Raw genomic sequence first — 110,751 nt, forward strand, 5'->3', positions numbered from 1 at the left:
GGTGGGAGGCTTACCAAAAGAAAAGGGGACTTCCCTGGTGGTCCAGTGGTTAAGAATGCCTTGCAATGCAAAAGACATTGTTTCGATTTCTGGTCTAGGAAGAAACCAATGCTGAGGAACAATTAAGTCCAGGCACCTCAACTACTGAGCCCACACGCTGCAACTGGGGAACCTGGTGCACCCAGAGTCTGTACTCCACAAGAGAAGCCACCGCAACAAGAAACCCACACAGCAACGAAGAGCAGCCCCCACTCGCTGCAACTAGAGAAAACCCACGTGCAGCAACAAGACCCAGAACAGCCAGAAAAAAAATGAGTCGAAAGGGACATGAATGGAACACACGGGGCTGGGTCAGAAGACACCTGAGGCTTCCATCTAGGAGACAATTATGAACCAGCCCTCTCCATCTGGGAAGCCACGTGCTCCTCACATGAAGACAAGCTGCACACTTACCTTTCCAAGTACAGTATTTCCAGCTTCCTTGATATTCTGTATGGAGGGAACACCACTGGGATATGGAACCTTTGGACGTGCCCTGATAATACTTTTTGCCTCTATAGGTGAATGGGAAAGCACATGGAGGACCTGGAAGAAGAAAGTAATAGTATATAAATAGTAATATTCACACATTGTTAATATTATTAATATTAACAACATATATTATATCTATAATATATATAGCAAATATATTACATATAAAAAATATAATTATATATAAGTATATCATATATATTATATATATAAATTATAACTATAACTATATATTACATGTAATTTATTTGTATTTATATTTATAGTTATATAATTTATATAAATACAAATATTTATAGAAATATAAATTATATGATCTATATAATGTATAATTATATATAATATATAATAATATATACTATACATACTATATATTATATATAATATATATAGTACAGAATATATATTATTTTGTATTATATATATTATATATACATATTATATATATTATATATAATACAGAATTCTGTATTATAATAAGTATATATTATATTATATATTATATATAATACAGAATTCTGTATTATAATAAGTATATATTATATTATAGATTATAATATTATAATCTATAATATAATATAATAATATATACTATGTTATATGATAATATAATATATACTATATTGTATATTTATATATGTTATATATAATATATGAAATATATTATATATAATATATATTATATAAAAATATATATAATATGTATATAATATAACATAATAATAATCTATACTATAATCAATAATCAATATAATATAATATAATATAATATATAATATATTATATATTATATACTATATTATACTATGATATAATATATACTATTTTATAATATAATATAATATATACTATATATTCTATAAAGTCATATAAACTATAACATATACTATAGTATATATTGATATAAATTATATGTAATATATATAATACAATATATATTATATATAATATATAACATATACAACATATAATATATATTATTATATGCTTAATATTATATTATACATTATATTATTAAATTATATTCTATATATTTATTATATTATTATATATTATATTATATCATTGTATTTATAATAATATAATATATATTATATTTAATCATTATATTTATAATAATATATTATATTATATCATTATATTTATAATAATATAATATTATATATTATATTATATCATTATATTTATAATAATATAATATTATATATTATATTATATCATTATATTTATAATAATATAATATTATATATTATATTATATCATTATATTTATAATAATATAATATTATATATTATATTATATCATTATATTTATAATATTATATTATATATTATATGTGCTATATATTATGTAACATATAATGTTATATTATTTATTTAATATATGATATACATATATATTTGCTACCCCACATCTATGGGTAGCAAATATATATATATATTATATATATTCCCACTACAGGGACCACAATATACTATATATATATCAGTATATAATCATATAGTATGTATATACTATATATATAATAAGATATACTATACTATATACTGTACTATATATATATATATACTATATACTACAATATATATATAGTTGCTACCCCATAGACTGCATAGATATATATATTTATTTATGGGTAATTTGCGTTGTCATATGGCAGAAGTCAGCACAACATTGTAAAGCAGTTATCCTCCAATTAAAAATAAAAAACAACTAAAAACAACAAAAAAATACCAACAACAACCAAAAAAGCCCAAAGCAGAGCCACAACTAGACTATTGTCGGTAGTAGGACATGCCCTGCATCTCTTATTTTCTTTCATATTCTGAAGCCCTTGTTTACCCTGAACAGATATACTCAATGACTAGAGGGTAAACAGAACAGGGGAGGGAGACCCTGACACACTCGCGTTGCTCCCCTACCGAGACACATGGATTCAACCACAAAGTCAGACACTCACTGTTCTTTGGATCGGCCCTGAGACCACACGGTCCCTGTTACTGGGTTGGCCCAAAAGTTGGTTCTGGTTTTTCCATACAACAGTACGGCAAAACAGGAAGGAACTTTTCTTAGCCAACCCAATATTTCAAACTGTCAGCTCTACAAACATCGAAAACTCTTCATTTGAACAATGTAACCAACCCCGGCGTAGGTTGCCCATGTCTGGGACAGTGCAAGGGAGATTTAGGAATGAGACAGCTCCCAGAACGGCCTTGGCTCTGTTGCCAAACTCACCTGGGTTTCAATTTCATAGAGTTGCTGGAAAATTAAATAAAATGTGAATTTCATAGCAGCTGGCCCTTCTGACACATTCAAGAGATGGCAGCGGTATTGGTCACAGTATTATTATTATCATGACTTTTACTCATCAGTCCACGTCTGGGGTGGGCTTCCCTGGTGGTTCAGCATTAAAGAACCCACCTGCCAATGCAGGAGGCGTGGGTTTTCTCCCTGGGTCAGGAAGACCCCCTGGGAAAGAAATGGCAACCCACTGCAGTATTCTTGCCTGGGAAATTCCATGGACAGAGAACCTGACGGGCTACAGTCAAGTGGGTTGCATAAGGGTCAGACACGAGTGAGCGACTGAGCACTGCACAATCACCGTGTCTGGGGCAGGGTCGTTCTCACCAGTTCTAGCCTATCTCCCCTCCCTCACCTCCATTCACAGGGTCCAGTTGTAGAAACACAGACGCACCAGCCCAAATCAGAAAGAGCCCCAAACACGGTGCCATGGTAGCTTGCTCTCCTGTGGCTGGCCAACGTTGATCTGCTTCTTATTTAACCGGTGACCCCAACATCCCTTCAATCAACCTCACCTGGTAAATGCTTGATTATTCCTCAGCCTGAGAGCATGCTGTTCAAGTTTATCTCTCAGATGAAAAGTACAGGACATTGGCTGGCAGTCTAATGTCTCCAAGCCTCAGGGGTTTGAAATGCATTTAAAACGAGACCTAGGGCTCCGTCTTCCGCTGCTGAGGCACAGATTTAATCCTTGGTTGGGAACAAAGATCCTGCAAGTCGCACTGTGTGACCAATAAGTAGGAAAAGACACTAATGAACTCCCAGTCTTAAAGCGACTGATCTCGGAGGGAGAGCAGTGAGTGGTCCTCTAGAGAGACCTTAGTTCCCTGCCCTGGAATTAAACCTGGGTCACCTGGATGAAAACTAGGAGTCCTCACCACTAACCAGGTTAGGCTAGAGTCTAGAAGCTAAGGAGCCCTGGCTCTTGCCCCTGTTTGAAAGCAAGAAAGTTTCAAGGAATCAAAAACTGTAAAAACAAGTGCCAAGCTTATTATTAGAGACACTTCACAACAGATGCGAGACCACACAGAAAAACAGTTTGTTTATCCAACTCAGAAGTTAGGCAGCGATGCACAGCCTGAGAGGAGTGCAGGCGGCCTGAAGCAGGAGGTGTGAGGTAAAGAGGTGAAGTACACCACTTTTACAGGACAGTCCTTCCGGGTCTCTGTTCACATTTGGTCAATTATCTTGTTTCTTTCCTCACAGCTGTCTGGTCCATGGACCCTCCACAAGATGCGTGCTTAACTTTTTACTAAGATGGATCCCAACACAGGCCTCCGGCTGCTTGTCTACACTTATTCTGGAGTGGGGCCGCCTCCCTCTTTGACTCCAGGAAGCCTTCCTGGACAAGTGCGGACGGGGCAGTCAGCCCTGACCTCTTGACCTTAGGAGTGGGCACCTTATCTCTTTGCTTTAGCAGACCTCAGCTCCTGCCTCTAGCTTTGTCCTTGGAGTGTTTGGGTGAGAACCAAGCTTGAATTTTACTCCACTTGCTGAATACCACGTGTCCAGCCCAGGGATCCACTATCTCCTACCTTAAGACCACTTACAGTCCGTGGTGTGAACTGTTTTAGAATCAGGCAAAATATCTGTTAGATATGCGTAATCAACCACTTACAACAGTCAGGGTGCTATGTGACTCTGTAGGTGATACTTTTGAACATTTGAGGGGAACCTAAGGAAGATAATGGTCTTGGTTGCTTGCTCCTAATGTTGCTGCTGAAAGAAAGAGGAGAGCTCAGGAATTCCAACTTTCAGTCCAACTGCTGCCTAAATGACTCAAGAGGTTCTTGATCCCTTTCTGCTATCGCTGCTGGGCTGAAACTGCTAGAATTCAAACATAGAACCTCATCCTGCCATTGGCTGATTTGCCAACCTGATTCTAAGGCAAGCTGAACTGTCAGCTTCTCAGGGTATCTACTGTTTTTTTTTGTTTGTTTGTTTTTGCTGGGCCTTGCTGCCTGGTGACTCACTAGTAAGGAATCTGTCTGCCGTGCTGGAGACATTGGTTCCATCCCTGGTCTGGGAAGATTCCACTTTTCCCAGAGCAACTAAGCAACTAAGAATGGAGTTTCTTAGTGCAACGACCAGTGGAAGCTCAGAGTGTTAACCACTGGACCACCAGGGAAATTCCTGTCTACTGCTTTTGTTGTTGTTAGCATACAGTATTTACGATATAGAGCTTATTTATTTTATTAAATAACTTCTATTGCAGTATAGTTGCTTTAGGCTTCCCTGGTGGCTCAGTGGTAAAGAATACCCCTGCCAATGTGGAGGACACAAGTTCGATTCGTGGGTTGAGAAGATCCCCTGGAGAAGGAAATGGCAACCCACTCCAGTATTCTTCCCTAGGAAATCCCATGGGCAGAGGAGCTTTGAGGGCTACAGTCCATGGAGGTTACAAAAGAGTCTGACATGACCTAGTGACTAAACAATAGCAACAACAACATACTTGCTTTACAATCTTGTGTTAGCTTCCATTGCCTAGCAAAAAAAATCAGCCATATCTGTCTCCACTCCTTTTTGGATTTCTCTCCCGTTAGTTTTATTTATACTTTTTATTTATTTATTTGATTTTTTTCTGTGTTGGGTCTTCATTGTGGTTCAGGCTTTCCTCTAGTTGTGGCAACTGGGGGCTGGTCTCTAGTTGTGGTGCAGGGGCGTCTCATTGTGGTGGCTTCTCTTGTCGCAGGTCACAGGCTCTAGGGCACTCAGGCTTCAGTAGATGCAGCTCCTGGGCTCTAGAGTAGGCTTGGTAGTTGGGATACGTGAGCTTAGTTGCTCTGGGAAAAGTGGAATCTTCCCAGACCAGGATGGAATCAATGTCTCCAGCATGGCAGACAGATTCCTTACTACTGAGCCACCAGGGAAGCCCCTGGTTTCCTTTTGTTTATGTTTATTAAAATATTTTCAGTTAAAACCTCTGATTATTTAACTTAAAAATTATGCTTTAGTTTTATGTCCTGGTTTCAAGTGAAGCTCTGAGTTACTGGCCTTAAATCACAGGGGACAAACATTCTATCAGTACCCCCAGCTGCACAGTGATTAAAAGTCTGGGTATCTCTTCCCTGGATGGTGACCTCTATCACCAGGTCCCAAGGATTCCTTAGACAGGCACTGAATGGTTTTTTTTTTTTAATTCAAATTTATTTATTTTTAATGGAAGGACAATTGCTTTATAATATTGTGTTGGTTTCTGCCATACCTCAGTATGAATCAGCCATAAGTATATACATATGTCTCCTCCCTCTTGAACCTCCCTCCCACCTCCCACTCCATCCCACCCCTCTAGTTTGTCACAGAGCCCTGATTTGGGCAAATTCCCACTGGCTATCTATCTTACATCCGGTAATGTATTTGTTTCCATGCTACTTTCGTTTGTTTCACTCTCTCCTTCCCCTACTGTGTCCACAAGTCTGTTCTCTCTAAGTCTCCACTGCTGCCCTGTAAACAGGTTTCATCAGTATCATCTTCTAGATTCTATATCTATGCATTAGTATACGATATTTGTTTTCCTTTTTCTGACTTATTTCACTCTGGCTACCTATTCCAGTATCCTGGCCTGGAGAATTCCATGGACTGTATAGTCCATGGGGTCACAAAGAGTCGGACACGACTGAGTGACTCTCACTTTGTTCCCAGGAACCACCTTATTAGAACTGACTCAAATGTGTTCCTTTTTATGGCTGAGTAATATTCCACTGTATGTATGTACCACAGCTTCTTTATCCGTTTATCTGTCAGTGGACATTAAGGTTGCTTCCATGTCCTAGCTCTTGTAAATAGTGCTGCAATGAATATTGGGTTATAGGTGTTTTTTTTCAATTACGGTTTTCTTTGGGTATATGCCCAGTACTGAGATTGAAATGGAGCAGGACTCTGTGATCCTTGCCACTCCCCCAACCATGCCTTCTGCCTGCCTTTTGCCTGTGGAAAACTTTAGTCAAAGAACAAGTTTAATCAGAGAAATGAGAAATGCTGAAACAAAGGAAAACCGTCTAAGGAGACTAAATAATAGTAACGTAGTCATTAAGCATAGTCAAGGACCTTTAGTTCTTTCTCAAGGGCTATAGATAATATTCTGAGCCATATCCTGTGGGCTGTCTTATGGATATGAAAACACCAAGTGGAGAAGTTAACTGCATGATGACCAGACTGTACCCAGGAGTTGAGTTGGCACAATTCCGAGAACTGATCACAAAGAAATGGGAACAAACGGACCCTGGAACTGAAGATTAACTGTACCTAAAACATTCAAGATGATGCTGGTCAGACCACTGATGACCAATCTGAAGATGATTCTTAGAGATGACTGTACTGTTTCTGCATGTAACCCACACATATACTTTGTCTATAAAACCCTCCCCCCCTGCTTGTCAGGTGGGGAGTCGGCCTTTTGACAGATGTCCTCCACGCTACCACCCCCAGTTGCCAGCATCTGAAATAAAGCAAACTTTCCTTTCCACCAACCTGGCCTGTTTACTGGCTTTTGAGCGGCAAGCAGCCAGACTCCCCATGTGTACCTTTTGGTAACAAGATACGGAAAGATCTTATGGTAGGTTTATTCCTACTTTTTAAGGAATCACCATACCGTCTTCGCACTCCAGTACTCTTGCCTGGAAAATCCCATGGACGGAGGAGCCGGGTAGGCTACAGCCCATGGGGTCACTAAGAGTCGGACACGACTGAGCGACTTCACTTTCACTTTTCCCTTTCATGCCCTGGAGAAGGAAATGGCAACCCACTCCAGTATTCTTGCCTGGAGAATCCCAGGGACGGCGGAGCCTGGTGGGCTGCCATCTATGGGCTCGCACAGAATCGGACACGACTGAAGCGACTTAGCAGCAGCAGCAGCAGCATACCGTCTTCGATAGTGGTTGCATCAATCTACATTCCCACCAACAGTGTAAGAGGGTTCCCTTTTCCCCACACCCTCTCCAGCATTTATTGTGTGTAGAGTTTTTGATGATGGCCTTTCTGACCAGTGTGAGGTGATACCTCATTGTAGTTTTTATTGGCATGTCTCTAATAATGAAAGAAGTTGAACATCTTTTCATGTGTTTATTAGCCACCTTTATGCCTTCTTTGGAGAAATATCTGTTTAAGTCATATGCTCACTTTTTGATTGGGTTGTTTGTTTTGCTGGTATTGAGTTGCATGAGCTGCTTGTATATTTTGGAAATTAATCCTTGTCAGTTTTTCATTTGCTGTTATTTCCTCCCCATATGAGGGCTGTCTTTTCACCTTCTTTATGGTTTTCTTTGCTGTGCAGAAGCTTTTAAGTTTAATTAGGTCCTACTTGTTTATTTTTGTTTTTATTTCCATGACTCTAGGAGGCAGATCATAGAGGATCTTGCTGTGATTTATGTCTGAGAGTGTTCTGCCTGTGTTTTCCTCTAAGAGCTTTCAAGTTTCCAGTCTTACATTTAGGTCTTTAATCCATTTTGAGTTTACCTTTGTGTATGGTGTTAGGAAGTGTTCTAATTTCATTCTTTTACATGTAGCTGTAAAAGTTTCCCAGCACCACTCATTGAAGAGACTATCTTTCCCTCACTGTCTATTCTTGCCTCCTTTGTCAAATATAAAGTACCCACGGGTGCATGGGTTAATGTCTGGGCTTTCTATCATATTCCGTCGGTCTATATTTCTGTTTTTGTGATAGGCACTGAGTGATTTTCCAGGATAAAATTTAGTGATGAGGCCTTTTCAGGCCCTTCATTATTTCTGACATCTGTGAATTGAACCTTCTTTCAATCAGGCCCTGTTAGTGATGGAAAAAAATATTTGTCTAAAATTCCTATGGATGTGTTAGATTCTGCATTTAGGACTGAAACCAGGGCAAACACAGTCCATCTTGTCTTCCCCTAAACCAATTACAGTCCCCCTGGAGAGATGGGCAGTTTAATTGTAAGGAGAGAAAGGATGAGCTGAGAAGACATGACGGGACTCCTTATACTGAGGAATCAGAGAATAACTCCAAGAAGAAATAACATTTCAGCTAAGTTGGGAAAAGAAAAATCTCTTATGGCGAGGACGGGCGCTTGATACCCTCTGGGACTCCTCCCACTCCACTTCAGGTCTTACCACCAGGTCTTCACCTGTCAATCAGACCCCCAGGAGGGACAATTGTGATGCGCTTTGATGTTCCATCGGGACCCCGAGGAAGGGAAAGGAAAACAAGAAGATCCCACCTGGTTAACCGGAGCCCACCGAGACCCTTCCATTTGATACACAGGTTTCTTTGTGGAGGGAAAAAAAATAAGACCACACCTGCAGAGGAAGTGTTTATTGATCGGACCCATGCGCAGCAGGCACACGGTGGAGATGTAGGGAAAGGATTTCACTCTGTCACTCAGAGCATCACCTTCGCTTGAGAGTTCTTGGTTTTCTCCACTGAAGTTTCAAAGATTTGATTGCATCCGTGGCCATGGGTGGGTGCACTGGGCAGTAACTGAACATAATTTGGGGATCCGTGTTAATGAAGTCTGTTTCATTTCTCGGTCAGTCCCACAGAGGGCAAAGATCTGTTTCTCCTTTGCTTTCTGTTCATCCCATCTTGACTCCTACCGTCTCACGCCTGCTCCTAAGACTGTGTTGTCCTCTCTCTACCCCTTTCTCACCTTCCTTCCATCTTCTCTTGCTACTGATCCTCCCCGGATACTCGTCCTTCCATCCGTCATCCTGCAATCTCTCTTTCTTCTGGACTCACCGCTCCACTTCTCTTGCGTTTTGCCTTTGTCTCTTCCTCTGTTTCCATCTTTCCTCCCCCTTTTCCTCATCCTCATATCTGTGTCGTTCTCCTCGTGAACCTCCGCTCCTCACTCTTCGCCCGGCATCTTTCTCCCTCCTCCCTCCTTCTCACTCTGGCATCTGACTCCACCTCTTTACCCAGCCCTCTCTCTTCCCTGCTCACCCCTGTCCATCTTCCCTGGACACTCTTACCTCTTTTTACTGTTAGCAATACTTCCAAACTCTATCCCGGTCATAGTTTGGAGAGAGTGAGCACCAATAGCTCAATGTAATACTCCCAGTTATTATGCAAGTGTCATATGACTTGCCTTCATAGATAAAGGGAAAAACACATTTGGCATAGTCTGAAAAAATAGAAGGGATAGGTGAAAACACTAGTTGCAGGAGGATTATTTGTAGTGTTTTCAAGAGAAAGTGGGGCTTCCCTGGTGGTGCAATGGTTAAGAATGCCTTGCAATGCAAGAGACACTGGTTCCATCTCTGGTCCGGGAAGATTCCACACACCGAGGAGAAAATAGGCATGGGCACCTCAACTACTGAACCCACGGGCTGCAACGACTAAAGCCCTTGTGCCTAGAGCCTGTGCTACCCAACGAGAGAAGCCACCACAATGAGAAACCCACACTCCAACAAAGAGAAGAACCCACTTGCTGCAGCTGGAGAAAACCTGGGCCCAGCAACAAAGACTGAGCACAGCCCCCCTCCCCCCCAGAATAAAAGAGAGCAAGCGACAGGAATGGAACGCAGAGGGCTGGATCAGGAGATGCCTGCAGCTTCCCTCTAGGAGGCAATTTGGACAGTCCCCCTTTCATCTGGGAAGCCAGGTGCTTCTCACATGAGGACAGACTGCACACTTACCTCTCTTAGTACAGTATTTCCATCTTCCTATATACTCTGCATCGAGGGAACACCACGGGAATATGGAACTACGGAATGTGCAGTCAAAATGCTTTTTGTTTCCATAGGTGAGTGGAAAAACACATTCATCATCTGAAAGAAGAAAGACATTGTTTGCTTCTTTGGCACTTAGGGTTTCATGATGTCTCTGGTAACTCTGGCAAAATCTCCTTTCAAGCCTGCTCATCACCCCCAAGCCTGCTGTGCACAGAGCCCCTGCTAAGCATCGGGGATGTCAAGGTCAATGTGGTGTGGTCCCTCTCTCAGGGACTAGGAAGGGTTCTCTAACTTTGGACAGTTTCTACTCTACTATTTTTTTGATAGTGAAAAAAAATTCATTTGGAAATATACACCTGTCTGTAAATATAAAGAAATACAAATAAAAAGTGACTAGTTGACGTGTTAAAAATATATAAATTGTAAAGATTGGTGTACAAATGTGACTTTGGACAGTTTCTACTTCAGCATGTGGCACGAGCTCTGAAGCCTGGATTCTGGGTTCAGATTCCAGCCCTGCCATCTACACATGTTCATGTTTGATGCGCTCTGGGGTTGCCCTCTTGGGGAATGTGCATACCTACCTCTTTCCATGACTGAGACGGTACTATTAGCTCCAGCCTCCAGTTAAAAATTAAACAAACAAACAAAAAAATAATGTCAACAACCAAAAAAAAAAAACAATAAAGCAGGGCCATGACTAGAATATCATCTGTAGTAGGACTTGCCTTACATCTCTAGCTTTTATTTTCTTTTATATTTTGAAGTCCTTGTTTACCTGAACAAATGTACTCGAAGACTAGAGAGCTAACAGAACAGATGAGGGAGACCCTGGCACGTTCTCACTGCGCCCTGTGGACATACCTGAATTCAACCACAAAGTCAGGGTCTGCTGTAGTGTACTGTTCATTGGGCCCGCCCAGAGACCACACTGTCCCTGTTACTGGGTTGGCCCAAAAGTTGACTCTAGTTTTTCCATATGATGTTATGGCAAAAGCGAGTGAACTTTTTTCTTGGCCAACCCAATATTTCAAACAGTCAGCTCTACAAGCATCAAAAGCTCTTCATCTGAACAACATAACCAACCCTGGGAGTAAGTTGCCTGTGTCTGGGATGGTGCAATGGAGATTCAGGAATGAGGCAGCTCTCAAAAAGGCCTTTAGCTTTGCTGCCAAACTCATCTATGTTTCAATTTCATAGAGTTTCTTGAATATTAAGTAAAATGTGAAGCCCTTCATAACGTCTGTCCCTTGGGACGTACTCAAGAAATGGGAGAAGATTTGTCGCTGCTGTGATTATTATCACGACCGTAATTATCAGTCCATGTCTGGGGCAGGGTGTTTCTCATCATTTCTAGCCTGTCACCCCCCTCTCACCTCCATGCACAGGGTTCAGTTGTAGAAACACAGACACGCCAGCCCAAATCAGAAAGAGCGCCAAACACGATGCCATGGTAGCTTGCTCTCCTGTGGCTGACCAAGTCATTTTGCTTCTTAAATAACTGGTGAACATCCCTTCAACCTGATAGGAATCAACCTCACCTGGTCAATGCTTGATCATTCCTCAACTTGAGAGCATGCTGTTCAATTGTATCTCTCAGATGGAAAGTACAGGACATTGGCTGGCAGTTTAATGTCTCCAAGCCTCAGTGGTTTGAAATGCATTTAAAATGAGACCTAGGGCTGTGAATTCTGCTTCAGGGGCACGAGTTTGATCCCTGGTTGGGGAACTAAGATCCTGCAAGCTGCGTGGTGTAGCTGAAATAAAAGACACTAATGACCTCCCAGTTGTAAAGAGACCACTGATAGTCCATGGTTTAGAGTTAGGCAAAATATCTGTTAGATATGCCTAATCAACCACTTAAAATAACAAGCAGGGTTCTATGTGACTCTGTTGATAAGACGTTTGAACATTTTGGGAGAAACTAAGGAATATAATGACCTTGGTTGGTTGCTCCTAATGTCATCAGACAAAATGGTGAGAGGAAAAGGTGAGCTCAGGCACTCAACCTTTTAGCCCAAGTGCTGCCTAAATGACTTAAGAGTTTCTTAACCCCTTTCTCCTAGAGCTGTTGGGCTGAAATTCCTGGAAATCAAACATAGAACTTCATCCTGCCATTGGCTGATTTGCCAACTTGATTGCAAGACATGTCGAACCTGTAGTCACTCAAGTTGTCTTCTGGTTTTCTTTTTGTTTGCTTGTTTTGGCTGTGTCTTGTGATATAGGGGTTCTTAGTTCTACAACCAGGGTTGGAACCCAAGCCCCTTGCAATGGAAGCTCAGAGTCTTAACCACTGGCCCACCAGGGAAGTCCTTGTCTACTGTTTTTGTTAGCATATAGTATTTGTGATATAAGCTTATTTTTTTATTAAATAATTTTTATTTCAGTATAGTTACTTGGGGCTTCCCTGGTGGCTCAGTGGTAAAGAATCTGCCTGCCAGTGCAGGAGACATGAATAGATCCCAGGGTCAGGAAGATCCCCTGGAAAAGGAAATGGCAACCCACTCCAATATTCTTGCCTGGGAAATCCCAGGTGCAAAGGAGCCTGGTGGGCTACAATCCATGGAGTCACAAAAGCGTCAGTTACGACTTACTGACTAAACAACAGTATCATAGCTGCTTTACAATGTTGCATTAGCTTCTATTACATAGCAAAATGAATCAGTCATACATATACATATACCCCCTTTCTTTTCGATTTCCCTCTCTTTAGTCCCTGTGAACTATCAAGATTCCCAAGTGTCTCATTGATAAAGAATCCTCTTGCCAATACAGGAGACCCACGAGAGGCAGGAGATAAGGGTTCAGTCCCTGGATCTGGAATATCCCCTGGAGAAAGGAATGGTAACCCACTCCAGTGTTCTTGCCTGGAGAATTCCATGGACAGAGGAGCCTGTCAGGCTATAGATCATGGGGTCGCAAAGAGTCAGACACAACTGAGTGACTAACTTTCACTCATCCACTCAGACAAATATCATATGATATCACTCACATTGGGAATCTAATTTTTTTTAAAAGCTATAAATTAACTTATGTACAAAACAGAAGCAGGCTGTATACAGTTTGAAAACAAATGGTTACCAAAGGGGAAACACGGCGGCCGGGAGGGATAAATCAGAAGCTTGGGATGAGCATATGCACCCTACTCTATATAAGATAGACAACCAATGAGGACCTACTATATAGCACAGGGAACTCTACCCAAGACTCTGTGATAACCTATATGAGAAAAGAATCTAAAAAAGAATTAATATATGTATAAGCATAACTAAATAACTTTGCTATACACCTGAAGCTAACACAACGGTTTAAAGTGTGCTCAGTCACTTTAGTTGTGTCCGACTCTTTGCCACCCTATGGGCTGTAGCCCACCAGGCTCCTCTGTCCATGGGGATTCTCCAGGCAAGAATACTGGAGTGGGGTGCCATACCCTCCTCCAGGGGATCTTCCCGACCTGGGGATCGAAATCACGTCTGCCTGCATCTCCTGCATTGCAGGTGGATTCTTTACCCACTGAGCCACCTGGGAAGCCCATACAACATGGTAAAACAACAATAATCCATAAAATTAAAATATTAAATAAATAAAGCATTTGTTCTTTCCTCACCTATCTGAAATGTTCTTTCTTTCTGGAAATACACTGGGACTCCTCAGTATGAGGATCTCTGGTCAGGTCCTGCCAGTTTTCTCACTTCCTTCTTGCAGTTAACTTGTCCTCCTTCCCAGCGGTCTATAATCTTTGGAAGAACCAGATGGACTGGGCTCTCTGCCCTGGCATCATTCCTAAATGTAGAACCTGGCACAAACTTGGTCCCCCGATGTTTTTCAAAAGGCATGTTGCCCTTTAAAAAAAAAATCAGGTATTTTGGAAAGCAATATATGAGTTAGTAGCTGAACTTGAATGAGACAAAGTTAAATTCACAAGGTCAGAAATAATGAAGGACCTGGAAGCCAGAGCCTAATCTTTGGGTGTAATAGAGGCTGTGGGAGCTGGTGATGACCTTTAGGTCACCATTCAGGTGAGGTTGCCATTCTTGGCTTCTATGATGTGGAGCTTGATAACTGAGATTGAAACTGAAAACTGGAGAAGAGCACGGCAACCCACTCCAGTAGCCTTGCCTGGAGGATCCCACGGACAGAGGAGCCTGGCGGCTGCAGTCCATAGGACTGCACAGAGTCAGACACGAAGCGACCTAGTGTCCACAAAACTAAAAACCGGGTGATGTTAAGGGCTATCCAGCTAAGGAACCTAGAAAATCTTCACCTGTGGTTCCAGAAAAGCACGAAAGAATTTTCATTGTCACTCTAAATGGATTACAGAGAAACATTTGTTTAGGGACCTCCCCGGCAGTCCAGTTGTTAAGACTCTGAAGTTCCATCCTTGGTTGGGGGAACTAAGATCCCACATGCTAGCACTGTGTGGCCAAAAAAAAAAAAAAGAAGAAGAAATATTTCTTTAAGGAAATACACTGAATATCAGTAGAACAGCAAAAGTCTTCGAGATTTGGAATGATGCTCCAGATGCACCTCCAGCTCTGGGTGATGAAAGGAACATTAACTGAGTGTAGTAAAAAGACAGGTTCCTGGGCTTCCCCACTGGTCCAGTGGTTAAGAATCCAGCTTGCAATGCAAGGGACACCAGATCCATCCTTGGTTCAGGAAGATCCCACATGCCTCAGGGCAACTGAACCCATGTACTGCAAGTATTGAGCCTGTGGGCCACAATTACTGAAACCATCTCACCGTAGAGCCGGAGCTCCGTGACCAGAGGAGCCACAACAATGAGAAGACTTCAAACAGCCCTGGAGAGAAGTCCCTGCTTGCCACAACTAGAGAAAGCCCTCGCTCAGCAAGGAAGACCCTTAAAGATAAAAACTAACAATAAAAATTACAAAATAAAAGCCGGATTCCCTCATCCCCCTTCTCCAGCCAACGACTATATAGCATCATTGTCAGTGGGGCAGGCTTCCAGCTTTACCCACCCCGCTCAATTCCGTGTTGCAGACGGATAGAGGGAAATTTCAGGCAAGTGCAATCAAGAGGCTAGGGACTGTCTCCTCCAACCCAACTTCAATCATGGGGCCGAGGTTCCATTCAGCAATAGCAAGCTGAGAATACGGGGGTCTCCATCACCCTTACTCCAGCCTGCTTGTAGTGAAGATTTTCCACGCCAGGAGAAGCAAGCCAAGAAGCCCAGAGGCTACTACCCTTGCCAAGTGTCCTGTTAATAATAAAGCAGGAGTGGCATTCTGAGAAAATCTCTCCACTGTCCTTGCCTCCAGCTCCCAAACTGTGGCTCAGAGATACAGATAAGAACAGAGAGCTTTAAGGTTCTTCCCACAGAAAGTGACTTTATTTGGAACAGAAAGGGAGGTGGGGGGGCGGTGGTTAGTTCATGACTAAGGACATTCTGCAAACAATGGAGATCAAAAATAACTTTTTTTTGATGAGGGCCATTTTTAAAGTGTTTATTGAATTTGTTACAATATTGCTTCTGTTTTATGTTTTGGTGGGTTTTTGTTTTTTGGGGTTTTTTTTTTGGCCGTGAGGTATGTGGGATCTTAGTTCCCTGACCAGGGATCAAATCTGCACACCCTGCAGTGGAAGGTGAAGTCTTAACCACTGGACTGCCAGGGACGTCCCCAACAATGGAGATTTTGGTGGTAAGCAATGAAGACGAGACTAGTAGCCCCACCATGTCAACAAATTAAACCCTAGGCTCACTGTCTAACAAAAGAGAACTAGCGAAAGAGATAACTAACAGGAGTCCTCCGGGGGTCAGGACAAACTCAAAGCTTGGCCTCAGAAACGACCCTTAACTGAATTTAATAGAATCTGAGTGTAAAGCAGTTTATATCTCGGGCACAGTCGAAAACAATAGGACAGGTGCTTTCCTGATGGTCCAATGGTTAAGAATCCACCTGTCAATGCAGGGGACGTGGGTTCCATCCCTGGTCCAGGAAGATTTCACATGCTGTGGGGCAACTAAGCTCATGGGCCACAACTACTGAGCCCTAGAGCCTGTACCCTGCAAAAGGGGAGGCCACAGCAATGAGAAGCCTGTGCACTGCAACAAAGACCCATTGCAGCCAAAACTAAATTTAAATTAAAAAAAAAAAAAAAAAACAATAGAATAATCAGCCAGTAGCTAGTGGAACCTAACAGCTGGGTGTGATAACCAGAGAGATCGGGGGAAAGACAGACGGCTTTGCTAGAACCACTGTCTTTCCAGGGAGACTGTGTGTATGCCCAAAGGAGGTGCCCTGGGAGGACTAATATCAGAGGCTCTCTGCAGAGAAAATAGACATCACTGAAATAGTCTAGCCAAGTCACTGAACAAGCAAAGAACAACAAAAGAAAGCCTTGTTGTTTATTATTATTGCTGGTTATAATCAGTATCCTGAGTAGGGACAATATATTACATAAAATGTTCAGGTTTCAATAAAAATATTGGACACTTACAATGATACAAGAAAGTATGACTCTTGTACAAAGCTTCAGGTTACAAAATAAATTTAAAAATCAACTGTATTTCGATACACTGGCAATGAATACTCTAAAAACAAAATTAATAAAAATATAAAAAATAATAAAACACTTGTTCAGTTGCTAAAGAAGCACAAGAGTTATTTTTTAAAAATCAGAAAATATTGTTGAAAGAAATTAAGAAAGGCCTGAATAAATGGAAAGATCCCATGCACATGGATTGGAAGACCTAAAATATTGTTAAGATGGCCCTTGCCCTTGTACTTAGTCGCTCAGTTGTGTCGGACTCTTTGTGACCTCAGGGAGGGACTGTAGCCCACCAGGCACCTCTGTCCCATGGGATTTCCCAGGGAAGAATGCTGGATTGGGTTGCCATTTTCTTCTCCAGGGGATCTTCCTGATCCAGCGACTGAACCCGTGTCTCCGGCATTGCAGGTGGATTCTCTACTGTCTGAGCCACCAGGGAAGCCCATTAAGATGGTAATACCCACAAATTGATCCAGAGATTCAACTCAGTCCTTATCAAAACTCCAGCTTTCTTCTTATTCTAAAATTTATATGGAAACTCAAGGGACCCAGAATAATCTAAACAGTCTTTTTTTTTTTCTTCAAGATTTGTAGTTTAAAATCATTTAAATTTTTTTTTTTTTTTACTTTGGCCACACCACCCAGCTATTGGGATCTCTGTTCCCTGACCAAGGATTGAATCTGGGCCATGGCAGTGAAAGCCCAATAGTGCAAATTCAATGTGTTGTTGCACACCTAAAGATTATGTCTGCCACATTTTGTTTATCTGTTCCCCTAGTCATGGATATTTGCATTGCCTCCAACTCCCTATAAAAATGCACAGAGGGATTATACAAATTGTGGTTCTAAAGTTTTTAGAGCAAGAAACAGATAAATTGCCCAATAAATGATTATTGTCTTCATTAGCACTAAACAATAATAAAAGAACCTGAACAACTAATTTTGCAAACCCTGATCAAAATTCACCTCCCACTCTGACATCACTGCCCTAAACGAGGATGTGCCCACCTGGCTACTAAAACATCATCACAAAATAGAGGAATTTTCAAATTCTTACCTTTCTGCAATGCTCATCCTTCTTAGACTTCTGCCTCTCTTCTTGTCTCCTCTCTAGAACTTACTGCCTTTTTTTTTTTCTCATTAACATCAAGTTTCAGGTAATCAGCGGCAGTTGGTGGTGGTTAGTTTTGTTGTTTCTTTCTTTTTTTGAAAGATTTCTTTTGTTATAGCCACGCGTTTTGGGAAACAAACTCACTCAGAAGGACAATGCAGGTAGTGGAGTGCAGTTTATTACATCGGTGGGCCCAAGGCAGAGTCTTCTCTTAGCCAAGGACCCCGACCAGCATTTGTGAAAATCTTTTATACCCCATATGTACATGTCTGAACTCACCACCCCAAACTCCTTGAGACTTACATAAACAAAGGAAGGGTAAATACAATCACAATAATCTCATCATTTATGTGTTATGTGTTTAAACAGTTAAACAATTGGCCAATAATCAATAAGCCCGAGGTTACACTCCGATAGGTACAGAAAAATTTATGGCCTGTCCAGAGACAGGGGTGATTAGTGTATGTTTTCTCTTAGGCAATGAGTAACCTGGATATGATCTTCAAGGTTCCCCTGTCAGCGGGGGTCTTATCCTTCTATTGTCGTTTCCATAGGCACTAAGCACAGAGTTTAGAGTCCATTAGAGAGGTGGCCAAGCATGATCAGCATAAACAGGCCTAAGATGGAGTCCAGGTCCTATGAATTCCCTCTTCACTTTGGAGAGGGTTATTGGAGGAATAAGGAGTTTAGGGCTTTATTATTTAGCTTTTACATTTTATTTATTTATTCATTTATGGCTGCACTGTGTCTTCATTGCTTTGAGTGGGCTTTCTCTACTTGTGGCGAGCTGGGGCTACTCTTCATTGCAGTGTGTGGGCTCTATACTCCAGCTCAGTCCTTGTATTGTACAGGATTTAGTTGCCCCACAGCAGGTTTAGTTGCCCCACAACATGTGGGATCTTTCTAGACCAGGAACTGAACCCATGTCCCCTGCATTGGCAGACAGATTCTTAACCACTGGACCACCAGGGAAGTCCCTAGTTTTGTTGCTCGAGAGGACTGTGTGTACATGTATTGCAGAAGTTTGAAAGTGCAAAGTGAAAGTGTTAGTCAGTCATGTCTAACTCTTTGCAACTCCATGGACTGTAGTCCACCAGGCTCCTCTGTCTGTGGAATTCTCCAAGCAAGAATACTGGAGTGGGAAGCCATTCCCTTCTCCAGGGGAATCTTCCTGATCCAGGAATCAAATCCACATCTCTTGTATTGCAGGCAGATTCTTTACCATCTGAGTCACCAAGGAAGCCCCAACAGCAGAAGTTTGGTTCACTTCAATAAGCAGTTCCGGAAGACCCATAACATCAAGTTGCCAGTCACATTTTATGGATGCTGTTAAGTCGTAAAGCTGTCAGACGCTGAAGTGTTGTTACCTTGTCTGGGGAGGTTATACATTGTGTGGGAACAGTATGATATTGAAGGGAAGCTAACAGGTACGCCAGGGCTCTGCGGAGGGAGATCAGTGCCGGTGAAGTCAAGAAAGATCTGCTGGAGTTGCAGTGAGGCATCTAGTGGGACCCTCCAGGGTGGGTAAGTGGAAACAGGAGATGGAATTTCAGAGAGGAAAGGACATGAACACAGCCCTGGAGGGGGCAATGAGTATCATGGGTGATGATGGAGGCTGAATATGGGTGGATGAAGTACCTATATAGCAGGGTTATATTTTGCTATCACTTTTATCTGCCCACATTCCCGTTCTTTTTTTTTTCATATTTTTGGCTGCACTAGGTCTTCATTGTTGTGCACAGGCTTTCTCTAGTTGCAGTGCCCGAGCTTCTCATTGTGGCAGCTCTCCTGTTACAGAGCACAGGCTCTAGGGCGTGTGGGGTCAGTAGTTTTTGCGTGCCCGGGCTTAGCTGCCCCGCAGCATGTGGGATCTTCCTAGAACAAGGATGGGACTAGTGTCCCCTGCACTGCATGGTGAACGCTTAACCACTGGACCAAGGGGGAAGCCCCTCCTTCTTTATACGACTTCTCTTGCCCCTTTTCCTACAGTCAGTCAGTAGGCCTATTACCCTAGAAATGCAAAGAGCCAAAAATACCTTTATGTTGAGCCTTGACGTTTCAAAATAGATTATGTAAATTGAAATGGAAGTAGATGTAATTCCAAAGGCCTAACTTTTGCTTATTAGACATGGAATTTTTAAGTTTCAGTGTAAGAATGAAGGCTTTACGGCACGATTGGTTTTTTTGTTTGTTTGTTTTTAAACTATCTTAAGGAATTTCACTTTCTTGGTCAGGGATTGAACCTGGGCCCTAGTGTTTGTTGGCAGTCAAAATCTTGGCTTTCTCTGCCCACCAAAGAGAAATACAAATACAGAGATAAAGAGTTGAAAAAAATAGGTGGCTTTAATTCTCAGCTGGCAGAGGGGGAACAGTAGGCTTATGCCTCAAGAACTGTGCCCACCCCACCATGAGGAGTCTAGGGGCTTATATAAGATGAGTGCTTGAAATCAGGGATCAGTGATGAGGATCAAAGGTGTTAGGATCTTGTCTTCTTCCTCTTATATTGTTTCAAAATAGTCATAGGGTGGTGTCAGCTAGCCTCTGGCAGTCTGGGGGCCCAGTAGCTGGGTCCATTGTCTTCTGTGTATTGTTACAGAGGCCTTCTTTCTGATATGCAAGAAGAGAAAAACTACAAGAGTTGGTTTGCAGAGAGTGGTAAGCCCAGATACAGGATGTAATTAGCATAGAGTCAAAGGATAATAGGTGTGAAATGTAGCTCATGCAGAATTAGGGGTCAGAAAAGAAAATTTAGTTGCAGACTACCAATAAGAAATAAAGTAAAAAACGTCCCTGGTGGCTCAGATGGTAAAAACTTTACCTGCAATGTAGGAGATCCAGGTTCAATCCCTGGGCCAGGAAGATCCCCTGGAGAAGGCAATGGTTACCCACTCCAGTATTCTTGCTTGGAGAATTCTATGGACAGAGAAGCCTGGCAGGCTATACTCCTTGGGGGTTGCAACGAGTCAGACATGACTGAACTATTAACGTTTTCACTTTCAAAGTAAAAACTAGGAAGGTTCAGACTTGTTCACTGTTCTGTTTATCTTCTTTGTTCTCAGAAAAGGGAAAGAAAAACTCATTCCTCTTTTTTCCTTTTCACTGCAAACTAGACTCTCAGCAGTGAGAGGGCTAAGTCCCCAACCACTGGACTGGCGGGGAATTCTTATGGCATGATTGCTGAAAAAACAAAAAAATAAATATGAGAAGAATGTATGCTAGTGGCCTGTGTGTGGTGGGTAATAAATTCCAGGGTCTAAGTCCCATCTCTTTCCCAAGGACCTTAGGAAAAAGTAAGTCTCTATGAAATTATCTTTTCTCCAGAACTTGGAGGAGTTTCATCAATTATATGGGATTCCTAGGCTGCTTCAGATTCCTAGAGGACCTCAGTGGGATTTGAGAGCAGTTGGAAGAGGCTCCAAAGTGGTTAAGAGGGATGGCAGAGCTCACAGGGCCTGCATGGAGCCCCTGAACACCAGACCGGATCGAAGGTTTCCCAGTGGAAGCCAGCAGGAATGGAAGCTGAGAACCAGACGTCAGTAAGAACTTGAACTTAAGCAGCATGAGAGGTGAAAACTAGACAGTCACCTCCTTCCCACCAGCACTCCTGCAAAGCTGTGGGTAAAGAGAGTGGAAAGGAAAAGAAGCCCTGAATTGATTGATTAGATCTGAAATGAGGCTTCCCCAGTGACTCAGGTGGTAAAAAATCTGCCTGCAGTGCAAGAGACCTGGGTTCAATCCCTGGTTTGGGAAGATGCCCTGGAGAAGGGAATGGCAACCCACTCCAATATTCTTGCCTGGGAAACCACGTGGACAGGGAAGCCTGGCAGACTATAGTTCATGAGGTTGCAGAGTCAGACACAACTGAGTGACTAAGCACAAGCAGGGGATCTGAAATGACTGAGAAAACCCTGGCTGAATTTATAACAATTTATTCAAACAGGTTAAGTTTCCTCTTCTTCTTCTTTTTTTTAAATAATTACTTGGCCCTGCTGCGTCTTAGTTGCAGCATGAGAACTCTTGATTGTGGCATGTGAGATCTAGTTCCCTGACCAGAGATTCAACTGGGCTCCCTGCACTGGAAGCAGAGTCTTAGCCACTGGATCACCAGGGAAGTCCCAAACTCATTAGGTTTTACCTACCACTAGGTAGAATGGGGAATTGTTATAAGCAAAAGTATCATAAAAATAAATCATTTGAATAGCTTATATATTTATATTAAAATATTAGAAAGTTTGCACACTTCAGATTTTAGCCTGAGAAATTTGTTCATGCCATGTCAAGCTTATTAGCATATGATAATTTTTAAAATACTAAAACAATTCACAGACCAAATTTTTTAAAATGGTGGCTCTCCTTCATTCACTCAAGAATGTCTTCTGCAACTGTATTCAGTGCCATTAAGAAACCAGTGTCAGATTTCAATCATGGCGGCTTCCATTTCGGGCTACCCCTTCAGGGCTGTGTGTTGCCACAGCGCCAACAGCAACGCTGACCACTGCAACTCTCTTCTTCCATCGCTCTCAGGAAGCATTTTTGCTGGGAGAGGTAAGGCAAGAGGAAACCTTCAGCATCACATGACTCCCAAATCAGCAATTTGCAGAATTTCTGCCAGTAATTGAAATCCATAACCATCAGCCTTATTCAAAACTTTTTAGTTTTTATGACTATGCAAGCAAAGTTAATGAATAGAGCTTGGACAGGATTCTTAAAGACAGGAGAAAAAAAGTTATTGGGTGGTACCGATTCCACTGAAACACGCAGCAGCAGATGTCATACAGAGGGCAAGTGATCCACAAGCAGCTCACCCGCATCCTCGGGGCAGCCGACCTTGTCTTCCTGCCCTTCAGCTTCATCTCCACGCCAGCAATTCCACTCATGCTTTAGAATATGTTCTCTTTAGATAGAAGGTATAATCAAAGGCTATCCCTCACTATTCCCAATCTAGGCAAGACCAGCCAGCAAGAGTATAAGGTGTCTTCAGTGCCAAATACTTCTCAGAATTATTCGAAAGTTATTGAAGAACATGGTACTGACTTTTTTGACAAGGATGGGGTAATGAAAGACATCAGGGCGATTTATCAGGTTTATAATGCGCTTCAGGAAAAAGTGCAGGCAGTGTGTGCAGCCGTAGAAAAGAGTGAGCGAGTTGTTGAATCTTGTCAGGCAGAAGTGAATCAATTGAGAAGACAGATCACTCAGAGGAAGAATGAAAAGGAACAAGACTATTGCAGCAGGCAATGGTAAGCAGACAGATGCCATCTGAAAGCGTGGACCCCACCTTCAGCCCTCAGATGCCCAATGGTTCACAGCAGAAGGTCAAAGTACACCTGGAGATGCAGAGCCCTCAGACCCGCCTCCGCCTAATTCTGATCTTCACCCAAATAATCAAGAAAGTACCCTGAGCCATTCTCACATGGAAACTAGCATCTGTATGCCTCGACCTCAAGCCATGGACTCCTCCAGTTATGCCTTCACCAGTGCTGGACTGAAATATCCTGAAAGTGGAGCAGACCCCCTCCTTCCCACAGAGCAGCTGGAGACAGTGCTGAGTAATCAGACGACAGTGATTGTGAAAATTTGATTGACCCTACAGAGTCCTCTAATAGCGAATACTCACATTCAAGGGGTTCTTGACCCATGACACATCCTGATGAGGGCTCCAGGAACACTCAGACCTCCCAGATTTAACTGAATGCAAGAAACTCTCCAGTTAGCACTGTTTTTCTTAATCGCTAATTGAGAGAGTTTTTGAGGACTTCCTCTGGGGGGAGAACTGCTTTCTCAGACCCCTGGACTCCCCAAGACAAGAGTTTTTGGGCACAGACCTTGGAGGAGCCTCCAAGGGGTCCACGCGGGGTCCTTGCCTGCAGACGCAGTGTGCAAGGCTCACAACAGAGTCATTAGGATAATCAATTGTGCGAATTCTGGTGCAATTCATGGTGTACTGGTAAATTTAGGCAAAGATAAATTTATCAATGCAGTTTCTGTTCTTTAAAATAATTTGGAAATTAGAGACTAAGCACAATTATTCTATAAATGTTCTATAAACCAAAACCTTACCTCTTGCACTATCATGCCTTGAAATTTACTTTTTCAAAGGAAAACTAGTTTAGCAGCAATGTTCAAAGATTGGAACAAACCAGATGTACCTTCTTTTGTCTGCATGACTTTGTGAGATCAAAAGAGAGGGCTTTGTTTCCACTTTTTTCTACTAGCCTGACATGTATTGTCACTTAAAATGGTTGCCTTAAAAAAAATGTAGGAATACTAATTACCAGTAAGCAATCATCCAAATAAGTATGTCATAAAATGAATTACTTATTTTTCTTTCGGGGGATTCCAGTGACTGCTATGTTGCGTTAGCCACGTTTACGGTCTCTATTCTGAAGTCTTAAATGAAGGACACACAACAGTATAACAGAACGGAGTTATGTTCTAGACCTGAGTTTTATGAGGAACAGACTCCAGACACAGCGGATTTAGCCAAGTTCATACATAGAGATAACTTGTGTAGATCTTCTGACAAATCCTAGTGTTAGTCTTATCTGTGGAAGAAAGATATTTAATAAGCTGTTTGGGAAGCTTGGTTATTGAATAGGGATTCATTTTCAATTGGAATAACCATACTTTTTTAAGTTACCATTCAGCATATAGCTGTGGAATGTGTAGAGACTTTCCTTGGGGATGCACTTAACATTTTTATTTACTGCTTCTTTTCTAGTTTTGCCCAGAACGTGTGAAACCACTACAGACGTTCATGAGTATGACAGGCTCCTGGTTTGGAAATGACAAGACCCCCTCCCCCACTTATGTCAGGGTCAGCCCACAAAGCTAATGCCATGTATTATAACTGCCTTTTCTTTTGACTAGTTACAACCTGTAAGAATAAGGAAGTTGTTAAAAAGGCTTAAAATCCAGGTTCTTAAAAAGTAGTTTCATTTTGTAAGAAAGAAGTTTTAGTCTGACTGGAAATTGAATGCTCAAAGTACCATTCTTCAGGTAGCTACTTGACGGGTTCTGTATCTTCCTACTCTCCAGTTTTATTGGCCTTATACCACTGCCATTTGATTTGAAATGTTGCAGGGCTTCCCTTGTGGCTCAGCTGGTAAAGAATCTGCCTGCAATGCGGGAGACCTGGGTTTCATCCCTGGGTTGGGAAGATGCCCTGGAGAAGGGAAAGGCTACCCACTCCAGTATTCTGGCCTGGAGAATTCCATGGACTGTATAGTCCATGGGGTCACAAAGAGTCGGATATGACTGAGCGACTTTCACATCACTTCACTTCAGACCGCTTTATCTGCGAATGTGTTCCAGTGTTTACCAGCTACCTTCTAGTGGCTTCAGCACCAGTGTGAATTTTTTTTTAAGTGCCATCGCCATCTCCTCTGTTCAGATTTTGACATTCAGGAAAATATTTTTATTTTTATGCCATACTGAAACCTACAATGTATATCTGACAAAGCAGTTAAATGTGACAATAAAAACTTATTTAATCATGAAAAAAAAAAAGAAACCAGTGTCCTATGGGACACACCTACTTGGCTTTTTTGGTTTATTTGGTTTGTTTCTGATTTTGTTTTACCCCAGATAGTATTTACTAGTCATGGCTCTGAATGCTGGTAATTTCCCACATTTATATGTCCCCTCATCAAGTCAAAATTTTGTTGGTGTTTCTTCTCACTCTTTAGAGAGATTTACCAAACTGACACAATGGAGAGCTGGATGCCTAAGAACAAAGATAAAATATTAACTTGTGTGGGGAGGCTTTAACTCCAAAAGTTAGAACTAGAGAACTTTCTAGAAAGAATTTGGCTGGACTATGCTATGATTAGGCTCCCCGTCCTTTGTGGGAGGGGTCAACAGTTTGCAATAAAAGTTTCTCCTCCCACCTCCAGTGCAGTTTATTGTATGTCAGTTAAGCCTCAATAAAGCTGCTTTAAAAAAAAATGAAAAAAGTCTGTTTCTCTTTCCTCTACCTTTTACTTTGCTCTATACAGCTCCTGTATCACTGGAGTCTTTTACAATAACATAGACTTTATGTATTCTTGAGTAATAAGTTAAATAAAAAAGCATACGAATTTGAAAAAAAAAAAATCTCCCCAACCAAATTTTTGTTTGGCTCACTCTCACCAGAACCTACGGAGCCCTAGCTTGGTCCTAAATTCTCTCTGTCCACTGAGGAGGCCTTAAGGAGGCAGCAGAGTTGAAAAGGAGTGATGTAAAGTGGGCAAGGAACAAACAGGATAGGGGAGACAGGGCCCATTGTAACTGAAGAATTGGAGTCTGATTTTTCTGACACACCTCCCTGGGAATTATTAGAACCCCAAAGCACATGATTTTGGCCTTATGACTGGTTTGGGAATGTTCTAGAGGAGGATAATGTTAGTCTCCTGTCTAGCCAGCAAGAGAAGGAAGCCTACTATAGTGAAAGAAATACCAGACTTTATGGCTTTGTCCATAGCTATGTAAGTGTAAGGAATTCACTCAGTTTTTGAGATCTTTGATTCCCTTTCTGCAAACGTGTGGGTTGGACAGCATGAATTTTAAGGACCCTCTTAGCACAATAACACCACTTGTAGTCTTTAGGCATAGACAAATCACAGCAGAAACTTTATTAGAAATGTCAAATACATTCACAGGAACTGCTCTTCAAATCTCCACCTGCTCCTCAAGCTGCCGATGACCAGTCTGAAGAGGTGATTAGGGACCAGAAGCACTCCCTCCAAGGACAAGCAGTAACAGCATCAGCAGTAGCTTTAACTTCCAAACTGAAGTGTGAAGCCATGTGGCCCCACTGTCAATCTTTCGGGTTGAGATGGACCTGAAGGGGCAAGTTTCCTTCACCCACAGGGGTCCTATTTTAAAGACCCCAGACATCAGCTTGCAACCAATGGTGGATGTACAGCCTTTGATCTCCAAAAGTGAGTTGATGTCTCCTGTGGAACAAGGATGGGGAGACACATAGATGTTTGAGGAAATCAGAGAGGAATCCAGTCCTTACCTCATTCCTGGAACTCAATGTCAGAACCTCTTGTGCTACACTCAGATGCCTGAGGTTTTCTGGCCTCTGAAACCATCAGATGTTCAGCTTACCTTCAGAGACCTGAAGTTTCCCCTGATAGCATCGATCTGTATTGTTGGGGCAGGCAAGAGAAGGAGCATTCAAACAGGACCCCAGAGCCAGACAGGTTGGGCAGCGGAGGCCTGTTGTCCCTTTGGTTTCTGAAAAGTGAAGAGAGAGAAAGGATGTGTCCTGCTTCTGGAGTCATCTCTCCTTGCTGCCTTCTCTTCCTCGAGTCTTTCCTGCTGATGCCTCTCTACTCAAGGCCTGTTACTACCACCTCCCCATCCCTCTCCAACTGATTTCTGTGCTGTCAGAACACAATCCAACATGACTTCCAAACTGTGCATAGGTGTGGAGGTACAGATACGCAAAGGACACAGTTCCTGCCATCTAGGATCATTGTCTTGAAAGAGACAGACATGTAAGTAATTAACTACCATACAACTCTGTGGGCACTTTGGCCAAGGTACAGTAGTGAAAAAATGGAAGAATGCTTAATAACCTAAAATAATTTGGCTGAATTTTTTTCCCAGAATAGACACCTCAGTTGAGATGGAGGAAGAACAGAGATTAGCTGTGTGAAATGGGGGTTGCGGGAGGGTAAAAAAGGCAACAGCAAGGACAGAGACCTGGAAGTGTGAGCTGGCTTGGTGGATTTGGGAATTGTGAGAAATCACCAGGTGTTGATATTCAGCTGGTAGGCACAAACAGGCAGGGCTGGACTGTTTTTTTTATAGCCAGCATCCATTCTGATTGGTCAGTACCATCTCCATTGTTAAATATTTTGAATCCTCCCCTAGCTAAAACACAATAAATGACAGAGGGAAGAGAAGAAAATGACCTGAAAAGAATAGACGTGACCAGGTTACTGTAGACTTTGAGGACAAATGCAGGAACTGGGCTGTGGCCACATGGCAAAGGGGAAGCTGGAGCAGTTAGACTGATGCCACCAGCCTGCTCAGAAACCTCCGCTGACATCTTATTGCTTAATAAACCCCAAATCCACTTTATACTGCAGCCTTCACTGATGTCCCTCTGCTCAGAGTACTGTTTACAGATCTTGAGGTGACAATTTAGAAAAAGAGAGACAAGCAAAAGGTCTGAGGTCCTTTTGTGTATGGCCCACTTGGACCTAAACCAAGTAAGAACACAAAGAAGGAAGCCTCCCATTTTCTTTTCAGGAGTGTATAGAGTTTCCCTTAGCAACCATCTCTTCCCTCGCAGGGTACCTTCTTCAGTCTCTTCTATCCTCCATATATCATACAATCCCTCTTTGTTATTGCAAAAGGGATCCTCGCAGTAGTTACTGTAGGAGATTGCAACTAGGCCGGGGGCTGCAGAGTGCTGGATAAACGTTATTGCCGGTGCCCCCTCCGAGGCGCAGCTCTTTGTGGCCAAAATCGCTGTCTTGGTCCCTGCTGTGAGACAAGAAGGAAAGAAAGTGGGTAGGGGCGCTACTGTTTGGCCTGGGGAAGGTGGAACAGTCTTAACATGAACATAATCATCTCCCCCCTCCCCCGTCCCCATCAGCCCAATCGCCCCTTTCTCATTTTACCAGTTCTGATCAGCAGGATGGTTTCCTGGCACAATGCCCCATTGTCACAAGCCTCAACTTTCTCTGAGGTCCAGTTGAACGTGTTTGCTGGATTCTCTTGGATACCCACGAACGTACCCTTTTGACAAAACAATTTCTGTGCCACTGGGGAGAAAAGGAGATAAAGATGAGCACTTGTCCTCCTCTGCCCGGGCCCCAAATCACTCTTTTTTCACCAGAAATCCATCCTCCTTGACCCAACCACTCCCCTCCCCACCCTCCCCCACCCCCATATCTCCAATACATACTGATCAAGGTCGGGGCTCCTACAAGAAAGAGGAGCAGCAGACCCTGAAAGTGACAGGCTCCCATGGCTTCTTTTAGAGACGTTTGGAAGAACTGATTAGGATCTGTAATCTGATGGACAGGAACAGGAAACTTTTTAGCCACATGGAATAAGATAAAATCTAAGCAAGCACCGACTTAAGGGCAGAGCTTATGGGTATATATAAAACGATGGCTTCTAAAGTCAGTCTGTCCCGATCTAGCTTGTGAGTTTGGGCAACTTAACTAGTTAACAAGCCTCAGTTTCCATAGCTGTACTTCTCAGACTCGGCCACCCAGACCAACGAGCTCAACAACCCGTACCCTCCAACCTCTGGAGCCATAATCCTGCCTACAGGCCCCTTCTCCCTCAGACTCCGGAGTCCAGATTCAAACCTACGCCCTGGAAGCTAAGGTCTCTCGGCCCCCATCTTCATCCGAACCCGGGATTCTGAGATCTCAGCCTGGTCCTAACTAAGGATCCAGGAGTTTGGGTTCAGCCACCTTTTCTGGCAGGACGCGTCATTCTGGGCACCCAGCCTCTCCCCCTCTCAGATCAACGAGCTCAAGGCTCCAGCCTTCGCCCCGCTAGCTCCAGGAGTCCCACTCCCACCCCAGCCTTATCTTTACCCAGGACCCAGGAAACTGGGTCCCCAGCCCCTCTTTTTCTCTTTAAGGGACCAAAATTCCTCCTGACTTCCAGATAATCTCACAAGAATATTCTGGTGCTGAAGGACGCCTTGGAGCGCTACACTCTCCGAACCTGGCCTTCTCCTTCAAGCTCCCTGAGGCACGGAAGGCGGGACCTGTTTCACTCGGCAGCTCACTCGAAGCTCCATTGGTTGACACGAAAGCGTCTGATAGCTCATTGGATGAGCCTAGAGGAATGCCACACCCCATTGGCCTATCCCTGACCTGCTTGCAAGGTACACATGCGCAGAATGGCGAGTGGCGGGTAAGCTGGAGGACCGAGAAGTCGCTGGTCTTGGCAGTGCTTGGCCAGCTCAGTGTGGGGGCGGCGCATCCCCAAATGACCTTGCTTAAACTTTTCTGTTTGATCTCAGCCACACTAGGAAGTCAAACCTTTGGCTTTCATCCCCCGAACTCTTCTCCTAGCCCAAATTCCTCTCATGGTACCAGCTTGGCCCCTTCCCAACATCCATCCAGTGGCCGTATCTGTTGGGAGTCAAGTTGGTCCCCTCACTCTTCACTTGCAGTGGTTCCTGCTCAGCCCAAGCCTCATCCTTTGTACACACCAGGGCACAAGCCCTTCCGTGGTCTTCTGGAAGACTGAATAGAGGGATGCTGGCTTCAGTGTTATTTCTGGCATCCCTGAACGGCAGAATGCCATTGTAGCTAACGTGCATATTGGTGTCAGTATCATGAACAAGATGCATCATTCAGATTTCTTGTTCATGGCTGGAAATCATTATATAATATATATATATATATATATATATATATATATATATATATATTACATATATGTATACTTACATATAAGTTCTCTGGGTGTAACGAAGATGCCATGTGTTCTTTCTGACTTGATACTGTTTCTGTGAGTTTTGTGGTATAAATGAATATTTATTTTTCATAGAGAAAATGCCACAGTAAGTTTGGTGTTGGTAAAGCTCTTAACTTTATGTGAAAATAAATCAAGAGCTTCCAGTTGGGGACTGTTAACATTAAGAATATAATTATTAATACTGTTATTCATGTAAATATTAGAAAGAGTTAATATACATAGTAAGAGAGCATTCTGGTCCAAAGACCCTGTCCTTCAGGACCCAGGAATCTGAGCCAGACTCCCTTCTTTTTGGGACTCAGGCCTCCAGAACTCACTTCCTCTGATCTGTAACAGTATGTGGTTTTCCTGGGTTATTGTGTAACTGTAGGTCTGGAGCAAGGTCTCAGATCTTGGCCACCATTGCCAGTGTGGGACCAATGAGTTAGGGGGAACTGGAGGGCAGATAGGGTGGTTGGAAGCTGCATAGACACCTGCTTGGAGCTCCAGAATCTTGAGACCCTCATCCCTTCCCATACCTCTGAATAGCACTCACCCTCCCTCTTTAGTCCTAGCTCCATACCTGGCATCTAGCAACTGTAGTGAAGGTCATCTTAAATAACACATTGGCCTGTTAATTGGTTTGCTGAGGCTGCCACAGCTAAGTACCATGAGATTGAGAGGCTGGAAGACTCTTTTTCTGTGTGAGCTTTGGACGTCGTTCCATGTATTTCTCCCTGGAAGGTTGTTTGCACCCAAATGCACAAGCTTAAATAAAGGGCTTTCCCCACCCTCCCCACCCCTGCTCTATTCTAAAGTAAATTGCCTGTGTCTGCTCACTTAGCCCTGGTAGGGAGACATGGCATTTTACTTATGTGTTTTAAATTAACTTTTGGCATGGTTAAGATGGCCCCAAACCACCTCTGAATAAAGTAACTAAAAGCAGACATTTTAACAAGAGCTAGTGCTGCTTTAAAATGTTAATCACTGATATAAATATAGTAAATCTTTCTTTGGGTTCAGTTTTTAAAGCCATCAGTAACTCAGTAGAAATTCTTTTTTTTTTTTTTAATTTATTTCTTTATATTTGTCTGTGCCAGGTCTTAGTTACCACACAAGGGATCTGTTAGTTTCAGCATGCGGGATCTAGTTACCTGACCAAGGATTGAACCCAGGCTCCCTGCATCAGGATGTGGAGTCTTAGCCACTGGACCACCAGGGAAGTCCCCATCCTTCTCATATCTTGGGAATTGTAGGTTTTGGTCATCTCGGGTAACTTCTCAAGACCTAATAGGGAGACCCACAGTGTTGATGGCTTCAATGCTCACACACCACAAATCTTGGATATTGAGGTGCCCATGCTTCCGGCAGTGAGCCAACTTGGTCCCCTACCCACCCACCCTGGGTGAGGTTACTTTGACAGATTCAGAGATGGAAGGAAGAATAAGGATCTATTCTTTAAGAATTGAGAGCTCAGGGGATCCTTGAGGGCTCTCAGGGCAGGGTGTGCAAGAGCGTTGGTGCATACTCATTGGCTCTCTCTGGGTTGTGGGCTATGCTGTGCTGGGACTGACTCCATCTGGTTCATGAGAGTCAATTTTCAGGAGTTTTTCAAGCCAGTTGCTAAATATAGCCACTGTTAAAAATTAAATCTTGTCAACTTAAAGCTAAATTATACTGAAGCAAAGGTAGGACTTCCCTAGTAGTCCAGTGGTTAAGAATCTTCCTGCCAATGCAGGGGACCCAGGTTCGATCCCTGTTCTGGGAAGATTCCACATGCTTCAGGGCAACTAAGCCCATGTGCCACAGCTATTGAGCCTGTGCACTGCAGCTACTGAAGTTCGCACACTCTAGAGCCTGTGCTCCGCAACAAGAGAAGCCAGCACAGTGAGAACCACATACACTGCAACTAGAGAAAGCCTACTTACTGCAACTAGAGAAAGCCTACTTGCAGTAACGAAGACCCAACACAGCCATAAATAAAGAAATACCAAAATTTTTAAAGCAAAGGTAATAATTACTCAAAAATCATCACTTCCTGAATTATCTCTCTACTATTTTACTATTACCTATGCTCTTGAGGCTATTTATAACTATTGTATTTGTATGGTGTGCGTGTACAGTCTCTCAATCACGTCTGACTCTAGGCCCCTCTGTCCATGGGATTCTCCAGGCAAGAATACTAGAGTGGGTTTCCATTTCCTCTTCCAGGGGATCTTCCCGACCCAGGGATCAAACCTGTGTCTCCTGCATGGTCATTTTTTCCCAACTCCATAGGCAGGGACATCATGATAGCTTGAAATCAGCCACAGTGGGAGTATTTACACCAAGGACATTGGCAAATGCTACAGATCAGAGCTTTTATTTCTTCCTTCAGGGAGGCAGTTGTTCATTTACCAGCACACCATGAGTGTACGTGGCTTTGTATTCAAGTGTGGATTTATGTAGAAAGGAGCTCTCTCCTCCATTTCAGTACTGGGCCTTTTCATGCCAGTTATAAATCTATGAAGTGCATGGCACCCCCTAGATGTAGTGCATTTGTGGTCAGAGCAATCCTCTTTGTTATATATTGTTGCAATCATGTGTTTAAAATACATGAAGGAGTTCCCTGGTGGCTTAGTGGTTAGGATTCTGGGCTTTCACTGCCATGGCCTGGGTTCAATCCCTGGATGGGGAACTGAGATCCTGCAAGCTGTGCAGCATGGCCAAAATAAATAAAATTAAATTAAATGTATGATTACTTCCAACTCCTGCACCATCCTTTGTGGTTTCCCTGGATCCAGTAATAACAGTTGTAATCAGCACTCCCCTTAATAAATTCTACTCAAGTTACCCAATTTGGGTGAACAATTTATTTCCTGTTACCAGGTGGCTCAGTGGTAAAGAATCCACTGCCAATGCAGGAGATGCAGGAGATGAGGGTTCAATTCCTGGGTCAGGAAGATCCCTGGAGTAGGAAATGACAACCCACTCCAGGAATCTTCCTTGGAAAATCCCATGGACAGAGGAGCCTGGAGGACTTGGCAGGCTATATATAGTTCATAGGGTCACAAATAGCTGGACACGACTGAGCAACTGAACCTGAAGCCAGGACCCTGACCAATTCAATAATTAGGATCAGCACTGGCATCCAGCAACAGACAAACAAAAGTGTATTCTGGGATTAGGTTTCCACTACATGGGAGAAGCACAAGGATGACCACCTTGATGGAAAAAGATAGGGCACAGGTGAGAGAAGTCCTGTGACAATTTCATAGTTGGTCAAGTTATCACTGGGGTAGCACTGAAAGAAGTGCAAATGGAAAGCAAGGTTTTGGGAGCTGAAGTGGGTGTGGCATTTGTTACTACGGCAACAGTGGTGCACAGGTTGACTAGGGAGTCAGCTGGTTTCTTCGGATGACCCTAGTGAGCAAACATGGGGGAAGAGGAGCAATGGAAAGATGAGATTGTCCAAATGAAAATGTGATGGACAATCAGAAAACTCCCTTGGTAGAGCATCTCTTGTTTCCAGTAGTCACAGGGCAGATATGGCTGAGGACTAAGCCTAAGACTTGAGTGAACGGGTTGCAGAGATGCACTGCCAGGTAAATGTTCAATGTTGCCAGTCTGTGTTAAGGGAGTGTGACCCTCAGATGTGGGATAGAGACCACTCATAGGAAACTGCTTCTCCTCCAGACCCACAAGAACGAATTTCTAATGTAGTCCAAAGAAGCACAGGACTTGGTCTGGCATGAACATGCCACACATTGAGAGCGTTAGAGAACCTCACCAGCTTGCACAGGCAGGAATCCCAGAGCATGTGTATGAGCAGATTCTGTGCCAGTTATGGCCTCTCTGCTCCAGATCCATTCATTGCCCTGCTGGATCCTGCAAGCAATTTTCATCATCTCCCGGCACAATGTTAGGCTTTGCCAGCAGAGGGTGGTAGAGGGACACTGCAGGCTGAAGAGCTTGTCTTCCAGCCCCAAGTATGGCGGTTGCTCCCTAGATCCACTATTCTCTTTTCTTTGTCACGTACTAAGTCGCTCCAGTAGAGTCCGACTCGGTGCGACCCTATGGACTATAGCCTCCCAGGCTCCTCCGTCCATGGGATTCTCCAGGCGAGAATACTGGAGTGTGTTGCCATGCCCTTCTCCAGGGGATCTTCCCGACCCAGGGATCAAACCCTTGTCTCTTACATCTCCTGCATTGGCTGGCATGTTCTTTACCACTAGCGCCACCTGGAAAGCCCTGTGTTCTTTAGGCTTAGTAACCAATTCCCTCTTAGTCCTCACCTCGTGTTGCTAGATAATGATTCTTTCTTTCCTTTTTGGCCTCGTGTATCTTAGTTCCTGACTAGAGATGGAACCATGTCCCCTGCAGTGGAAGCTCAGAGCCCTAGCCATTGGACCACCAGGGAATTCCCTCATGATTCTTTTATTTTTAAATATTTCCTTTTTTTAATATTTATTTTTATTTTGTCATGCTAGGTCTTAGTTGCGGCACTTGGGATCTTCAATCTTCGTTGTGGTGTGTGGGATCTCACTCCCCAACCAGAGATTGAACCCAGGTCCCCTGCATTGGGAGGGCAGAGTCTTAGCCACTGGACTCTCAGGGAAGTCCGATGATGATTCTTTATACTAACTGGGGTTCGATCCCTGGTCAGGGCACTAAGATCCCGCGTGCTGCGTGGCCAAAACAAAAAACTTTACCTGTTAAAATTAGCATGTGGTTCCTGACACATGCCTGGACACCGACTGATACAAACTCTAAGGGTGTGAGACTAGACAGGACCAAGGGGAAGGCTTCATGGGGCCAAAATCTTTCACGTGGAACATAGGATTGAAGGTATTAGTTCAAGCATCTGGGGATATAGTTACTACTCTGTTGGGTTAGTGAGTTAACTAATGTCTCCATTCAGTGACAACAAAAGAGCTAACTCTCTCCAGGTGACCTGGCTGTTGACTCCACTCAGCCTGTTATGACGTCTTTCTACAACAGGACTCGTCAGGACAGATACACAACTCTCGAGACTGACCTTTCTCCCCACAGGGTAATACACACTGTGGATGCTGTTCTGCCTTCCTCTTACTCAGTGCTTCTGTCAACACTGCCATCTGGGGACTTAGAAAATGTCTGCTCCATTGCTACAAGATCCCGTGAAGTTTTTTAAAATTAATTAATTAGTTAATTAAATTTCTTTCTTTTTTTTTTGCTTCCCTAGGTCTTCATTGCTACATGGGCTTTCTCTAGTTGTGGTGCACAGGCTTCTCATTGCTGTGGCTTCTCTTGTTGCGGAGCATGGGTTCTAGGGCATGTGGGCTCAGTAGTTGTGGCATACAAGCTTAGTTGCCTCGTGGCCTGTGGGATCTTCCTGGACCAGGGATTGAACCTCTATCCCCTGCACTGGCAGGTGGAGTCTCAATCATGGGACCACCAGGGAAGTCCTCCCATGAAGTATGCTTCCAACTAGAGGATGTATTTTAAGGCAAAGGAACTGAGGCAATTAACTCCCACCCATGGAGCTCACTGACCTTCCAGGTGCCCCACTACACAGACACAGTTGCCTTATCAGGAGGGTCGAATGGCCATGAAGGCTTATGAAGGCACCAGGTAGAGAAGGTACCCTGCCAGCCAACAGGAGATGCTCTTGGTCTCAAACTGGCCATTCTCTCGTGTCACCTCCCCTAGAGCCAGAACGGTGGGTCCATGACACAGGGGAAGATAAGGGAGTGTCCCCTCCCATCAGTGCACATGACAACCCACTTAAAGGATTCTTGCTCCTGGTCTCTGTGACCTTGGGCGTGGTGTGGGTGAGAAACCCCACCAGAGCTCTAATCAACCAGAAGCCAGGACTGCCCCCATGATGTTTTGTGTTCCTTGTGCTGCTGAAACAAGAGGCGGAGAAGACGACCGGAGGGAACACACCAGAGGGAGGCTGGTTTGCTGGGTCAAGGAGGACTACGTCTGGAAGCCAGGGGATGCCTTGGGGGTAATATTTACTTGCCAGTGGCCCTATTCAGCAGAAAGTAGCCAAAAGCCAACAGAGACAAGACTATTGAACACTTACTTCCCTTAAGAATGAAGATTTGTGTCCCAATGATGTCCAGAGGAGGTGTTGGCAGGTGGTAAGAGAACATAGAAGGGGTGGTAGAAGAAGGCAGCTCTCATCACCACCAGCTACACAGTCAGGGCCTGTTATAGGTATTCCCCCATTTCCCTCTCATTGTGGTTCATAAAGAACTGATCATCTAAAGCTGTGGGTGTGTGACCTCTTGTCATTACCACAAGATGATTCTATGATTACGTAACTGATGGGAATTGTGTGTCTTTTGTATTTCTGACTCAAGGGGTGGATTGTGCTGTTTCCTTCTTCACATTCATTCTTTCCCCTTCTCCCCCTGCTCTGTGCTGTGGGGACTGTTAGCGGGATCTCCCACCTTCCAGCTGGGTTCAGTCAATGTGGAGCCCCAACAAGAGACCAGAGGGAGGACACTGAGTGAAGCTGGGGTATTAATTCCCCAGCTCCCTCCCTGTAGTGTCATTGTGGGTTGGGTGGATTTTTCAGCCTGAGATCATGGCTCCTGTCAGGCAGCCCTCTCTAAACACCACCCTCTTCCAGATTCTAACAACAGTAATGACTACTTAGTCTTTCAAGCCTAAGATGATAACAGACCCAACGATATCAGCCTCAGGAAATGGTGCAAACCCTCTCATTTCTCTGCTTCACACAAACCATTATGTCAATTTATTCAAGTGGGGTGAGCCCCCTGTTGGTGCTGGCTACTAAAATAGAAGCTTCATTGATCCTGACACACCTTCACTTCCCAAGTCATTGTATGTGTGTTCAGTGGCTCAGTCGTGTCTGACTCTTTGCAACGCCATGGACTGTAGCCCGCCGGGTTCCCCTGTCCATGGAATTCTCCAGGCAAGAACACTGGAGTGGGTTGCCATGCCCTCCTCTGGGGGATCTTCCCCACCCAGGGATGGAACCCAAGTCTCCTGCATTGCAGGCAGAGTCTTTACTGCTGAGCTGCCTGGAAAGCCCTCCCAAGAGGCCCTAATACTTCTGCCTGCAGGACCTGGAAGACTCTGCTACCACCCAAGCTGGTCCAGGGGGACTGTGGACCAGACAGGTGAAGGATGGCCTGAGATGGTGACTCTCTCACCAGCTTCCTCTCCTCGCTCATGCCAGATCTCTGGGAGTCCTGCCCTCCCCTCACACTGAGAAACCCCTGCATGTGGGGAAAGGACAATGTCTTTATTATCACACACAGGTGGCCACTGATGGAATGTCCACCCTCCCAGAGGATCAGTTCAGCTGTTCCCAGGCCCTTCCATATGCTGTCACCAGGTCAGATAGTATGTGTGTGTGTGTGTAGGGGGGGTTGGTGATAAGGACTGGAACATGATTCAGTGTCCAAGGCTGTTGAGTTATGAGGTCAGAGGAAGAGGTGGGGCATGGGGGGTCAGCAGGAGCTAAGGATCATGGGGGAACAGGGTCAGCAAGGAGGGTGCCCCACACCAAAGGGCTAGGGACAGCCCCAGCCCCACCGCCCAAGCCAAGGAAGGGCCAGGGGCAGCTCCACTTGGTATTACAGGCAAGTCCCCCTCAGTGCCCCTCTCACGGTTCTCAATCACGTTGAAGACCCCGATACTCCGTATATGGTTCAACAAGGTGCTGGAAGGGTGGGCCACGCAGCCCTGGATGCCCACTGGGGAGGTCACCCCACCTAGAGTGTGAAGATAAGAGTCAGAGAGGGTTCAGCGCTCCTCATGCTTAAGTTCCTAGACCCTATTAATCCTAGACCTTCCCCTACTCCACCTCAGACCAGGAGACCAAGCTCTTAGTCCCCTCCTCCCTCAGACCTAGAAAATCTGGGTCCCCAAGCCTCTCCACCCCCAAACTCGTGAGCCAGATGTGGAGCCCTGTACCAAGGTCACAGGGTAAACATCTCTGGAACTGACAAGCCCCATAGCAACTGTTGCCATGAGCCTCTGGATCTAAACCGACCAGTTCCCTGGCCCAATATTAGGTAAAATACCCACCCTATTACCCACCTTATAGCATCCTAACCAATCACCTAATGCCACCATTCCAGTAGGAATTTTCTCTGTCTTGAGGCTGTAAAAATTGGCTGCTAGCCTGCGAAAGGGTTTGCCTCTCCCTTGAGCCAGCCCCCTGTTTGGTTTTCCCACTCTATTAAACTTTATTCTCCTCTCGTTCTGCCTCATATCTGGAAATTCTTTTCCAACCCGCACACGGACCACAACACCAGGGTCTCAAGCACTCTCCCACCTGGGGACCTGTGAATCCAGGCACCCAGCCCCTTCCTCCTCAGGGCCTGACCTTCATCACTCACCTCCTGAGAGACGAATCTGACCCTTGTAACAGTGACTGGTGCCCTTAGGACACGTCACAACGGTAGAGCTTTCTGAGCAGGATCCAAGCACCAGACAGATGGGACATTGCAGGTGTCCTGGGTCTGGGGCGGCTGGCGAGCAGAAGAAGGTTGGGAACACACAGCCCTGCGCTTAGCCGCGGCCACCCTCCTTGAGCCCCAGGATGTGTCTCTGGGGCCCCATCTCTGCCTGCCCCGGGCCCCACCCAGCCCACTGGCATCACACACCTGGACGAGGGAGGGCATTGACCAGGACGCTGCTGCTGGCAGCCGAGTTGCAGTAGTCGGAGGAGCAGACCCGGGCATAGGAGGCAACCAGCACTCCGGGGGGCCTCGAGTGGATGGAGGTAGCCTCGGTCCCGACCTGGCTGCAGCCTTTGCTCCCCACCAGGATCGACCTGTGTCCTGAGGGGTGAGAGAGAGAAAGCTGGGCGGCAAGAGGGGAGGCTCCGAGGGCAGCAGAGTCAGGGGCTCGTCAGGCAGGGGACAGGTACAGGACGATGACCGGGGCACAGGGAAGCCTGGGGCCAGAGTCGGGGTCCTCCCCCAGCTCTGCCGCCTCTAATTTCGGGCTCAAATGTCACCTTTGGAGTAGAACATCCTCTGAATTTCCCGTGGGAAAGGAAATATTTTCTGCTCTATGCCGTACCAGTCAACACGCCTTTTTCTAATGCAAATTTCTGAGCCCGAATGAAACAAAGCCAGGTTTTTGGAAGCCAGCAGGAGCTCTGTGTGTGTGTGTGTGTGTGTGATGCAAATTTCTGAGCCCAGGTGAAACAAAGCCATGTATTTGGAAGCCAGCAGCTACTTCCTCCCCCCGAAAGCGCTGATAAGCTGTGTGTGTGTGTGTGTGTGTGTGTGTGTGTGTGTGTGTGAGAGAGAGAGAGAGAGAGAGAGAGAGACAGAGAAAGAGGCAGTCATCCACCACATTTGCCATCTTTTATGGTAAACAAGGAATTAGTTTGTGAATGATAAAGAAAGCAGGGCTGGCCCCAGATAGCTAGATGCATATGAAGCTCCAATACTCTGGCCAGCTGATACAAAGAGCCGACTCACTAGAAAAGATTCTGATGCTGGGAAAGATTGAGGGCAGGAGGAGAAGGAGGTGGCAGAGCATGAGATGGTTGGATGGCATCACCAACTCAATGGACATGAGTTTGAGCAAGCTCTGGGAGGTGGTGAAGGACAGGGAAGCGTGGTGTGCTGCAGTCCATGGGGTTACAAAGAGTCGGACACAACTGAGCGACTGAACAACAACAAATATGAAGGAAATGATTTCAGCAAGTCTGGACACTTGCATCTTCCCATAGAAGATAGAAGATTGCTAAATCTCTTCATGTGAGAGATTTAGTTTTCTCTTAATTAACAGTAATCTTTTCATATTCAGATTACCTGCCGCTTGCTGCAAATCTGTATAACATTCCCACTGATAACTCTCAACTTTTAGGTTCGGGGGATTTTTAATTGACAGGAAGCCTTCAGAGCACAAATTGCAACCTTCACATCATTCTCCCGATCTCCAGATCTCCCGTCCCCACTGGACTTCTGCCCACAGCACTTATCTTCATACACAATATCTTACTCTTCTGTTTTGTTTTGCCTGCAGCTTCACCACTGGCTTGTAAAGCTACAAGAAGGCAAATGTAACGGGATCTACGGCACCTAAAACAGTGCCTGACACATGACAGCAGTTCCTTAGACTTTGAATGAAATGAGTTAAGAGTCAGACATGACTGAAGTGACTGAGGAAAAGCTTTCTCTGTGCCAGCTCTGTTCTCAGCCCTTTGCCTGGACTACCGGCTATATCCTAGTGACCACCCCGTGAAGTAGGTTACTATTACTGCTATCATCTTGTCGCAGTTTTCAGAAGGGGAAACCAAGGCACAGATAGAGGAAGAATTGATTGGGTTTAGAACTGCAAGCCTGAAGGGACCATGGCAGGAAATTTAGTGCACAGAATCCAGGGCAGGGGGCTTCCCTGGTGCTCCAGTGGTTAAAATTCCTTAACCACTTAAGGAGGATTCCTTGCAATGCAGGAGACACTGGTTCGATCCCTGGTCCAGGAAGATCCCACAAGCCGCGGGGCAACTAAGCCTGTGAGCTGCAACTACTGAAGCCCGCACGCCCTAGAGCCTGTGCTCCCCAACAAGAGAGCAATGAGAAGCCGGCGCACGGCAACTAGAGAGCAGCCCCCGCTCTCTGCAACTAGAGAAAAGCCCATGCAGCAACGAAGACCCAGAGCAGCCAAAAATAAACAGATAAGTATTTTTTTTTAAATCCAAGGCAGGATAGGACCCAGCAATCCCACTGCTGGGCATACACACCGAGGAAACCAGAATTGAAAGAGACACGTGTACCCCAATGTTCATCGCAGCACTGTTGACAATAGTCAGGACATGGAAGCAGCCTAGATGTCCATCGGCAAATGGATAAGAAAGCTGTGGTACATATACACAATGGAATATTACTCAGCTATTAAAAAGAATGCATTTGAATCAGTTCTAATGAGGTGGATGAAACTGGAGCCTATTATACAGAGTGAAGTAAGTCAGAAAGAAAAACACCAATACAGTATATTAATGCATATATATGGAATTTAGAAAGATGGTAACGATGACCCTATATGCGAGACAGCAAAAGAGACACAGATGTAAAGAACAGACTTGGACTCTGTGAGAGAAGGCGAGGGTGGGATGATTTGAGAGAATAGCACTGAAACATGCATATTATCATATGTGAAACAGATTGCCAGTCCTGGTTCGATGCATGAGACAGGGTGCTCAGGGCTGGTGCACTGGGATAACCCTGAGGGATGGGATGGGGAAGGAGGTGGGAGGGGGGTTCAGGATGGGGAACACAGGTATACCCATGGCTGATTCATATCAATGTATGGCAAAAACCACTACAATATTGTAAAGTAATTAGCCTCCAATTAAAATAAATTAATTAATTAAAAAAAAATCCAAGGCAGGGAGACACAGGACCCCATGCAGGGGTCTTGCCCTCTTGTTCAGTCCACGCACCTACATCTATGAGTAGAAGGGTCTCCTGACACACCTCCCCAGGATTACACTCCTGTTCCCCAGTCACAGACCAATCGACAGGGTCCTGGCTCAGGTTTGGAGACATCCGCAGCATGATCCCCCGATGACAAGTCAGCACAGCTGCGGAGAAAGAATCCCTGGGGTCTGTGGAAGCCAAGGACCCGCTGTGAGTCTTCCTTCCTGGTCCTACGCTTGGGAGGATGCTCACATTCTTGAGCCACCCTGCAAGCCCGTCAGGCCACTGGGTTCCTCAACCTCAGGTTTAGAAGGGACCTTCAGGGCTTCCCTGGTGGCTCAGATGATAAACAATCTGCCTGCAATGTGGAAGAGCTGGATTCAATCCCTGGATCAGGAGGATCTCCTGGAGAAGAGAATGGCCACCCACTCCAGTATTCTTGCCTGGAGAATCCCATGGACAGAGGAGCCTGGCTACAGTCCATGGGGTTGCAAAAGAATCAGACATGACTGAGTGACTAACACTTTCACTTCTTTCATTTTGGAAGTCTGAACCCCATCCTCATTCTTTACCCTATTTCTGCTCAAACACACTACAGGGGCCTTTCTCAACACCTCCCTGAGGACAGCTGCTCTTTCCTTCAGCTGTGATGGAGACAGATGGCTCTTCCTTAGCCTTAGTCAATCTCTACTTCCCTCTCTGGACCTCGAGGTCCTCATCTGGATAAAGAGAAAAGTAGTCTGACACCATATATGTCTTCACTGAGCAACTCTATGTTCCAAACAGAAATACTCAAATGCCTTGTGTGCAGTGAATAGTTAAAAGGTGCCCAGCTGCCGTGATCTGTTTCCAAGGATGAACCGTCCCCAGAAGCTCACCTCACCTGGATTGCTTCATTTCCTCCTGGCACCCCCCTTACCCCAAGCAGATTGTCATCATCATCACCCCCATTTTCAAAGCGAGAAGCAGAGGAGTTTTGAAAGCAGCTTGCCCAGTGTCCCACCACGAGTGAGTTAGGAGCTAGGCTGGGAACTCAGGCATTATTCTGGCTCCTTGCAGGGAGTGATGGGGAAGAGGAGGACTGATGACCATCCTGGGCCACCTCAGCCCCTGTAGCCCTTGGCAGTCTAGTTTGAAAACCATTAGACCGTCTCTTGAGACCATCACACAATCAGCTGGGATGTGTCTCCTGATGCAGAAACCCCCGGGGCTGACCGTGCATGTAACCCACAAATGTGTTAACTTTCACAACAGCCCCCATGAAGGAGGATCACTCATTCCCCCACTTCACAGACACTTTGTGGCTCCTGCAGCCTTCCTCCCAGCCTGGTTCCCGCTCTGCCTACCCCCATCTTTCCCGTCTTGGCCAATGGCACCTCCTTTCTTGCAGTTGCTCAAGTTGAAGACATTGCTGTTATTCTCGACAATCCCTCCTCTCTTACACCCCATGTTGCGCCCATCAGGAAATCCTGTTGGCCGAAGCTGCAAAATCCCTCCCAAACCTGACCACTTCTCACCTCCTCCATGGCTTCCACCAGGGTCTAAGACCCCTTGGCTCTCACCTGCTTCCTCCTGAGTCTCCCTGGAGGATCCCCTCCTTCACGCCTTCCCCTTTACTCTATTCTCCACCAGGTATTCAGAACAATTCCCATAAAGGAAAGGTTGATTCACATCAATCCTTTGCTCAGAAAACTCCAGTAGATCCTCAGCCCATTCAGAATAAAATTTTAACTCCTTAAAATGGCCCCAAAGGCTCTACCTGAGGTGCCCTCCCTCCTCTGCACTGTCCTCCTGCCCTGTTCTGCTCCCGCTTGACCACTCTGCTGGAGTCCCACTGACTTCCGGAGTCTCCTTTGAGCCACACATGGAGGCACATGCCTGCCCCAGGGCCTTTGCATATGCTCTGCCACCTCTGATCATCAGTGAGAGTCTCCTCCTCCCTGATGTTCGTGAAAGAGGCTCTAAGCAGTGGTAATCCTCAAAAGCTGGTTCAGCGGCAGAGCCCAGACTGAAACCCATGTCTTTCCATTCAGACACTAAACTCTTAATGGCTGCGCTCTCCGGGCTGGGCCGACCCACTGCTCTAACTGGAACCACCATCTAGTTCCTTAGGGGGACAGTCAAGGCTGTTAAAATCCTGGACCTTTGGTCCTTCTTCAGTCTGGGCTCCTGCGGTGGCCCGTTTTGCACCCAGTCCTCACACCCAGTCCTCTCCCGCCCCCATGCCTTCCAGGAGCTGTTCTCAGTCCCTGGGATGTCCTTCTGTTCTCCACTTACTCCCTGAAATCTTGCTCCACCCTAGCTGGGGACTTCCCTTTTGGTCCAGTGGCTAAAACGCCACACTCCCATTGCAGGGGGCCCGGGTTCAATCCCTGGTAAGGACTAGACCTCACATGCCACAACTGAGAGTACACATGTCTCAACTAAGACCCAGTGCATGGCAAAAACTATTACAATATTGTAAAGTAATTAGCCCCCAACTAAAATAAATAAATTTATTAAAAAAAAAAAAAAAAGACCCAGTGCAGCCACATGTATCAATCAATAAATAAACAACTTTAAAAAGATCTGGCTCTGATGCTGAAAGCCAACAAAATAGGGACATATATGAGGAATATCCATTTGTGGCGTAATGGCTGTGTTTTATGCGACACGTGTGTGGTTTGGGCAGTGCACACATGTGGGATGTGTGTGGGGTGTGTGAATATGTAGTGGGCCTGTGGAGGGTGTGGGGTAGCATGGGAACGTGTGAAATGTGTACGGTGGGCGTCTGGTAAGTGATGTGTGGTGTGTCGTATAGGGATAGAGTGTGTTGGTGATGTATGTGATGTGTGTGTGTCGTATGAGTGTGTCGTGGTGTGTGTCCTGTGTATCTGTGCTCTGTGTGTGTGTGTTGTCTGTGGCGTGTGATGTGTGTTGGGTGTATGCTGGGTGTGACGTATGGTGCTGTCTGATGTGTGAAGCTTATGGTGTGTGGGGGATGTGTGAGGGGTGAGGAAACACGTGTGTGGTATGTAGTGTGTGGTGTGTACATGGCACAGCATGCGTGGTTGTGTCTCTCGTGTGTATTGTGTGTTGTGTGCATTGTGATGTGTGGTGCATGTGGCATGTGTCTGGTTTGTTTCTGAATGTCTGCTGGATTACGTTACCTAATATTCCTGCTAGTCCCAGAGATAAGGGCCAAATAAGTAAACTAGCATTAATTTAAAAAAAAAGATTCAGACTCTGTCCCTCCCTGATCAAGTCTCCCCTGCCTTTAGCAGCAAGGCCAGCCCCATCAGTCTGGCTAGGAAGATATCTGACCCACCACCAGGACCCCCACCTACCTCTCGGCTCCCCAACCAACATCCATTCCCAAGACACAGCAGGGCGTTCCTTCTGCGTGGAAGAGCTCTGCCTTCACCACCCACACCCACCTTGTCCACCTAGAAAACTTGTCATTGCTTACAGCTCCCAGCTGTACCTCATCCTCGCCATGAGCCCTCCTCAGGCAGAGCCCAGGGAGTCTTCTTGAAAACAGCGGGCTGCCCCCCACCTCCAAGCCTTTGCCCATACTGTTTCCTCTGCCTGTTTGTGCCCTTTTCCTCTTCTATGAATGAACTGCAGCTCATCATTAAGACATGGGTCATAGGTCACCTCCTCTGTGAAGTCCTCCCTGATTTCCCCCTCCCAGAACATCAGTATCTTCTTCCTCTGAGCTCCCCCAGGCCCCCTTCATGATAGCCTCATGGCTACGTGTGTCTGTGATGTCTCTGTTCCTGGTCCCAGAGGCCCTTTAGGGCAGGGCCAGGGTCTGAGTCCTCTGGGGTCTTCACGGGAGACCTTGGAATGCTGTATGAACTCCTGTCAGCAAACACATCCTGGGGACCCATCCTTACCCAGCCCTTGTGCTGCCTGAGGCTGAAAACCTTGGTGTCAGGGACATTTGGGTTCTGTCCTCAAAGCTCCCAATCCAGCCAGAGAGATCCAAACAGGAACGTACGCTGAACTCACTCAAATCTCTGCCTGAAGCTTGGTCACGGAGGACCCTCTTCCCACTTTCTCCAGACCCCACTTCCCTCCTCACCCCACCCCTTTCCTCATCCTGCTCCCTGACATCAAGACACTCCAGGCCACTCTCATCCACCAGTGTTCCACCTGGACTGGGTTTCCATGGGTGAGTGGGAACCCTCCCCGTGTCCTTGTTTGGCTCTTACTTTCCCTGTCACACCTGAAGCACCCTTGACATCCTTCTGATCACTTTTTCTCTGCAGCAGAGCTGCTGGGGCCTGCAGTACCAGGGGTGGGGGTTGGGCGAGGGTGGGATGCCAGAGTGGGGGTTGGGATCAAGGGGAAGCCAGAGATCCCAAGGTCAGGGAGGTGGAGAAATAGAATCAGAAGCAGCTAGTCACTCCCAGCAGGGAAACCAGCAGGCACTCCTTCAGCCAACTGATAGACTGGCATTCGATGTGGCCCACCCTCTTTGCCTCTCTGACCTTCCTTCTAGCTCCCTTTCTCCTCTCCAACCCAGACAGGCTGTCCTAACTGAGCCAGGCTCAGCATCATTTAAAACACCTGTCCTATAGATCTGTTTCCTGGTCCACATACCTTCTCTGTTTCCTGGCATCCTCACCCGAAGTGCCTACTGGGAGAGTCCCTCCCATCATACCTGCCTGAGTGAGTAGTAATATCTGAATGACCTGTGATGCTGGTTTTGGTGGGATATATTTGGATGTCTGCCTTTCGCAGGGTTATCATACCCCGGAATTTCTGCCCCTGGCACTTGGTCTTGTCACCGTGACATTCACCTTTAGGATCACAAGTCTCCCACAGTCTGATGGGCCCGATTTCCTGGGTCCCGTTCAGCAGGTTGCAGCCTGCTTGAGAAATGCATCCTTGGACGTTGAGTCTGGCGGAGCCGGCCTCTGGAAAGCGGGAGAAGGGGGAGACACTGTTACTGGGACCAGCCAACACTCAGGGGGAAGCCAAGCCCGCCCTCCTCAGGGTCCCCGTCCTCACCTCCCTTTCCTCCCCAAGAGACTCAGACTTTGATCCTCAGCACCCCCCGCCCCCCCCACCTCCCCCAACCTCAGCCCCGACCCCACCTCCCAGTGGCTCACCAGCAGCGAGGTGGAGGACCCCGTTGTAGCAGTATGAGCTCTCAGCTGGGCAGGTCATCTCTGGGGCCGACAGACAGTCTTCTGCAGACAAGCAGACTGGACACCGCACAGAACCCCGGACTGGAGAGGTGAGAGACAAAGGGAGAGGGGAATAAGGGGGCTCTGAATTCAGACCAGGTGCCTTCCCTCCACCCTCCTCGGCTTTTCAGCTTTTCGGGCTCCCAAGAATCATCTCCCTTAGTCTCCCTGGGCTCCTCTCAGGAAGATCTGGGGAGCAGGGCATTAGGACCCGTGACACTAGAGAGAGACCGAGGCGGGGAGGGAGCATGAGATCTGGGGAGGGCTGCCTAGTAAGGGGAGGAGAGGGGTGCCCTGGGAGGACCCAGCGGCTCCACTGAACCATGGAAGAAGACAAGACACCCGTGTCCACCAGTGATGCCCAAGAGTAGAGAAACAAAGGGCAAAGGGCAGACTGAAATCCGATTTACGATCAAAAAACAAAGCAAAGGGCAGACCGAAATCCGATATACCGTCTCAGACAAAAGAGGACAATGGGAAGCCACAGGTCAATTTCAGTTCGGAAGAGGAGATGCTGAAACCCTGACAGGCAAGTTCCCAAACCCCACGGGAAAAAAAGGAGTGGGTAGCAGGTTAGGGCCAGAGCCGCAGTCGGAGGTGGGTGGCCGAACATCAGGGAACATAAGTCCAGTGTGCTGCTAAGGGACTGTTAGAAGAAGCTGTGCTGGGGAGGGGCTGCTGGGGAGGCTGGACGGGGTTGAGGGGAGGCAGGGAGGGATTCTAAAAGAACATTGCCTGTGTGCTCACCCCAACCCCCTCAACCCCATTGCCCCCCCTCCTCTGGGCAGTCCCTTTCTCCCCCCACTTCTGGCACCTGTGGGTGGGAGCGGGGTCCAGAGAGGGAGGCTGGTGGAGAGATCGTTGCACAGATTCTCCCGGCATACCCGGGTGTAGGAGATGACGGACAGGCCAGGGCCTGCCCTGTGCTCGGTGACACGGGCCTCCTGATTAGCTGCCTGGGTGCAGCCCTTGATGATCATCAGGAACAGGAGGGGTTCTGGATGGAGGGAGAGAGAGAAGCAGGCCAGGGTGGGGTCAGGGCTCCAGGTCCTAGAGGGAGGGTGTGCATCCAGAAGGGTGCAGAGGAGGCCCCTGGAAGGCTAAGGTGGGCGCCGCTCCTGGTATTTCAGGGAGCGGATTTCTGAGTTTGTACACAGAATGCAGGTAGGACTGGAGGGTGGGGTGATAGGGGTGTCTCTCCAAGGGAGAGGCTGCAAGTCAGGAGCAGGGCCTGTCTCACCGTTCTGGGTGATCATCACCACTTCCTGGCAGCCCAAACCTTCCCCACAATTCTTCTGGGAAGTCTTCCACTGGAAGGGTTGTTCCGATACATTCCTCACGGTCCCCAGTGTTCCCCAATGGCAGGTCAGGGCCCTCGCTCCTGAAATGAGAGGAGCAAATCCATCTGAGCTCAGCCTCCAGGTGGATCCCCTCCCTGGCCGGGTCTCTCACTCACGGGGCAGGGCGAGGGTGATGCCCAGCAGGGCCAGCAGCAGGGCAGGGCTCATGGTCTGGGTGGCAGGAATGCTCGCTCCCCCTCTTTCTCCCAGGAAACAGCACTTTTATATCTAGTCACACCCAAGGTAGTCCAGGAAAGGGTGGGGAGGACAGGGTCTTGCTAAACAAGGCCTGGGCCTCCCTCTGAGTCTCCACAGCTTAAAGGTGGTGGGGTGGGGTGAGGTGAGTAGGATGAGGATCCAGGGGGAGGATGGGGGGGAGGAGCCTGTGTCCCCCTTCCTTCCCTAGACCCAGGAGTCCAGGCCCCCAGCCCCTCCTCCCTCAGACCCAGGAGTCCTGATCCCCAGCCCCTCCTCCCTCAGACCCAGGAGTCCAGGCCCCCAGCCCCTCCTCCCTCATACCCAGGGGTCCTGATCCCCAACCCCTCCTCCCTCAGACCCAGGAGTCCTGATCCCCAGCCCCTCCTCCCTCAGACCCAGGAGTCCTGATCCCCAGCCCCTCCTCCCTCAGACCCAGGAGTCCAGGCCCCCAGCCCCCAATCCCTCAGACTCAGGATTCAGGCCCCCTCCCAACACTCCCTCTGACCCAAGAGTCTGGGCCCACAGCCCCTCTCAACAGTTAGTGACTGAGGCATCCTAGCCCCCAGACCTCACTGGTCCAGGTCCCCAGCCCTCTTTCCTCCAGAGCCCAGCTCTGTGGGTCCCCACCCCCACCCTGTTTCAGGGTAGTCTGAGAAGGCAGTTTCCTCATCTCCTAGCAGCTTGTCCACCTTCTGGCCTGAGATGGGGAAATGACCCAACCGCCTGTGAGGACACTGTGCGGTGAGTCTTACCTGGTCCTTATGCTCTCCCTACCTGAACCCTTGCCCCCCATGGATCCCTCCTTCTCTTTTCCTTCTCTTTCCTTCCTGTGTGCATGTTAGTCGTTCAGTCATGTCTGACCCTTTGTGATCCCATGGACTGTAGCCCACCAGGCTCCTCTGTCCATAGGATTCTCCAGCCAAGAATACTGAAGTGGGTTGTCATGCCCTCCTCCAGGGGATCTTCCCGACCCAGGGATCAAACCCATGTCTCTTACATCTCCCACACTGGCAGACAGGTTCTTTACCACTAGTGCCACCTTCCTATACTGCTGTCCTTTTTATTCTCTTTTTCACGAACTTCCTTCATGCTTCCTCTTCTTCTTCTGTTCTCTCCACTCTCAGCACAACACAGGTCCTAGAACCTCCGCTTTCCCACCACCCAGGAGGGAGGTGAGGAATGACGGGGGTGGGAGGGAACAGGTAGTGGTGAAGACTGAATATCTATCAAAGAATTAGGATATTCCTTGGCAAAGCAAAGTGTCTTTGCCAGAAATAGATGGAAGAGTGGTGTGCTAGAAGATCAGCTTTTCAGAAAAACAGCATCATAGCATCAGCCTATTTCTGTGGTGTAAATTCTCTTACCCTGTCTGGTTTTAAGCTACCAATCATTTTAACAACCAGCTCGAAAAATTCCTAAGTATTTAAAAATCGGCTTTTGCAAACCTGCACAAACCAGCGCTAGCATGCTGGGTAGGAAGAGACAGGGAAGAAGAGGAGGTGTCTACCAGTGTTCTTGCCTGGAGAATCCCAGGGACAGCAGAGCCTGGTGGGCTGCCGTCTATGGGGTCGCACAGAGTCGGACACAACTGAAACGACTTAGCAGCAGCAGCAGCAGCATCCATGACTGCAGAGGCCAGATGTGAATGTGTGAGAAAGAGAGGGGAAACTGAGAAAAGAGCGAGAAAGAGGAGAAAGAAATGAATATGAAAGTTGCAATTACATGTTTATTTCAACAACCTTATACGTTCCATTTTTCTTTGCGTGTGCAAGTTTATTTTTTAAAGAATTTTAAAAATAATTTTGTTTATTTATATTTTTGGCTGCACTGGGTCTTCGTAGCTGTGCAGGCTTTTCTCTAGTTGCGGAAAGCAGGGGCTACTCTCTAGTTGCAGTGGGCTTCTCATTGCAGTGGCTTCTCTTGTTGCGGAGCACAGGCGCTAGGGTGCACAGATGTCAGCAGTTGGGGCCCGTGGGCTCAATAATTGCAGTTCCCAGTCTCTAGAGCATAGACTCAATAGTTGTGGCACATAGGCTTAGTGGCTTTGAGGCATGTGGAATCTTCCCGAATCAGGGATCGAACCCACATCCCCGGCATTGACAGAGCAGATTCTTTACCCCTGAGCTACCAGGAAAGCCCCTGTTTTGCAGGTTTAAAATTTGCTCTATGGACAGAGGCATGTTCTGGTCATCTGCCATTGTGTCTCCACCACTAACATGGCAGAGCCTAGATGCTCAATAAATATTTATTGAAGGAAGGGAGAGAGGGAGGAAGGAAGGAAAGGTACAATGGAGCCATTACTCTGTTTATATGGGCTGTGCGCTATGATTCACACTGCTACTGTGTGAATAGTGCCCTGTGGAGTTGTGTGCGTACTGAAGCAATGTCTCTGGAGGAAGAAGGAAGGGGGGGCAAAGAGGCCAACAAGGTTGTTGCTGTTGTTGTTTAGTTGCTCACTTGTGTTTGACTCTTTTGCGACCCCATGGGCTGTAGCCCACCAGGCTCTTCTGTCCATGAGATTCTCCAGGCAAGAATCCTGGAGTGGGTTGCCGTGCCTTCTCCAGGGGATTGTCCCGACCCAGGGATCCAACTTGCATTTCTTAGTTTTGTTTTGTTTTAACCACTAGCACCACCTGAGAAGCCCCAGGGTGCTGCAGCCAAAAGTATGTGCCCATGACCATGATCTGGGAGGTGAAGATGTACTTCAACCAATATAAATTCTCCCTAGCAGTCAGGGCCCCAGCTCAAATGGGGACCCATTCCACCTGCATAACTTGAAAAGAGATTTAAAATGAGACAGGTGGCAGGAGCAAGAGACTGTTGTGGAGACACAAGGGTTAGAGCAGTTTCCTGGTTCTGATACCACTGTTTCTGTTGCTGTTTTACTGCAACACGGAGGGGTTTTAAGACAGAGACTCGGAGAGAACCCTCTCTGGAGATGGCTATCTGACAGGAGCTCCAACTTCGGGCTGAAAAATTCACGCAGCCAACAGCGATAGTACAGGGAGGGAGCTGGGGAATTAATACCCCAGCTTCACTCAGTGTCCTCCCTCTGGTCTCCTGCTGGGGCTCCCCATTGACTGAACCCAGCTGGAAGGTGGGAGATCCCACTAACAGTCCCCACAGCACAGGGCAGGGGGAGGAGGGGAAAGAGTGAATGTGAAGAAGGAAACAGCACAATCTACCCCTTGCCTTTGTCCAGATGAAAATCAGAGTCCTCAATACAGAAGACACACAATTCCCATCTGTTACTTAATCATAGAATCATCTTGTGCTAATGACAAGGGGTCACACGCCCACAGCTTTAGGTGATCAGTTCTTTATGAAACACAGTGAGAGGAAGATGGGGGAAAACCTATAACAGGGCTGCAAAGGCCCTGACTGTGTAGCTGGTGGTGATGAGAGCTGCCTTCTTCTACCACCCCTTCTATGTTCTCTTACCACCTGCCAACACCTCCTCTGGACATCGTTGGGACACAAATCTTCATTCTTAAGGGAAGTAAGTGTTCAATAGTCTTGTCTCTATTGGCTTTTGGCTACTTTCTGCTGAATAGGGCCACTGGCAAGTAAATATTACCCCCAAGGCATCCCCTGGCTTCCAGACGTAGTCCTCCTTGACCCAGCAAACCAGCCTCCCTCTGGTGTGTTCCCTCCGGTCGTCTTCTCCGCCTCTTGTTTCAGCAGCACAAGGAACACAAAACAGCATGGGGGCAGTCCTGGCTTCTGGTTGATTAGAGCTCTGATGGGGTTTCTCACCCACACCACGCCCAAGGTCACAGAGACCAGGAGCAAGAATCCTTTAAGTGGGTTGTCATGTGCACTGATGGGAGGGGACACTCCCTTATCTTCCCCTGTATCATGGACGCTCCGTTCTGGCTCTAGGGGAGGTGACACGAGAGACTGGCCAGTTTGAGACCAAGAGCATCTCCTGTTGGCTGGCAGGGTACCTTCTCTACCTGGTGCCTTCATAAGCCTTCATGGCCATTCGACCCTCCTGATAAGCCAACTGTGTCTGTGTAGTGGGGCACCTGGAAGGTCAGAGAGCTCCATGGGTGGGAGTTAATTGCCTCAGTTCCTTTGCCTTAAAATACATCCTCTAGTTGGAAGCATACTTCATGGGAGGACTTCCCTGGTGGTCCCGTGATTGAGAATCCACCTGCCAGTGCAGGGGATAGACGTTCAATCCCTGGTCCAGGAAGATTCCACATGCTGCGAGGCAACTAAGCCCATGTGCCACAACTGCTGAAGCCTGTGCATCTAGAGCCTGTGCTGCACAAGAGAAGTCACTTCAGTGGGAAGCCTGCCCACTGTAACAACGAGTAGCCCTGGCTCACAGCAACTAGAGAAAGCCCACCCACAGCAATGAAGACTCAGGGAAGCGAAAAATAAATAAATCATTTTTTTTTAAAAGAATAGAACTATTTCTCACAGTTTGGGGGGCCGGAAGTGCTCAGGGTGCTCATGTGATTGGGTTCTGGCCAGGGCCCTTTTCCGGACTGCAGATGGTAGACTTCTCATTGCATCCTCACATGGCTGGAGGAGAGCCAACTAGCTCTGTCTTCCTCATAAAAGGGCACTGTGGTAATTAAGGTTCAACTTGTCACATCTAAGGAGTCCCCAGATAGCTGGTGAAACATGATTTTTGGGTGTTTCTGTAAGGGTGTTTCTGTAAGGGTGTTTCTGTAAGGGTGTTTCCAGGAGACAACAGAATTTGAATTGGTGTACTGAATAAAGATTTTTGTTGTTGTTCAGTCACGAAGTCATGTCCAACTTTTTGCAACCCCATGGACTGCAGCACATTAGGCTTCCCTGTCCTTCACCATCTCCTGGAGCTTGCTCAAACTCATGCCCATTGAGTCGGTGATTCCATCCAACCATCTCGTCCTCCATCGTCCCCTTCTCCTCCTGCCTTCAATCTTTCCCAGCATCAGGGTCTTTTCAAATGCGTCAGTTCTTTACATCAGGTGGCCAAAGTATTGGAGTTTCAGCTTCAGCATCAGTCCTTCCAATGAATATTCAGGATTGATTTCCCGTAGGATTGACTGGTTGGATCTCCTTGCAGTCCAAGGGACTCTCAGGAGTCTTCTCCAACACCACAGTTCGAAAGTATCAGGTTTTCAGCGCTTGATCTTCTTTATGGTCCAACTCTCCCATTCTCACATAACTGCTGGAAAAACCATAGTTTTGACTATACAGACATTTGTCGGCAAAGTGATGTCTCTGCTTTTTAATTTTTGCTGTCTAGGTTTGCCATAGTTTTTCTTCCAAGGAGCAGATATCTTTAAAGATGAATAAAGATGGCCCTTGTAGAAGCAAGTGGGCTTCTTCTAGTTCATTGAGGGCCTGAGTAGAACAAATAGGTAGCAGAAGGAAGAATTCGCTCTCTGCTTGAGCTGAGACATCACCGTATCCTGCCCTGGGACATCAGTTCAGTTCAGTTCAGTCGCTCAGTCATGTCCGACTCTTTGCGACCCCATGGACTGCAGCATGCCAGGCCTCCCTGTCCATCACCAACTCCCGAAGTTTACTCAAACTCATGTCCATCATGTCGGTCATGCCATCCAACCATCTCACCCTCTGTCATCCACTTCTCCTCCTGTCTTATTGGGCCTTCTTGTTTCAAGGCTTCTACTTTAGACTGGGACTTAGACCACTTGCTCCCCTAGTTATCAGGCTTGAAGTTTCAACTGTTACTGCCAAATTTTCTGGGCCTCCAGCTTACAGACAGTAGATCCTGGGACTTCCTAGCTTCCATAATTGCACGAACCAATTCTTCATAATAAATCTACATACGTTTCTATATCTCTGTTTGGGCTTCCCTGGTGGCTCAGATGGTAAAGAACCCGCCTGCAATGCAGGAGACCCAGGTTTGATCCCTGGGTCTGGAAGATCCCCTGGAGAAGGGAATTGCTACCCAATTCCAGTATTCTTGCCTGGGAAATTCCATGGACAGAGGAGTCTGGTGGGCTATAGTCCACAGAATCACAAAGAGTTGACACGACTGAGTGACTAATACCCACATACATATATCTGTTTATACCCTATTGATTCTGTTTCTCTGGAGAATTTTGACAAATATGGACGCTAATCCCATCATTAGAGTTCCACCCTCATGATCTAATGACCTCTCAAGGACCCCAGCTCCTAATATCTTCATACTGGGATTAGCATTTCCAGTGCACCAGGCATTCAGCCTCCACTGGGGCCCAGTAATAAGCCTAGATGGCTCACTGGTAAAGAATCTGCCTGCCAATGTAGGAGACACAGGCTTAATCCCTGGGTCAGGAAGATCCCCTGGAAAAGGAAATGGCAACCAGCTCTAGTATTCTTGCCTGGGAAATCCCATGGATAGAGGAGCCTGGCAGGCTACAGTCATGGGGTCGTAAAAGAATCAGAAATGACTTAGTGACCAAACAACAATAACAACAAGCCTAGAGCCCCTTTCCAAGTGTCTGATTGCAATCTTCAGAAGAAGGCATGAATTTTCTCTAAAACAAGGAGTTCTACACTGTGATTCTCCTATTAGACTTTGTAAGATGTTCCATGTTGTCATATACTGGGTTTGAAACATAAACATTCTTACAGTCATTATTTTCTGAATACAATCACCCAGGAGTTACTTAGAAGAACATTTTAATATTTCCAAGGGGGAGATTTCTAGTATAACTCTTTTGTGGTTTAAATGGTTTGTTCTTTTTTTCTAATTTATGGCTACTTCCTATATGGCTGACGGTTTACTATCCCTACTGTTTGATATTAAAATGTATCTGCATTTGTCAACTTGCAATTTTACTTTTTCAGAACCTGTTGAGGATTAGCCAAGTCTGATTTCCTCTTACAGAAAGTTAAGACTTTTGCCCAAGGATATTTGTGAAACAAGGTTACAAGATTTTAAAAATCAATTTCATAAAAGTTAATTTGTGAACCGGTTCCAGCTTCTCCATTCTTGGGCATTGAATAAAACGTGTTTTGTTCTAGTCTCAAAAAAAAAAAAAGAAAATCAATCGGAATTTCCTGATTCATTACAAAAAAATCAACAGTGGGTTAAAAAACAAGTATTGGAATTTAGATTTTACTTATTTATTTGTAGAGCCTTGAACCAACTAATGCTCCTTTGGTTTCTAAATTATTCCTGTTGGGACTAAAGTCAATTTCAGTTAGCAAAGAATCAACTTTTCAAGCTGTTTAAATTCTTTTAGTTTGAGTTGCAAAGGTGGAGAAAGAAGAGGGATTAAGAAAAAGAGAGAAAGAAGGGGAGGGAGAGAAATGAAAAATAAAACCAAAAGAAAATTCGTGACAGAATGGAGGAGGGAAAATACTAGAGACAGAATGAGGTTCAGGTTTGTGATATCTAAAGATCAGCCTCTCTCTTTTGGACATCAACCTCTAATCTGATCCCAGAACCAGACTCATTCTTAACTCTGATCCCAGGTCAAGCCCATATTCTGACTATCAACATCTTCTCACAATCAGTTCCTGATCCTGACCGGGCTAAGCCCTAACCCTGACCCCAGTTCTCTCTGCACTGTGAACTCGAACTTTAAAGAATCTAAAGTAGTCATTTGCCAAGTGGACATTCACATCCAGAGATGTGGTTTCATGGTTTCATGGGGTTACTGCCTGTGCCCTGCCAGCCTTCAACTTCCCCCTCTACATCTGCTTTGTCCCCCACCCCCCACATCCTTTAAAGCAATCTGCTGAAAAAAACTCACTTCCTTGATCTTCCATCTCGTTCAATGGCTTCTTCCCTTCTGGGCCAAGCATCTTCAACTATCTGGACACATTTTTTTTTTTTTGAATGTACTTATTTGTTTATTTTTTTTTGGCTGTGTCGGCTCTTAGCTATGGTGCGAGGGCTTCATTGCTTCACCATATGTGGGATCTTAGTTCCCTGACCAGGGATCAAACCTGCGTCTCCTGCATTGGAAGGCAGAGTCTTAACCACTGGACCATCAGGGAAGTCCCTGATTGAACGTTTAGACTGAAGAACAGAGTCTCATGCTCAGCCCCAGACAAAGGCTACCATCCCCGCTTCCTGCCCTGGCACAAGCCGTTCCTCCACCGTAAAGTCCTTCCTTCTCCGGCCCTTGCCCTCAGCACACTCTAGTGGCGAACTCTCTCAGGGGCCCACAGGCAGACGGTTCCCTCTCCATGCACCCACAGTTTGTTGAACATACCTCTGTTTGTAACTACACACCGTAATGATATTTAATTTTTTGTTTTTGAAAATTAAGATGAAGTATGAAACAGAAAACTATCACCAAGAATTCCATTTTCTACCCATAGAAAGTGAAAGTGTTAGCCACTCAGTCGTGTCTGACTCTATGCGACCCCTTGGACTGTAGCCCCCCCAGGCTCCTCTGTCCATGGGATTTCCCAGGCAAGAACACTGGAGTGAGTTGCCATTTCCTCCTCCAGGGGAATCTTCCCCACTCAGGGGTCACACCCACGTCTCTTGCATTGCAGGCAGATTCTTTACCATCTGAGCCATCAGACAACCCTTTCTACCCACAGTCTAGACTAAATCATTATTTAGCAACTTGGCATGTTTCTTCCAATTTCCTTTTCTGGGGTGGCAAACTATAACCTCCCGGAATGCGAGGACGATATACTTTTTTTTTTATCCATGTGACATGCAGTATCTTAGCTCCCAAACCAGGGATTGAACCCATGCCCCCTGCAGTGGGAGCACAGAGCCCTAACCACTGGACTGCCAGGGAATTCCTAATGACGATATACTTCCCCCCTACCACCACCCCGTTCGTACAGTTCTGGAGGTTACAGGTCCAACATGGTGTCACTGGGCTCACATCAAGGTGTTTGGCAGACAGTGTTTCTTCTGGAGATCCAAGGAGTAAATCCGCTCCCTCTCCTGATCCAGGCTCCAGAGACACCCACACTCTTTGCTGCCCCGCCCCCTGCATCCGCCAACCCATCTGGGATTCTGCTTCCATCTTTCTTCAGATGGAGTCTGATATCACTCAAGATAACTCACTGCATTTACATGGAGAGATCTGCTTTTTATAAGGGGCTTCCCAGGTGGCACTAATGGTAAAGAACCCGCCTGCCAAGGCTGGAGAAGTAAGAGACGCCGGTTCGATCCCTGGATTGGGAGGATCCCCTGGAGGAGAGGATGGCAGCCCACTCCAGCTTTTTTTTTATAAAGTCCTTTTCTGTTCACATGAAGCTTATATAGACGAAGCTCATAACTTATACTAGACAGTCCCAATTCTGCCCTGATAATTTCTACATGCCTTTTCTTATTTCATCTTTTTTCAGTCTTTCTCTTTCATATTATAATTAAGGATAGTACACAGACAAAAGTAATGCCTGGGCTACAACAGGGAATTCCTTCAACAAGTTGAGTGTAAGACATCCCCTCTGAAGCCTGTTTCTAGGCTTGGCATTCAGCAAAACCATTTAACTCTAGGACACACTCCCAGACCCCCAGAGACAATAACTGTGACACAAGCCCCACGCCTTCTGAATATTCCTGCCTTCGGATTAAGACATTTTCCAGAATGTCACTCATGAGTTACTGGTACCCAGTCTTCCTAGTCCTGCAAGATAAGACTTGCCCATCATGTTTGTCTCCAGCTGGCCTGCCCAGACCCTTGGCTACAAGATCCCTCCCCTCAGATGACCAGGGTGACACTTCTCCTGTTCCCATAATTATAAGAGCTCACACTCACTCACACTCACCAGGTGCCAGGCAAATACGCCAGGCAAATACCATGAGTGTTATCATCCATGTTTTGCCAGATTAAAAAAAAAAACTAAGACAGGACTTACCTGGTGGTCCAGTGGTAAAGAATCTGCCTGCCGATTCAGGGGTCACTGGTTTGATCTCTGGTCTGGGAAGATTCCACATGCCCCGGAGCAATGAAGCCCATTTGCCACAACTACTGAGCCTGTGCTCTAGAGACCATGCTTGGCAACAAGAGAAGTCACCGCAATGAGAATCCCCTGCACTGCAATGAAGAGTAGAGAAAGTCTGTGCTCAGCAACAAAGACCCAGCACACCAAAATTTAATTACAAAAATTTAATTAAAAAAAAACCAACAAAAATGAGACAGAGAAGTTAAGCATCAGAAGAAGACAGCATAGTACAACATAATTTAATCTCCTCTCCCACCCAAATAAATGTTAATAATTCCATCTTTGCAGAGGACACCCTAAGATTTCTGAGGTCTCCTGAGTGAAATCCACCTTCTAGAGGGATTTTTGCCCCTTCCATTTCCACACTCAGCCTTTTGTTTCCTGTCTTGCTCTTCACTTAGGCACCTGCTCCCTAGCACCACACTCACAATTACACGTCATTCTTCCTAAGAGCTTGCTTTTATAAACTGCAGCCTCTGTCAGGGAAGAAACAGGGGCAGGATTCCCGTCCCCATAAAATGTCCTGTTTATTGAACTGTCAACTGTTTGCACAGCCATTCTCTGGCCGTGAAAGGGGTGCACCGGGAAAAGAGTGTGTAACGAGGAAGAAGCGGGAGTGGGGGAGTCCCCGGCAGGGTCACAAAGGGCAGGAGACTGCAAATGCAGAAACGGCCAGAAAACACACCCAGAGATTAGGGCCTTTCAACAATGGCAGCCCCATCTGCCTCCTTCCGTAGGTGTTAACCTCTGACTTCCTCCTCAGCCCGTCCCCCCGGCCTTGACTCCTCAGACCAGTACGAGAGGTCTGAGAGGTCTGTTGCTGTGTCGTGTGCATACTCGACACTCAGTTATATCCAACTCATCGCAGTCCTATGGGCTGTAGCCCACCAGGCTCCTCCGTCCAGGGGATTCTCCAGGCAAGCATACTGGAGCGGGTTGCCCTGCCCTCCTCCAGGGCATCTTCCTGACCCAGGAATCAAACCTGCGTCTCCTGTGACTCCTGCACTGCAGGCAGATTCTTTTTTTTTTTTTTTTAATTAAAATCTTTTTTTTTTTAAATTTTATTTATTTGGCCGCACCAGGTCTTCATTGTGGCATGCAGGATCTTTAGTAGCAGCATGTGGGACCTAGTTCCCCGACCAGGGATTGAACCCAGGCCCCCTGCATTGGGAGCTCGGAGTCTTAGCCACTGGGCCACCAGAGAAGTCCCTGCAGGCAGATTCTTTACCGCTGAGCCACCGAGGAAGCCCTATATGACGGGTAAGGGAGTAATATCCAACATATATAAATAGCTCACAGCACTCAGTATCAAAAAAAAAAACAAAACCTAACTGAAAAATAGACGTTTTTGCCAAAGAAGACACACAGATAGCCAACAGGCTTATGAAAAGATGCTCAACATCTTTATCTTTAATCAGAAAAACAGAAATCAAAATCAAAGGGAGATATCACCTCATACTGGTCAGAATGGCCATCATCAAAAATACCATAAATAACAAACGCTGGCAAGAAGGTGGAGAAAATGGAATCCTTGTACGTTGTTGCATGAATACTTAATCACTAAGTCGTGTCCGACTCTTTGTGACCACATGGACTGTAGCCCACCAGGCTCCTCTGTCCAGGGGATTCTCCAGGCAAGCATACTGGAGTGGGTTGCCATTTCCTCCTCCAGGGTATCTTCCTGACCCAGGGATAGAGTCCACGTCTCCTGCATTGGCAGGTGGATTCTTTACCACCAAGCCACCTAGTAAGCTCCTCATAATAAGTAGAGTATAATCTATACATATATCAAATCACTAAGTTGTACACCTGAGTCTAATTTAATATTATAAATAAACTATACCTCAATAAAAAAGAAAGAAAGAGAAGAAAGGAAGGAAACAGGATACTTAAAAACAAACAAACAAAAACAATTAAATGCCTGCCTTCCTGGAAGTTGTGTGTGTTCTGTTGCTCAGTCGTGTCTGACTCCGTGCGACTCCATGGACTGTAGCCCAGCAGGCTCCTCTGTCCGTGAGATTTCCCAGGGATACCAGCGCTATTTACTCCTTGACGATAAGAACTCCTTCCCAGGCGCCAAGGCCGTACTAACTCCGCTGACCTGTTTTTATTTGAAATCTTGAAGGAACGTACTCCTGACATGTCTGATGGACTTTCTTCTGACAAGATACAAGCTGTGCTGAAAACCAAGCTTCTCCCGAGCAATTCCTCAGAGCTGTCTAGTCTCCTAGGCTGCAATCCTCACTTTGGCTCAAAAAACAACAACAACAAAAAAACTCTTTTCTCTTCTTATTATAGATTGGGTATTGATTATTTCCATAAACACGGGTTAACCAAAGTGACACCTTGAGCAAAGAGCAAAGGGGATGGTGGTGAAAATGGGAGTTCTAGGCTACAGAGATGCCATCACAACAGTAAAGGGGGCCACAGCATATAGCGGAGTAAAAAGCAGACTAAGAGAGTGAGAAACTTTGATTAAGATGTACAAAGCTAAGTGCTGAAGTCACGGCTACATCAGGCAAGAAACCTTCTCTCTCTCTGGATGTCAGTCTTTCTTCATCCATAAATCGGGGGAAGGGAGAACTAATTAAATGACTTCTTAGACGGGGGAAGGGGAGAGTAATTTCAAGTTTTAATTACTTAGACTAAACACTTTATAAGCTATCTATAGATAATACAGAAAGCTTAAACAAGGTGAATACGTTACACGATTGATTACAATATATTGGTTTTTTATTTTAGTTATTTATTTCTGGCTGCACTGAGTCTTTGTTGCTTTGTGGAGGCTTTTTCTGGTTATGATGAGCCTGGGCTGACCTTCATTGTGATGTACAGGATTCTCATTGCAGTGACTTGACCCAAAGCATGTGGAATCTTCCCAGACCAGGGATTGAACCTATATCTTTTGGATTGGCAGGTGGATTCTTATCCACTGTGCCACCAGCGAAGTCCAACTAAAATATATTATTGATACTTTGGCTTCCATCTCAACAGCTCCTTCAGTATATGGCAAATTACCCCGATGGCTCAGCAGGTAAGGAACCTACCTGCGACATAGGAGACTCGGGTTCGATCCCTGGGTCAGGAAGATCCCCTGGAAGAGGACATGGCAACCCACTCCAGTATTCTTGCCTGGGAAATCCCACAGACAGAGGAGCCTGGAGGGCTATAGTCCATGGGGTCGCTAAGAGTTGGACACGACTGAGCGACTTCACTTTCACTTTTCCCTTTCATGCATTGGAGAAGGAAATGGCAACCCACTCCAGTATTCTTGCCTGGAGAATCCCAGGGACGGCGGAGCCTGGTGGGCTGCCGTCTGTGGGGTCGCACAGAGTCGGACACGACTGAAGCGACTTAGCAGCAGCAGCAGCAGTGTGTATACTTTAACCCCAAACTCCTAATTTATCCCTTCCCCATTTCCCTTTGGTAACCATAAGTTTGTTTTGTCCATGAGTCTACTTCTGTTTTGTAAATAAGTTCATTTGCATCATTCTTTTCGATTTCACATATAAGTGATATTGTATGATATTTGTCTTTGTCTGACTTACTTCACTTAGTATGATTATTTCTAGGTCCATCCATGATGTTGCCAATGGCATTATTTCATTCTTTTCGTGGCTGAGTAATATTCCATTGTATATATATACCACATCTTCTTAGGTTGCCTCCATGTCTCGGCTATTGTAAACAGTGCCGCTATGAACATTGGGATGCAAGTATCTTTTTGAATTATACTTTCCTCTGGATAAAGGCCCAGGTAAATGACTTCTAAGCTCTATGATTCAGAGTGTGGTCCAATAACCAGCAGGAATGGCATCATTCAAAATCTTATTAAAAATGCAGAATCTCAGGCTTCCCTGGTGGCTCAGTGGTAAAGAATCTGCCTGCCAATGCAGGAGACACAGGTTCGATCCCTGGTCTGGGAAGATTCCACATGCTGCAGAGCAACTAAGTCCATGAACCATAACTATTGAGCTTGTGCTCTAGAACCCGGGAGCCATAATTAGTGAAGCCTGCGTGCCCTAGAGCCCATGCTCTATCACAAGAGAAGCCACTGCAATGAGAAACCCCTGCACTGCAACTCGAGAGTAGTCCCTGCCTGCCACAACTAGAGAAAAGCTCGTGCAGTAACGAAGACCCAGTACAGCCAAAAGTAGATAAACAAATAATTTTTTTAAATGAAGACTCTCAGGCCCCACCAGAAGAATCAGAACTGTATTTGATCAAGATAATCAGGAGATCAATTAGCAGCTTAAAACTTGAGTCACTTCCCTAAAGTACCTGTCACTTTTACAAAGCAATTGTTTGAGACTCACCTCAACTCTGTCACTTAGCAGGAAAAAAAGGGTTCACCAGGTCACTTCACTTGTGCCCTTTTTCTAATCCTAATCAGAGCTCTCAGATTTGCCCACATACCAGAATAGAGAGGAGCCTTTGTAATGGCTCAGACAGTAAGAATCTGCCTGCAATGCAGGAGAAGCGAGTTCGATCCCTGGGTCTGGAATATCCCCTGGAGGAGGGCAGGAAAACCCACTCCAGTATTCTGGCCTGGAGGATCCCCACAGACAGAGGATCCTGGCCTGCTACAGTCCAGGGGATTGCTGAGAGTCACACGACTGAGCAACTAACAGAATAGAGTGGTTGGAAACACAAGTGGGGCAGTGCTTCCACCTTGTGGGCATGAACATGCAGTAAATACACTTGATCTTGACCGTTCTCAGCTACAAAGGAGGCGGGAGGGTTGGCAGAGCGGGTGAAGTCCAAGTCTCAGTGTAGGTAAGAGAATCACAACCACCCACACTGACTGGAAGTGAGAGTCACAGAGACCCGGGTTGACATCATAGAGTAATGTCACTTTTCAAAGGGCAGATTTTATAATACCTAATAAAATGTAGTATTAGTGGAATCCTGAGCTCCAAGCCAAGCTCTACCCTTGGAATTTTCAAGAAACAACAAATCACTGTGACAGTTATTTTCAGGCACCCAGCTCCTGCCTGAACTCTGCCAGTAAACTTATAGTTGTCCAAGGAAACTTACTTTCCTCTGACAGTTCTCATCCTGAGCCAAAATGTGACTGGTGCAGACTCACCACGTCTCCTGTTACTCTCTGTAGGCATGGAAACAAGTCTCAAACCTTTTCACACAACAGACCTTCAAATACTTGTGAAAAACCACCACGCACCCCCTACGTCTTCCCTGAGCCATTTCCAAAATGACGTATTCTGAAGCTCCCCTACACTTTCCGGTCACTTTCTGATGGGCAAGTGAAGTGTGTCAACCAGAGCAGAGACTCAGATACTGGGAGTGTTCCAAGCACAGCTGCAGAGCCGTGGGATGAGCCACGTCCTCATGCTGAGCACTTCCCTTGTATTTAGAAGCCAAATTCCACCTCAGTTCACGCGAGGAGATTGGAGCCTCGACTTGTGCTGCTACCCCAATCATTCCATATCTGCGGACATGTATACCTTTTATTGTTTTATTGTCTGTGCTGGGTCTTCACTGCTGCACGGGCTTTTCTCTAGTTGTGGCGATTGGGGGCTACTCTCTAGTTGCGGGGCACAGGCTTCTCATTGCTGTGGCTTCTCTTGTTGCGGAGCACGGGCCCTGGGGCGCTCCGGCTTCAGTAGTTGCAGCTCAAGGGCTCTGCTGCTGCTGCTGCTAAGCTGCTTCAGTCGTGTCCGACTCTGTGTGACCCCATAGACGGCAGCCCACCAGGGTCCACTGTCCCTGGGATTCTCCAGGCAAGAACACTGGAGTGGATTACCATTTCCTTCTCCAATGCATGAAAGTGAAAAGTGAAAGTGAAGTCTCTCAGTCGTGTCCAACTCTTCGTGACCCCATGGACTGCAGCCTACCAGGCTCCTCCGTCCATGGGATTTTCCAGGCAAGAGTACTGGAGTGGGGTGCCATTGCCTTCTCCGGCGCGAGGGCTCAGGAGTTGTCAATCCTGGATTGTAGAGCGCAGGCTCAGGAGTTGTGGTGCATGGGCTTAGTTGTTCCGCGGCATGTGGGATCTTCCCGGGCCAGGGATAGAACCCGTGTCTCCAGCATTGACGGGCGGATTCTTTTTTTTTTTTAATTTTTACTTTTCACTGGAAGATAATTACTTTCCAATATTGTGATGGTTTCTGCCATACATCACCATGAATCAACCACAGGCAAACACATGTCTCCCTCCCTTTGAAACCTCCCTCCCACCTCCACACCTCTAGGTTATCATTACCATTGAGCCTCCAGGGAAACCCTGTTGTTTTATTTTTAAGAAATATTTAGTGAAATAAGTCAGAAAGAGAAAGACAAATATTGTATATTAACGCATATATATGGAATCTTGAAAGACAGTACCAACAATCCCACGTGCAAGGCAGCAAAGGAGACACAGACGTAAAGAACAGACTTTTGGACTCAGTGGGACAAGGAGTGGGTGGGATGATTTGAGAGAAAAGCTGTGAAACATATACATTACCATATGTAAAACAGATAACCAGCCCGAGTTTGATGTATGAAGCAGGGCACCCAAAGCCGATGCTCTGTGACACCTGGACGGATAGGGTAGGGAGGGAGACGGGAGGGGGTTTCAGAATGGGGGGAACATATGTGTACCTATGGCCGATTCATACTGATGTATGGCAAAAACCATCACAATATTGTAAAGTAATTATCCTCCAATTAAAATAAATAAATAGATTTTTTTTTAAAAGAAATATCTATTAGAGCCTGCGATGCTCTAGAGACACAAGGATGGATCAGACCTGGTCCCTGCCCTTCCAACCCAGCATCAGAGCACTGCAGTCATGTGAGAGACATGTTGATAGAGGTAAACAGAGGCTTCTGGGCACATCTCATCAGCCCCCTGTGAAAATCATCCACTCCTGGTTTTTTAGGCTCTCATTTTCCTCATTTCAATTCAAAGTGAAAAAGAGAGAGAATGCAAGTGTCCCAGATTTTGCAGTCACGGTTCAACCAGACATTTACCTCTGGATAATCCAGAGTATTGGTGGGCCCCCACCACCACACTGGCGCACACAGCAGCCAGGCAGCTGCCCACTAAGGCATTCCGGCAAGTTGGGAAACTGCAGTTCTTCTCTGGCTTGGAGGCGAACTGACTGTGACCTTGAACGAATCACGGAGCAGTTGGACTAACCTTCTACAGGTCCATGTGTGTGGTGAGAGCTCTTCAGAAAAATGTCACACCTTCTTCTTCTAGGAAACCACCACCCAAATACATTAGGGACTCTGATGCTCCCTGACTGTGTGTGCTAAATCGCTTCAGTCCTGTCCAACTCTTTGCAACCCTATGGACCATAGCCCACCAGGCTCCTCTGTCCATAGGATTCTCCAGGCAAGAATCCTGGAGAGGGCTGCTATGCCCTCCTCCTACGTCTCTTGTGTCACTGACTGTGGGTATGAATAAATGAGTCTTCTTAGAGCAACAGGAAGCCTGGATATGATACAGTCAGCAAGCATTTTTGAATGTCTAAGTACACTGTACATGGACAGAGGAGCCTGGCGGGCTACAGTCTATGGGGTCGCAAAGAGTAGGACACGGCTGAGCACACACACGTACACACACTAAGTATACTGAAGAGTGGGGAAACCAAATAACAGTAGAAAATGGTTATTTCTCCCACTTTCCCCTCGCCTCCTTCCTGGAAGGAGGCCTTTGTAAGACACAGAGACTGTGCTTAACATGACTGAAGTCCTCAGGGTGGGCTCTAAGCATGTGTGCTGAGTCGTGTCTGACTCTTTATGACCCGATGGACTGTAGCCCACCAGGCTCCTCTGACCGTGGGGTTTTCCAGGCAAGAATACTGGAGCGGGTTGCCATTGCCTCCTCCAGAGGATCTTCCTGACCCAAAGAGCGAACCTATGTCTCTTGCGCTTCCTGCATTGGCAGGTGGATTCTTTACCACTAGCACCACCTGGGAAGCCCTAAGTGATTGTCTATATTAACAAGAGAAAAGTCTGTCTTGGCAGTGTCTTGCATCAATGCAGCTGAGAGACCCAAAGTCCTCTCCCATGGGAAACAGGACGCGACATCCCTTTTCAAGTCCAGAGAGGGGAAAATCAGATGGAGTGAACCGCCAGAGAGCCAGGACTTGGGGAGACGATGGGGGTGAACAGACTGAGGGGACCTGGAGGAAGGTGTCGGGGGGGCACCCGCCCCTGATTAGCAGCCTTGAGGCGGACTGGAGGAGGACTCGATGGGGAAGTAAAACACCCCCTTAGGCTCCACGTGTGTGCGTGACCTTCTATCAGAAAAATGTTTTACTGATAATGGACTGAAGTTTCACATACTTTCTAACATAACAGGTCTAGATAAAGGCTTACAAAAATATCAGTCAATTCAACAAATATTTGCAGAGCACCCACAAAGTGCCAGGCCCTACATAAGTTTGGGAACGTACAAGTGAACAATTAACAGCCCTGCCTCAAAAATCCCCACCCAGTCAGCTCTGTGCTCCTTCTCGGCCCTGCCCTCCTCCCTGCCTTCCATCAACAGAAACCCTACCCCACCCTCCAGACCCAGCCCAAGTTCCACTGAGCCCCGAGTGTTTTGAGCTACTCACCGTCCACAGTGAACTGCTGCCACTTCTGAAATTTGATTGCACGATATCCTAGGTTTTATGAAGTGGGTGTCATCTCCCTGGTTAGACTTGAGCGTCCCGAGGACAGAGACCATGGTTAGAATTTTCCAGGGAGTAGTGGCTCAGTGGATAAGAATCCGCCTGCCAAAACAAGGGACATGGGATCAATCCCTGGTCCGGGAAGATTCCACATGCCACAGAGTAACCAAGCCAGGGTGCCACAACTAATGAGCCCCTGTGCCTAGAGCCCATGCTCCACAGCAAGAGAAGCCCCCACTCACTGCAACTAGAGAAAGCCTGTGCAAAGCAACAACTCAGGGCAACTATAAGAAAACAAATAACAAACTTTTCAAAAATAACAATTTTCCAGAAAGGAGCCACGTTAGTGCTTTACACATTAGACCAAGCTCAGAAGGCGCCTTCAACTCAAGAACAATCTCCACTGTCCAGTGAAGTGCCAGGCACCTGCCGATGCTTATCAACTTTGTAGCAAAGTCTACAACCAAGTCTCCAACAGGTCCACAGGCGAAAATAATCTGCAACTGACAGTGTAGGAATGAGCAAACAAAAGCCATGCCTGGCCTCTTCCCTCCTCTTGACTAGAACAAAGTCACACCACCTTTTCTCACACCTGCCTGGAGGAACAGGGAGGACTTCCTTGTTAACCTTCCCCTTAGCCCCATAAGGGCTTCCACAATGGCTCAGCAGGTAAAGAATCCGCCTGCAATGCAGGAGACACAGGAGACTCAGGTTCAGCCCCTGGGTCCGGAAGATCCCCTGGAGGAGGAAATGGCAACCTGCTACAGTATTCTTGCCTGGAAAACCACATGGACCGAGAAGCCTGGTGGGTTACAGTCCAAAGTGTTGCAACGAGTCGGACATGACTAAGCACTATTTTCTTTCTTTCAGCCCCACAAACATCTCTCAGCCCTTAAGACTAGCCTCTCTTCTATCTTTGAGCCCAGTTCCTGAAGTTTCTGGAATGAGTCACGTCAGTAAGTGCTGCCCTTCTGGACCCTTGATGTTTGCTCCAAGAAGTATCACCTCTCTCTTTCATCTTGGACTGATTTCAAACAAGATCTCGCACCAGGAGTCCCAGCAGCCTGGGCAGACACTGACCCTACTGTGGCTTTTGCTTCTCAAACTCTCTTGGACCTGAAGCCTCGAGGGTCTTCCGCCAACCCAGGTCCCTCTCCTCTAGGTGGGAGCCATGAGACCACATACCACGAAGTTCCAATACTTTGGCCACCTGATGCAAAAAGCCAACTCATTGGAAAAGGCCCTGATGTTGGGAAAGATTGAAGGCACGGGGAGAAGGGGACGACAGAGGATGAGCTGGTTGGATGGCATCACCGACTCGATGGACATGAGTTTGAGCAAGCTCCAGGAGTTAGTGATGGACAGGGAAGCCTGGCGTGCTGCAGTCCATGGGATCGCAGAGAGTTGGACACAACTGAGCAACTGAACAGCAACGAGGCCACAGCCATCTGCCTGGCCAACAACAAGGAGGCCTGCTTTGACCCAGTGCTCCAGGGCAGTGTTTCGGCAAGGAAGAAGAGCCCCTCCTCCATCCTCTCTGCTTCCCTCCTTACGCGGCCACAGACTTGGAGGACGCTGTCCACAGTGGGGACACGGCGACGTCTGATACTGTGCTGAGGCTGGGAGTGGGGAGGGCAGAGGGGAGACCGGCTGTGTCATCCTCTTTGCCAACCCTTAGCCCTCACTTTTCCTGCCAGACATTAAGCTAGAAAACGTCACTCAAACATATAAGGAAATTCAAACAAGCCAAAAGAAGAAATCAGAGCGCATTGCGGGGTGGGGAGGCCGGAGGGAGGGGGATGGGGACGGGAAGGGGGTGGGGACTAGTACAGCTGCCAGGTTACCAGTCACCCTCTCACGTTCCTAGGAAGGCTTCATCTGTTTGGCCAGTTTTGCCTCCCAGATTCCCATAAAACACATGGTCTGACCTGTTACCTAACAAGGCCAGCGCCACTCGGCCCTTCCCGCCCTCTAATGAGAACGCTGGCCTGGGAGTAAAGTGCAGATCCCGCCCCCCACCCAAGCCACATACCACGCACGCCACCCCAAGAAGTGGGGACCCTCTCACTGGGAGCTGTTGAAGAGTCGACGCACAGCAGCACCAACAGGTGAAATGAAGGTTCTAATCTCTTCCCTCCTCCTGTTGCTGCCCCTAATGCTGATGTCCGTGGTCTCCAGCAGCTCACACACAGGTAAAAAAAAAAAGTCCATTTTCTATGAAAGATAAAAAGTGGGGAGAAACGTGGCAAAACAGGAAAGAGCATGACCACACACGAGGTAAAATGTAGCCCCTGCAGGCTACGGGGATTGGCGGTGAGTTAGCCTGTCTGGGCGCCTGTTTCTTCATTTGCAAAAAGGAATGAACTGAACGTAAACCCTAAGAGTGTTGTGAAGTTGAAGGAGCCGTTGTGTATGGAGTGTCTGTGAGGGTAGCTGGTTGGGGAGGATCTTACCTCTCCCCCAGTCCCTGTTCGGGAGTAATGAGTGCCCTGGGGGCCGGGCCTGGAGGGTGTGCAGAGAGGGTGTTTAAAGCAAGTGTGCGTCCAGACAGTCAGTCACCCTCGATTATATTCTTCTTAGTGCACCAGACATGCCCCAATAATTCTTAATGCTATTTCATGGTAAGGTGATAAACCAGAAAAATCACACCACCAGGTAGTACCCGTGTTTGAAGCTGTGACCACACCAAGCTGTTGAGGCAATCTGAGCGCCGGTTGGAAAGGAATTTCCAGCCGCAGAGCATTTCAGAAGGGAGTGAGTTTATTAAGAACAAAGAGCAGAGATAACGTGGGCCCTGCGAGCACAGCGGGCTGACAAGTCCTGAGAGGCCAGGGAGAGTCGACAGTGTTTGTGGGTTAATAGCCAATTTTTATAGCCTCTAGACAAAGACAGTTCCTGCTGGAAGGCTGGCATTAGGGGATTGGTTGGGGCTTTATAGGGTGTTGACTGGAGAGGGCCTCTTTGACTAATTTGGAGTCGGGAGGCCTGTTAGTGATGATCACGGGCTTTGGGCAATGGTTACATGAGTGTGTGCCACATCACTCCAGCCACGGCCGACTCTTTGTGACCTATGGACTGTAGCCCTCCAGGTTCCTCTGTCCACGGGATTCTCCAGGCAACAGTTACAAAGGGGCTCAGTCAGCTTTGGAGGTGACCTTGGTTCCCAGCTCCGCTTCTGTGTTCTTCGTACAAGGCCTCGCGCCTGTGGCCTGGGGGGGCAAGACTGCACACAGGCCCTGTTTGAACAGCTCACCTTTAGGAAGCAGATCCTGGGTTAGGAGTTCCGAATCGGCCCCACTGTTCCCTACAGCCGGAGTGGCCCAGCCCTTAGCAGAACAACTGTGCAGAAGGGACCCCCTCCCCACCTATGTTCCCACTCTAAGTGACCATCTCCCCAAGCGCTACTTTGAGGTGAAATAGCTTTGTTACACACTCAGCATCGAGTGGGTCCTAAAATCAGGAGTCTACCCTCCTGCACCCCATTTCCAGCATCTTCTCCCTTACAGAGTTCTCTGGGAGCCGCTGGGCCCCACGGCCCGGCAGGGGAGGCCCTAGACCAGCATTCTGGGAGGAAGGTCTTTTCCACCGCTGTGACGGGCCCCCAGGCTGGAGCCCTCAGCCTGGATTCCAAGCTCCAGTCACAGCCGCCTTTCCCGGCCATCCCCCCGCACTCCCGCACTAACAAGGGCCCGTGTTCCTCTCAGCCGGGACCTCGGAACCTTGGCTGCTCCCCAGCTGCTCTTGCATCCTCCCACCAGCTCAGCTCCGCTCCCACAGCCGCCCTGATGCGACCCAGAGGCAGACGTGAGCCTCCCTCCCCTGCACAAGCCCGGCCCCGACGGGACTCTCTCTGCACGGTCCACATTCCACCTTGAGCTGAGTGTCGGTGGGTCTCCTACTCCTACCCCTGCCATTCTGCGCTGTAACCTCGCCGCTGGCACAACCTGGTGTCTTGTTTCCATGTCCCTCCCGTGACCTGGCAAGGTGCTCAGTAAATACATCTAAGTGGAAGAATAAATCCTCAGGTTTCTAAGTTCAAAATGTTCCCCTTAGGAGACTGGACACCTGGGTTTCTTAGTAGCTCTGTTGACATTAGAGATTAATAATTCTTCTTGTAAGAGGGGCAGGGTGCACTGTTTTGTTCTTTCTAACCTGTTTAGCAACATCCGAGTGGCCTCTACCCTCTAGAAGCCAATAGCAGCCTCTCTTCACCTCCACCCTGTTAATACAGCCAAAAATATCTCCAGACATGGCCAAACATCTCCTGAAGGGGGACCCACTCGCCAGGGGAGCCACTGCTTTACCAATAATTCTCAAACATGGTGACACATTTAGACTCACCCGGACCTTTAGACTCAGACTTGAATTCACGGCATCGACCGTGATCCAAATCTTGGCTCCATCACTCACTTTGTAACCCTGGTGTGTGTGTGTGTGTGTGTGTGTGTGTGTGTGTGTGTGTGTGTGTGTGTGCATGCACGCGCTCAGTCATGTCTGTCTCTTTTTGACCCCATGGACTACAGCCCATCAGGCTCCTCTGTCCATGGGATTCTCCAGGCAAGATTACTGGAGTGGTTGCCATTTCCTTCTCCAGAGGAACTTCCCCATTCAGGGATCGAACCCACGTCTCCTGCTTGGCTGGTGGATTCTTGACCACTGCACCACCTAGGAAGCCCCTCAGAACCCTGGACAAGATGCTTAACATTTTAAAGCTTCATTTTAAAATGAGTAAAATACCACTTAGCATGTACAACTGTTGCGAAGAGTAAATGATGGATAATGTGAACCTAGTAAGTGCTCAATAAATGGAGTGAGTAAAATTTCCTTCTCAAGTAGCTACAAAGGCACAAGGGCAATGAGACGGGGAAAGCTCACTGGGGCCACCAGGGAGTGCAATTACAGGCTCAATCCCCGTTTCCCAGGCAAGGGTAGTTGCAATGTTGGACCGAGTCTGGTGAGCAGAAATAACACTACACAATCCTCCTGCCCAGAAATCTCCATATAAAATCTGATCTTGCTTTACCTCTTGAAATAACCACATACCTGGCTTAATATGCTTTTCATGGGGAAGTGGGGAAAAAAATAAATAACTGAGAAGCAATGTCAATGTTAAGAAATCAGTTACTTATAATAACAGAATAATTCCTTATAAGATTACCTATTAATTATAAAATTACTTATGATAAATAGCTCCCATGACATTAGGTCATGTAGGTTGGAAGAGAGAATAATAGGCTAAGAGCCTTGGACCTCGGTTTTAGCTGCCGATGAGTCACCATTAACTCTGTGAACTTGGGCATTGCGCTGGCTCTCTCTGGGCCTCAGTCTTCTCACCTGAAAATAAAAGAGATGGTGATTCACTTAATTAGTGCAATGCTTTAACAACAACTTGGTAATGATATCAAGAAACACAAAATGAGAATAAGAGAGCATCAGGTGACAAGACAGACTTGAAAAGAGACAAAAAGAGAAATGGATTTGCTCCAGAGGGACAAAGGTAAATACCATCCTCCTATATTAATAGTAGGAGAAGGCAGTGGCACCCCACTCCAGTACTCTTGCCTGGAAAATCCCATGGACGGAGGAGCCTGGTGGGCTACAGTCGATGGGGTCACACAGAGTCGGACACAACTGAGCGACTTCACTTTCACTTGTCACTTTCATGCATTGGAGAAGGAAATGGCAACCCACTCCAGTATTCTTGCCTGGAGAATCCCAGGGACGGCGGAGCCTGGTGGGCTGCCGTCTATGGGGTTGCACAGAGTCGGACACGACTGAAGCGACTTAGCAGCAGTAGCAGCAGTATATTAATAGTTGAACTGGGACTATGGATTCAATTACAACCAAACACAGAGGTCAGGTGAAGTTTCTGACTGGTTTATGGAATAATCTACTCTTTGCTCTTATTTCTTAAGTCATGAGGATTTTAATGTGTGCAGGGTAGGGGCCTTAATGGGGGAAGTTGTCAGGTCTTGATCAACACCCCTACCTTTTGTCCTCTCTTCTATCCAGAAGCTATTCTTTCTCTGCCTACCTCCAGCTAAGCTTTCCTCCAGGCCAGATTTTACACTTCAATTCCTTATCCATGTAAAATACTCCTCTCTTGAAGTACCCTAGCTCCCTCAGGACAAAGGAAGAGCAATGGAGCTGCGCTGACCCAGAAGCACAGTGATAAGGGCCTTGGCGCCTTCCCTTTCCAGTGCCTGAAAGTGACCAGTTTCCTTCCTACAGGGGTTGCCAGAGGCCAGAGGGACCGACGCCAGGCTTCTGGGAGGTGGTTCCAAGAAGGAGGCCAAGAATGTGGGTGCCAAGGTCAGTAACACGATATTGACAACAACAGTGCACCGTCGAGATCCCCACTTGCTCCCCTGAATCCCTCTGAGAGCAGAGCAGATATTACCTGAGCTGCCCTCACCCCCTGCCCTCTCCCCCAGCCCACCACTCATTTCCTTCTCAGTCTCATGTGAGAGCCAGACTGCTCCAGGGTCCAGGGGAGCTGGCTGAAGGTCTGGCTGGCCCCTTCTCCTTTACCCTTTTCCCTAACAATCCAGGGCTGCCTTCCAAGACCTTCCTGCACCCCATTCTCAGCTTTATTTTACTCACAGGCAAGACTGAAATCAGAGGGGCAAAATGGTTTGGTCGAAGTAAAGCAGCCACTGAAAGGCAGACACCTCCTATTCCTCATTTTTTAAATGTATGTTTAATGAAAGGATCATTGCTTTACAATATTCTGCTGGCTTCTGCCACACAACAACGTGATCAGTCATGTGTATACATATGTCCCCTCCCTCTCGAACCTCCCTCCCACTCATTGCTCATTTTTTTGGTCTCCCTAATGACACTCTGATGCTTCCTCCAAACCTGCCACCAAATTCTTGCCCTTGAAAGTTAAACACGCTCAGTCATGTCTGGCTCTTTGCGACCCCATGGACTGTACAGTCCAGAGAATTCCTCAGGCGAGAATACTGGAGTGGGTAGCCTTTCCATTCTCCAGGGGATCTCCCGAATCCAGGGATTAAACCCAGGTCTCCCGCTTTGCAGGCAGATTCTTTACCAGCTGAGCCACAACGGAAGCCCCAAAATACTGGAGTGGGTAGCCTATCTCTTCTCCAGCAGATCTTCCCAACCCAGGAATTGAACCAGGGTCTCCTGCATTGCAGGTGGATTCTTTACCAACAGAGCTATAGGGGAAGCCCATTCTTGTCCATACAGGTCAGCAAGACAACTTAGAGACCCTGATGCTCATATAACTGTTCTGTGTTGACCCTTTCCCACTGCAGTATGAAAAACAACTGGGAGGCAAGGAAGATGGCAAGTCAAGTCCTAGCCCTCAAACATATGAACCTTCCTAAGCAGCAACCCCCTTATTTCAGATTGGTTCCTGAGAGCCCCTAGAAGAACACTCGTGACAGCGCCCAGGCTGACAAAGAAGCCGTGTCCCTGTGATCATTTCAAGGGCAGGATGAAGAAAACCAGTAAGTTGTCAAAGAATGACCCTCCTTAAACCAGAGTCGTTCTGTGGAATCAACTAGAGATGAGAGTGAAAGTGTCATCACTCAGTCATGTCTGACTGAGGCCGCAAAGCGGCCCCACGGACTGTAGCCTGCCAGGCTCCTCTGTCCTTGGGATTTTCCAGGCAAGAATCCTGGAGTGGGTTGCCATTTCCTTCTCCAGGAGTTCTTCTTGACCCAGGGATTGAACCTGGGTCTCCTGCCTTGCAGGTGGATTCTTTACAGTCTGAGCCACCAGGGAAGCCCCAGCTAGGGATGAAACAGGGGTTAAGAGACAAGAGAGATGAAATGAAGATCAGAATTAGCACACATCTCAGCTCCTCCTACTCAAGGTCAAGGGAAACAGGAAGAGCAGGAAAAGCAAAACACAATTCCCCTAATACTAGAGATGCCTCACCAAAGTCTCCGATGATAGAATGCCATTGCTTATCAAAGTGGAGGGAAATGGGGCTATTGGGGACCTGGTCTCTGACCTCTGACAATGACACCGGTGGCGGTGTCAGACAATGAGATTCCTCCCTAGTCTAGGTATAATTAAATGTCATATAAAAAGTATACTGGCAAGTGTTAAACTGATGGATATTGTGGCATTAGTATGATATTACATGATCAAGAATGGGATGATCCCTGGAGAAAGAAATGGCAACTCACTCCAGCATAATTGCCTGGGAAATCCCACAGACAGAGGAGCCTGGCGGGCTACAGTCCATGGCGTGGCAAAGAGACACCTCTTAGCAACTAAAAAACAACAACAACAATTGCATTTATATACAAAAGGTATGGAAAACTATGCAGCAAACTAGTAACAACAGTTTGCTCACCAGAATCAGGAGTGGAAGCAGGGGTTGGGGCATCCTTTATCTTCTTTCTTACTGTAGATACTTTTTTCATTAAAATTTTTCCCCCACGGGATGAGTCTCACTTGTAACATTTTAAAAGCTCTCATAAAAAAATTAAATTCTAAAAGTGTTTTTAACTTCAGTGTCTCCCTTTTCTCTCCACCCTAGGACACCAAAGACACCACAGGAAGTCAAACAAGCCCTCCAGAGCCTGCCAGCAATTTCTCAGGCGATGTCTGCTAGAAAGCTTTGCTCTGCCCTTATAGGGGCTCTGGGACCCCACCCTCCCGATGAAACATTCTCAGCCAACAAAGCCGTGCGTGCACCTAGAAGACGCTCTCCTCCCACCTCACGTTCCCCATTCCTGTCCCCACTCCCTAAATCATCCCCAAAGCATTTTCCCTGAGATTATCGCCCCTCTAGTGCCTTCTTCACTTGTCAGTCTTTTCCTGGGGCCGCCCCTTACACAGCCTTAAGCTTACTTACCTGAAAGGAGCCAAGAATCTCTGAGTACCTAGCTGGTCCTTCCCTGACTGTAAACACAAGCAGGAAAATAGCAAACAAAATCAATAAATACACTTGAATGTAATAGATCAAAATCATTTTCAAATGGGGTCTCGAAATGCACATTCAACCCAGATGACCCACTTTATCCTGTTCATTCCAAACCATTTCCAGATTATATACACACCTCTATCCAACACCACCTTCAGTCTCTCTCCGCTGCCCAAATTTTTACTCTTTTACTCATCCAACAAACCTTCCTGAGGTAAGAGCTAGGTAGGGCAAAGAAATCAGTGAAAGCACTGAATCAGACATTGTCTTACTAATGATAATATAAGTTTAAAAAGAACCCGGCACCATTTCCTAGCACATAAAATGCCTCCCAAGTATTTATGATTATCATCACCGTCATCATCATGACTGGTCACCGGACTCTGTAAGTTTCCAGGCAACATGTCTTCCAGAAGACGTATGTGCAGAGGCAGATCTCAAGGCTAGAGTTCTCGGTCGCTCAGTCATGACGGACTCTTTGCGACCTTATAGACTATAACCTGCTGGGCTCCACTGTCCATGGGATTCTCCAGGCAAGAATACAGGAGTGGATTGCCATGCCCTCCTCTAGGGGATCTTCCCGACGCAGGGAATCGAACCAGCATCTCCTGTGTCTCCTGCATTGCAGGTGAATTCTTTACCACTGAGCCACCTGGGAGAGACAGTGGAGAAGATCTCAGATGCCACTGAAAAGGGCTTTCCAGCTGTAAAAATGGGAAGGTGTCTTTTTTTTTCCTTTTTTAACACAAGAATAAAATGATCAGAACAATAATATAAGGAAATTAATGTGGGAACCATTAGAAAGAATAAATAAAGAGGGGAAAGTTTCAATGGGGTAGATCCCGCTTCCTTCTCTGACCCTTTCCTCAAACATCAGAAGGAGAAGTAAGAAAAGGAACACTCGAGACTTCCCTAGAGGTCCAGTGGTCAAGACGCCGCATTCCTGATGCAGGGGGCCCCGAGTTCGGTACCTGGTCAGGGAACTAGATCCCATATGCCACAACTGAGAGTTTGCATGCCGAAACTAAAGATCCCGCTGACAGGAAGATGTCAACAGGAAGATCTCACGTGCTACAACTAAGACCTGGTGCAACCAAGTAAAATTTTTTTTAAATCAAGAAAGAAAAGGAACATTCCTCCAGAGTCTAGCTTCTGTCATCTGGATGAAACAGAGGACTCAGCTGGGATACTGCCCTCATGAGAAGAAATATTTTGAGTGGGGAGTGGGATGGGTCCCTTTTAAGACATAACCCTCTGGTGGGAGGGTGATGGACACCCACCTTCCTTCTGTCCCTACCCCTCCTCCTACAGCAAGAGACACAAGTGCTTCGCTCGGCACAGGAGCGGGGAGCCAATGGTGCTCAGCCCACTCGCCAACCGCCTCCAAAAGGAAGACCAGGGACGCCAGGTTGAAGGAATGGAACCTGGGATGGTGGGGGAGTCATCATGAGTAACCCACGAGGGATCTGGGACAAAGGAGGTCTGTGGGTACCCAGAGGGATGAAGCCAGGGAGATCAATATCTCCCACGAGGGCTTCCCTGGTGGCTCAAGGGTAAAGAATCGCTTGCCAATGCAGGAGACACAGGTTCGATCCCTGATCTGGGAAGATCCCACATGCCGCAAAGCAGCTAAACCCGTGCACCACCACTACCAAGCCTGGGCTCCAGAGCCTAGGAGCTGCAACTACTGAACCCACGTGCTGCAACTACTGAAGTCGGAGCGCCCTGGAGCCCGTGCTCCTCAGCAAGAGAAGCCACCGCAACTAGAGAGCAGCGCCTGCTCACCACAACTAGAGAAAAGCCCGTGCAGCAGCGAAGACACAGCACAGCCAAAAATAAATAGATAAAATTATCTTTTAAAAATATATTGCCCTTGAGAAAAAAGCACAGCGGAGCCAGGTTCTAAGTTGATATTTAAGCCTGTTAGAGAATCAAAGCCACACCAGACAACTATAACCCAGCTGGAGCCTGCACCAGAAAAAAAACACCCAGACCAGCCAGCATGCGAGGATCAGCAGGGGCCCAATAGACGGGGATCCAATAGCCCACTGCACAGCAAAGACCCTCACTCAGCAAGGAACCCCTTGCCCATCACGAAGCTGAAGCCCAGCAGGAACCTCAAGCACAACAAAAGTCCGCTCTGCACCAGGAATTTCGTGCCCCACAGGTGTCTGCCTCGCAGACGTCACCTCCCATCCAAAGGGTGCCCTTCGGTAAACAGGAAGCTGCCTCACAGCACAGACCTGGGCCAGGAAAAGAATCTAGAACTCAACAGGACCCAGAACTGAGAGAGGGATCCAGAGCCCAGCCAGAACCTCGTCCTATAGAGCCTCTGGTAGCCCTACAAGAAGCCGGATCAACCACCTCTGGCCCAGCCTAGACCCCAACCCAAAAATGGACCACCAGCCCAGACTAAACCTATGTCCTGAGAAAGATGGCGGGAGTCGGACCCCGCAGGCTCAGCACACAGCTCCAGCCCAGGGAGCCAAAGGCCAGCTGGGGTCTTTACCATGGAGATTTCTAGCAAAACCAAGCCAGGGCTTCCCTGCTGGTCCAGTGGTTAAGAATCTACATGCTAATGCAGGAGACATGGGTTTGATCCCTGGTCTGGGAAGATCCCATTTGTTGAGGAGCAACTGAGCCTGTGCACCACAGCTATCGAATCTATGCTCTACAGCCCGGGGGCCACAACTACTGAAGTCCGTGCACCCCTAGATCCAACCAGTTCATCCTAAAGGAAATCAGTCCTGAATATTCATTGGAAGGACTGATGCTGAAGCTGAAACTCCAATACTTTGGCCACCTGATGCGAAGAACTGACTCATTTGAAAAGACCCTGATGCTGGGAAAGACTGAAGGCGGGAAGAAAAGGGAATGACAGAGGATGAGATGGTTGGATGGGATCACCGACTCAATGGACGTGAGTTTGAGTAAACTCCGGGAGTTGGCAATGGACAGGGAAGCCTGGCATGCTGCAGTCCATGGGGTTGCAAAGAATCAGACACGACTGAGCAACTGAACTGAACTGAGGTTGGTCATAGCTTTTCTTCCAAGGAGCAAGTGTCTTTTAATTTCATGGCTTCAGTCACCATCTGCAGTGATTTTGGAGCCCCCCAAAATAAAGTCTCTCGCTGTTACCCTTGTTTCCACTCTATTTGCCATGAAGTGACAGGACCAGATGCCACAATCTTAGTTTTCTGAATGTTGAGTTTTAAGCCAACTTTTTCACTCTCCTCTTTCATGCTCATCAAGAGGCTCTTTAGTACTTTTCCCTTTGTCTCATAAGGGTGGTGTCACACCAACACCCAGGAAGAAAACCAGCAGCCAGAACCCAAGACAATACCGGTACACAGGTGAGTTGAGCTTGGAGGAAGGGAGAAGGGGAGGGGCTCCCAGGGATGGTCACTCATTCAGTCAAGAACTAAGACCTGCCAGGACGTCAGGTGAGCTCAGGTCACCGTCCAGCAGTCCAGACAGAGCCAGAGCCCCCTTTGATGGAGGAGGAAGCTGAGGCCTGGAGGAGAGAGGGAGCCTGTAGGGGGCTGGGCAGTAGGGGTGGCTGGCGGTGCCAAGATCCCCAGACAGCCTCAGATTCCTTGCCCTGTTCCAGGCCACCTCCCCGTGGGGACACGAGGGAATCAAACAGAAACTAAGAAAGGCTGTGGGCGAGGGCAGGTGCTCATCCCCTGGGCCCAGAACCCTGAGCACCGCTGGGGGCAGGCGCCTCGCTGACCCGGCGGGTTTCCATGCAGGTCAGGCCAGACACCGGGCAGGGGCAGCCTTTCAGTTCTCCACTGAGGGTGCCCAGTGGGCAGGAGGACACTCGTTCTGGGGAGTCTCAGTCCTTCCAGGCCCATGGTCACATGGGGTATGATCTCAGGAAGTAAGTTAGGGAAATGGAGCTGCCTTGGCCACTGAGGCCCCCGCCTGAAAAAGGGCCCACGAGCCATGGTCACCACCGTAGTGGCTAAAAGACAAAGCCAAGGGTGAGCGGGCGGGGTTGGGGAGTGGCCCTGATGGTACCTGAGACATCCTACGAGAAGCAGGACAGAGTGTACTGACCGACCACCACGAGAAGCGGGGAGCCCGTGGACTGGCTCACTGGGTGGGTGTGGGGATAATCCATTGAGAGAAGTGGGTGATGTGCGAACAAAATATCACACCCAGCATAGAGACTATCGGACCTTGGGAGGAGAGTCCAGAATGTGAGTGTCCCGAACCAGGGTTCCCGCTCCGGCTCCGGACTCGCTGTGTGACCGTGGGCAACTCCTGTTTCCAACGTGGGAAATGGTTCAAGCGCAATTTTCCTGTCTCTGACACTCTTGAGACAGTAATGGTGGAGAAGTTTAGAAGCTCTGGCCCAAAGAGGAAGTTAAGCAGTGAGTCAGGGGAAGGTAGGAGGAAGGGGCATGCCTGGAAGAGGGCTGAAGTACAGCTTCAAACAGCCCTGTTCCAGCGTTCTTCACTCAATCTGCTCATCTATGCGTGGTCAGTCCACCAACCTCAGTTTCCTGACTCCTACTCTTAGGACAAGGGGTTGTGGGTCGACTTGGGACAGCCTGACCTTCACTTGGGTTTCCCTGGTGACTCAGATGGTAAAGAATCCACCTGAAGTGTAGAAGACCCAAGTTTAATCCCTGGGTCGGGAAGATCCCCTGGAGAAGGGAATGGCAACCCACTCCAGTATTCTTGCCTGGAGAATCCCATGGACAGAGGAGCCTGGCGGGTGACAGTCCATGAGGTCAAAAAGAGTTGGACACAAGTGAGAGATTAACACTTTCACTTTTAACCTTCACTTGGGAGAAAGAAGAGCTGCCACCTGGGTTCCCTAGGGTGTCACATTATTTACAAGTCTCAGCAGGCTGGAAAAACTGACAGACAGGACTTGCTGCCAGCCTCAGGCACACATGAAGTCCTTGATGGATTAGGAGTGTCGACCCAAGTGAAGACCTATGGGAATTTCCTCTGCAGGAAAGAAGCTGACTTAGCCTTCGGGCACAGAGACCCCAAACTCATCACTCTCCCTGCCACAGACATCATCAGTAGCCAAGGGTAGAAGTGGAGCTGGCTCCAGACGCACACAGGAAGGCTCAGAGCTCAGACTGGGGCCCGAGGGCATTCCTTGTCACACTGCAGGACATAGCTTCACAGACAGGACAGAGTGCCCAGAGGCAAGACAATGATCAGGAAATGGGCCTTGGAGACATGGTACCTCAAGCTGTGCGTGGTGGTACACTGGACAGAGGCTCCCTCCTTCCCTACCTCAACTTTCTGAGCTATAAAATGGGCATAATGACAGGAGTGCCTATCACTGGGCAGTTGTGAGGTCTGGAGAGTGTAAGAGGGTGTTTGGTGCTACAAGCCCTCAGGAGGGTGGAAGTGATCCTTACTGTCACCCCAGCTAGACTGTGAGTTCCCTGAGAGCTGGCTGTGTCCACTTTGTCCACCCCACAATTGCAGAGCCTGGTATGCCAGGCACACAGGCATTCAAACATTCATTTGATTAATAAGGGAAGGCATGCATGAACCGTAACTGTGTCCACTATATCCAGGGAACTGGAAACTGCAGGACCCTGCTCAGCCCCAGACAGGCATCAGGACCAAAGCAAAGGGATGGGGTGACCCACGTGATGTCTCAGGGACAGTCTGAGTGACAAACTCACTCAGAGTATGCTGTGAGGGCTGAGATGGAACAGTGGGGGACAGATGGCCTCAGAGGGCTGGGCACTGCAGGGAGTGGGAAGGGGTGTCAAGCACAGGAATGGTGTCCTGAGAGGCGGGGTGGCAGGACCTCACCGTCCCAGCACCCCGGGTCCTGATCTGGGAGAACCTGTGCCACAGTGATGGACGCATCTCCCCTGACTCTTCCCGGCACGAGGGCTCCTGAAGTGCCTGGGAGGACTCGTCTCCTGCTTTGGGGGGGTCCATTCTGGAAGGTTCCTCAGCAGCCCAGCCAAGGCCACGTGCACAGATCCTGAGTGACGGGGCTGCGGGTTCACAGCCGTTCCCCCAGTGCCTGCGCCGGTGGCCTAGGTGTCTGGGAACCCGTGTCCAGCCCACACTGCCCCCTGTGCCTGGAGCCGTCCCCCTCAGCAGTGACTTGGGTCCTGTGGTGGGTTCCAGGTTACCAGTCCATCCTGTCACCTCCACGTGAGGTTCTTCCTGGGGGACCCTGATGTCTGTCCCAGGAGCTTTGCCCAGAGCAAACCTAGAGAGTGTTTGAGGGCTGGTGGTTGTGGCAGTGAACACACGGGCATTTGTCTCAGGTGATGGAAAAAGAGGAGCGTGAGTGCCCTCTAGTGGACTGATCGTTCTGGAAGAGGAGCCAAGAGGACCCTGGGGAGTTGAGAGATTGGGGCTGACCTTAGACAAAGGGCACATTCGGGTTCAGGAGGCACATTTAGGGGGATTAATTTATGGCTGCCTGTGGCACTAGTGGTAAAGAATCTGCTTGCAAATGCAAGAGATGTAAGATATGTGGGTTTGATCCCTGGGTCGGGAAGATCCCCTGGAGAAGGGAATGGCAACCCACTCCAGTATTCTTGCCTGGAGAATCCCATGGACAGAAGAGCCTGGCGGGCTACAGTCCGTAGTGTCGCAAAGAGTCGGACACGACTGATTGACTAACATTTTCACTTTTCACTTTCATTTCCATTTAAAATCAAGTAAAAAACTGGAAGTTGCTCCTGGGCCGTCTCTCAGAGCCAACTGCCTGTGACCGGCAGCAGGATAAGCTGAGGCTCACACTCTCCTGGTCCTCAGGACAACAGAGAAGCCACCCCCACCTGTCCCCCTGAGCTGGCTTTCAGCCACGAAGCCCCTGAATTCACTGGGAGGCTAATTAGTGGATGCAAGGCCCTGCGGTTGCCCAGGGGTTCTCTGGCTGTTTTAGCCGCTCAGTCCAAACCATCACCAGAACCACAGGCTTCACCTCCAGCCCTGTCCAGGGACATCGGAAACTCCTGAAGCTTAACCCTACTGGAAGGCAGTGATTCTACCCTCAGGTCTCGTGGGCACCCAAACACCTCAAGCACCTGATCTGCGCCCCCTGCCAAGATGCCACTGGGAGGAACCCGCCAGTTCCCTCAAGTGGTGGTCGTCAAGCCTTGGAGGCAAGTTTCTACAAACCGCCTGATGCCGTCACCCAGATCTTCTCCCCAGTACTAGAAGAATCAACTGAAGCTCTGGGTTGTGGTCGACTCGGCTTCAAGCGCACCCAGCACCCAGACTGTTGTGCCAGGGAGGCCGTGTGAGACCTCAGGCAACTCAGGGATGGGAGGCAGAGTTATAATGAGGACTCACTCTTCTTTGAGAGCCAACTGGGAGAGCAGGGGGCAGAGCCAGGGCAAGGGACTTCCACATTAAGCCCCTGATGGCAAATGTGTTCATAGGGGCTTCCCTGGTGGCTCAGTGGCAAAGAACTCACTTGCCAGTGCAAGAGACACAATCTTGATCCCTGGTCCGGGAAGACTGCACGTGCCTTGGAGCAACTAAGCTGCAACTACTGAGGCTCTACTTTTTACAGCACATGCTCTGCAACAAGAGAAGCCACCACAATGAGAAGCCCACGCACCACATCTAGAGAAAGCCCACCCAGCACAGCCGCAGATAAATAAATAAGATTACTTTTTCAAAATGTGTTTGTCATTTCCTTGAGACGGGGGCTTCCCTGGTGGCTCAGATGGTAAAAAATCTGCCTGCAATGCAGGAGACTCGGTTTCAATCCCCAAATTGGGAAGATCCCCTGGAGAAGGAAATGACAACCCGCTCTAGTGTTCTTGGCTGCAGAATCCCATGGACAGAGGAGCCTGGTGGGCTGCAGTCAATGGGTTGCCAAGAGTTGGACACAACTGAGCAACTAACAGTTACTTACTTGAGACCACGGGGAGCTCTGAACAGAAGGCTCTGCTCCAGAAACAATGTCTGGAAGGATGAAATGGAAGCCAGACAAGATATTCAACAGTATATGTGCACTCAGTGATAGATGATCAACAAACACTCATAAAATGGATGAGGGATCCCACACAATGGTCCACCCCTAGTGTGACACCTAGAGGTCAGAGAATATTTCCTGTGGACACAGGGGCACTGGCATCAACCTCGGAGGAGACCTGCAAGTGTCCACGGCTGCTGCTCCAGGACAGGACTTGATTCCTCCAGGAATCAGGAGAGAGGACATGCTAAATGCTAAGTCTCTTCAGTCATCTCCAACTCTTTGTGACCCTGTGGACTGTAGCCTGCCAGGCTCCTCTGTCCATGGGATTCTCCAGGCAAGAATATTGGTGTGGGTTGCCATTTCCTTCTCCAGGGGATCTTCCTGACCCAGGGAGATGACAGGGTCTGCTTAACTGTGAGGAGTCAGACTCCTGCCCATTCCCGGATAATCACACCCCCTCCCATCTCTACTGGGGAAGAATCTTCTAGTCTCCCTGGAGGGCCTGGGGCAGCAGCTTGAGTCCTTTCCCTTCTCACAGAGACCTGACCTGGCTTGGACTCCCAATCTTCCATCCCATCGGGAGTCACCACAGGGGAGCGGGGAGCCCCAGCGTGAACTCACGGGAAAAGGGGAGCAGCTCCTCATCACAAGCCCCCTGATCTGTGGGGACACCTGGGTCTGGTCCCTGGAGACATCTCAGCACCCCCAGCATCTGGGGACAGTTGGGGAACTTCCGGAGCAGGGTGGAAGAGGGGAGCCCAGCTTCTGCAGTCGTTCCATCTCAGAGGGGCTGGGGTCCCATGGGGGTCTCCCATCTCCTGACAGGGGAGCCTGTGTGACAGAGTCTCCAGGTAGAGCTGCCCCAGGTCCTGGCGCTGTGGGGAGGCCAAGAACAGACCACTGATGAAGACACAGACAACTTGGCAGCCCCAGTGCTGTGAGAGGGGCAAGAACAGGGCCTTCTGGGGTCCAGCCCATTGGCCGCCACCCTCTCCCCAAAGCCCCAGAGACCCCCCACTGGCCCTTCCTTTGAAGTCTCAGGGACTGAGAGCTCCTCCTGAGCACACGTCCACCTGGATGGATGGTTCTCCTGCTACTGGATAACGCCCATCCTCTCCCTGGGCTCAACCTGCGCTGGGATGGAGTCAGGAAGCCTGCAGACCCACAGTGACCAGGACCCCAGCTGACCAGCCCCAGTCTGGAGATCAGCACCCACCTCAGCCCAGGGCGCAGAGCCAGCTCACAGCCTTTGGCACTTGTACCCCTGTGCAGCCCGTTACATTGTCCCAGGTCTGCTCCAGGGGATGATATTGGGCCACACAGACAATATACCATTTTTCTAGATTCTACATTTATGACTTAATGTATGGTATTTGTTTTTTCTGACTTATTTTACTCTGTATGACACTCTAGGTCCATCTACGTCTCTACAAATGACCCAATTTTGTTCTTTTTTATGAAGGAGCTCACCCTTATGATAGAAAGCCAAGAACTAAAGACACAGGAAATTAAAAGGTGAACTTTGGTTTGGCTAAGGAGGTGGAGAAGGAGCCTGATTTCCATCCCTCCCTCTAAGCAGTGGTTTCCAACCTTTTTTGCACCAGGGACCTATTTCATGGAAGACAAATGCGGAGTGGTGGGGATGGTTTTGGGATAATTCAAGCGCATTACAATTACTGTGCACTTATATCTACTATTATTACATCAGATCATCAGGCGTTAGACCCCAGGGGACCCCTCCTCTAACAGACCCTCAGAGCCCCTCCTGTATGCCCACACTATGCTGCCCAATCTTCTAGGGGCCTATGGGCATCCTGCCATGCCAGCTCCCATCCCTGCCTGGAACCACCCATGGGAAAGATCACAGTGACCGCAGAAAAATCAGCCAGGGTGACAGAGGGGCCTCTATAATGGTAAGGAGGACCTGAACAGTTTCTGAACCAAGGCTCAGCCAACAGACACGGAGAGGAAGAGTCTCCTGGAACTTGACCCGAGGACCAGGGAGCCCACAGTCAGCCCAGCCCCCAGCACCAGTTTCCTCTCTTCCCAGGACACATAGGAAACCTTTCCCTTCTCACCTGCGATCTGCAGCTCCTCCTGACACCCAGTTCTGGGTCTCTGTCCCTGAAAACAGATGCCAGGCTGGTGACACTCAAAAGTGGAGGTCAGGCCCCTCTCCAGTCATCACTCAACTGACCCCTTTCTCTCCTCCAGAGTCAGTGTGACCTTCAGGAGGGGAGTAAATGCAATCTTCTCAGATATTTGAGAACAGGAAGACCCTGAGCATCTAGCTGGGTTTCTGTGTCACGGGAACAATCACCACCAAAATTTGTAAATCCCTGGTCTGTGTGTGGTGCTGAGAGACCCCAGACCAGAACACCACAGAGGCCAACACTGGGGTGGGTGGGGCAGCCTGGCCGGTGTTCTGGGGTCTCAGGCAGGCTGGGCAAGCATGTCACCTGGGAAGCTGCTAAAACAGCATTTCAAAGGTGTCACCTGGGGGTTCTCAGTCTTCATGAAGTTCCACAGGTGATTCCCACACACCGTGGGGATGACGTCCCTGTGACAAGAGTTCCTGATGCACCCCCCAGCCCCAGGCTCCTGCTCTGAAGGGAAAAGCCAGAAGGGGATGAAGAGGGCTGCTGGGGAGGCTGAGTGTGTATGTCACCCAGAGCAGCGGGGACCCCATACCCAGACACCCCAAGATTGTGCTTTTCCCGACAAGGGTGCGTGTATGTGTATAGATGTGTGTATATAGGTGTTTGTGTGTAGCGGTGTGTGTGTGTAGGTGTGTATGTGTGTGTAGGTGTGTGTAGATGTGTGTGTGTGTGTGTAGGTGGAGAATCACTGCTCTGGAAGGCGGAGGACTCAGCAGAGTTCAGGGAATAGAAATAGAGACAGAAGGGAAAGGGGGAGGGGATCACTAGGGAGGAAAGGAGGAGGGGGGGCGGGGCCTGGGCAGAGACCCCGCCTCGGGCCACGTGACCCAGCGCAGTGCTCCTGCCCCAGGAGGCGGCCCAGCACACAGGGGGAAGGACAGCAGAGCTCACACAGCGGACTGCAGTGCTTCTGAGCGTTTCTGGAGAGGAAGTTCTCACAGAGAGAGGGACACAGCAGACAGCAGGCACCATGGAGCCCCCGTCAGGCCCTGCAAGCAGGAGGCATGTCCCCTGGAACAGGCTCCTCCTGGCAGGTGAGACAAGACAGTTTTCAGGGAGCGGGCAGAGACTGGAGAACAGGAGACTGGCTGGGCTCTGAGGGAGACAGGGCTCTGAGGGGACAGAGGACTTCTGTTCAGACCTGAGGGCAGAGGACAGGGGAGGGTGGGGGTGGGGCTCAGCCACAGGAGACTCTCCGTGAACTAGAGTTGGTGAGGGGCGGGAAAACCTCAACTAGTGTAGGTTTTATGAGTTATTCTTCGCTGAGCAGTAATTGTTGAAAACTGATGACAATAATAACAATTTATTGTGTCACTGCAGAAAAAGACATAACCAGTGAACACGGAGGGTCTTTAGAGCAGGTGGTCGTTGTTGGGGGCAGCTGCCAAGAGGCCCCAGTGTGAGCAGGCATGTGAGGGCAGTGAGTAAGTGAGCCAGGGGACCCCTGGGGAAACGGAGGAAATATCGAGCCCAGAGGGGCTGAAGTGATGGGGGTCATGGGGGTCATGCTGCTGACTTTGAACCAGTAGAAACACACATACACATACACACACACATCTCTGAGGGATGAAGAGATCTGTTCCGGACCCATGGCACCATTTTCTTGTCCCACACACAGGTCAAAATATTAACTGGTTTCTCTCTCTTCCCTCCTAGTCTCACTCTTAACCTTCCAGACCCCGCCCAATGCTGCCAAGCTCACTATTGAAACGGTGCCCCCTCTTGCTGCAGAAGGGTCGAATGTTCTTCTACTTGCCTACAACGTGATAGGGAATCCTCTAGGCTATGCCTGGCACAGAGGAGAAAAGGTAGACAACAGCCAGCTAATTACATCATACAGAGTAGACACTAATGTAACTACCAATGGGCTTGCGCACAGCGGTCGAGAGACGTTTTACCCCAACGGAACCCTGCTGATCCAGAACGTCATCCAGAAAGACACAGGATCCTACACCCTGCTGGTTACAAAGGATGATTTAGTCACAGAAATACAGACTGGACACCTCCATGTACACCGTGAGTGCTTCCTCTCTGACCTCAGGGTGTTGGGGTGGGGGGCAGGAGTGAATTCTGCTCTGACAGACCCAGATGGTACCTCCATCTCCTCTGCATTATGTCCCGTGTTGGGGTTTGAACATTCAGTGCAGGACACACACTGTGGAGACAAACTCCAAAGGGTCAGAAATGCTTTCCTGGAAGCAAGATTCTGCAGACACTCTGTGTAGACAGAAGTTCGGTCTGATGGGAAAAACTCAGCAGAGGGAGAGCACTCTCAGTCCAGCCTCCTGGGCCACTCCCTGTGACCATGACCCTGAGGAAGACCCTGCAGGACTCAGGGAAGAAGTGGCCTGAGGGCCCCCAGGGATCCTCACAGAGAAGCTCAGCCACAGGAAGCCCTTCTCCAGACCCTGTCCTAGGGCTCCTGCCTCCAGTGACACTGAGGAGCCTGTGCCAAATCCCTAGGCTCCTGAGCTGGTCACCAGCAAGGGCTCAGCCCCAAGAGCCACATCCGCGCAGGGGAGCAACCTGATCCTGCTTCTGAGACTCAGCATGGAGAGCACATAGGTACAAGGTCCTCAGGCAGTCAGCCATCTACCCTGGGGGACTGGAGACTCCAGAGAAATCTCAGCATGCCCAGGGAGGAACAGAGAGAAGGAGCTCCTGGCAGCACCTCATCCCCTGGGGTGCAGCCCAGGGAGCCCTCTCATGAGGCTGGTTGATGAAACCAGGACAGACGCCGGGTGGTCTCTGAATCCCACCCAGTTCTGTCCACCACTAAATGCTGCTGCACAATCGACCCCCGAGGAAGTCTGTGCTTCTGCCAGACGCTGAGCAGGTGGCCTCACACTCTCTGAGCTCAGATCCCCATTCATTTGTCTTGCCATACACAAACCTGCCTTATTCTTTAAAGACTGTCTGGCTGAGAGATGAACGATGCTAGTTTTGTTTAAAGATGTTTCTAAAGGAGGAAAAGGTATAAAGAAAGTGGAAGTGTTAGTCACGCAATCGTGTCCCACTCTTTGCTACCCCGTGAAGTGTAGCCCACCAGGCCCCTCTGTCCATGGAATTCTCCAGGCAAGGATATTGACTGGGTCACAATATCCATCTCCAAGGGATCTCCCTGAACCAGGGATTGAACCCAGGTTTCCTGCACTGGCAGGCAGATTCTTTATTGTCTGAGCCACCAGGGAAACTCATGGGCAATGTTCTCTCTGTTATCTGCTCAGAGGTGCTGCCCACACCCGTCATCACCAGCAACAACTCCAGCCCCCGGGAGCACGAGGACACTGTGGTGTTAACGTGTGGAGCCGAGACTCAGGACACCTCCTACATCTGGTGGATCAACAGTCAGAGCCTCCACAGGAGCACCAGGCTGGAACTGTCCGAGGACAAGAGGACTCTCACTGTGTTCAGTGTGACAAGGAATGACACAGGACCCTATGTGTGTGAAGCCCGGAACCCAGTGAGTGTCAGCCGCAGTGATCCGTTCACCCTGAATGTTCTCTGTGAGTAACCTCTGTTCCTATGTGACCTGAGCTGCCCACCCAAATGCACGCTGCCAGAGGCCAATCCATACGCATCCCTCTCAGGTCCGAGTACGTGGGCCATCACCCCTGGACACCCAGATTGGACATGACTTCTCGTTTCAGGCAAGTCCAGGCAGGTCCACCTTGAATCAAAACAGGGAGGATATGGGCTGCTCTGTCTTGGTGGCTGAGGATCACCAGAATATGATGGGAGAAACAAATTAACGTCAGACTCACAATGAGTGAGCATGCAGGGTAATGATTGAAAATTTTTCAGACAGGTATGTGAACAGCTCAGAAGGACCCACGGGCCCTAATACAGACCAGGAACTTCCCTTCCCTCTGATTGCACCACGTGTGGCTTTATGCTGTTTGCTCCAAATGACCTGGACACCTCACCACGTCCCCCTCAGACTCCTCTTACCATCCAGAGGGAAACCTCAATCTTTCCTGCCACACAGCCTCTAACCCAGGCACACAGTGCTCCTGGCTTGTCAATGTGAGGCCCCAGCAATACGCCCAGGTTCTCTTTATTCCCAGACTTACCATGTACTCTCAGATCCTACATTCCCTGACTGGCCTGGATAGCACCACAGTCAGAAAATCAAGGTTCCCAGGGCTGATAGCACAGAGCTGTCCAGTACTACAGTGTTGTCCCAGCAACCAGGCAAGGGTCCCCCTGGTGTGATCTGGGGGTCAGAGGAGATGTGCGATCATCTCTTTCCCATTGTCACCTGAACAAAGACCCAGGGCCTTCCTTACAGTCACCTTTACAGAGGTCACTGGGCCGCCAGACTGAGGAGGGAGCATGGCCCAGGTCCCTGGCCCACTCAGTCAGTCACCCCTCTGTCTCTCCACAGACCCAGTGGCACAGCCCTCCCTCCAAGCCAGCAACACCACGGTCACAGAACATGAGGGTCCCGTGGTCCTGACCTGCCTCACAGATGAGACTGGGGTCTCCATACACTGGTTCTTCAAAGGCCAGAGTCTCTTCCTCGCAGAGAGGATGACACTGTCCTCGGACAATAGCACCCTCACCATAGACCCCATCAGCAGAAAGGACGCTGGGGATTATCAGTGTGAGGTCTCCAACAGGGGCCACTCCATCAAAAGTGACCCTCGAAGGCTGAGAGTGACCTATGAGTAGCCATCGTTGCCTCCTGTGTTAGTCATTCTGTGGTGTCCGACTCTTTAAGACACCACAGACTATAGCTCACTAGGCTACTCTGTCCATGGGATTTCCCAGGCAGGAATCCTGGAGTGGGTTGCCATTCGCTACTCCAGGGGATCGTCCTGACCCAGGGATCAAACCTGTGTCTACTGCATTGCAGGCACTCCTTTCCATATAAGCCACCAGGGAAGGCCATTTTAACCTAGATAACCTTCTTTTATTAATTCCAGCAAGAATTAGGCTATCATCTCATTTCCTTCACTTCAAGCAATTGGAACGTGTGCTGTCTCTCCCCTCCTCATCCCCTGATTTTTCCTGGCCCTCTGCTGGGAAGCCTCGTTCCCAAGACCGCTAGGACTTCCTGAGCAGTCCAGTGGTAAAGACTCCACCTTCCACTGCAGGGGTTGCTGTGTCCTCCTCCAGGGGATCTTCACCACCCAGGGACTGAATCCGTGTCTCTTATGTCTCCTGATTGGCAGGTGGGATCTTTACCACTAGTGCCACCTGGGAAGCCCCAGTGAGTCATTAAAGCCTAAATCTCCTTTTTCTTATGTGTACAATGGTGTTTATGATGCGCTTTGTAGAGCTTTGTGAATAGGCGCTCCAATGAAGATGGAAATCAGAGCAGACATGTCTTCAGGCAGTACGTGTCAGTATGTTAGTTGGCACTGTTGTGATGACAGGCTTGCAGTCACATTCAACTCCAGGTCCCTCCACTTGTCTTTCTTAGTTGCACCATCGTCTCTACAGTGGAAGTGACACCATTTCCTAACAGGATGGGCGGTGGTCATGGGTGGTGAGAGATGGGGGCCTTGAGGACTGTCATTTGCGAAACATAAACTCCTGTGATTGTGTGTTGTCTATTGGTCGGTTAGGTCTCTGGTGTACAGGGCTTGCACGTTCTGTAGTTTCTCACTGAAATTCTCTCGGACTGCGGTATCCATTATTGAAAGTGGGGTGTTATAGTGTCACTGTTACGACCGAGCGATTCTCCCCTCGATGCTGTCAACTTTTAATGAACAACTCTGGTGCTGTGTTGTTAGGTGCATGATGCTTATAATTATTCGATTTCCTTGGTGAATGGAAACTTTTCTTGGTATGTAAGATCTTACTTTGTCTCTTGTAGGCTTTTTTGATTTAGAGATTATTATATTAGACACTCATACAGACACCACAATTCTCTTATTACTATTTGCATAGAATATCTTTTTCCAATCTTATTTCAACCTTCTATGTCTTTGTATCTAATGTGAGTCCCTTGAAGAGAGTAAGAGAGGGTCATAATTTTAATCCATTCTGTCAATCTCTGCCTTTAATTTGAAGGTTGAGGCTATCTCTGAGTCAAATACTTCCTGATAGGAAAGAGCTTCTGCCATCTCGCTACTTGGTATATGTCCTACATGCTTTATTCATTAATTCTTCTATTACTTCCTCTTTGGTATTTAAGTGATTTCCTTTCGTAAGTGTCATTTTAATTCTATCTTTCCTTTTCCACGTATATTTCAGTTCTTTTCTTAGTGCCATATATTTAACCTATATGCAGAGTACATCATGAGAAACGCTGGGCTGGAAGAAACACAAGCTGGAATCAAGATTGCCGGGAGAAATATCAATAGCCTCAGATATGCGGATGACACCACCCTTATGGCAGAAAGTGAAGAAGAACTAAAGAGCCTCTTGATGAAGGTGAAAGAGGAGACTGAAAAAGTTGGCTTAAAGCTCAACGTTCAGAAAACTAAGATCATGGCATCTGGTCCCATCACTTCATGGGAAATAGATGGGGAAACAGTGGAAACAGTGTCAGACTTTATTTTTTGGGGCTCCAAAAATCACTGCTGATGGTGATTGCAGCCATGAAATTAAAAGATGCTTACTCCTTGGAAGGAAGGTTATGGCCAACCTAGATAGCATATTTAAAAGCAGAGACATTACTTTGCCAACAAAAGTCCGTCTAGTAAAGGCTATGGTTTTTCCAGTGGTCATGTATGGATGTGAGAGTTGGACGGTGAAAAAAGCTGAGCGCCAAAGAATTGATGCTTTTGAACTGTGGTGTTGGAGAAGACTCTTGAGAGTCCCTTGGACTGCAAGGAGATCCAATCAATCCATCCTAAAAGAGATTAATACTGGGTGTTCATTGGAAGGTCTGATGTTGAAGCTGAAACTCCAATACTTTGGCCACCTCATGTGAAGGGTTGACTCATTGGAAAAGACCCTAATGCTGGGTAGGATTGGGGGCGGGAGGAGAAGGGGACGACAGAGGATGAGATGGTTGGATGGCATAACCAACTCGATAGACATGGGTTTGGGTAGACTCCGGGAGTTGGTGATGGACAGAGAGGCCTGGCGTGCTGCAATTCATGGGGTCGCAAAGAGTCGGACACGACTGAGTGACTGAACTGAACTGAACTTGAAGACAACAATTAATATCTTAAACGTTTATCTATCTAGTTGAAATACCAACTAGATTCTATGATGTATAATACAAACAAGGTGCTACTATATATCTCCATTCCCCTGAGTTTATAACTTATTGTCATAAATTTCAGCCCTCCTTTTACAATGTATGTCAATTATATAGATTTATAAATATTGTTTCATGAAATACCTTTGAAATGAGAAAGAAAAACAAGCAATTACAAGAAAGACATTAATACTGGCTCAAATAAGATAGCTACCTTGTGTCACTTTTACCACTGTTCTTTTTTCTTTAATTTTTTTATTGAAGGATAATTGCCTTGCTGGGCTGGAGGAAGCACAAGCTGAAATCAAGATTTCTGGGAGAAATATCAATAACCTCAGATATGCAGATGACACCACCCTTATGGCAGAAAGTGAAGAAGAGCTAAAGAGCCTCTTGATGAAAGTGAAAGCGGAAAGTGAAAAAGTTGGCTGAAAGCTCAACATTCAGAAAACTAAGATCATGGCATCCGGTCCCATCACTTCATGGCAAATAGATGGGGAAACAGTGGCTGACTTTATTTTGGGGGGCTCCAAAATCACTGCAGATGGTGATTGCAGCCATGAAATTAAAAGACACTTACTCCTTGGAAGGAAAGTTATGACCAACCTAGACAGCGTATTGAAAAGCAGAGACATTACTTTGTCAACAAGGTCCGTCTAGTCAAGGCTATGGTTTTTCCAGTGGTCATGTATGGATGAGAGAGTTGGACTATAAAGAAAGCTGAGCACAGAAGAATTGATGCTTTTGAACTGTGGTGTTGGAGAACTCTCTTGAGAGTCCCTTGGACTGCAAGGAGATCCAACCAGTCCATCCTAAAGGAAATCAGTCCTGTGTGTTCATTGGAAGGACTGATGTTGAAGCTGAAACTCCAATACTTTGGCCACCTGATGCAAAGAGCTGACTCATTTGAAAAGACCCTAATGCTGGGAAAGATTGAGGGCAGGAGGAGAAGGGGACGACAGAGGATGAGATGGTTGGATGGCATCACTGACTCAATGGACATGGGTTTGGGTAGACTCCGGGAGTTGGTGATGGACAAGGAGGCCTGGCGTGCTGCGGTTCATGGGTCGCAGAGTCGGACACGACTGAGCTACTGAACTGAACTGAATTGCGTTACAGAATTTTGTTGTTTTCTGTCAAACCTCAACATCAATCAGCCATAGGTATACATTTATCCTCTCCCTTTTGAACCTCCCTCCCCATCCCTTCTAGGTTGATACAGAGCCCCTGTTTGAGTTTCCTGAGCCATACAGCAAATTCCCATTGGCTATCTATTTTACGTACGGTAATGTAAGTTTCCATGTTACTCTTTCCATGCATCTTACCCTCTCCTCCCCTCTCTCCATGTCCATAAGTCTATTCTCTATGTCTGTTTCTCCATTGCTGCCCTGTAAGTAAATTCTTCAGTACCATTTTGCTAGATTCCATATATATGCGTTAGAATACGATATTTATCTTTCTTTTCCTGACTTACTTCACTCTGTATAGTAGGTTCTAGGTTCCTCCGCCTCATTAGAACTGACTCAAAGGCGTTCCTTTTTATGGCTGAGTAATATTCCATTGTGTATGTGTACCACAGCTTCTGTATGCATTCATCAGTCGATGGACATCTAGGTTGCTTCCATGTTCCAACTCTTGTAAATAGTGCTGCAGTGAACATGGGATACATGTATCCTGCTCAATTTTGGTTTCCTCGGGGTATGTGCCTAGCAGTGGGATTGCTGGGTCATATGGTGGTTTTATTCCTAGTTTTTTAAGGAGTCTGCATTCTATCTTCCACAGTGGCTGTATCAATTTACATTCCCACCAACAGTACAAGAGCATTCCCTTTTCTCCACACCCTCTTCAACATTTATTGTTTGTAGACTTTTTGATGATGGCCATTCTGAAGGGTGTGAAGTTATATCTCATTGTAGTTTTGATTTGCATTTCTCTAATAGTGAGCCATGTTGAGCATCTGTTCATGTGTTTCTTAGCCATCTGTACGTCTTCTTTGGAGAAGTGTCTGTTTAGGTCTTTTTCCCACTTTTTGATTGGGTTGGGTTTTTTTTTTTCTGGTATTGAGTTATGTGAGCTGCTTGTATATTTTGGAAATTAACCCTTTGTCAGTTATTTAATTTGCTATTATTTTCTCCCATTCTGAGAGCTGTCTTTTCACCTTGCTTATAGTTTCCTTTGCTGTGCAAAAGCTTTTAAGTTTAATCAGGTCCCACTTGTTTACTTTTGTTTTTATTTCCATGACTCTGGGAGGTGGGTCATAGAGGATCTTGCTTTGGTTTATGTCATTGAGTGTTCTGCCTATGTTTTCCTCTAAGAGTTTTATAGTTTCTGGTCTTATATTAAGGTCTTTAATCCATTTTGAGTTTATCTTTGTGAATGGTGTTAAGAATTGTTCTAATTTCATTCTTTTACGTGTAGCTGTCCAGTTTTCCCAGCACCGTTTATTGAAGAGGCTGTCTTTGCCCCGTTGTATATTCTTGCCTTCTTTGTCAAAAAGAAACAGTACCCATAGGTGCCTGGGTTTATTTCTGGGCTTTCTATCTTGTTTCATTGGTCTATGTTTCTGTTTTTGTGTCAGTACCATACTGTCTTGATGACTGTAGCTTTGTAGTATAATCTGAAGTCAGAAAGGTTGATTCCTCCAGCTCCATTCTTCTTTCTCAAGGCTGCTCTGGCTATTTGGGGTCTTTTGTGTTTCCATATAAATTGTGAATGTTTTGTTCTAGTTCTGTGAAAAATGTCATTGGTAGTTCATAGGGATCACACGGAATCTGTAGATTGCATTAGGTAGTATCATCGTTTTCACAGTATTGATTCTTCCTACCCAGGAATATGGAATATCTCTACGTCTGTTTATGTCGTCTCTGATTTCTTTCATTAGTGTCTTATAATTTCCTGTGTACAGTTCTTTTGTCTCCTTAAATAAGTTTATTCCTAGATATTTAATTCTTTTTGTTGCAATGGTGAATGGGATTGATTTCTTAATTTCTCTTTCTGATTTTTCATTGTTAGTCTATAGAAATGCAAGTGATTTCTGTGTATTGATTTTTTATCCTGCAACTTTGCTAAATTCACTGATTAGCTCTAGTAATTTTCTGATAGTGTCCTCAGGGTTTGCTATGTACAGTATCATGTCATCTGCAAACAGTGAGAGCTTTACTTCTTCTTTTCCCATCTGGATTCCTTTTATTTCTTTCTCTTCTCTGATTGCTGTAGCTAGGACTTCCAGCACTATGTTGAATAATAGTGGTGAAAGTGGACACCCTTGTCTTTTTTCTGATCTTAGGGGGAATGCTTTCAGTTTTTCACCATTGAGAATAATGTTTGCTGTAGGCTTCTCATATATGGCCTTTACTATGTTGAGGTAGGTTCCCTCTATGCCCATTTTCTGAAGAGTTGTCATCATAAATGGGTGCTGAATTTTGTCAAAGGGTTTTTATGCATTATTGAGATGATCATATGGTTTTTATCTTTCAATTTGTTAATATGATGTATCATATTGATTGATTTGCGTATATTGAAGAATCCTTGCATCACTGGAATAAACACAATTGATCATGGTTTATGAAGTATTTGATGTGTTGCTGAATTCTGTTTGCTAAAATTTCATTGAGGATTTCTGCATGTATGTCCATCAGTGATATTGCCCTTTAGTGTTCTTTTTTAGTGTTGTCTTTGTCTGGTTTTGGTATCAGGGTGATGGTGGCCTCATAGAATGAGTTTGGAAGTGTTCCTTCCTCTGCAATTTTTTGAAAGAGTTTTAGAAGGATGGGCATTAACTCTTCTCTAAATGTTTGATAGAATTCTCCTGTGAAGCCATTTGGTCCTGGACTTGTCTTTTTTGGGAGATTTTTGATCACAGCTTCAATTTCACTGCTTGTAATTGGGTTATTCATAATTTCTATTTCTTCCTGGTTCAGTCTTGGAAGATTGAACTTTTCTAAGAATCTGTCCATTTCTTCCAGGTTATCCATTTTGTTGTCATATACTTGTTCTTAATAGTCTCTTATAATCCTTTGTATTTCTGCATTGTCTGTTGTAACCTCTCCTTTTTCATTTCTAATTTTGTTGATTTTTCTCTCTTTTTTTCTTGATGAGTCTGGCTAAAGGTTTGTCAATTTTATTTATCTTCTCAAAGAACCAGCTTTTAGTTTTATTACTCTTTACTATTGTTTCTTTCATTTCTTTTTCATTTATTTCTGCTCAGATCTTGATGATTTATTTCCTTCTACTAATTTTGGGGGTTTTTTTGTTCTTCTTTTTCCAGTTGTTTTAGGTGTAAAGTTAGGTTGTCTATTCCATGTTCTTCTTGTTCTTGAGGTAGGATTGTATTGCTATAAACCTCCCTCTTAGAACTGCTTTAGCTGCATCCCATAGGTTTGGAGTTGTCGTGTTTTCATTGTCATTTGTTTCTAGAAGTTTCTTGATTTCCCTTTTTATTTCCTCAGTAACCTGTTGGTTATTTAGAAATGTATTGTTTAATCTCCATGTGCTTGTGTTTCTTACAGTTTGTTTTCTTGTTTGATATCTAGTCTCAGGGCATTGTGGTCAGAGAAGATGCCTGATACAATTTCAATTTTCTTAAGTTCACTGAGGTTTGATTTGTGACCCAAGATGTGGTCTATTCTGGAGAATGTTCCATGCACACTTGAGAAGAAGGTGTGTTTTTCTGCATTTGGATGGAATGTCTAGTATAAGGATTAATACTCCAGCTTTCCTTTGCTTCCCATTTGCATGGAATATATTTTTCCATCCTCTCACTTTCAGTCTACATGTGTCTTAAGGTCTGAAGTGGGTTTCTTGTAGACAGCATATATATGGGTCTTGTTTTTGTATCCATTCAGGCAGTCTTTTGGTTGGAGCTGCCAGAGATCAACTGTTTCACTCTCAGCCTCAAATGTTTCTCCTCTGACTCAGACAGTTGCCCAGGTGGGGATCAGACCCCTGCTTCAGTTCCCGCACTCGCCAAGGGCAGGTCCAGTCCTACTAACACTCTTGTGTTTCCTCCTAGTTCCTTCATCCTACCATGTTTTACATGGTTCGATATATTCTTTTCCACTGGTCGGGTGCTCCTCTCCACTCTCAGCTGGTGTTCTGCATGCACGTCTGTCTCTGAAGGTGTATTCCTGATGCATCTGTGGAGAGAGATGTACTCCACGTCCACCATCTTGTTCTTCTCCTGACCACTGTTCTTTATATATTCCTATGGCTTCGAGTTACTGTCCAATGTTTGTTCAGTCATCTTAAAGGATTCCCTTTATGTTTCATATGTGGCACATCTCCAAGGAATAAACTCCCTCGACTATTGTTTATCTAGGAAAGTCCTAATTTGAGCTCCATTGAAGAAGACTTTTTCTGTACATTGCTTTCCTGGTTGAAATCTTCCATTTAGGACTTAATTCAGTCATCCCAATACCTTCTGGCGCCCTGGTCTCTGATGTGAGATTTGCTTTTCACCTTATTGAAGATCCATTGTACCTGATAGGTCACTTCTCTCTTGCAGCTTTAATCATTTCCTCTTTCCCTTGGTATCTCAGCAGTTGGACTAAATTGTGTCACAACATCTGTATCTTGAAAGATTCTTTTTTGGAGTTCCTAAACCACCCTTGATATGTAATCTCTCATTTAGCTTTGGAAGTTTTAAGCCATTAATTTTTAATATATTTTTCATTGCTTTTATCTCTCTCTTCTACTTCAAGAACTGCCGTACTGCCTATGTTTGTCCACTTGATGGAGTTCTGCATAATACTTTGCCAGGAGTCACTAGTCCTCATTTTTTTCTCCTTTCTACTCCCCAGTCTGAATAATTTCTTTCTTTTTTTCTATCTCCATGTTCACTGATTCTTTCTTCTACCTGCTCAAATGTGCTGAGGAATCACCCTTCTAAGTTATTGTTTTCAGTTCTTAAACTTCAGCTCCAAATTTTCTTCAACTCTGTTTAAATAATTTAACAATGAGGAAGAACACATCTTTCTTGAGAAGCAGGTTCTCCTCAGACCTGCCCAATATGGAGACAGTCATCCTCCCACACTAAGGACTCCAGTGCTTTAGACATGGACACTGATTATGTAGCTACCTGGGTCAATTTTCAGACAAGCACATTAGGAGTAGAAAACCACAACAGAGAGGAGGCTAGTTTTGGACCCTGAGAAGGAAGACTGATCCCAAGGAGCACTCAGATGGCATTAATCAAGGAATTGGACTTGTCCTCAAATTTGATGTACCCTCTTCCCTCTCTAGGGGCTTCTCAGGTGGGGCTAGTGGTAAAGAATCTGCCTGCCGAGCAGGAGACTAAGGGATGCAGGTTAGACCCCTGTGTTGGGAAGATACCCTGAAGGAGGAAATGTCAACCCACTCCAGTATTCTTGCCTGGAGGATTCCATGGACACAGGCGCCAGTCCAAATGATCTGGAACCACAGACAAAGGTCATGCTCTTCGGTAGTCAATCCCTACCTCTTAGAAATCCCGTGAACATTCGAATCCGGGTGCAAACAGATCAAGTGACATGGGGACATGCATCCAATGGTCAGTGAATCGATGAGCAGAATTTATGGCTCACTGAGAGGATGATGCTGACCCGCACAATCAACAGTGTCAGGACAGAGGATGCAGGATCCCATCAGTGTAGAGTCTCCCCCCAGTCAGAGTCTGCAGATGTGACCCCAGCTCCCCAGCTGAGCACTGTAAGTGACCCTCAACACCTCTACATCTTCCCTTGTAATTTCACTGGAAGTCTGTGTGTAATGAATGCAAATAATGAGGATGTGGGTAGTCTCCCTTCAGAGCCTGTAAAACAATGTGTTTAATTAATTATGCAAGACTTAGCTAATCTTGTCCTATTTTGATTATTATTTGTGAGAGTTGTTTGACTGTGGGCAACCCACTGGATCTTGTGCCTCAGTTTCCTCATCTGTAAAACTGGAGAAGAACAGCTGGACTTTAGGGCTGTTCTGAGGATGTTCACCAGGAAGTTGATGAGATTAAAATCCTTCCCCAGGTACCTACACAGAGTCAGCATGCAAGAAATATTTTCACAGGTGATATTTTGGTTTTCAACATTGTGGTTTTTGACTGTAAAGTCAAACAACTTGATTACATTTTGTTTCATCCAGTCCTAGTTCTACGACTTCCACTGAGTTATTGAACTACTGTGTGTCTCAGATCTATGTACGTACCGTGGGGATGACAACCCCTCCCTCATGGGGATGGAAAGATCCAAACAGATGGATGTGAAGGATTTCCCACTGTGCCAGTCGCACAGGAGGACCTGGAAACAGTTGGCTAATATCATTACTACTCATCGGTGTTGAGTAGACTGGAGAGGACCTGCCCTCTAAGACCGACAATAGTGATGGAAAGAAAAAAACAGAGGGAGGGGCCGTAATGTGAGACGAAAAGAGTCCTTCAAAGGAAAATGAACAGGACATGGAGCTAGCTACAGTGAGAGAATGGAGAGTTAGAGCAAGTCCAAGGTTTCAAATTTGATAAAGAGTGAAACGATGCAACCGCAGCAGTGGCAGAGTCAGGAAGACTGTGATGACAAAACACACAACCGCACACAGACCTCAGGGCATTTCCTTCCTCCGTGACCAGGCCTCTCCCTGTAAGACTTCTCTGGGTTTTCCCTCCAGTGACCTCGGACCCCGTTTCCCCTCTCTCTTTCTCTTCTGCTTTCAGGGCAAGAAAACGCCCGAGCCCTCAGTGTGGGGGCCATTATTGGCATCGTGATTGGGGTCCTGCTTGTGGTGACACTGCTGGCTGTCCTGGGATGTTTCATTTTCCTCGCAAGAATTCACAGGTACCGTGGCATTTCCGGATGCTGCTCCTGCCCCCAGGTTGACTCTAGTCCTAGAGGAAGGACACCCCATCCTCCAGTTTTCGGCCTGGATCTCCAGGACCTCCCCACTTCCCCATGGTTATTCTCTGTCTTCCTTCAGTTCCTCCCTCACCAGGTATTGCCCTGTGGCAGCTTCCGTAGCACTTTCCTCATTTCTTTTTATTTAGTCACTAAGTTGTGTCCAGTTCTTTTGCCACTCCATGGACTCCTCTATCCATGGAACTACCCAGGCAAGAATCCTGGAGTGGGTTGCCATTTCCTTCCCCAGGGTATATTCCTGATCGAGGAATCGAACCCGCATCTCCTGCATTGACAGTCGCATTCTTTACCTCTTCCCTGAGCCACCAGGGAAGCCTCATCTATCAGTTAACACAATTAAGACCCCTCCACCACCTGAGTGTTGTCCTAGTTCCCTATATGTAGGCTGGCAGGTCAAATGCCCCCACATGGCAGATGCATTAACGACAGGCCCTGATGCATGAGACAGAAAAACTTGCCAGGTCAGTAGCTGGTGGGATGTGTTTACACTTAAGGTCCAAGTAGATGGAAACAGGACAAGGCCACTGTCACATTTCAGCATCTCCTGGATGAGGGTAGGTGGCCACAGCAGCAATACTGCATTCAGTGAGATCCCAGAGTCACTGGCTGCCCACTCTCCTCCCCATGCAGTGGCCCTGCTTTCTCCATAAGCTTGATGCATTGTCAGACAACGCCTTTGGATGGATGGATGCCTTTTCAAGCGCCTTGGTGCATCGCTGGCCACTTTCTCCTGAACCCTATTAGCCTATGGTCCTGCTCCTCTGGACTCAGGGCTTCTTAAGGACTTTCCCCGGCGTCCTTACTGGGCCCTCCCCTCCTAAGCAGCCTGGGTGGAGAAAGGAGGTGTCCAGCCTCTGCTTGGACGTGGGGATCCTCCTGTATCATATTCTGACAACAAAGCCATGACCTCTCTCTACCCTCCTCACAATAAGGCTGTTTGTTTTGTAGCCCCGGTTGCCTGCACCACAACAGAGGGAACTGGCCCCCAGCGTCCACCTCAGGTGAGTGTCTGTTCAGCCGGGACAGTGGGGAGCCCCGATCAGGCCCTGCAATGTCTGTTCCTGCCTGCCACCCCCAGGGTCTCTGGCCCTTTCTCTGGGACTTCAGCACAGGGGACCCCTATTGGCTAGTCCGCTTGTCCTATGGGTTATAATCCTGGGAGGCTCCCTCGCCCTCAGTGGGTCCTGGTATTGCCAGAGTGTCTCTCCCTTGGTGGGGATCTTTCTCCCATGGTTCTCCGGAAGGTGGACTCGCAGCCTCTCCTGAGAGAATGGGCTAAGCTTCCTCACATGCTCGGTGCTCACTCCCGTCTCTGCTCCCAGGACCTGGTCGTTCTGGCATCTCTGTCTCCCCGGTAAGTACATCCCTTCCTCGTCTCTTCTCCCCAGGGTCCTGGCTTCACAGGCTCAGGGCAAGGGGACTGTCCACCCCTGAAGCACTGTGCAGACACCTTTCACTCAAGGGTGGTTGAAAGTCCCTCAGTCATGTCTGACTCACGCAACCCCATGGACTATAGACCGCCAGGCTCCTCTGTCCATGGATTTCTCCAGGCAAGAATATTGGAATAGGTTGTGATTCCCTCCTCCAGGGGATCTCCCAGACCCAGGGATAGAGCCTGGGTCTCCCACATTGCAGGCAGATTCTTTGCCTTCTGATCCACCGGGGAAGCTCATAAGAGCAGTTAGGACATGGCAAGTCCCACCAAGCTGGGAGCTGGATCCATTTCAGGGACATGACGACCCACCACCATATCCTGAGGCTGCCCTGGTCCCCTGACTTGACCTCAGGAGAACCTTGGAGTTCAGCCAGGAACAGAGTGGGCCCCTGATCATCAGTCAGGGGACCCAGGCTAATTAGGGTGGGAAACAGAGCCCAGATAGGATTTGGGGTGGGGGCTGCAGGCTTGGAGATGGCTGCTCAGGAGAAATGACTCTCCTTCCCTGTCCCCTGATGCCCACTCTCTCCCATGTCTAGGCCACCCTACCTGATGCCGGGTCACCAGCTCCCATCTACCAGGTGAGTGTGGGGATCCAAGTTCTTGTCTCATAACCCCAAGGGGCCAAGGAAATGCCCCCTGCACACCTGGCTGTGCTTGGATGTCCAAGAAATAGCAGGAGAGGTGAAAAATGGGATGAAGAAGAGGTGGGTCTGGGCCAAAAACTCTGACACCATCAGGCCCCCAACAGAGCAGCCCTGGGGGACCCGAGGCTGGGAAGTCCCTGGGACAACATCTGAGAAGGTTACATGAGCTCCGAGGCGTCGGTTTTCTTTTGCAGGAATTACTACGCCCTGACACAGACATTTACTGTGGGATCAACTACAAAGCAGATGTGGGTCCTTAGTTCCTCCAGACACTTGTCACGGACTGTGGGAAAGAGCTTACCTGAGACCCAAGACCCGAGTGAGGTTAAGTGATGGAGCCTAAGGCGGAGAACCAGCTCAGAGCCCTGAGGGTATTCGGGAACCTGGGCCCAGGCTCAGGGTCCTCCTGGATTCCTGGAGACCCTGAACCTTAGATGGACCAGAACTCAGGCTGCGATTCCCACAGTTGGGGGAGATCCCAACAGGGCAAGTGACTGGGCCTGTGACCCACTGTGACCATCTGAGAGGACTGAATAAAGAGCATTTTCCCCTGCTTGCAAAATACACTGCCCTTGGGTCCTGTCCAACAAGAAATTCACCTGAATCTCTGCTCCGGTCTCTCCCAGGTCCCACAGGGAAAGTATCAGCTCTAGTTACCTGACCTCCCCATCTATTCCCTGGGGGAAGAGAAGGGGAAGATTGTGAGAATGGAGTGGGGGGCATGCCAACAGGAAAGGAGGGTCACCAGACCCTTCGCAGCCACATGGGCACTCGGCAGTCCTCACGCTGCCCTGGGGTCACAGACACCTCCCAGTGCTTGCTCACTTGGAATGGAGTCTCTGGAGCACAGAATATGGGACCATCTGAGACCCACTAGAACACGAGTCAGGAAGGAAGGACGAGTCGTGGGTGAGACAACCATTATGGGTGAGGCCCCTTTGCAGCCTCTTGGTGTCCTGAGCCCTCTGGCCCTCCTCACCAGGCCCTGCTGGCCCCAACTGGAGGCTGCTTCAAATGAGTTTTTTTGTTCACTTGCTAAGTTGTGTCTGACTCTTTGGGAACCCCTTGGACTGCAGCACGCCAGGCTTTCCTGTCCTTCACTGTCCCCCTGAGTTTGCTTCAACTCATCTCCACTGAGTCAGCGATGGGACAGGAACTTTTGTCTGTCCCCAGATCCAGGATCCAGAATGCCTTCTCTCTCCATGGGTTTCTGTTGTGTCCCTAAGGACCTAAGCCCTGAGGACATCATTCCCTCTGTGGGGACAGAGGAGCAATCAGAGTCACCAAAGTAGGAGGGACCCAGAAGCCATGCTCTGAGCAAGGCCCTCCCAGGAACTTCCCGTAACCTCTGTCCACTTCCCGCTGGTTTCCACTTTGCTTTCCGATGCGGATCGTGAGCCTGCTCCCAACACACACGCACGTGAGCCTCAGGGCGGAGTTGCAGGCTCTACCTAAAACCCAACCCGGCTACCACAGCAAAGGGGTCACCTGTCCCCTCCTCAAAGTGTCCCGAGGGCCTTTCGCACCCGGATCTCACCCGCAGCCCCCACCACACACCTGACCTCAGTCTCTCCCTGAGGTCCCTGGGGTGGGTGATGTTCTCATATAGGGCGCTCGGATCAGGTGCCCACACTCACACAAATATAGCTGGTGGGTGCACTAAGGCAGAGCCCACAGAAGACAAGCATGCTCTCTGCCAGCGGCAAGTGTCACTTGTGCTGAGATGAGATGAGAGATAAGCAAAACCACCTGCAAAGCTTCCGATCATGATTTAGGTCTAAATTACTCCTTATCCCCCAGGCACACAGTCTTGGGTTAGACAGGGTGACACCTCTTGACCATCCTTATCGTGCTGTAACAAATAACCACAAATGTAGTGGCACAAATCTACCCAAATCAAGGTGTCAATATGCCCCTGTTCATTCTGGATTCTACAGACAGTTCATTTCCTTGCCTATCCAAGCTGTGAGAGGCTGCCTGCTTTCCTGCGTTTGTGGCCCCTTCCTGCACCTTCAAAGCCAGCGGTGGAACATCTTGAAGTCTCCCCAAACTCTCCTTCCATCATCCCATCTCCTCTGGCTCTGCCTCTCCTGCCTTCCTCTTTCATTTATAAGGAATATTATGAAAGTATTGGGCTTAGCCTGATATATTCCCCACCATAATCTCCCGGTCACGTGATCTGAATTTCACCTGTAGGTTTCCTTAATCATGGGGCACATTTTCGGATTGTGGGCTTGAGGTTGTGGACATCTCTTAGGGTTCTTTGCTCTGTCTACCACTCCTCTCAAGGCCGCGGTCATCATCTTCCCTCACTGCAATCTGCCATCCTGATGTGGGGTCAAGTCCTGCCATGACGTCCACAAAAATCTCCCTGGCCCAGAGCCCTGGAGATCGAGGCCAGTCCACAATCCCTGCAGCTCTCCCCACCTCTTCTTTTCTGTGAAGTGAAACTTGCTCAGTCTATCCAACTCTTCCCAACCCCATGGACTGTAACCCTCCAAGCATATCTGCCATGGGATTCTCCAGGCAAGAATACTGGAGTGGGGAGTCATTCCCATCTCCATAGGCTCATCACACCCAGATCTCCTGCATTGAAGATTCTTTACTGTCTGAGCCACCAGGGAAGCCTCTTCTTTTCTAGCAATACCCAATTTTTCAGAATGAAAAGAAAGCAGATATGATTCAAAGACCACAACTCCCAAGTCCGTAGGTAGCCTGTGTTCATCAGAACCATGGACAGTGTCTCTGCTGTGCTCATCCCAGGGGCTGCAGCAAGAAGGGCTCAATGAGAAGGGACGGCTGGATATCCTGCCCTCTTCTATAAGAAAGATGAACACAGTAGAATGTGTTCAGGGATGACCCAATCAGTTCTACTTTATAAATCGGGAACACTTTCTCCTGTCTGTGTATTAGTTGTATCTACACCCATGACAAGTCCCAGGTGAATGATTCCTGCACCCGTAGGGTGTCCCCAAGGAGGCTGAGATCTAACTTTGTCCTCTCAGAGTATCTAATCGCTGCTCATTGTCAGATAACTGTCTTGTCTACAAGTTGGAGGGAGCGTTTCATGATTAAGTCCTGACCTTCAGTACCTGACCTTGGAGACAGCCATCACCTAGCCTGGAGGTCCCCTGAGCACAGCCTCCTGTTCCCTCATTCCCTAAATGACCTCCCTTCCTGCAGGGAGCAAGGCTGAGCAGAACGCTTGGGCTACCCTCCCAGCTCCTCCAGTCTGAGGCCCGAGCCTAGTGTCAGAGCCTTTGCCGTCTCTCCATGCTTCCAACAGAGCAAGGGTCCTGCTGAAGGACAAGTGGGGCCTGAAGACCAGTCTCCAGGGTACAATCCGTCACCTGAGGGCTCCTCCGCCTGCCTGTGAACCCCAGGGAAGAGAAGGAACTAGGGCTCCCACAGTCACCACAAACTTCCTCTTCTCCATAAATGTACCATTGACGGGTAACTCTGACACCTCAAACCCAGCACTAACACTTCTCAGGACTCAGGTCTAACCCATCCAGCATCCCTAACAGTCATGCAAAACACTCGAGATACCTAGTACCATGGTCACCTGGGTCCCAGGGGCCTCCCCTATTTCCATGGGAACAGACTCTGCAGGAACCACCTGGGCTCAGGTGCACCACTTGTGGAACCTTGGTGTTTAAATGGAGCAGCAGAGGAAGCTACTGTGGGTATCTCAGGGGTCCTGGCATCTGGTCAACCACAAAGGCACAGCCAAAGGACTTCATGAAAAGATGAATGGAAAGATGGATAAGAGAGAAAGGAGGGATGGAGTGTGGGCAGAGAGATGGACATATAGACACATGTGCTATCTCCTCACAGAATTTTTCCACAAAGGGTGAGGATGTTGGAAATGAAAATTTTGCTATACTCCCCGTGCAAATGCAGTTTTGTGGATACAGTGACATTCAGTGTGCACACATATTGACCAAGACACCAGTTCTAAGAGGATTCCTGAGCTGGGAGCTCGGACATGGAAGGATTCAAGTGTCCTGCTTCTGCTGAGTCCACTGGCCAACTCCAGGCCAGGTGCAGGGAGCTTCATAACTGTGTGTCGAATGAACGAGCTCCTAGATCATACTCCACAGGGGCGGAGATTTATGATGAGGATGTTCACTGCAGAGCCAATGGTCAGTGTGAAAGGCGGGATGCTTGCTAGTGGCTGTTCCAGACTGAAAACAAGTTTGTAGTGAAGTCACCCAAAAGGCAGAGCAGGTCCTCAGCCTGTGGAAAATGTTTCAATGATGTAATGGATGTTTGAGAAAGAAGGACATGAAAAGACCTGACAACTTCGGGAATAACATTTAATTCTGAACTACTCACTAAATATTTTTATTTATTTTGTTATTTCTGGCTGCACTGAGTCTTCATTGCTTTTCCACTGGTTTTCTCTAGTGCGGTGAGCAGGGGCTACTCTTCATTGCAATACACCGGCTTCTCATTGAGGTGGCTTCTCTACTCCCGAGCATGGGCTCTAGGCAAGCAGACTTCAGTCGTTGCAGCTCGTGGGCTCTAGAGCACAGACTCAGTAGTTCTGATGCATGGCCTTAGTTGCTCAGAACCATGTGAAATCCTCCTGGCCAGGGATCAGACCCATGTCCCGCACTTTGGCAGGCAGATTCCTATCCACTGAGCCACTAGGAAAGTCCTCTAAACAATGCTTAACTTGTAGGCAGACACTGGTTCATCATGGCCACCCCACACTGAACTACCCGGGCAAAACAAAAAGGAAAAACAATCGAATAATTAAATTAGAATGCAAAAGAGGCCATTAGATCCTAATAATTCAGTTACTGCAGTCATTCACAGGATGACAGAGACAGAGTCCAGAGCTAGCGTGCTTGATCCCTGTGTCCCTTTTGCTGAAAGAACCTCTGATCAGGGGCCTATGGAGAAGCCCCACCTCCCTTCCCACCATGAAGACCAGGTCCCCTGATGGGGGCAGAGACAGAGAAGGCGGGAAGAGGAGGTTCAGAATCCCCACACCGCCCCTGGTCTTCTGATTCTACCTGGCCCTGCCCCATGGGGAAGACACTAAGGGGTCACGGGAGAAAAGGAAATGAAGCTTTTCATGTCCACATGGACCCTCTGGCACAGGCAGGACACACAGACGTTTGCTCACCCTCCTCCTACTTACAGCTGCTCCAGTCCTGCCCCAGGACTGAGAATGTTGTAACTGGATCATCTTCTACAGAGAGAAATTGGCCTGGTATCAACACAAATCTCAACTGGATGAAATCCTGGAGTAGGGCATGTAAGAGAAGATCTTGGATGAGAGATGTTGGAAATTCAGAGTGGGACATGATTTAGCATAAATGATAGGTAGTGTTGAAAGGGTTAGTCACTTGGTCGTATACGATCCTGTGCGACCTCATGCCTGTAGCCTGCCAGCATCCTCTGTCCCTGGGATTTGTAAAATGATATGTAAACATTTGACATAATGCTTGAGTTGTCTTAGGAGAAAACCTACTTGAGGTGCTTTCCCTTCTACACTTCCCTCCTTGGCCACCAGGGGGCGGCGGAGCTCCTCCACAGTCTGGAGCCTCCACAGGGCTGCCCACCTCCTTCCCACTTAGCATCTCCCACCGCCCAGCAGCCTCTGACCCTCACCAGCCTACTCCAGCCACACTCCTCCCCACTCTCCCAGTTCCCCACACTGGATTCTGTCAGCTCCTCCCAGCCAGGCCCACCTGAAGGCCAGACTCCCCTCAAGTAGCTCTGCCCTCTGAGGCCCCTGTCCTCTGCTGAGGGTCTGCTCACGCTTCACGTTTCAGTCAAAAGATCACTTTCTCAGGGGTGCCTTCCATGACCCCCAGTCCAGCTGAGATTCCATGACAGACTCCGGATGCACCAGCCCCTTCCTCTTCAGTCCATCCCCCCATTATAATTAGCTCATTAATTCCAGGATTTTCTCTTGAGTGTCTGTCTCCTCGTCACAAGGTCAGGTGTGTTCACCCAGGACCCAAGTCTATCCTATTCTCTGGAGTCCAGGACACAACCCCAGGCTGACATGTGGCACATGCTCAATAAATACTCTTTAAATAGATAAGGGAATCTACATAACAGATGCCAGACCCCCACCCCCCGCCCAGTGTGACACCGATGGGTCAGAGGATATTCCTTGTGGACACAGGGGCCCTGGCACCAGAGTGAGAGGAGATTTGCAAGGGCCCACAGCTGCTCCAGGATGGGACTTTACTCCTCCTGGAGTCAGCAGGGAGAACAGGAGCCCCTTAACTCTGAGGAGTCAGACTCCTGCTCATTCCCAGATAATCACACCGCCTCCCATCTCTACTCGGGAAAATCTTCTAGTCTCCCTGGAGGGCCTGGGCTGACAGCTTGAGTCCTTTTCCTTCTCTTGGAGATCTGATGTGGCTCAGACTCCCAATCCTCCATCCCACGGGAGTCACCACAGGGGAAGGGGGATCCCTAGCGTGAATTCATGGGAATCGGGGAGCACCCCCTCATCCCAAGGTCCCGGATCTGTGGGGACACCTCGGTCTGGTCCCTGGAGACATCTCAGCGCCCCCCCCCCCAAAGTGTCCTGGGAAACAAGGGGAACTTCCGGAGCAGGGTGGAGCAGAGGAACCCAGCTTCTGCAGTTGCTCCATCTCAGAGGGGTTGAGGTCTCATGGGGGTCTCCCCTCCCCCGACAGAGTCTCCAGGTGGAGCTTCCCCAGGTCCTGACACCGTGGGGTGGCCAAGAACAGACCACTGATGGGGACACAGAGAACTTGGATACAGCCCCAGTGCTGTGAGGTGGGGAAGGACAGGGCCTTCTGGAGTCCAGCCCACAGGCCGCCACCCACTCCCCAAAGCCCCAGAGACCCCCCCACCAGCCCTTCCTTTGAAGCCTCAGGGAGTGAGAGCTCCTCCTGAGCACATGTCCACCTGGATGGACGGTTCTCCAGCCACTGAACAATGCCCATCCTCTCCCTGGGCTCGCCCTGCACTGGGATGAGGTCGGGAAGCCTGGGGACCCACAGTGACCTGGACCCCGGCTGATAGCCCCTCAGTCTGGAGGTCAGCGCCCACCTCTGCCCAGGACGTGGAGCCGGCTCACACCCTTTGGCGTTTGCACCCCTGTGCAACCCTTTACATTGTCCCCAGGTCTGCTCATGACCTCCAGGGGGCGATATGGGGCCACACAGACAACACACGAAATTAACAGGTGAACTTTGCTTTGGCTAAGGAGGTGGAGAATGAGCCTGATTTCTATCCCTCCCTCTAACAGCAGTCTCCAACTTTAATGGCACCAGGGACTGGTTTCATGGACAACAATTGCGGAGTGGTGGAGGTGGTTTGGGGATAATACAAATGCATTACAATTATTGTGCACTTATATCTATTATTATTGCATCAGCTTCACCTCAGATCATCAGGCGTTAGACCCCAGGGGACCCCTCCTCTAACAGACCCTCAGAGCCCCTCCTATGTGCCCACACTACGCTGCCCAACCTTCTAGGGCCTAGGGGCACCCAGTCATGCCA

The 110,751-nt window shown here is 47.5% G+C and overlaps 6 protein-coding genes and 1 pseudogene across 19 annotated transcripts in view; 3 read left to right on the plus strand and 4 right to left on the minus strand.

Annotated features, from left to right (window-relative positions):
* Positions 1-3,263, minus strand: part of LOC145512924 (seminal plasma protein BSP-30 kDa-like) — a 3,437-nt gene extending 174 nt beyond the window's left edge. Inside the window, exons 1-4 of the mRNA XM_081507631.1 lie at positions 3,188-3,263; positions 2,960-3,000; positions 2,374-2,395; positions 454-585 (exon numbers count right to left, since the gene is read on the minus strand). Of these exons, the coding sequence (XP_081363757.1) occupies positions 454-585; positions 2,374-2,395; positions 2,960-3,000; positions 3,188-3,263 (271 nt within the window). The remainder of the gene's footprint in view (positions 1-453; positions 586-2,373; positions 2,396-2,959; positions 3,001-3,187) is intronic.
* A 6,523-nt stretch (positions 3,264-9,786) lies between these two features.
* LOC145512925 (seminal plasma protein A3-like) lies at positions 9,787-11,928 on the minus strand. Its single transcript, XM_081507632.1, has 3 exons — positions 11,835-11,928; positions 10,441-10,572; positions 9,787-9,926 (listed from the first exon to the last, which is right to left on the minus strand). The coding sequence occupies exons 1-3, from the start codon at positions 11,926-11,928 to the stop codon at positions 9,787-9,789; spliced, it is 366 nt and encodes a 121-aa protein (XP_081363758.1).
* Positions 11,929-22,524: 10,596 nt separating this feature from the next.
* LOC145512245 (BRISC complex subunit Abraxas 2-like) lies at positions 22,525-23,788 on the plus strand (annotated as a pseudogene).
* A 2,893-nt stretch (positions 23,789-26,681) lies between these two features.
* TEX101 (testis expressed 101) lies at positions 26,682-29,800 on the minus strand. Of its 4 annotated transcripts, none has more exons than XM_081516033.1 (6): positions 29,736-29,800; positions 29,007-29,115; positions 28,720-28,863; positions 28,394-28,579; positions 27,194-27,322; positions 26,682-27,036 (listed from the first exon to the last, which is right to left on the minus strand). In XM_081516033.1, the coding sequence occupies exons 2-6, from the start codon at positions 29,068-29,070 to the stop codon at positions 26,801-26,803; spliced, it is 759 nt and encodes a 252-aa protein (XP_081372159.1). In that variant the 5' UTR covers positions 29,071-29,115; positions 29,736-29,800; the 3' UTR covers positions 26,682-26,800. The 4 variants fall into 4 exon arrangements, with proteins under 4 accessions (XP_081372159.1, XP_081372157.1, XP_081372160.1 ...); XM_081516031.1 differs by having other exon boundaries at positions 28,394-28,582; XM_081516034.1 differs by having other exon boundaries at positions 29,653-29,800.
* Positions 29,801-37,227: 7,427 nt separating this feature from the next.
* On the minus strand, positions 37,228-90,341 carry CD177 (CD177 molecule). Of its 5 annotated transcripts, XM_081516035.1 has the most exons (11): positions 90,202-90,341; positions 72,379-72,462; positions 58,415-58,593; positions 48,325-48,465; positions 47,899-48,081; positions 47,007-47,126; positions 46,695-46,811; positions 41,931-42,071; positions 39,136-39,312; positions 38,869-39,000; positions 37,228-38,238 (listed from the first exon to the last, which is right to left on the minus strand). In XM_081516035.1, exons 2-11 carry the CDS (start codon positions 72,426-72,428, stop codon positions 37,985-37,987), a joined length of 1,494 nt encoding a protein of 497 aa, XP_081372161.1. In that variant the 5' UTR covers positions 72,429-72,462; positions 90,202-90,341; the 3' UTR covers positions 37,228-37,984. The 5 variants fall into 5 exon arrangements, with proteins under 5 accessions (XP_081372161.1, XP_081372162.1, XP_081372163.1 ...); XM_081516036.1 differs by lacking the exons at positions 72,379-72,462; positions 90,202-90,341 and adding an exon at positions 60,427-60,558; XM_081516037.1 differs by lacking the exons at positions 72,379-72,462; positions 90,202-90,341 and adding an exon at positions 58,832-58,894.
* CXCL17 (C-X-C motif chemokine ligand 17) lies at positions 69,242-76,064 on the plus strand. Its single transcript, XM_081516046.1, has 4 exons — positions 69,242-69,320; positions 73,360-73,440; positions 74,502-74,603; positions 75,647-76,064. Exons 1-4 carry the CDS (start codon positions 69,242-69,244, stop codon positions 75,742-75,744), a joined length of 360 nt encoding a protein of 119 aa, XP_081372172.1. The 3' UTR covers positions 75,745-76,064.
* On the plus strand, positions 86,992-103,808 carry LOC145515504 (cell adhesion molecule CEACAM1-like). Of its 7 annotated transcripts, none has more exons than XR_014060904.1 (8): positions 86,992-87,162; positions 87,785-88,144; positions 89,356-89,634; positions 100,966-101,086; positions 102,113-102,165; positions 102,409-102,518; positions 103,139-103,180; positions 103,441-103,808. XR_014060904.1 is itself a non-coding variant. In XM_081516040.1 (8 exons), exons 1-8 carry the CDS (start codon positions 87,099-87,101, stop codon positions 103,577-103,579), a joined length of 1,215 nt encoding a protein of 404 aa, XP_081372166.1. In that variant the 5' UTR covers positions 86,992-87,098; the 3' UTR covers positions 103,580-103,808. The 7 variants fall into 7 exon arrangements, 5 of the variants coding, with proteins under 5 accessions (XP_081372166.1, XP_081372169.1, XP_081372168.1 ...); XR_014060905.1 differs by having other exon boundaries at positions 102,421-102,518; XM_081516040.1 differs by having other exon boundaries at positions 102,362-102,518.
* The last annotated feature ends 6,943 nt before the right edge of the window (positions 103,809-110,751 follow it).

Source organism: Giraffa tippelskirchi, chromosome 7, assembly GCF_054371585.1.
Source record: "Giraffa tippelskirchi isolate mGirTip1 chromosome 7, T2T-mGirTip1v1.2.pri, whole genome shotgun sequence".
Classification (NCBI taxonomy): domain Eukaryota; kingdom Metazoa; phylum Chordata; class Mammalia; order Artiodactyla; family Giraffidae; genus Giraffa; species Giraffa tippelskirchi.

Coding starts and splice junctions, on each gene's coding strand:
- LOC145512925 (XM_081507632.1), bottom strand. CDS start 11,928: ATGGCATCGTGTTTGGCGCTCTTTCTGATTTGGGCTGGCGTGTCTGTG. Junction 10,573..11,834: donor AGGTGAGAGGGGGGTGACAG/GCTAGAAATGAT, acceptor TTCTTCTTTCAG/ATGATGAATGTGTTTTTCCA. Junction 9,927..10,440: donor GAAATACTGTACTAAGAGAG/GTAAGTGTGCAG, acceptor CTATTTTTTCAG/ACTATGCCAAATGTGTTTTT.
- CXCL17 (XM_081516046.1), top strand. CDS start 69,242: ATGAAGGTTCTAATCTCTTCCCTCCTCCTGTTGCTGCCCCTAATGCTG. Junction 73,441..74,501: donor CCAAGAATGTGGGTGCCAAG/GTCAGTAACACG, acceptor CCCTTATTTCAG/ATTGGTTCCTGAGAGCCCCT. Junction 74,604..75,646: donor GGGCAGGATGAAGAAAACCA/GTAAGTTGTCAA, acceptor TCTCCACCCTAG/GACACCAAAGACACCACAGG.
- CD177 (XM_081516035.1), bottom strand. CDS start 72,428: ATGCCCAAGTTCACAGAGTTAATGGTGACTCATCGGCAGCTAAAACCG. Junction 48,082..48,324: donor GGTGATGATCACCCAGAACG/GTGAGACAGGCC, acceptor CCCTCCATCCAG/AACCCCTCCTGTTCCTGATG. Junction 39,001..39,135: donor CAATGCCCTCCCTCGTCCAG/GTGTGTGATGCC, acceptor TCTGCTCGCCAG/CCGCCCCAGACCCAGGACAC.
- TEX101 (XM_081516031.1), bottom strand. CDS start 29,070: ATGGGAGCCTGTCACTTTCAGGGTCTGCTGCTCCTCTTTCTTGTAGGA. Junction 28,583..28,719: donor CATCCTGCTGATCAGAACTG/GTAAAATGAGAA, acceptor CTTGTCTCACAG/CAGGGACCAAGACAGCGATT. Junction 27,037..27,193: donor GAAACTTCAGGTCTCTGAAG/GTAAGCTGAACA, acceptor CTTGTTCCACAG/GAGACATCAACTCACTTTTG.
- LOC145515504 (XM_081516040.1), top strand. CDS start 87,099: ATGGAGCCCCCGTCAGGCCCTGCAAGCAGGAGGCATGTCCCCTGGAAC. Junction 102,519..103,138: donor CTGGCATCTCTGTCTCCCCG/GTAAGTACATCC, acceptor TCCCATGTCTAG/GCCACCCTACCTGATGCCGG. Junction 103,181..103,440: donor CACCAGCTCCCATCTACCAG/GTGAGTGTGGGG, acceptor TTTCTTTTGCAG/GAATTACTACGCCCTGACAC.